Genomic DNA, 102,114 nt, shown 5'->3' with positions numbered 1-102,114 from the left:
GTCAAGACAAACAGCCACACTCCGCTTTGGTTGCATTTCACACTGGTGAGGATTAGGATTCCTTCATGGTGGCAGTGGCTCTTGGATGTGGCTTTAATATGCTCAGTGGTGTGTCATTGATTTCTTCCCCGGAGCAGTGGAGAAAATCATCAAGTGCTGGGACAGAGTCAGGCTCTTGGGGATCAAGAAATTTGCCCCATGGTTTGGTCTTACAAAACCCTCGTATCTTTTCATCAACTGTGAAAATTGTAAGATAGCCCCGAGGCGGCAGAATCAGATTATTCAAGTTGCTGACTGCATAGCCAAGTCATGTTTCTTAACAAACCAAAGCAAATGTTTCCCCCGGTGTTATTGTGTTGTAGATAAAGACTTTTAATCTTGTCCCTCATGTAAAAAAAGTTGATGTGCACCTTCATTTGACAGCGAGAGTGGCTCAGGTTGGAAAAGCAGATTTTTGTTTGGCCCATCTCTTCTGACAGCTGCTCCAAAGACGGCCACTCGGTGGCTTTGGTTTGATTGCATCAATTTTGTCAATTTATCTCAGTATTGAATGAAGATCGGGAGGCACATTGTTGGCCGCCAGCTGCTCTCTGTGAATAGCATCGAGTGCTGGCATTCCTGGGCAAGTGCCTCCACCCACAGAGCTGTAGTTGTGCCCTTCCTCGCAGCCCACATGGTGACCGAGAGTCAGTCCTGATCTCAGTGTCCCTTTCTGGTCTACATCATGGCTCACGAAGTAATCGTCAGCTTAACCAAAAATGTCCTCCCCTGCAACATCAATGTTGCATGATGAACAGGACCCAAATGAATTGAACTGTGGTGCACATTTCCCTTGTATATGTACAGGTCAGGCTGCAGGTGATGGGAAAAATCCAACTACAAATGCTTTAATAAATAAAGGTGCACTCCTGAGTATATAGGTCGGCCTACTACAACAAAAGCCAAAGTAACAGTGATTTAAATAAGATAGAAGTTTTTCCTCTCCTTCTCTCTCTCCCTCTCCCTCTCCCCCGTCCCCCCACCCCCCACCCCCTCCCCTTCTGCCTCTCCCGTATCTTTCCCCACCCCTCTCATAACAGTATGAGCATAATGTGGCCAGTGCTGATAGGTTGCTGCTTTTTATTTTATTACCTGCCTTCCTTAACCAGTAGGTGGCTCCACTGTCTGGTTTAAGATGGCTGCTCCAGGTCCTGCCATTGCATTCCCATTCCAGCCTATGGGAAGGTCAGAAAAACAAAGGAGAGGTACATGCCTTTCCTTATGAGGGAATGAATAGGAAGTTGCACAACTCAATCTCTGCTATCATTTCATTGGCTAGAATGTAGTCCTATGGCCGTACCTATCTACATGGTAAGCTGGGAAATGTAGTCTTTACCTGGGCAGCTATGTAGTATTCAGCAAAGCTTCTATTTGTGTAAAAGAAGGGGAGAGTAGATATTAGGGGACAATTAGCAGTCTCTTCACTAATTCAATGAGTGGTGTTATGCTCCCTCACCTCCTCGACTGTGGTGAAGATGGAGTAGTGAATAAGACAAGAAACACCTGTTTCTCATGGAACTTACACGTAAGTGGGAGGAGAGGGTTTCAAGGAGCAGGGGAGGGAGTGGTCGGCTGTGTCTAATGTAACTGATGGGACAAGTCAGAAGTGAGATGAGAGCCTGGTAACTTTGCCAAGGAGTGTGGGGAGAAACAAAGATTGCCTGATGGAGAGAAATTGGGGTGAGTGAATAGAGACAGGTCTTCAGGTATGAAAGAAAGGAGAGAAATGGAGATGTAAATTCAACAGATTTTTAAAGATGGGGAAATAGTAGTAAGCGTGTAGTGCTGGGAACGATCCTGGAGAGAGAAAAATGGAAATGAAGATGCAGGAGAAGAGGAAATGCAGGAGTAGCATTCTTGAAGAGGTGAGAGGGATGGAGTAATGGAGTCTTGGCCTTAGAGGAATGTGGGCATCGGTGGAGCCTCTAATGACTTCTGCTTCCTCAGTGACTAGGAAAGCAAGGTCATTGATGGTTTGGGTGAAAATGGGGAGGAGAGATTGGAGGTTTGGGGACAGAGGAGAAGGTATGTGCCTGCCACCCCAGGCCTGCTTTCCTCATGTGACAAAAAGTCTTGAGGAGGGGCAAAATGGCTGCGACAGTTGTCCTAAGCATTATGCCAGCATTCCAGGTGGGAAGAAGGGAGAAGAAACGTGGGACCTCACCAGTTGTGTCTGACTTCTTTTAAAAGAAAAGACAAAGCTTTCTTGGAAACCCACAAGCTGCTTTCTGCTTAGATCCTATTGGTCAGAACTGGGTCACATGGCTACTGCTAGCTGCAAGGGAAGCTGGAAAATCAGGAACAGGATTCTTAAGATTGGCTGAGAGCAGGGCACATCACTTCATCAAATGCAGCCAAGGTTCCCCTAAGAGAAATAAGGGGCTTGCCTGCCACACCCTCCCGTACATGTGCCAAAGGCTGAGATGCCCTGCCCATCAGTGTTTTTGTGCTTCTATAAAAGGTTGCCTGTGTGGTAATTCCTGATCTTGAATGTTGTTGTTCATTAATTTCATGGACACCTGCTCCCATTCCCACTAGTGTTATTTGATTTTAAAAAATAGCTTAATCTGTTTTCTCTGACTTGTCACACACTGTATGGCTGGTTTTATGTGTCCTGGCAATAGAATGGTTTATACCTGTTTTTTCTATAAGGCCAGCCACCTTGAATAACACTTCTGTGCTTTTGGTCTCTTCTCTGCTTTCAGTGATGGAAGTCATCAATTTTGTGCTGGAAAGCTTTATTTTGTGCTGTTCTAGAAACAGTCCATTGGTTTCCCAGAGCGATGCCTTGATTGTTTTGTGGGGAAAAAGATGTGGAAACTTCAAAGCCTCCTAGCCAGCACCGGACAACCTGACATGAGAGACCCCACACTGGTCATAGGGATGACGCAACTCCATTTTCAGGTATGTAGGGTTGTACTTTCTATTTTTGCTTTTATTCTTCTGTGAAATCATACCTCTCCAAACCAGCACATTCCACAGGCAAATCAAATCCTGTTCACTATTTATAGTTATGCCTTATTCTGAATTATAGAATTTTTGTTAATATTTCCATCCCAAATTTAATATTTCAACAAACCATTTTGCATTATCAATCCATTTCTATTATTTGGGGCTATAACACAACAGCAAACATATCTGAGGGCTTACTATATGCCAGACACTATTCTAAATGCTTGGTATATGTTGTGGCAGTTTTAGAACATGCTCCCAATGTTTTGGCACTCCTCCGGTTAAGAGGTGGCATCTATATTTCTTCAACTTTAACCTGGGTTGGACTTAGTGCATCGCTCATCACCAGTAGAAGGCAGTAGAAGTGATATTTTGTGATTTCCAAGGCCAGGTAAAAAAAATGCCATGTGGGCAGGCCCAGTGGCTCAGGCGGTTGGAGCTCCGTGCTCCTAATTCCGAAGGCTGCTGGTTCGTTTCCCACGTGGGCCAGTGGGCTTTCAACCACAAGGTTGCCGGTTCAACTCCTTGACTCTTGCAAGGGATGGTGGGCTCCGCCCCCTGCAACTAAGATTGAACACCGCACCTTGAGCTGAGCTGCCTCCCGGATGGCTCAGTTGGTTGGAGCATGGGCTCTTAACCACAAGGTTGCCAGTTCGGTTTCCCACAAAGGATGGTGGGCAGTGCCCCCCGAAACTAATGATTGAACACGGCACCTTGAGCTGAGCTGCACCCTCCACAACTAAGACTGAAAGGACAACAACTTGAAGCTGAATGGCACCCTCCACAACTAAGATTGAAAGGACAACTTGGAAAAAATCCTGGAAAAATACACACTGTTCCCCAATAAAGTCCTGTTCCCCTTCCCCAATAATAATAATGCCATGTAATTTCTGCCTGTTTCTCTTGCGACACTCATTCTGGGGGAGGCCAGCCACCATGTAAAAAGCCCAACTCCCCTGATTCTGCCATGTTGGAAGTAGGCACTTCGTTCACAAACTCCTGCAGAGATACCAACCTACAGTAGGTACCAGGTGCCAGCCATGTAAGTGAGCCGCCATCTTGGCTGTCCAGTGCAGCCCAGCTGAGCATTCTGACTCTACCCGCATGAGAACCCCGAGCAAGAAGTGCTCAGCTGAGCCCTTCCAGAATTCCTGATCCACAAAATTGTGAGCACTAAAATAGTCGTGTGTGTTTTGTTTTACTTTATTTGCACCACTGGAATTTTTAAGCAGCAATAGTAACCAGAAGACCTAGAACTCATTTGGTCTCCATTTTTCAGCAACTTGCTCCATTATTAAGCAACTTGCACATATTTTCATGGCAGAGATAAGAGATGAGTGCAGGCAGGCTGGCTCTAATATTCTGCCTCTTGACAATAAGGGGGAAAAGAGCAAAGTTAACCAACAAGCAGTAACGCACAAAATGTAAAAACATTCCAGCCTGACTAACAGCACCCTGTTGAGGGAAGATTAATGCCTTTGAACCCATCATCGGAGAGGGGTCATGGCTTTTGGAACACATAGCACCTTTAAGAATGGCGCAATTACTGCAAAAATCACAGTTAATTTCACATTTTAAATTGGCAAAATGTAAGTGAATGAAATTCTCCCAACCCTTCTTATTTCATCTAAAACCCTCAAAACTGCCCGGGGACGTCAAGGTTTTGAAACCACACGAGGGAAGCCCTGATCCCTGGCCTCTTAGCATCTGAAACACAGGAACTCAGAAGCTTCCTGGCAAAAAAAAAAAATCAGAGCCATAAAATTAAAGAACCTCAAATGCAACTGTTGGAAGCACCATGGAGTTCATCTCATCCAACCTTCTACCCAGGGCAAGACAGGGAAAACCCACATGAGAGCAAAGCAACCACTGGATATAATATCGGTAGGCAGCTTATGATTAATGGCCAAGAAACTGTTGAGAAAATGTGACAATCATGTCACAGGGTGAGGGTGATCACTGTGGGATGGGGATTGGGTCAACTTCGAGGGCACGTGACTTGTGCAGTCACTCAGGGCCCCCGCCTGGAAGGACCCCACACTTAGTTGAATGTTCTCCTTGGCCGTCTTGAAATTCTTAATCACTTTTGAACAAAGGGTCTCCCATTTTCATTTTGCTCTGGGTCCCACCAAATATGTCTAGGCTGGGGAGGTCTGAGAGCTGGCTCAGGAATGAAGAGTTCAGGCAGGTGAGCAGGTCAGGCAAAGCCTGGGGGCTAGCAAGCCCCCAAATCAGCTTGGGAAGCAGTCACTTGCCCAAGACCACCTGGTCAGGATGTGGTAGTACAAGGAACTGGACCCAGTCTTGTCGAACTCCAAGGCTCATGGTCTTAAACACTTTGCTCTCCTGTCTCTTGAGGTGGACCTCACACCTGAGCCGGCCTCCTGACTGTTCCTATAACTGCAGCCTTCTATTCCAGGGAGACTTCCTGGATTGTTCTGGCCCAGTCATGTTTCTCATTCCCTCCTTCCTTCATCCTTCCTACCCGGCTGCGGCATGGTCTTTGTGGCACCCTGTCTCCTTTCCTTCTCCTCCTGGTCTGAGCCTACTGTGGCTTTCAAGCCTCCAGGAGAATCCTGACAGAACCTTGCCTCCCACGAGGAAGTCTTGGGCTAAGTCCTCTAGCAGATTCTATGATGCAGCCTTTCTCACTATCCCAGTCTTAGAGTGGGCTCCTGCCTCAGTTTCCCTGCCTAAAAATCCAAAGAACTGTGGGATAATGGGAGTCAGACAGGCCTGGTTCACATTCTGTCCCACAACTCACTCTAGCACAAGCAGCTTAGCCTCTCCAAACCTCAGTTTCTCAATCTGTTAAGTGGGGGAAGACCTCACCTTAACCAAGTGATCAAGGTTAACATCACTAGTCATGTAGATATCATGCACCCCCTGATAATGCAGCAATGTCAAGGGCACCACACCTCTGTGCTCTTCTCCCCCACCCACAACCCAGGCCAATCATTAGAAAACATCAGATAAACCCAAAATGAAGGGCATGCTGCAAAATACCTGACCAGTAGCCTTCAAAACTGCCAAGGTTGTGAAAATGAAAGAATGAGAGATTGTCACAGATCCAAGGAGACTAAGGAGATATGATGAGTAAATGCCATGTGGTGTCCTGGATGGGGTCCTGGAACAGAAAAAGGACCTAAGTGTGAAAATGGGTGAATTCGGATGAAGTCTGCAGTTTAGTTAATAAGAATGTACCAGTACTAATTTCTTAATTTTGACAAATTTACCTTGGTTATATAAGATGTTAACATCAGGGGAAGCTAGGCAAAGGAAATACAGCAACTCTGCTATTTTTGCATTTTTTAATAAATCTAAATTTATTCTAAAGTAAGATGTTTATTAAAAAGAACAAATGAACCAAATTAGCAAAACCTGCACTGCTGCTATTGTTTCTGACTGCCCAGGGTCTCTCCCCCGTTCTGCTGACAGGCCTTCTTCCAGCTACAGGGTGGCGGTAACTTGACTCAGGCTGGGCCATTCATCTGCCCTTATCACTCTGGCCACAGTGATTGGTCTAAGGGATAGGCATGTGATCCATGCTGGGCCAATCAGAGTCCTTCCTTAGAAATGTTCAGATTGGAAGTGGAAGAAAAGCTCTTCCCAGTCTCCCCATGAATCTGTAAGGCCATAAGCTTGGGTCTGTGGGAGCTCCTGGCTCCACTGCTGTGAGGACAGCGGCCAGAGAGAACTAAACCAGAGAGAGAGAGAGAGAGAGAGAGAGAGAGAGAGAGAGAGAGAATGCTGATGGCATTGAAGATGGCCTCCTCCTCCTTACCATCTTCTTCAGGCAGAACTTCCCCACTCTGCCCTGTTATGGGAGCCAATATTTCCTCTTTTGAGTTTAAGCCAGTTCAAACTGGGCTCAAGTTGGGTTTCTGTCACTTGCAACCACAAGTCCTGATGGATGACTTCTTCTCAAGTTGTTGTGAGGTTTCAACGGCATTTGTATATAACCTGGCACACGGCAGCTACCTGTAAGTGCTGGGGGAAGTGTTGTCTTCTTCAAGGCATCTGGGCCCTGCCTGAACTCCAGCCCACTGGGCTGCGGCCCTGACACCTGCCTTGCTCCCCTCTGGTTCGCATGCAGCTGTGGTGGGCATCTTGCTTCAAACGAGCCCACCTGGCTTCAGACGACTCTCCCACCTCCAGGCCCTGCTCCAGGCCTCCTCCTCTTGGTGCTGGAGCTGTCTTTGCAGCCATGGTTGGGCTCTGCTCTGGGAAAGGCATCGGGCAGGAGGGGGAAATGGAATTCAGCCTCTGGCAGAACATTCCTTCCTCAGAAGTGGGGGGAAAACCCGACAGGGGTCTGGCCAGACCCAGCGCAATCAAGGTGCAGCTGGTGTTTGGGATGCTTGTTCTGAGAATGAAATATTGGGGCTGTGGAGACCGAGGGCCACAGACCCCACGTGTGAGGTGGGTGGGGGAGCAGGACATGTGAGTGGAGGTTTCCAAGATACACAGGCAGAACATCAGAAGGATCTGAGTGACAAAAGGCAGAAGTTGCTCTTTTATCTCAAGACTGGGTTGTGGGCCAAGGAGACAGAGACACCACCGGGGAAATCCAGGGCCTGTAAGGCGGGCATGTAGCCACCTCGCCTGAGGGGCGGTGAAGGGGCACCTGGCTGGCGCTGGGAAGGACCTTGCGGAGTCCAAGGAGGGATGAAGCCGGGTTAGGGGCTGCCTTCCTGGGTCTCAGTTGCCGCACTGTCCTGGCCATTTCATGCCTCTGCACCTGTGCTTCCCAGGGGCACTGCCTATCTGCCCCTCTCTACCTGTCAGACTGACAGGTAACTCCCACATCTCTTCTGGTGTGAAGGTTTCCTTTTGGTCAGTGCCCCACCCCTGGCTCCCAGGGCAGAACTTGCCTTTCTGCTCTCCCATACATTTTCTTTCCTCAAGTAGTTACCCTCCCTCCCTTCACCCCTTCCTTCCTCCCTCTCTACCCTTCCCTTCCTTCCTTCCTTCCTTCCTTCCCTCCCTCCCTCAGACATGAACTTGATCATTTTATTCAACAAATATTTTTCGAGTGCCTACTGCGTGCCAGATTCTGAGCACAGATGCATAGGACAGACCCTGCCCTTGCCTCGGTGGCAGTGACAGAGAGGGATGGGGCTGGGTTAGGGTACATTTTGAAGGCAGAGCTGACGGGGGTTGTTGATGAAGCTGATTTGCAGGAAGCCCAGGTGGCATGAAGGTGGCCTCTGGGTTTTGGGCCTGAGTAACTTGGTAGAGGATACACACATCTGTCATTCCCCACAGAGCTTTGGGAACATACATCTATTGGCCCACCCACATGGACCTTCAGACATTGGGGTTTTAGATTGAGAGAACATTAGGTAAGGGAAGATTCTGGGAATGACGAGCTATGTGGGAACTAAGGATGGGATTACCAGCCTAAAACCCCCCCAAGAATCCTGCAGCTGCAGCATGGCTCCCCCAACTTCTTTCTCTCTGTGCAATCTTAGCATCTCTGAGCCTCGTCAACAAAATGGGAATAACAACACTAAGTCCTCGTAGGATTGTGTCATCATTCACTGAGAATTTAATTCATGGGGAACACTTGGCATCGAGCCTGAAAGAGAGTAAACGCCCCCATTTGGAGCTATTATTATGATTCTAGGTAGAATGTGGCCAGGTTGCAGAGAACTCCAGATGCTGGTGTAAGGAGTTGCTGTCTTACCCCATGGAGTCAGAGCTTAGAAGTTTTTGAGCAGAGAAAGAACACGAGGAAACCGGCCAGTCAGCACCTCTCCGGCCCCTGTAGCATCTGGAGACTTGGAGTCGTCATCAGGTCGGCAGTGACAAGCTTGGCCATGAGGCCAGTGACCTCCAGCTCCCAGGGGCCTCTAGCTGCCCTAGTTCTGGACCCAGGCAGTGGCAGCAAGTCTGCTTCCACTCCCAGCATCCCTCTGGGCATAGCCAGATAGATGGGTTAATAACACAGGCGGCTTGGTTGGCCTCATGGTCGCTGAGCCAGCTGAGATTCACGCCACCCCCCTGCTGTAGCTGTAGGGCCCAGGCCTAAGGGTCCAGCAGGATCCCTGGACCACAGAATTCTGGAGCCTCATTTCAGGGCCTTTAGACCCAAAAGGCACACCACTCCTCAGTGCGGGGCTTAGCGGTCTCTGGCTAGTGGGCAGCATAAGTCAGGTGAGACTTCCCCATCTTCTTCCAGCTCTTCCTGGGGGTGTCTCAGGAGACCCCTGGATCAGAAGGCTGGGGGTAGTGGTCTGTCACAGGGCTGCACATGCCTGCAGACCTCACCTGTGTTGGAGCAGGAGGACACTCAGTCTAACCCTTGCACCATTGGGTGGGACAGCTCATGAGAACCCTCCAAAAGCACCCTGGTAGTGCCTGGCGAGACGCTGGGCACCTAGGGCACAGACTGAGTCAGACATGGCCGGGTTTGGGAGTTGCTCACATTCTAGTGGACACACCAGGAGAATCAACTGGGGGACTCCCGTTCCTTCCCTGTCCAGGGCACACTCTAGGCCTGCTCTGCTGAGTCTAGTGGACAGGCAGACTGGCCAACCTCACCACTCAAGAATCTCAGCTCTACGCCAGGCAAGCAGGGTACCTCAGCATCCCTGGTGAGATTTCCTCCCATAACTGGACACTTCAAAATATCCCCCAGAGTGTGACCTTAGCCTCTGGCCCTCATAGGCACCCTCTCATGGGGGCCACACCCCCAGCCACCCTTCACTCTTGTCTAGGTTCCTCATCAGGAAATGTATGTACATTCTTCATGCCCCATGAGCCTTGAGCTGCCCTTGATTCATGGACTATAGGACTAGATACTCTCAGAATCATAGAATTCTATGGACTCAGATCCTCCAGCTCTGGTATCCACACCCCTAGTTCTGTTTTCACCTTTGCTAGTCTGGAGGTAGAACAGAGAACGTCCTCAACTTCCCCCAAATATAATTAATTGATCTCAAGCCCCCTGGCTCCCAGGATGGCTCCTGATGATTCCTTCCTCCTGGAATTCACACCCTGTGTCTTCCCCTCCTACAGTGAACAGGTTAGACTTGTGTGAACAATAGGAATTTGCAATGACAGGGTGTAACTTCTGAGGATAGGTCACACGAGACATTGCGGTGTCCTCCCTGTTCTTGCTCTGGGGGAAGCAGCTGCCATGCCTTGAGGACACTCAAGCAGTCCTGCTGAGAGGTCCATGTGACAAGGAACTGAGGCCTCCTGCCAAGAGGCAGCACCAACTAACTTGCCAGCCACAAAAATGAACCATCTTGGAAGCAGATCCTCCAGCCCCAGTCAAGCCTTCAGATCGGTGGCGCCCCAGACAAACACCTTGACTCAATCTTATGAGAGATTTTAAGCCAGAATCACCCACTCCTGAATTTCTGACCACAGGAACTGTGAAACTATATATATACATACATACATATATATATATATATATATATATATATATATATGTATATATGTATATATGTATATATAGACATACACATACATACATACATATATATATACATATATATTTACATTTACATTTATGTATATCTGACTTAAGCCACTGAGTTTTGAGGTAATTTGTTACACAGTAACAGATGACTAACATAACAAGCGTGCAGACTTTTCTGGAGGGAGTGGGGGAGGGAAGGTGGTCGGGGAGGCTAAAGTGGTGGAGGGGCTATTTTTGCACACTCCACAGAAAAACAATTTAAAAATCCCTCTTAGAAATGTGTGTGCTCTCCAAAATCCCCTTACAACCAGGCCTCCTCTGGGGGCTTCCCTTCCTCTCACCTTCCTCATGACCTATAGTCTCCACTCCTGCCTCCCACCCACCTTTCCTCAACTCCCCAGCTCCAACTCCTCTCATCCTTATGAGGCCGAGGGATTATTCATTCTCTAACCCTCACCTTCAACCCTGCTTACCCTGACCTGTCACATGCTCAGATAAACAAAACACCCCTAGATAAAAGACCCACCTTCCCTGAGTTTTCATGTTCTGTGTTTTCATATTCCATTTGGGATGGTTCTATGGCAGGCAAGGGGCAGAGGTTTTGGGGGTAAATCTTCATTTTTTTTCTTTTCCTTCTGGGTTGTGTGTGTCATCACTGGTTCCTGCCCCCAGGGACCATAGCCCTCAGTTCCGGCATTGGGGTGGCACAGCAGAAAATCTCATTTTTAGTCTGGGTCCAAAACAGGAATGTGACACCTCATACACTCTCCTGTGTGGTGTGTGCCTGTGTTTCTCTAAAAGAGTCACTTAACCTAATTTTTTTAGCATCAACGCAAAATGCCATGTAGACCAAGTGAAAAAAAATTCACCTAAGTTCAAAGGGTTGATCTTGTTAGTTCCCTTTGAACAGTGCACGCAGTTTTTAGCATTTATATGTTTCTCTCACTCTGCCTGCTCTCTTCTGTAAGCTCCGCAGAAAGAAGAGCTCCTGGATAAAGTCCTCATGGTGAGTGGCCAGGGCAGTGGGGTCATCTGGATGTGAACCACATCTGGTCAACGCTGGTAGAAAGGGCACTTATTGGTGGGCCGTTAGAGGCAGCTTCCAGGCCCCACTGGGAGATAGATCCCAGAGCAGATGGGGTTCTGGGATTCAGGACCGGGGTCCAAGCAGCTGGAAATACCTGCCTATTGTCCGGCACTGAGCCTTCTGGGATGGTTCTGCTTTGGCCATTTCTCCTGTCCACACATCAATACTCCACCCATGACTCAAGGCCCAGCAAGGGGCAGGGAGAGGCACCTTAATTCACATTCCCTAAGACTGTACATGGCAGCGGGGAGAGAGGAGATTAGGGTGTTGGTGGGAAGAAGGAAAGATGCTGGTGCCCAGAACAACCCCTCCCAATGTCCACTTTGGCAACTTATTAATGAACATAATGTATTAAAAGGGCCAGTGCCTGGCCCCAAGTGAGCCTCCGATACTCGGTACCTACCGTGATAGAGGTGATCATGTGAGGAATAAGTTAGGAGAGGATGCATGAGAATGAATAATAATATGATGTGATGTGTGCTGTCATTATGGCCTACACAGAGTGTTCTGGGAGCCAGTGGAGGAAGAAGTAACTTGGCCAGCTTAGCTTAGGGGAAGTCAGGGGAGGCCTCCCTGAGGAGGCAGCCTTTGAGCAGTACCTGGTGATAGACTGGAAGTAGACAGGTGGAGAAGAAATATGAGAGGAGGAAAGGCTTCCAGGCTGAGGGATCAGCAGGATCAAAAGCACACAGGTGTGGAGATTATGGAGTGAGAGATTCATGGCATATTCTGGAAAGGGCAGGTATTAGTGTCACTGGGACCCAGAGCATGTGTGGGGTGAGAGGAGATAATGCTGGAGGGGTAAGGGCCCTATTGCAAAGGGTCTTGTTTGGGCAAGATAAAGAGTTTGGATTTTATTCCCTAGCAGAGAGGGTGTATCACTGGTCTTCGTGTCTGCACCCTAGGCGGACATCACCAATTCATCACGACACTATCTGTAGAGGGAGCATCTAGGCAGCTGTTGCTGATCATTTGATATCGTGAACAATGAAACATACCGCATCCCTGCATGGGCTCTGGGGAGCTACCAGAGGGTTTTTAATAGGTGGGTGATGAGGGGGCTTGTTGCAGGTGTCCAGGTGAAAGATGGCAGGGCCTAACCTAGGACAGTGACTATGGGATGGACATGTTGCTGCTCACATTTGTCTTAACCTTACCTGTCCACCTAGAGATTCCACACAATCTCGTCACCTCCCCCCCCCCGCCCCTTGCCTCCAGGCCTGGTCGGGGTGCTCAGGGTCCTGTGTGTGTGTATGTGTGTGTGTGTGTGTGTGTGTGTGTGTGTGTGTTAGCTCTCTCTGGGCTTTATTTTATTTGTCTTTCTGGGCCTGCACCATCCAACATGGTTGCCACTGGCCACAGATAGCTATTTAAATAAAAAATAATAAAATAACATTTAAAAGTTTAGTTCCTCAGTCCCACTAGCCATAGTTTCAAGCACTCAATAGGCATATGTGGTTAGTGGACAGTGCAGCTATGTAACAGTTCCACCATTGCAGAAAGTTCTTTGGGACAGTGCCAATCTAGAGAAAGCCCAGTTGGATGTCCACATGGTATGGTCTGCCATGACCCTTGGTTAACCCAGGCCAATTCCATCTTCTATCTGGTGGTGTTGACTCAGTTAAGCATTTGAAAGTCTTGCCAGGTTATGTCTGCCTGGTAGGGGAAAAGTCTTCAAAAGGAGCATATTAGAACGTTTTAGAGCTCAAAAGCAGCTCAGAGCTAATCTAGCTAGACCTGGAGGGAAGGGAGTGTCCATGTGGTGAGCCCAGTATGGTGCTGGGGACAGGGCTGCTTTTGTCATTCTCATTTCACAAAAGAGGAAACTGAGGCGCAGAGAGCGGGAGTGATTTGCCCTTTGGCAGATGACTGGGAAAGTCATGCAAACAGAACCAGAAGAGGCTGTTTTGCCGCATGCTGCCCGGCGTTCCTTGGGAACATCGCTCAGTTTCTTGGGTCAGAGCCGGGACTTCCTCCAGTGCCCACCCCTGAAGGGGTCTGCGCGTGGGAGAGCTCACAGCCACAGGGGTGAATTGGCGAGCTCTTTGCGGTTGCGCGCTATATCCGCCAGAGGGCGCAGGGGCCTTTGTGTCTGCGCCTGAGGTGGGGCGGTGGGTGAAGGTTCTTCCAGCAAGGACTTTGGGTGGGGACCCTACTTCATACCCAACCCTGCGCGGGGGACATACAGTGTGTTCCATACAGCCCCTGATCTCTAGGAGGGCTCAGTTTAGAGGGCGGAGACAGCATAATGACTTGTTTGGTTCTGCAGCGAGGGACCTTGAAGGGTGGGTAGGAGTGTGCCAGGCAGCCTGAAGCGCAGTTGTGAAGGGCAGAGGTGGAACGCCCAAGTCTGTTTCCTACTCGGAGATAACGGTGGCCTGTGTCCCAGGGCTTGTCTGCCCTCCCAGCCCCACCCTGGACCAGCTTTCCTGTTCTCAGTTGACAGGAGGGAGGAATTTATGAACAGACGTTCTTTCTGCTCTAGTAAAAACCCCACTTCGTGGAGTCCCCTGCACACACACGCCAAGCTGTCTCACGCCTCTGTGCCTTTGCACATGCTGTTCCCGCAGCCTGGGACATCCTTTTTCACCTTCTTCAGCTGACCAACTCCTACTCATCCGTCAAGATTCAGCTCAGGCAGTGGCTCCTTCCAGAATCTCCCCTATTCCTGGCCTGAATGAGATGCACCTGCTGGGAGTTCCTGCAGCCCTGGCTTGGCTTAGCTACCTGAGGACAGGCACTGGCGCAGGCGGCCCCATCAAAGTGATTGAGATTCACAGGGGTTGCCCAGGCAGGGCTTCAGCATGTGGGTTTACTGATCCCAGGAATGGAGAAAAAGCGCCTGTTTCTTCCTGTGTCAGTGACACGAGCCGAATCTCCCTACCCGGTGCTTGTGTGCCTCAAAGTGCAGGGGTACAGGCCCCAGATGCCAGAATTTCTTTCTGCATCTCCTATCTTTCCCCTTCCCCGCCCCTAGCGTTTATCCCTTTGCAGGTAGCGCATATGTGTGGGGGTGTTGGCCAGGGAGGCTCTAGGGCGTGAAGGCTTAGGAAGCATCTCTGGGTTGCAGCAGAGCCCAGTATACCCTTGGGCACCCTCGAAGAGGTGGGGAAAGGTAGTGAGCAGTAGCCAAGAGCCCCGGCACAAGGGTAGAGAGATCTGGAGTGTAACACTGTCTCTGCTATCAAGCTCGCCGTTTGACCTTGGGGGAGTCACTCTTCTCACCGAGCCTCAGTTCTCTCGCCTGTAAAAATGGGAATGATCAGTCACACTTCTCGGGTCGCCCCCGGCTGGAGCCAGGACGCTGGAGGTTGGAGATAGGGTCAGGAAGGGGGGTGGGGGTCCACGCGTGGAGGTGGAGTCCCGGGGACGCGGGCGTCCTCCGGCGGGCGCTGGGGGGCGCTGCGCACCTCGGGCGCCCAGCCCCTCGGCAAGTTTGCCTCCAGCTGTTGAATGCGCTCGCCACAGCGACATCAGCGGCAGGACCGGGACCCCGCGGGGTGAGCGAGGCTGGGGGCCGAGGCGGGGCCGGGGGCGCACCCAGCAGGTGCTTGGGGCCCCGCGGTCCGCGGGGCCGCAGCCGCCTCTCCGGGCGCTGCAGCTGCAGCAGCGGAGCCAGGCGCGGCCCCCGCCACGCGGGTGTGTGCCTGCGAGTGTGCGTGTGTCCGTGGAAGGATCCAGCTGGAAGAGGGGGCGGAGGGGTATCGCTGCGGAAAGGCCTGCGAAGGGAGCGGGCGCCGGGGCGGCGAGGGCGGACGGACAGACGGCCACCCTTGGCTCTGACGCCCGCGGCGCTCGGCCCCCTTTGGGCGGCCGGCCGGGTTGAGGCAAAGGCGCGGCGGCGGGAGGCGGGGGTGGCGGTGTCTGCGCGCACACGCTCGCTCGCAGACACACACACGGGCCACGCCACAGACACACGACACGCGCCGAGCCCGCCGGGCGCCGCGCACACCCGCACCCGCGCTCACACTCACACTCACCCGCAGGCCCCGCAGCAGCCGCTACCGGAGGCGGCGCTCGGCCTGGATCCCGGCTGGGGCTGGAGGTAAGTGAATTCCTCCGGATCTGAGCCCCCACAGCTAGGGGGGACGGGGAGAGGGTGGGAGTAGGGGCAAAAACCGGAGGGTACCTCCTCCGCCAGTGGGGGTGGGGCTTGGAAGGGGACGCAGCAGGGGGAGAATGAGACGGGGAAAGCCACCCCCATTGCCTCCTGTGCCTGGGGATCCCAGTGAAACCTCCGGGGACCACCCTGTGCGGGGGTGGGGGTGGGGTCGGTGTGGTGGTAGTGGTGGGCGGAGGCGGGAGGACGCAGAGGACGGTCGGTGAGGTGAGTATTTTTGGGGGGGTGGTGCCAGCCAGTGCCACACCGAATCTCTTCTGCCCCCATCTTTGCGAATCGGGGGCCCTCGCCCCTCTCTTTCACGGAGTGCTGCCGGGTGCAAGGCATTCATCTTCGTAGTTGGTAAGGGGTTTTTGATTGGTGCTGGATGCTAGCTCCGGGGGAGAGGGGCCGGGGTGGGGCTTTACACCCCTCCCCGCAGGAGGGCAGTAGGTTTGGTAAGAGAATCAGAATTGAGGAGTGGGGGAGACCGGGAGGGTGGGGACCCTAGCAAAAGCTTTCTCCATTGCGCTGGTGTGGGACAAACAGAGAGGCAGCCCTGGGAAGCAGCAGAAATCGTCAGACTGCAGTTCTGGCAGGGCCAGGGCCACTGCCGGGCTGTGTGTGTGTGTGTGTCTGTGCTTGTGTGTGTGTGTGTGTGTGTGTGTGTGTGCGTGCGTGCATGTGTGGGCTCCAGCAACTGGCAGAGGAGGGGGCAGGAGGGGTGGGTGTGTTGGCCGGCAGGGTGCTGTGTGCACGTGGGGAGGGATGTGTGTGCACACCAGGCTGTATGCAGGGGTGGACCCTGCTCTCTCTGTACACACACACACACACACACACACACACACACACACACAGCGTCTGTGGTCCAGCAGGAATGTTTGGGGGAAAGAGAGCTGGTGTGTATATGTGTATGGGTGCTCGTGGAGCTTGTGTCCAGGACAGAGGCAGCCAGGGTGCCCTGTGTCAGGAGTGTCCAAGGAGGGAGATGAGAAAGGGATGGTGGCACTGACCCTTCTCAGCTTGGGAGGACATGGTACTTGAGGGCACTTTCTGCAGCTCCGGGCTCCCTGCTGTGTCCCACCACCCCACCCCCACCCCAGTGACTGCCTGTGGAGGACACTGCCTTGGTCCCCTGGCTGAGAGACACAGGTGTTGGGCGGGAGTGTGTGTGTGTGTGTGTGTGTGTGTCCCGGCTGCGGCTGTCCTGTCGGCTGGCTGTCGGCAGTCTCGGCAGTCGCTGTCAGCAGGCCAGGCTGTAAGAGAGAAGCTGGGGGAGGAGCAGGGTGCTGGCAGCACCTGGAGGAATGTGGCCGAGGCTGCAGGCCCCAGCCTGCCTGCTTTAGTGACTGAGGGACTTTTTATCTGGGAGGTGCATCATGGAGGCTGGAGTATTTGCATGTGTAGATGTGTGTGCCTGGCCCACACACCTGTTCCCCTGGGCTGTGGGCACCTGTGGGACTTGTGTCTAGGCCATCAGCAGGGTATGTGGGCCTGCACATATGTGTAACTGTGTGCCCTATGAAAGCAGTGCACGCATACACACACACATATGCACAGGCGCACAGAGGTGGTGTCGGTAAATGCCTGTCCTAGGGAGCTGTGTGTCCTGGAGCTGTGTACGTGGGTGGGGACCTCTGGGCCATGGCCCCCTGGGAAGGAATAAAGAGGAGTTATTGAAGGGGGGCATCAGGGAGAAGTGTGCATGTGTGATGTTGGTGAGAACCTCTGGTTGTGACATCAGCTCCAGGTTGCCGGTGACGTCACTAGGACAGCAATGTGAAGAAGGGTCACCCCCACCAGTCGGAGTATGTGATGTCATTGGGAGTGTGGGAGGTGTCACTGTCTGTGTGGCTGAGTGTGGTCACGTCCCCTGTGTGGTGAGGGGTGAGAAGGGGAGAGGGATTGAGCTTTAGAGTGAGGGGTCCCTTCCAAGAGGCCCCATTTCCTGAGTGGCGTGGGACCCCTTTCCTGAAGGCCTGCCTCCCTAATAGCTCATCTCCTCTGCCCCCTATATGGTCTCCCCTCTCTCCTCCCCATCTGCGCCTCCACTAGTGCCTGTTCTGGGCCCCGTCCCAGCCGGGTTGCACAGACCTTTGGGCACATGTGTACTGGTGAGTGAGTGTGTGTGTATGTATAAGTGCACGTGACAGCAGAAAGGGGCCACAGCCAGGGAGCCAGAGACTTTTGGCTCTAATGCCATGTCGTTACTTTTTGTATTTTGTGATTTAGGGATTCCCATCACCTCTCTGAGCCTCAGTTTCTCATGTTACTTGGGGGGGGGTTAGAGAGGTGAGGGGGGTTTACAGGAGATGGTGGGCCACCAGGCTGGGCACCTGGCACATATGGGGGCTTAGTTCGGGTGGGCTCTATCCCCTGGCCTCCTGTCCCCCAGCCCAGAGCAGCTGCTCTCCCCCTGTACCTCGCCCTGTACCCACCCCCCTGCCATTTTGGTTTAAGTCAGACTTTGTAAAGAACTTTCTTTTCTCTCCTTGGATCCTCACAGCAGTCCTGTGAGGCTGGCAGGCTGGCTGCTATTATGTGGACATTTGACAGATGAGCAAACTGAGGTCTGGAGGGTAAAGTAAGCTGTTGTATATTTATTTCTTTTTGACAATTCCACCCCCACCTCCATTCTGCTCCGTGGGTACAGAGATATTTGATTGGCAGGTCACTTCCCGGAGGGCACTTTCATTTTATGGAGGGACAGGGTGCTATGTGAAGTGGGGGTCGGAGTAGGAGGTGCCAGAGTGAGGGGCCCAAGGTGGAGAGGTCATTGGCTATAGGAGAGGCTGCCCTTGACTCCCAGTCCAGGGCTTACTTGTTCTTCCACTTCAGAGCTAGTCAGGGTGACAGAAATGGGTACATCCAGCTGTCAACACTTCTTTAGTGGGGTCAGCCTGGTCATTGAGGGCCCCATGCCCTATGTGGGCTCCCTTGTCCCCTGAGGTCTGCAGAACTAGTTCCAGTGACACCTCTGCTTCATCCTGTGTGTGACATGGGGGTCAGTCTCTCCGACTGTCTGCAACGCTGTGGCTGCTGGCCTTGCAGGCTTGACGAGCGAGCGAGTGTGAGAATGTGGCATCCACGTGTAGAACCAGGATGATACCCATCACAGTTGCCCTCACCCCTTCCAGCTACAGTGCCTCCGGGCCCAGACCCTCCCTCCTGCCAGCACCCTACCCCCACTCTACTGTGATGGTATGCTGTGCAGAGCAGCCGGCCAGGAAGCAGGATTGCCTCCAAGCTGAAGTCTCCTTAACAGGGGCAGCATTAATGGTCCAAAAGGTTAACTCAATCCTCTGCCTCCTGCTGTCCCAGACCAATCCCCTATTAAATTAACCTTCTTCTGGCTCAATTAACACCTGGGGCAGAGGCACTGCCATTGTTACTGGGGACATGTCTTGGGGGTTGGAATAATAGATCTCCCCCTCAGCTCTGCAGACAGTCCCCAGGGAGGCCGCAGAGAGTCACCTGGGCAAGCTTACATCTGGGGTCCAGAGCGGAGGGGCGCTGGTTGCATGATGCTGCTGACAGCAATAATTATAGAGATAATAATAATGATATGAGGTAATATCCATTGAGTCTGAGAGCTAGGCCCCGTCTGAAACCCTTTGTAAGCAGCATTCATTGAATCCCACGAGGGCTTTTGCAGTGGAGTTGCTCTTATTCCTTATTTCATAGAAAAGAAACAAAGCAGTTACAGACCAGCTCAGGGCCACACAGTGGTGGAGCCAGGACTGGAAGCCCCATGGAGGACTCTCGCATCAAGACCGGTTTGCATGGGGACCTTTCCATCTTGGGATATCCCTCACTGGGGACCTCTCTGGGCCTTGCTTTGCTCATCTGTCAATGGTGGCAGTGACCCTGCGGTATGGAAGAAGTGGGTGTGGTGGTGGCTGCAAGGACAGAGGGGCAGAAATGCTTTAGGGTCTCAGGCCCTCTCCCCATTCCTCCTGCGCCCCTCCCCTCAGTGACTAGTGCCATTCTAGCAACCTGCTCCCTTTTCTCCCACAGCGCTTGCACAGGGGTGGGGTGGGGAGCATAGCAGGCTCTCTGTGGGGCTCCCTGGGGGACAGAGGGGACGCTGCCCCCCATCACTATCTTCCCCAGGCCCCAGTCTGTTGTGGCCTCAGCTGTGGCACCCTGGGCCACTCTGCCACACTCTCCCAGTCTCACTTGTGGAAAGGGCAGGGACTCAAAATCCAAATTCTGCCTCTTTTCCTCCTCAATGTGTGTCTTGGGCAAGTAAGTTCACTTTCACTTTCCTCAAGGCCCTGTTTCCTCAGTGTAAAGTGGGGATCATTGTACCAAATTCTTAACTGCCTAGGTCGTTATGTATGAAAATGTCAAGTGTGTAGCATTGTGTCTAGCACATAGTAGGTGTCAATTAGATGAGTTCCCTCCCCCTTCCCATCTGTCTCCTTGATTCATTCCTGGTTCCCTGGGTGGTTCTTGGACTGTGTGAGTGTGAATGTGTGTGTTTCCTTCCCTCTCTGTCAATCTCCACTTTCACCTCCTGAGATGCATGGAACCTGTTTTCTGGAGCTCGGCTGGGGGGCCTGAAGGAGAATGAGAAGGGCCTGGACGCTGCCTACCCCCCAGCTGGAGTGTGCAGAGGGGCTGGGAGGGGGCAGGGCACACGTGTGTGTGTGTGTGTGTGTGTGTGTGTGTGTGTGTGTGAGAGACTCTGTGTGCGCCACTTCCTCTCTCAGAGGGGAAGTGGGGAGCAATTCCCAATGGCAACTTGACCAGTCTGCTCTGGGCCCAGTCCCACGTCTCAGGCCTGACTCCGTTTCCCTCCTTGGCCTGTCTCTGTCATCTCTCTCCCCACACAATTCTCCCTGGATCTTGGAGAGAGAGAGGCTGTGGGGTTGGCATGCCCTCCTCCCTCCCCCCCTCACCCTTCTCATTACCGGGGCAGGGGGTGGAGGGGTCATGGCTGTGCTTGTTTAGCCATTTTCTGTCTCTCAGCTCCACTGCAGGTGGAGACTCAAACAATATTTGTTAAACAACTTCCTTGTAGCTACATGCTATTGAGGATGGACTGACGTATTTTCCATTCAGTCCACATATACACTTACATATATATCCTTATATAAGCATGTCTCACACAGGGGTAACTGCTGGGCTGGGGCTCAAGCGGGAACCACAGAGATGAGCTCCTGTCCTGGAGGAGACATGAGACACGTGGGACATCTGCCAAGTGCCCCTGCACATAGTAGGGCTTGCTTGATAGTGCTTCTCCTTAGTCTGTGACCCTACTGAGGGGGTTGGGGGCTAGTGCGGCAGGCTGGAGGCCATGTGCTGAGCCAGCCTTGTAAGCGGGCACAGAGGTTGGAACCACTTCTGCTCAGGGCATCGCAGGACTCCCATGATTGCACACCTGCTATGAGCCAGGCACAGGGTGAAACACTCTATTATCTTGTTTGATTTTGGCCGGAGGATTGTGAAAGAGATCCAGCTGGCCTTTGGGAAGGGGCAGCCCAGGTGGGGAGAACACGTGAGTCAACGTCGGAAAGCCTGGAGTGGATTTTGGGAAGAGAGTTGGGAACATAGTTTGGACATCAACCACGCAAGACCGTAAATTATACTAAGAAACGGAGCATTCTCCTTTTTGTCAGGGCGCGCCAGAGTCTCTGGGTGTTTGTTAAATGTCGGTTCTTGGGCCCTGCCTGCTGAGATTTTGATTCAGTAGGGTGGATGTGGGGCCCAGGAACCTGCATTTTTTAATGCATTTCCAGATTAATTCACCTGTGTTTTGGGTTGGATGGCAGCTGAGGAGGCTAGTACTAATTCCCAGCGATCTTATGGACACCTCCCACACACCTCAGGAGGCAGCAAAGCCACCCTTTTTCCAGAGAAGCCTGAGCTCACAGAGTGAGTGAGGCGTCTTGCCTTGGGTGACACAGCAGCGAGACCGCGACTGATACTGACTAATACTAATAATTTTCCGGGTTTATTGGCTGCTGTTCTAAGCCTATTCAAGGAGTCCCTCATTCAATCCTCAGAACGACCCTCGCATCATTCCTGTTGCACAAATGAGGAGACAGAAGCAGAGTCTGCAGTCATGGGTTCAAGGCCGCACAGCTGGTAAAGGCTTGTAATGCGGTGGGGATGAGGGCGTCTGGAGAGGGCCTGTGCCAGTGTCTTGGACAGAGCTATGCCCTCTCCCCTTCTTTGGTACAAGAGCGCGGGTGGAGCTGAGCTTGGGGCTGTGCGTGTGAGCAGAGGCCAGAGGCGGGGGTGGAGGTGGGAGCAGAGAAGCCGGGAGGAGGGCGGAGAGCCCGGAAGGCGTCCGGGAGGAGGCGACGCAGAGTCACTGTATCTGTGGCCCGAAGCCGTTCATTCGGTGGGCGCTCTGGCCGAGGCAGGTCCAGGTCTGGAGGACGGCGGGGTGTGTTTGTCTCCCGGTGCGAGTCCCGGGCTGGCCCACGCGGTGCACCCGTGCGCAGTACCGGGCCGGGCCTGTGCGCGGTGGCGAAGGGACGAGCGGGGTGGGCGGGAGCTGCGGGGCGGGAGGGGGCGCGGCGGAGGCGTGAGCGCGCTCACAGAGACTCCGCCCGGGGCCGCCTGTCCCCGGTCGGCGCTGCAGCCCGCGGCCCCGCGGGTCCTAGGACCAGCTACCCGCAGTTTTGCGGTGCCCCGCCCCACGTGCCGGCCAGCCAGCCGGCCGAGTTTCCGCCTTACTTCCCTGTGCTTAGAATTTGCAGCCGCATCCCCTGACGCTCGCAGCCAATTTCACGGCCTCTGGGCTCCGCGCGGTGCGCGGGATCGTAAACCCGCCGGCGCAGGGCGGGGGCGGGCTTGGGCTCCCTGGAGGCACCCGGGGAAGGGGCGGAGGGGGAGTTGGGTCGAAGGCCTGCTGAGTTGTTGGCAAGGGTGTGTGTGTAACGGGTGTGGACCGGATGGGGGGCGCCACCGGTGGCTGCCCTGGGAGTGCTCCGAGGGTGTGCAGGCGTGGTCATGTGTGTACTGGAGTGTCGTCTGGGAGTGGATGTCCACTTGTGGGAACATGTTTGGGATGTGTGTTTTGGCGTGTGAGCCTGTGTAGGGGCCCCAGCGCTCGCTGGCAGGTTTGTCTGGATGTGTATAGTGAAAGGTGTGTGTGTGTGTGTTGGGCAGTTCACAGTGAATGGGGGTCAGTGTGTTTCTGTGGGTGTGTTGACATGTGTCTGTGCAGTGTCTCCAGGCATGTTGGCACCTGTGTGTGTTTGCGTGTTGGGGCTGGCCCCCTTGTGTCTGGGTTCTGTGGGCAGCTGTGTACAGTGCATGTGGGGCTGTGTACGCATGTCTGTCTGAGGGAGTGTGAAATTCTTCTGGAGTGTAGGTTGCTGTCCTGGTGTCTTGTGGGTGCAGGTGTGTGTGTGAGGGTACAGTGTGCAACCTGGGGTGCTGTCCTGTCCTGTCCCTGCTGGTGTCTGGCCTCAGGATGCACGTATGAGCCCGGTAGCTGGGGGCCTGTCTTCTCCCTCCCCAGGCCTGGGAGCCCTTTCCAGGAGCAAGCCTGCTGCTCCCTTGTTTTCTGCCTCTGGGTGGGGGTAATGGAGTTGAGGCAGCGCAGGGGGCTGAGTGTGTGTGTTTCTGTTCTGTAGCTGCTGCTGGCTGCCAACTCTGGTGGGTCTACATATGTTTGTGAATGACGATGTCTAGGGGGCTGCCTGCTGGGGAGGGGGGGTACCATCTGGGCTGTTGGGGGGGTGCAGGGCCAGACAGGGAGAGGGGCCTTCACGGGAAGGGGATGAGTGTATGTGTGCGCACAGATGGAGGGAAGGTTGGGCCGAGCTCGTCTGTCTGGGAGAATGTGTGTCTGCAGGTGGAAGTCAGGCAGGTACTTGCTCTTAGGGTGTGTGAGCACATATGATGGGAAATGGGGCACAGGCTAGGGGAGGGGATGTGTGGGTCCTTGCAGAGTTCTGAATAAGAGATGTGGGCTAGGGTGGGGTGCTTGTTCCCTGCAGCAGAGGGGATGGGGCCTAGCAGTAGAGGGGATTGGGTAGTGTTGGTGTTGGGGTGACCAACAGAAGGATGGTGTGATTGGGCCTGAGAAGGGGGAGGTCTGTGTGTGGGCACTGGACGTCAGGTCAGTGTGAGGGTGTGTGTGGCCATGACTGTGACTAATGTGTGGGGCTGGGACGAACTTCCAGGCCACGGGGGCCCAGTAGGGAGTGAAGGACATGGGATGGGGCTGGTGGGGCAGGAGTGAGGGTCCTCCAACTCTCAGAAAATCTACCCATCTGTTGCTTGCTCCTCCTGCCCAGGGGCCATGGAAGATTAAAAGTCCTGTGGCCCCTGGTCCCTCCCCTCCCCCTTGAATCCTATGGCTTAGGGTGGGGAGCCCCTAGCCCTCCATCTGGGTCTTGAGGCCCTTTCCCTCCATCTCTCTTGCCCCATCTTCGTTCTCTCTCCATCTCCCTGCCTCTATCTCCTCCCTCTCTCACACTGATATTCATTTGTGGTATATTCGGTTGCCATGGGAAACCTAAGAAAGAAGTGAGTGTACCCTTCAAGACTTCAGCGTTTTTCCCTCCTCCCTCCCTCCCTCCTGCTGTCCCCCTCCCTCCCTTCTCTCCTCCTCTCCTCTCCCTCCCTCCTCTTTCTCCCCTTCGCCTCCTCACAGAAGGAGAGGACTTGGATGAGGAGCTGCTGCTGCCTGAGCTGGGTCAGGACCTGAGACCCCATTGCTACCGCTGCCACCACCACTGCTGCTGCCGTGGGGACCTCCCTGAGACCAGGCCAGGGACAGAGCCTTGCTGGCTGGAGGGGCCCCTTTGCCTGTAGACGTCTGGTAAGGACAGGGTCCTTCTGACTGTGTGTGAGTGTGTGGCTGTATGTGAGCCGGGCTCACATGACCTGGCTTTGCGAACCCCGTGATGTGGCCCCCCCTTCTGTCTTCTGTTTGTCCCTTCCTACCTTGCCCAGCCGTGCCCCCAGCTGCGGGCACCCCCCGCCCCTCCCCAGCTTCCCTTCCATAGGGCCTGTGAGGCAGCTGGCAGGGTGATAGGCCTTTTGGGAGCTGGGACTGGTCACTGAGGAGAGCAGGGAGGAAGATGCTGCTGGCTCAGAGACCCCACTTCTACCCCTGTGCCTAGCTGAGAGGCTGAGCCAGGCCTGCCTGCACCCCAGTAGGGCTGAGGGCATCTGTGCACCTGCTAGGGGTCAGGGGACTGGTTTCCAGGGGATGGCCTGGGAGAACATGGCCTATTTCACCTCAGGTGGGAGCCTTTCTATTGTAGAGAGGGGCGGACGGACGGGCCGGGAGTGGGTTAGGAGCAGGAAACGCAAGGCAGAATCTATACCTGGCCTGATCCAGTGTCTTGAATTTTGGAGGCAGCAGGGAGAGCCGTCTGACACTAGCAGGCTGAAGGCAGGCAGGGAGGCCTGCAGGAGCTGTTCTGTCCTGGCTGGGGCTGGTGGCTGCCCTGGAGAGGAGAGGCTGAGGCTGTCGCTGTCACTGAGGCTGTCGCTGTCACTGAGGCTGTTGCTGTCACTGAGGCTGTGTTGGTGGTGGCCACGTGGAGGGAACTGTTGTTGGGGCAGGCGCTAAGTGATGTGGTTGCCGTGGAGAGGGATCCGCCTATGTGGCATCGTGGTCTCTATGGAGAGAGGAGGAGACAAGGGAGGAGGCTTGCTGTCTGGGCCCAGTGTTGGTGGTTGCTAAGGAGAGGGAGATGCGTCTCTAAGATGTGATGGTCTGCACGTGGAGGGGCTGTGGCTGCTGAGGCGTTGAGGTCCCGTGGAAGGGCTGGTGATGGGTGCTCTGGAGGGGGCCTGTACAGGAACAGAGTGGGCGTGGTGGGTGCTGCAAGAGGATGGTGGGGGGGGTGATGGATGGGGGAGGGGCTGCTGCTGTGGACTTAATGTTGCTGGCACAGGCTGAAGTGGGGTCCTTTGGAGGGAAGTGAGGCATAGTGGGTAGTCTGAGCTGTGCTCCCCACTCCCATTGCTCATCCTGCCTATCCATGTGTCTGGACTGGAGATCCTGCTGCACCATCACTGTCCCTGCTCCCAAGGTCCCCTCTTGTCTGCTTTCCCTCCCACTTCTGTGGCCAGCCTCTCCTACCGCTGCCTCCTTGAGCCCTCGCCCTCCTCTGGGCCTTTGAACATACAGGTCCCCCATCTGGACACATGTTCCCTCCTTGCCCCCAAATGACTTTGTCCCTATCCTTCATATTTGCTGTACTCTGAGAAGCCTGGCACTGATACCTGCCTTTGAGGTATCAGATAGGGGAAGTGATTTGCCCAAGGTCACACAGCGGGCAAGTGCTGGGGCTGGAATTTAACACCTGCCTCCCCAAATGTCCAACTCACCAGGCCTAAAACTCCCCCAGGAGCCTCTGCTACCACCTCATTCAGAGCCGTCTGACTCTGCATTTACAGCTGTATGACTCTGTGCCTCAGTTTCCCAATGTGTGAAACAAAGATGATGCACATGCCTCTTGAGGTTGCTGTCACTTGGGATAATGTATGTGATGCCCCTGATGTGGTTCCTGGCACTTAATAGACCCTCAGGAAGTAGTAACCACCACCACGATCCTGATTCCTTTTCAAACTGATTTTAAAATGATTTTCTGACATGCTTGGGGAGGACAGCAGTGCTTTCTCACCAGCGATCTGCCTTATTGTGCCCTTTTTCCCCGTGACCCTTAAGTGGTAGAGGTATTGAACTGACTTCGTGGTAGCAGGAAGTGGGGCCCAGAGCGGAGGGCCTCGCAGTGGTCACATGGCGCCTTGGTTGCTGAGCCAGGATGGAACCAGGTGTGACTGGGTCCTGTCCCATGTTTCCCCCTGCTTGCTCCAGGGGCCTGTGTGTGCACTTTAACAGGTGGGCCGTGTCCCCCCAGCCTTTGCCTGAGCCCCATGCCTTTTGGCTTCCTTCACAGCACGCAGAGCGTCAGGCGAGTAGCTCATGGTGCCTTGGGAGTAACAGATTAGGGGAAGTCTGGCCTGTCAACCTCCTTGATACCACCAGGGGACAGGCCAGGCAAGGGACTGAAAAGGTTGTCCAAAGAGGGACGTGTGAGGGGTTTGGGGGCTGGCGGACAGGATGACTGTCTTTTGAGTGACAAAAGATCTGCCACTTTTTAGGTGGGTGGCCCTGGACGCGTTTCTTTCTGGGCCTCAGTTTGTTCATCGGTGCAATGGGGATGATAAGAATTCCTGCTTCACTTCCCTCACGTGAAGCAGGGGATGACGTCAGAGCACCGGGTGTAAGCCTGGGACATGCTTCCTGGAGCGGTGGCTGTTCTTTCTAACCCATCAGCCTTGTTCATGTTTTCATATTGAGCTGGGGAAGAGGGGACAGGGCTGTCCTGGGTGACCGCAAAAGGGCAGAAGTGGGACCAACCAGGCACAGACCTCAGTTCATCCCAAGAAGAGGCTTTCTAACAGTCAGAGCTGTCTTGGGTTGGAGTGGGGGAGAAGTAGTGAGTACTCTGTGTACAGTGGGATCACAGAAGGCTGGCAGGAGCATGGGGTTTGGGATTATAAGACTTAGGTTCACATTTTGATGTTGCCATTTATAGGCTGTGGGATCTTGGGAGCCTCAGGTTCCCTACCTGCAAAATGGGAAGAATACCAGTGGAGCGAGGGATATTTAAATGAGTTCAGGTTTGTGGAAGAGACCTAGGAGTCCCTTGAATCCGTACAGCATCCCATTTTCCAGAAGAAGAAAGCAAGGCGCAAGGAGCTTAAGGGGTTTCTAGCAGTATACCACCAGCTGCACTTTACTGAGCATCTGCTATGTGCCAGGCATTTTCCCACATGCTCCAGGTCTTGTTTAATTTCCCAGTCTGTGCACTTGCTGTTCCTTCTGCAGGAGTTGCTTCCCGGGCTTGTTGCATGACTGTCTCCTGTTCCAGCTCATTGTCACCTCTTCAGGGAGGCCCTCCCTGACTACTCTGTTCGTGACTGTGGGCCTTCTCCCTCTTTGTTTCCTTATAGTCCTCAACACAACCGGATGCTATTTGGTTTATTTGCTTGTTACTCACTCTTCTACCATTGTAGAGTATCAGCTCCATGAGGGTAGGAGCTTTTCTGTCTTGTTCCCTGCTCTATCTCAAGTGACTTGAATGGGGCCTGGCACATAGTAGATGTTCAATAAATATGTGGTGCATGCATGGTGGGTCATCCTGTCAGCGCCTAGGAGGTCAGTCTTGTCTTTCCCATTCTATACATGAGGAATGTGGGGCTGGGGAGGCGTGGTAAATTACCTGTGCACACACAGCTGGAACTAGGTGGCAGACCTAGCATTTGATCCCCCATTGGGCTGACTCCAGGACAAGTGCTTTTTCTGCTGTACTACACCTCCCTGCTGGGGAGTCTGGCATTTCAGGCTAGAGAGTTTGGACTTCACTCTGAACGCAGAGGCAAAACCACAGAAAGGCTCTTAAGTAGGGAAGGTTCCTGCCATGAGGAAGAGCTTTTGGAAGCAGCCTGAATTGACAAAAGAAACCAGTTCAGCTGCTCACTAGCTGTGTGACCTTAGGCAAATTACTTAACCACTCTGTGTCTCAATTTACTTGTCTCTGAAATGGAGATAATGGCTTTTGGGCTGGCTTAATCTCGGCTGGCTTCTGGGAGGTAGTAGGCATTGAGCTTTGATTTGCAGGCTTGGTTTCAAGGCCCCCACCCCAGCGTGGAGAAATAGCCTTACTGCCCACCCCTGAGGGATTTGAGATTTTGACTTCTGAATAGGGGACATTTTAAGTGCTTGGGACAGACCATTTTCTGCTCTGCCAGCCTGGGCTATCCTGCCACCCCCACACCCACCCACATACACTACCCCATAAAAAAGAGAGAAAATCAAAGAGAGAAGAGAGAGAAGGAAACTGGTTTTACCTGGGCACGACTATGTGCAAGGGACATTCTTATTTGGATCCAGCAGCCCATGCGGAATAGGAGTTATGCCCATTTCCCGAATGACCACACTCAGGTTTGGGGAAATTCTCTATAGAATACAAAGCAGGGACTTGGACGTAGGCTCAGAGGCTCCTGCCTGCACTGTGTCAGGAGAGGGGTGGGAACAGTGGAGGCACCTGGGATGGGTGTGTTCTGGGGTTACCCAGGGAATGGGCTCTTGGTCCTAGCCCCACCAGGATGGAGAGCTGAGAGTGGCCCCGATTGCAGGGCCTGGATCTAGAGGGGCTGTGGAATCGACAGAACGCTCCCCTCAGCCTGGATGCCCTCCCTGTCACTGCTGGCAGCCAGCCTAGCCCAGGGAATAGATCGGGCATTGTGTGCGGTTGTCCCAGTGTCTTGCTCAAGACCCCATTTGTTTGGGGAGGAGAAAGGGGGGTCTGTGGTGCCCAACAGAGGTGGGATTCATGGACAGGCCCAGGGGGTGGGGTGGCCTGCCTGGTACAGAGCAGGCCTGGAGGAGCGCCAGCAGAGGGTGAGAGGGGGCCTGAGGCATGGCCCTGGGTCCTGCCTGTGTCCTGGGGGCAGGGTCTTGTACTCCGGTGGGGCGGGTGCTATGGGGGAAGGTGCAAGAGGAGGGACGTTGGAGTCCTGCCCTCAGGACTTTCTAGTCTGAAGGAAGGAGAGCATGGTGGTCCTGTCCCCAGGGAGCCCCTAGTCTTAGGAGGGTGGGGGAAACCATGCCATCAGGATCCTTGTCTGAGGGGATACAGCCCTGACTTCAGCGATTCCCCGTCTGAGGGGGGAAAGAGCCTCAGCTCCCAGGAGGCCTAGCCTGAGGGTGGAAGCACTGTGGGTGTTCTGGGCTCAATCTGTTCTCTGACTGTAGGAGGAGAGGACAGTCCCACTGAGTGGAGGCTCCCTGAGTTCTGGGAAGACTTCCTGGAAGAGGCAGTCCCTGGGAAGGGGTTGGATTCGGGGCAGGGGCTACAAGAGGGCCTGTGGTTGGAAGCAAGGCATGGTGGTTAGATCCAGATTTGGAATGATCATATGCACCTGAGTCTCAGTTTGCTCATCTGCAAAATGGAGACATTGCCTGGACACTGCCGGGTTCCTAGAGGGAAGGTTGGAGAGAGGAATGCCTGCACACAGTCAGTCTGCAGGACTGCCAGGGTCTGCATGGTTGGAAAAGCATGAGGACTTCTAGAAGCTTCCAAAAACCCCTTCCCACATTCCTTCCTGCACATTGGGTCACAGCTCAACCAATGCAGCTGCAATCTTTATAGGCAAAGGAGGGAGGGTGGGATCTGTGTTGAGCCGTGAGGTGGAGGCAAGGGCTGTAGGGTTCCTTCCTCCCTCAACTTGCTGTGTGACCATAGCTAGTCCCACACCCTCTTGGCCTCAGTCTGAGACCCAGCCCCTGTCCTAGAGGATGTAGTCTGACCCACCATGGTTTGCTTCCAACCACAGAACAGGCCCTCTTGTAGCCCCTCCCCCGAATCTAACCCCTTCCCAGGGGCTGCCTCTTCCAGGAAGTCTTCCCAGAACTCAGGGAGCCTCCACTCAGTGGGACTGTCCTCTCCTCTTACATTCAGAAAGCAGATTGAGTCCAGAACACCCAGAGCTAGGCCTCAAGGACAGAGGTTGGGGCTCACCAAGGACCCTAAGCATCCTGGGAGGAGATGGGCCACAGAGAGGGGTCGTCGGAGGAGAGCAGGTGACCCCGATGATGGTGGCTTGGGGGCCCTCTAACTAAGCAGAGCCTCTGGGAACAAAGCCTTTCCTGTGTCTGCCAGAAACTATGGGGTGCTGGCTAGGAGGACGTTGGGTCAGAGACCAGAAACTCCTGGGACTTTAAGATGGGGTGACACAGTGGTCAAGCACATGGGCTCAGGCCTGGGCTCAATTCCCGATTCTACCCATAACAAGTTGTTTCACCGCTGTGTGCCTCAGTGTCCTCATCTGTAAAATGGGAATGAAAATATACCCACCTCCTAGGGTTGACACTGTAAAGCACTTAGCACTGTGCTGTACTCATACATACAGTGAGCGCTCAGTAAGTGCTAACTCCACTTGTTGTTGGGTTTCCTGGTGGTGGGAGCAGGTAGGTAGGGCTTCAATGGCCATTCCAGCCACCACCTCTCAGGCCCTGTGGAGTCCCCAGGCCTGGGATGCTGGGTCAGGAGATGTGGGGGTGTCTGCCTGTCTGGTTCCTCCCACTCTCCCCTGTGCCTGCCAGACAAGATATACAAAGAGCTGATGAGCTGTGGAGTAGGCAGCATGGGTTCCATCCCAGCTCGTTCATCCCCTCGATGGCTGCATGCTCTGGGAAGATTATTCTCTGAACCTTCGTTTCTTCATCTGTAAAGTGAGGTCGAGGATTAAGTGAGATGATGCAGGAAAGCAGCATCCATCCACTGCTTCTTCACAGGCATGTGTTGGGTGCCTACTGTCTCCTGTCACTGCCGCACTTTTCCCTCTGCTTCGGTGCTGGGGTTGATGGCAGGGGAGGGGTCTTGGGGATGGGATGCCTGGCTTGGCAGAGATGGCAGCTGACCTGGACATTCTGTCCTGGATTTAGGGGAAGATCGAGGATAGGGGGAACGGTCCTTAAGGACCATTGGGGCCTGCAGGGCAGCTGCAGACACTGAGGGGTGTGGGAAGAGATGGGAGCCGGGCCTGGATGGGGAGTCAGGACCACCGAGAACGGGAGGGTCAGAGCCGGCAAGCTGCACTCATGCACAGGTGCCACCCAGAGTGGCTCTGGCCCAGGGTCACACAGCAGTAAGTGGGTCCAGCAGCTTTTGGCTTGGGCACTTCCACTTTGCACATTGCATGGCCACCCTGAAGTGGCCGCTTCTGAGCAGGGTCACCTGGGGGCCTGAGCAGAGCTTTCTTACCCTGCCTCTGCCTCTCACTCTGTCTTTGTCTCTCTCTCTGTCTCTGTCTCCCTTCATCTTTCTGGCCTGCCCCGTTTGTTTTGGGAAGCCTTCATGTGCCTCCCTGGGGCCCCATGTGGAAGTGTATGGACTAAAGCTGGGTGTGCGTGTGTCTGTCCTGGGTGATTTGTGTGTGTGTGTGTTGCCATGTGTATATGTAGAAAAACGAAGGAGTGTATGTACCCCTTTTCTAAATAGGGAGCTGACATGTGCTCTCTGTGTGACACAGCGAGGGACAAGCTGCTGTCCCCTCCCGTCACTGGCGGGACCCTTCCCCATGTTTCTAGGCCCCTGCAAACATGAATACCCCATCCACGTGGGACTGGCCGTGCTGCCTCAGCCCTTCACAGGGTCCCTGAATCTGTGTCCCCCCATCCTAGGCATCTCCCCTCAGGCACAGAGGGGCCTGTCCCGATCCACCTCAGTACAGGGTCCCCACTCAGGGCCAGTTCCCTGTTGTGGGTGGCTGGCTTTGTCGCACGTTTCCATTTCACCAGCAGTGCACGATCTCAAGTACTTATACCTCAGACCTGGTAGGCTCCTTTGTGGGGGTCTGCTTCTGAGGGTGAGTGTGGATGTCTGTGTTCCTCTTGCAGCTGTTGGCTGAGGTCTTTGGGCAGGACCTCCATTTTGGATGGGATTTCTGCCTCTGGGGCTCCCTAGGACTTTGGGAGGGTGGGTTTGTGGGGTCCCAAGCCAGGGAGCCCCGGCTGTCCCTGGGACAGAATGCTGACGACTGGGTCAGCTGCAGCAGATGCTGGGAGGCCACACCGCCCCTTGCCGTTCCCTGTCTTCTGTGTCCCAGGACCACTGGGCCTTGGGCTCTCGGTGCTAAGGGAGCTGCTTCAGCACCTGGCTGCCCAGGGTCTAAGTGGCCATAGGAATGCCTGGCCTTGTGGAGATGGGGGTGGGGCAAGGTAGGTGAGTGCCAGCCACAGAAGGAGGGGATGCCTGGACCCCAACCTGTATTTGTACTTCTGACCCATGTCATGTCCCCCTGCTCCCTTTCCTCAGTTTCCATAGGGTCTCTCTTTACCGCCTGGGCCTGAGCCTGGGTCAGTCCTGGGACTTCTTCAACCCTTGGCTGAGCTGGAGATATCTCTGGGCTGGAGGAAGAGACCACTGGGCAGGGAGTCCTGGGTCCAGGGTTTGAGTCTCAGCTCTACCCCTTCCCCTCTGTGGGCCCCAATTCTCAGACTGCCCATACAATCAAAGGGAGTCATTTTTTCCTTTTATTTAACAACACATAAGTAACACCATGTATTATACTATTCTAAGAACTTCACAGAAATTAAATCCTCAGAACAATCCAACAAAATAGCATTATCCTTACTTTACAGATGGAGAAACTGAGGCACAGAGAGGTTAAGGATCCTGCCCATGTTCACATAGTGGGTCAGTGGTGAGGCCAGGATTTGAACCTGGGCCATGGGTTCATAGGCTGCCCTCCTAACCGCCTTGCTGTGTTGTGTACCCTTGCTAATCTGTGGAGACTGGTGCTTAGGCAAGGCCTGGGCCAGCCTAGTCCCCTGTTCTCAGGCTTGAATGTGGTCCAGGAAGGTGGTCCTGGCACACAGTAGGTCTGGCAGCTTGGGATTCGGTCAGATTTAAGTCCTTAGCTTATCATTTACTGAGCAAGTCACTTGACCTAGCTGAACCTCAGTTTCTCCATATGTACAACAGGATAACAGTACTTACCTGGCAGGGCTGTTGTGAGAATTCGGGGCACTGGGCCCATAGTTGGCATTCCATGTGGTGGGTAGTTATGATGGCTCCATGACAAGAAGAGAGGGAAGCAATTTAAGGGGTGCCCTGTGCCAGCAGAGGTGAGCGTGTGCCCTTGGGAACCTGCGATTAAGAAAAGATGGGCTGAGGGGATGCGCTGCCAATACTTGTCATTGCCAGGTACCCACCTGTCCATCTGGTGCATCCGTCGTGCAGCGGGGCCCAGGGCTGGGACATGGTCAGCTGTGTGTGTGCGCGCGCGCGTGCACGTGTGCACACATGTGCCTCACCACAGCCCCTGGCCACACACACACACACACACACACACACACACACACTCACCCCTCAATGGAGAAATAACAGAATCCTTGCTTATGAGGGCTGGGGTGAACCTCAGAGACCATTTTATCCTTTTTCTTTGTTGCAAATGGGGAAACAGAAGGCCAGAGAGGGGAAGGGATTTGCACTGGGGCCCACAGTGAATTCAGATGATCTGAAGTTTCATGGCTGGGGACACGTTTTCTAAAAAATGCAACAACAAGCCCTGCCTGCAGAAGCTCTGTCTCAGTCACGCTGGTCAGCGTCCTACAGGGTGGATGCTCTGCCCAGCACCTTTCCCCAGCCCACGCTCTGGTGACTGGTTTATGGGTTGACTCCCTGGCTCATCCACCACAGTGGAAGCCATGAGGACAGGGACTTTGTCCATCTGTTCAAAGCTGAGCATGTGTGCCCAGCACAGAGCCTGGTGTGTGCGGAGTAGGTGCTCAGTAAACATCTGTAGAAGAATAGTCCCTTCCGATGCTCGTGGTAAGGTCTGAATTTCAGAGGTGTGGGGACTTGTCCAGGGCTGTGCAGGGAATTGAACCCAGGCCTCCTGGCTCCTAGTCCTGAGCCTTCTTGTTTTGTGCACTTGTTTACGCATGCAACACACACATACACTCACACACACACACATATACACGCACACACACACGCTATGCTGTGATCCAAAAGCTTCACTTTGATCATTGCTCAATTTTCCAGCTTAAAAGTGTCCATCTGTCTGTCTCTCTGCCAAAGCCCTGGGCTGGATACCTACTGGGGCACCTGTTCTGGGGCCTCCCCGCAGCCTGAGGCTGCCCCCTCCATGGGGCAGGAGTCCTGGAAGGGGGCCCTGGGAGGGTGAGGCCAGCCCAGGGGATACCCCCTCAGGCACAGTTCCTGCTGTGTGCACAATTAACCCTCTGTGTCCCCTGGTTCTGGCCGCATCTATCCAGTCCACCCTGAAATCCCGCCTGCCTGAGTCTTCTGGTCCTCCCCCCACCCATCCCTGGGCTAGCTCAGGCTTTGGGGGAAGGTGGTGTCATTCCCAGGGAACAGCCTTCCCCTTTGCCTCCCCCAGGAAGTCTGCCCTAATGCCTGGGAGGATGGTAATTAGTATGAGCCTGGCTGATTAGCTCAGAAATTAAGTCTTTGTTTCCCTGGCTCCCCAGTTTCCCTAATTGAGCAGATGCAGAGCAGGGGAGGGGCAGAGGCTGCCTGGTTGGTCACTGGGCTGGGTGGTGGCATGCGTGGCTATGTACTCACTGCAGGGGTTGGCAGGATGGCGATGGGTGTGCATGGGGGGCAGGATTGGGGGCCCTGGTGGAGGAATGGGGGGTACAGGGTGCACTTGGGGGGATTTCAAGGCTGCAGCCCTCTGGGGGGGGTGTTTGTGTGGCTCCAGGAAGGCATCTCACCCAAGATCCCACTGTGAGTGCTTGTCTGCATTCATTCATTCCTTTGGGTCTTCACATCCAATCACAAGTCATACTTGCTATCATTTAGTAAGCACCTACTGTGTGCAGTTCCTTTTGTGTATTGCCTTGTTCAGTCCTCAGATGATGGTTTAGGATGGGACTCCTCATTTTTTAGGGGAGAAACCTAAGGCTCAGAGAGATGAGGTGAATTGTCCAAGGTCACACAGCTTGGAGTGGCCAGGGCAGCATTCAGACCCAGGCAGTCTCACATGGCCCTGTCCTGGGGGGAGGGGAGAATCCTGTGATCAGATGGTGACCAGCCGGGTCCTGGACACTGGGGTGGGTGAGACCTTTGTCCTTCTCATTTGTCACATGGCTATCACTACATCTACCTGCTTGGGTTATTGGGAGGAGCAGTAGCAATAGCGGTGGTAGTGACAGCAGTGATGATTGATTTAGTGCTTGCTGTGTGCCAGGCAAGTGACAAATGCTTCACATGTTTTCATATTTTATGCTCACAACAATCCCATGAGCCATGGGTGGGTACCCTTATTATCCTCGTTTCATATTCACAGAAGCCAAGGTTGAGAGATGTGAGGGGCCTCTCCCAGTACCAGTTAGTAAGTAGGGGACCAAGGATTCAGCCCGGAGCCATCTGAGTGCAGGCCCTGCCTCCTGCATCACCACTCCATTTGGTCTGTAACACATGTGAGGTACCTGGCACATAGTATGTGCTCAGCAAAGGTTAGTGGCCTGCCCCCTCCGCCCCCCCACCGAAAAAGTCGGTCCCTGGAGATCCTGAATCTCTGGGGCTCAGCCTAGGGGCCTCAAGGGGACCAACCTCTTCATAATGACCTCTGGGGTAGATACTGCTTTTATTTCCATTTTACAGATGGAGAGGTTGAGGCTCAGAGAGGAAATGACTTGCTCAGGATCTCACGGGGTGAGGTGTAGCCAGGATTTGAACCCAGGTGGTCTGGCTCCAAGTGCTGCCGTGTGGCAGGTTCCTGAGCACCAGTGTCCACTCCCAGCCACATCTGTCCTTGAGGGGGTGATTCTCCCTCCCGGCCTGGTCCTCAGCCCCTGCTCTGGGGGCAATGACTCCACTCCCCTGCCTCCTCTTAGCAGCCGTGTGTAGGGGATACCCAAGGCTCCATCCTCTGCTATGCCCTGTCTCTGGCTGTTGGGCATCGGGTATGGCCACCTGCTGACTGGACACATCTTTGGGGTGCCCCTCTGACCCCTAAAAATCAAGTCTGATGCTGGACTCTTCTTCCTCCTGTACCCTGGCCCCTTTGCTCCTGCTCTGAGGCTCCCTGTTTCAGGGTGGTCAATATTATGGCTCAGACATCCACCTGGACCCTTGAAGTCACCCCTGACCTTGGCCTCCCATCCTCATTCTGTAGGTCACTGAGCCCTGCTCTCAAATCCTCCCATCTCCTGTCCACCCCGCTGTCCTTGCTGCATCAAGTCACCTTCACAGGCTTGGGCCATTGCTCTCGCCCCTCCAATTCATTCTGCACCCTTCTGTCATACACATGAACTCCCCAGCATGTCACTGGCTCTGCATTGTCCTTGGGCTAAGATCCAGAATCCTCACCCTGGCTTCTGAGACCTCCTGGGACTTGGCTGAACCTCGGAGCTCCTGCTGCTTTCTCTCCCATGATCCATTCAACGTGGCCTCATTCCAGTTCCTCAAAAGTGCCACCCTCTGGGTGCCGTGTAGGCAGTTCCATGGCCAGGGTCACCCTTAGCAAAGCCTTCTCTGACCCCAGGATAGACAAGACCCCCCCACAGGTGCCCCTGCACTGGAAACGTCCCTCTAATACTCCTAAGAGTCCTTTGAGGGGAGCAGTGGTGCCCATTTTGCAGATGGGGAAGCTGAGACTCAGCTAAGCTGGCTTCCGAACCCAAGTCTCTCTCACTGTGGAGCCTGTGTTCTACTTGGTGTGTGCATGTGTGTGTGCACGTGTGTACACACCACAGGCACTGTTGTCTGTTGTCTGTGCCAGGCGCTGTTTAGACTGGGAGGAGCTGCCTCCTCGGGAGAGGAGGTCTGTGATGGTCTCTAGAAGCCGAGCCTGCCTCTTCGTGTTGGGGTTGGGATGCTACGTGTGAAGGAGGGGGCTGTCAGCTCCTCGCCAGCCCCCGGGACTGCAGCCGCCCAGCTCCTCCCCTTTCTCTTCCCTTCCTTCAAAACAAACACCTGCGAGCCCAAACCAACCATCCAGCCAAGGCACAGATGGAGCCCGACTTGGAATTAATTAGTCCTGTTGCCAGGGCAACGAGACCGGGAGGAGATCCAGCCTTTTCTCTCGGCCCGCCCCCACCTGCCAGGCTCCACCCCTGCCTCTCATAGCCCCGCCCATCACAGACCCTGGCTCCACCCTCTCTCGCAGCAGCTGGCGGTCCCAGGACGGAGAGCATGGAAGTGTCTGGGTTGGATCCCCCACTCGGCCGGCCACTCTTGGCTTAGTGGGAGCTTGGGCAAGGCCCTGAACAGCTGGGAGCCATGCTTTGTTGAGTAGGAGGAATGGACTGATGGCTGGATCTGCCTGTGGAGAAGCACGGAGAGGCAATTTGAAATTGGTGAGAAGACTGAAGTGGCCTGAACTTGAGATACTACTGAGACTAACGATGGGCATGCAGGGCTACAGAAGCAAGTGTGCAGTGATGAGAGCTATTGGAGGGGCCAGTCTCTACAGCTGACAGCAGCTGTGGGGCTACCTCCCTCGGCCCCAGGTTCTGCACTTGGTCCTCTGCCTCCTCCATCCTGACCTTGTTCCTCTCATCCTTCTGTGGTCTCCTCTGGACACCAATAAGCAGGGCTATGCTCTCCATCCTTGTCCATTGGTCTGTCTACCAGTCCATGCTACTCTGTTTCTTCCTGTGTGGCTCTGGGCAAATTACTTAGCTTCTCTGTGCTTCCAATTCCTTGTCTGAAAATGGGCATAACTGCACCCACCAGGTGAGCCGTGGAAAGCCCCATGGTAACCACTCGGTCGCTTCTTGTGCCACTGCTGGATGCAGGACAGGGGGTGCCCTTTGGGAGGGGCTTTGGGGAAGAGAAGGGACGGAAGTCTCACCTTCCTCTCGAGAAAGTTAAGGCACATGCAGTCACGTTGCGGTTGTTGAGGCTCCCAGCTCCACCTTCTTCTCCTCTTGAAGAACAGCTCAGTGTGTCAGAGTCAGCCATATTGATCCCAGTTGGGGAAATCAAGGCCTGGAGGGGGTAGCTGGTGCAGCTGTAGTGGGGCTCACCTCTCAGGATGGTTCTGGGCACTGTTTTCTGGATCTTGCTGGTGGTGCTGGCTGGAGGGTGGCACAAACCAGCTTTTTGAAGGCCAGGCTTCGAGTCTTCCTCTGTAACCATAGGGAGTCTGTTCCTCCTGGGCCTCAGTTTCCTCTTCTGTCAGATGGGAGACCATGAGGTATACCCCCACGGTAACTCTGACTGAAGCAGGTTGGGGCCTTGGCTTTTTATGCTTTGTGCTGACAGAAGATGGCCAGTGTGGGCAAACAAGGTGCAGTTTCTGGCCAAGGCCAGTCCTGGAGGTGCACTCAAGGTGGGGGATACAGAAGGGACCTGAGGGGAATGCGCCAGCTCTAACCCCGTCCCCCATCTTTTGGATGGGCTCTGCTGCGGCCTTGGCATGCTGGGGTGGGATGAAGCCCAGGGCAGGTCCTGACTCCTACTCAGCTACACACCTTTTTTTTTAGAACACCTGAGCCCATGGAGGCCGAGCGTTGTCTCTCCCACCACTTGGTTAATGGGTCGTTTGCTTTTCCATGTGCCAAGGAGGCATCTCTTAAGCTGGCATGGTGGGGCAGAGACTGAGGAGAGAAAGTGGGCTAGGATTGATGACTGGACTCTTCCTGTGGGCTGCCCTTCCGTGAGCCTCAGTTTCCTTATCTGTCAGCTGGGCCTAATGATGCATTCAGTGAAATCAGCTTTTGAAAAGCATAAACTAGGGATGGCAAACTCAGATGTCCACAGAGCCAGGGCCCTGGAAGGTGTGCATCTGGTCCCAGTAAGGCAATAGGGTGCAGTGGGGCCTGTGGTAAACTCCAGGGCTCAGGGTCTGCCTAATGGCATCAAACTAGGATTTGTATCAATACTGAGCTGGCCAACAAAACTGATCTGCAGGCTGCATTTGGAGCTGCCAGCTTGCCCCAGAAGGCAAACTCTACAAATGGGTTAACTGGGGGGTATTTAACTCTCCTTTACATAATAACAAGGGCTAACATTTATAGAGGGCTTGCTCTGTACCAGGAGGGAGCTAAGAACTTTACGGGAATTATTTTGTTTGATCCTCACACCAGCCCCCGAGGCAGGCAGGATGCAACTGCAATTCCTGTTTTGTAGATAAGGCAATTAAACCAGAGAGGTTAAGTTAGAGCCCAAGGTCACACAGCTGTGGTGGAGAGAGCAGGGTTTACTCTTGGGCCTTCTGATTCCTTATCTGGGGGTTTTCCCTCCAGCCTCATTGGGGCAGGGTGGAGGGAGGAAGGGCAGACCCATTTGGCAGGGAAACACGAAAATCTGCAGCTTTTCCTTTTCTCTCATAGAGGAAGCTGTGGAGGGAGGAGAAACAAAATTAAACAAATGAAGGGTGTTGTGGAGCTGAGGAAGAATAACTTATTTTTTATGAGCTTGTTAACATTTGTGAAGTTAAGTAAGCAGAAATTTATGCCCCTCATTTGCATTTGCATGCGTTAAAGGGAAGGCTGCCTGGGCCCAGTGTAGTCACAGGAAATTTCCCAGGGCAGCCGCCCCTCGCTCACATTAAGTAGGTCCTACGATGGAGGGTTTGTTTGGGCTGTTTTGGTGATTTCTTCAGATCCAGCTGCAGGTGTTTCCTGATGGCCCACTGTGTGCGTGGTGCTAGCCTCCTGCGGCTGTGGCTCCCTTGCTGTGTCTGGGAGAAGCTGACCTGGAAGCCATTAGAGCAGTTGGGTCTTTAGTGCAGAGTCTGAATGTTCTAGAAACTGTTTCTAGAAGCTTCCCCAGGGGCCTCAGAAAGTGCAGGAGGCCCAAAGACCACCTGCTTTGCTGCCCAACAGCTGTGGGGTCTGAAACATGTTGCTTCCAGGCCTCAATTTCCCTGGACTTTTCAGTTTCCTCATCTGTAAAATGACGTTGCTTATCTGAGATGACATGGGCTTGTGGGGGTGGCATGCCCCCTTTGCTAGTTGACCTAGCTCTTTGGGGACCCTTTGTTTCCGATGGGCCTGAGAACGGGATGATCCGTCCTCTAGGAGGCCTTACTGGACACCCCTCCCCAGCCTGGGCCACCTGGTCCGGCAGCCCTGTAGCTCCCCACGTTCCTCCTGCAATTACTGGTCTCCTGCTCGACTCCCTTCCAGCTGTGAGCTTCCTCAAGGCAAAGCCACGTCTATCGTGGTCACCGTGGATGCCCGCACCTGCCCCATGCTTGAGAATTAGTATTATTAAATGAATGACTGAGAGAAATACTTAACCTCAGCCTCGGTTTGTACTCCTTTGGAATTAAAAGTCTCTTCCAGGTGTGTAGCGACTTATGGTTTTGAAAGCACTTTTGGGCTGATGCCATCCGTCATTTGATCTCTATTTTTAGATCGCCCTGCAAAGAAGGCAAGGCAAGGACTGTGGTCTGCAGTTACAGATGGGGAAACAGAGGTCCAGGCAGAGCATGGGATTTGAACCCAGCACTGTCTCATTCACTCACGCATTTGTTCCAGGAGACTTTTGAACTCCTGCACTGTGGTAGGTATTGGAGACCTTGGGGAGTGTAAAATGGGGTCCTGCCCTCCAGGGGCTTACAGGCTGCACTCAACAGGCAGGCTCAGGAGGGTCAGGGTCGGGAGCTGCAAAGTGAAGAAAGGAAGTCAGGAAAGGCCTGGGATTTTATTCCCACCCAATGAGAATCAGCAGACAGGGAAGGGTGGTGACAGGGAGGAAGGTGACAGTCACTGTGGTAGTTCAGGTGAGTGGTGGAGGAGGGGAGAAGGGGCCAGATTCCTGCTGGTGTTGGCTAATGAGCTCTTTCCTCTGCCTCCAGAAGCTCAGGGAAGGCTCTGGAGGGAAGTAGGTTATTCTGCAGACAGTTCTAAAGCATCTGGTGTGGGCCAAGCATTGTGCAAAGCGCTGGGGACCTGGGGGTGAATGAGAACAGTCCCTGCTGTCAGGGATCCCACAGCCAAGGGGGAAGGTAGACTAGGGTGATTGATGCCTGGTTGCGCTGGAGGGCTTCCTGTAGGAGGTGGCCTTGAGTCTATGGTGAGGAGTGTCATTCATGAGGTGAGGATGGGGCAGGAGGGCACACCAGGTCCTGGGAGTTTCAAGCGGAAAGGTATGAGTTCAGAGAAAGGTGAGAAGTTCACGTGCTAGGGCCCAGGAGTCCGGGAGGAGGGAGAGCTTATGACCAGGCCACGAGGAGTCAGCTCAGGAGGCAGGCCAGGAGGAGTCTGGACTGTGTGTCTTCCAGCAACGGGGCACGCCGGCCGTTTAGAAATGGGTGTGGATGATGTGTTTCAGGACAGGGTATGGAGTGGGAAGAACGGAGGAATGAATTGGGGAAGGGAGTTCTTGGAGGCGCTGTTCTAGACTTGGGCTGGAGGGATGGGGAGCTGGGGGTGGTAGAGATGGGGGTTGAGGGAGGGGCCCAAGTAAGGGAGGAGTCAAGGAAGCCCAGTGCGGGGGGGGGGGGGGGGGCATGTGTGTGCACGTGCGTGCATGCATGTATGCGTATGTGTGCACGGGGGGGTAGTTTGTTCTGACAGTGTTCTCATTACAGGAGGGTGTTGGAGGGCAGATTTGCAGAGACAGGGCCCAGTTGGATCATGAGACGTCTTGAATGCTGGGATAAGGACTGGGGAGGCTCTGAGCAGGGCAGGGACCCACAAGCCTACTTGTGCTTCGGGAAGTTTTCTCTGGCAACACTGTGGAGGATGATGGGTGGAGGCAGGGTGGTGGGGGGTTGGGCTCCTGTCTCCTTTAGGAGACCGCTGCACCTGTGGGGGCAGCGTTAATGGGAGGTGGCAAAGCGATGGACAGGAGAGAGGGTGGCAGAGCACAGGGAAGCCTGTGGACGAGGTGGCGTTTGATCAGGGTGGCAGAGGGCCAGGAGGGTTCGGCTCTGTGGAGGTGGAAGGGAGGACACAGCAGGGGCTGAAATGGAGATGGGGGAGGCCAGTCTAGTCAGGATGCCTTTGAAGGATTAAAGGGAAGATCTGAGCTGAGAAAGAATCTCATTAGTGAGGACCCACCCCATGCCTGCTACCCAGTGCTGTGTGCTCAGCTGCACACATACATCTGCGTGGCTTTGGGCAGGTCCTCTGACCCCGGGTCCTTCATTTTGTTGTCTGTAAAATGGGGATACTTAGAACTTGCCTCTTGGGGTATTGCTGTGAGGATTAGATGAGGTAATCCACCAACAGCCGGGCCTAGGTGATGCTCCCTAATTATGGGCCGCGGTCATTGCAATCTCGTTGAACCCCCAGGGCAGGCCTGCAGGGCAGCCTCCCATTCTCAGGGACAGATGAGGAATCTGCTCAGAGAAGCTGTTCAGCCTGCCAGAGGCCACACAGCTGGGAGGGGTACAGAACAAGGGTCTGACTCCTAGTTGTTTGGAGACCCAAATGCGGTGCTCTCTCCTCGGTGCTCATGGCCTCCATGAACACCTAAAATGCCCAGCCCAAGATGCTCCATAAACGTCCCCCTCCTCCTGCTTTGAAGGCTCCCAGATCCGGTGCAAGGAGAGTGGGCAGGAGTTCGGTTCTGATCCCTAGTTCAGCCTCCAGCAACCATGAGACCCCAGTTCAGCTGCTTGCCTTCCAAGCCTCAGTCTCCTCATCTGTAAAAGGGTCTTCAGGTGCCCAGATAAGGGCTGCTGGCCCAGGTGAGGCTCCTGGGATGGCCTCCATTCATGGTCCCCTGATTTCCCTACACCTGCCTGATCACACTGCCCGGGACAGGCTGAGGCCAGCGTAGGTGCAGGAGCCGCAGCATGGTCACAACAATAATAGTGATAAAGGACTGGGAGGCCCTGTTGTCACTAGATTAATAATGAGCCCGCTCAGTGCGGGGAGGTAGGTGGGCGGGGGCAGAGGGCCTCTGGGAATTACATGCCTGGGGGGCTGTGGCGAACTTTTTCTTTTCCAATTCCCCACACACACCCCAGGCTTCCTGCTGGCACTGGGAGCATAGAAGGGCACATGGTGCCCTCTTGGCCCTCAGGAAGGGAAATGGTGACTGTTCGGCGGGGAGTGGAATGTCACTTGTTGCTGGTGAATGTGAAGGTGCTGTGAAGTAGTGAAGCCAGACTAGGGTTCAGGGCGGGCTTCCTGGAGGAGGTGATGCCTGAGCTGAAGCCAGTAGGGGTTCACAGGGTTGGTGGCAAATGTCAGGGAGAAGGAAGGATGTATGTCAGTGCAGGGGTGGGCAATCTGGTGTGGGTAGGGAATGTGAGGAGGGCCGTGGCTGGGGCAGGAGGTGGGGATGGTGTGGGCCCACCTCACAGAAATTTCAAATGCCGGCAAGGAACTTGGCCTCTGTCCCTGGGCTGCAGGGAGCCCTGGAAAGATCTTGAGCAGGAGAGGAAGCATCATAGCTGCCCTCTGAAAAACTCCTTCTGGCCGCTGTACGGAGGAGCTGGAGGAGACGGAGGCCACCGTAGGCAACTAGCGAGTGATGAGGGTAGCCTGTCCTGGGGGGGGGGGGGAGCAAAGGATAATGTGGGAGGCTTTTGAGGACAGAAGTAGCAGACTTGGTGGCCGGTTTAGTCATCATCTTCTGGTGGGAAGGGAAGGAGTTGAGTATGAAGCTGAGATCTGTGGCTTGAGTAAGTAGGCAGGGGTGGTGGTAACCTTGACCAAGAGGAGACATGTGGGCAGGAGTGGGCTTGGGCCAGCAGGTGACCTGGACCTGGGCCATCTGAGAGCACCTGTGGAGGCATCCAGCAGGCAAAGGCCAGGATCTGGGCGACCAGGGGCATGAGGTCACCCTGGCGTAGGTAGGTTGAGGACGGAGCCCAGAGGAGCAACAGTGTTTAGGGGGCCGGGGCAGGAAGCGGCACCCTGGAAGGAGATGGGGTGTGGCTGCGGGGCTTTGGGCGAGGGTCTTACCTTCTCCTGCGTCAGTTTCTTTATGTTATATGACAGGGGCCTGGATGTGCTAAGGGAAGTGCCATCTCTGATCTTCTCTAAAGTACCCCAGAGCGTCCGAAGCTGGACTAAGCAAAGTGTACTGGGGTGGGGTCCCCACATACAGAAGCTTTGATACTGGGGCATGGAAATGTGTGTGCTAACGGAGTCTGCTTGGCCAGACTTACTTGGCACCTGCTGTATGCTGGTCCATGTTGGGGGCTGGGACAGAGGGGCCACTCTGCCATGGTCCTCACACTGGATGTGCAATGGGGAAGCACCCAGAAGGCCACGTGTGCTACCTCACTCTGAGCAACCCCAATCTATGACAATTTGATATTTTAGAAGAGAAATTAGAGACCGGTTATTTATTTTACAAAATAATTCGCAGGAGGGTTTCCTTAAATAGCAAAAATCGCCAGTGGGTGTGTGTTGGGTTTCTGTTTTCCTGAGTCCCCTACTAGTCTACGAGTTCCTCGTTCATTTTTGTGTCTTCTGCAATGTGCCAGGAATCCTAGACCAGGCAGGAAGCAGGTGCTCATTAGATGGGGAGTGCAGCCCCTCTGGGGATTTCCAGCCCCCCTGGGTGACAGCAGGACCTCAAGGTGCCAAGTCCTCCCAGTTAATCATCAGCTTTGGTGCCTGGGGATTAGCCACACCCTCCGCCTCTCCTCTGGCCTCTGTTGGCTTTGTGCTGCTCTTGGTGACAGCAGTCAGGGGCTTGTATCCTGTTTGTACCCAAACCCTGAATGAGCTCCCTGCCCCTTCCCACCCTGGGTTTCCCAGCCCTTTTGGTCCCCTGCAGGCCAGAGACCAGTTTTGCCAGCCCGGAGCCTGATGCATATGTAGTAGGCCCACAGGCGTGTCGATAATGTGCCACTGCTGAAGGGATCCCCGGGTGTCTCATCCACCCCCTTACAGATGGAAGCCAGGGCCCAGAAAGGGAAGGACCTTGTCAAGTCCTTGCAGCCACGAAGCCAGGATGGTGGGGGAGCCAGCAAAGGTGACGCCTCTCACCCAGAGCTCTGAGGCTGCTGAGGGAAGGAGATTTGAGTGAGCTGGAGGGGCGGAATAGCTTCATGGCTCCATCTCGGTGTGTCTCAGGCTCTTCCACTTCCCAGCTGTGTGTCCTTGGGCAAGTGGCTTCACTCTAAGCCTCAGTTTCCTCACATCTCAAGTGAGTGTAATAGTGTCCATCTCACAGGGCTGTGGAGAGCCTTGGATGAGTTAATTAATGTAAAGCGCTTATTGGGGTCTGGCAGGCGGTTAGTGCTCAGTGTGTGGGAGCTGATCGCAGGGCTTGAGTCCCGGCCCCACCACTTACCAACAGGGAGGCCACTTTCTGGGCCTCGGTTTCTTCGTTTGGGAAATGGGTCTGATGACCTTCACCGTGTCATTCTGTTAGGTGGGGGGCTATGTCTGCACACAGAAAGAGATTGGCAAGGTCTTCATTATCTTCATTGTGGTCTACCAGGTTCCCTGTTGGCATCGACCACAGCCCTGTGGGTTTGCTGCCTTGGCTTGACAGGATTGTTGTGCTGACTGCGCCAGGGCCGGAGCTGCAGCAGGGAGCACATGGTGCTGGCCGGGTGTCCCCGATGGTGTGGGAGGACAGACGCCTACCACAGGGTCAGACAAGAATGGGGACAGTCCCTGTGGAGAAGGGGGAGCTGTCTTGTGGGCAAAGCAGGAGGGAGGGTCTCGAGTGGGCAGCTGTGTCAGGCCTTGTGGGCCTTGACCTTCAAGAGGATTTCTGGCTTCAGTCTGGGAGCCATGGAAGCTTCTGGAAGGGCTTTAAGAGCAAGGTCTTCAGTGGGTCCTTCAGAGAGATGGCATTTTGAGAGGCTGTCCAACACCTGAGCAGAGGGGAGGGGAGGATGCCTGGAGGTGCTGAGAGGCAGTGGTTTCTGTACAGACAAGAGCCATCAGGTGTGAGTCCTGGACAGGTGTTGGGGTGGATTGAAGATGAGGGAGGGACAAGGCAGAAGGTAGAGTCAGGTGTGATTCAGATGATGGGACCGAGGCACAGAGAGGTTTGGTAATGAGTCCACAGTCACATAGCCAGTGGGTCTGGGAGGGAAGCCTCAGGCCCAGTAGTTGCAGGAAGCGGCGGCTTGGCCTGCTATCGTTGGCAGCCCAGTGAGCGGCCCTGCGCACAGGCGCCGTGGAGTGGAGGTGGAAGGCAGGTCAGAGGCAGCAGGGAGACGCCAGCGGTGGCATCCTCTCGCTTCATTCGTGGGCTCTGCTCAGCGCCAGGCATAATGAAGATTGATCAGGTCATCTGTCAGGGAATGGGGGATCTGTTCTGTCCTGGCTACAGCTCCAGTAGGCCGGGATGGGCACATAGAGGAACCATCAAGGAAGCATGGAGCCGGGGCAAGACAGCAGCCGGGGGTCTTGCCTCCAGGTGTCATATGTGGTGGTGAAGAGTTCAGGACCCCAAGTGAGAGAGGCCTAGTTTATAGCTGGCACTAGCATTTCCTGGGGAGATGGCCTGGACCTCACTGGCCTCGGTTTTCCCATCTGTAAAGTGGAGGTTGTTCTAAGAAGGAAAGTACAGGACTGAGCACAGGCTTGGGACATGGTACCTGCTCAGGAAATGCTGGGTGCTATTATTATTATTGTTGTCGCTGTTGTATTGCAGCTGGAGTCCACCTTTGCTGTCTGTGGGGTTAGTCGTGTCTCTGATTTGGGACATGTCATGGTCTGCCAAGCAATTGGGGATAGACAATGTCCTCAAGATGATGGGTCTGTGCCAGGGCCCAAGGCCCACTGGCTGCAAAGCCCAGGCCCAGGTGTGAGTGGAGGCTACAGTGGGGGAAGATTGGGAAAACTACAGAGAGGACGGGCTCCTGTTTCATGGAGAACAGAAGGTTATGTGAATCTAAGAAAGACACATAAGTGTAGGGAAGGGACCCAGGAGTCTGCCGAAGGACAGGACAGGGCCGACTTAGATGAGCCTGGGTGGTGCTTAGATACTGTGCTTTGCCTGATTTTACCGGGTAAACATGCAGGAGGCCCAGAGAGGGTGAGGGCCTGGCTCAAGGTCACACAGCAGTTGGCGCTGGGAGCAGACCTACTGGCTTGGGGGCCTGGTAGCTGCCCCCCTCTGTGAAAGAGGGATGTGATCATTCATCAGGGGAGTTTAATAATGAATGAAGGCAGCAGGCCTGAAGTAATAAGGGGCTCTGTATTAATTCGGTAGTTAATGAATATGCAGGTGTGTCTGAATGATTAATGGGGCTCCTGAAGGCTTTGGAAAGGAGTGTGTGAGCTGCTGCTGCTGCTGGAAATATGAATATTGCATACATCTGGGAAGTCGCATAAACCGGGGAGCAGGTGGGCCTTAATGAACCAGAGGACTCTAGCACCACAAAGGGAACAGGCACTCGGGGGCACATATTCAGTGTTATGGCTTAGTGCTCTCATTTCTTCCTGTGTGACCTTGAACAAGTCACTTACCTTCTCTGAGCCTCAATTTCCCCATCTGCAGAATGGGCATAAAAATAGTACCCGGTTCCTAGTATCCTGTGGATGAAATGTGTGAAAAGCCCTTAGCATAGGGGCAGGCACAGTGCAAGCATCTGATAACTGTCATAACCTTTCTAGAAAGGAGGGCAGAGAAGAGGTTGAGGAAGGCCAAGGAAAGTACAACAGTAACAAATTGCCTTCAATATGGACAACACCTTACAGTTTGTAAGGGGGGGATATCTCTTATCAGTCTATCCCTTTGCTCCTTGCAGCAGCTGTGTGGGGTAGGGCAGAGGAGATGGGTCCTGGGGAAGCTGGAGCTCAGAGGGGGCTGGTCACTGCCAAGTTACTCAGCCAGGAGGGGCAGAGTTGGGCCTGGGCCCAAGTCTATACCCTTTGGCTGTGAATCTCAGAGGGACTGGAGGTGGAAGTGCTAGGGAGCAGGAGAGTCCCTCCGTGCACTTACCAGGAAGGGCCTTCAGAGTATTTGTTGGGCCTGGGGCCCAGGTCACCTCTCGGAGCCTCAGTTTCTCTACCTGTCGTGTGAGGGTCTGTCTGCCACTCAGGGCTCTTTCGAGGCTTTGATGAGAAAATGGGATGCTGACCCCTCACCTGTGCCCAGCCTTTGGGGAGTCCCCAGACTCTGCAAATGTCATCCCTGTGATGCTTAGAGTGTCTGTACTGGGAGTTTGTATGCACCAGCCCTTTCTCGTTTCTGGGGAGCTGTGCGTGCTGGGCCACTTTGTAGCTTTGGGTCCTTGCGTACATCCCTTAGCGTCTCTCAGCCTCAGTTTCCTCATCTTTCAAGTGGGGGTAACAACATGGCTATTGTGTATTGAGTGTGCACGTCTGGCACACAGTTGGTGCTGGGTAAAGTGAGATCTTCCCTCCTTCTGCCCCCACCCCCAGCCGATGTCACAGCTCTGTTCACAGGCACCCTGTTTTATGCCCCCATGGTACCTCATTCATCCTTTCAGCACATGAACATTTATGGAGTGCCTCCTGGGTGTCGTGTTGGGCCCTGGGTTTACAGGGAGAGTGAGACTGTCCTCACGGTCCCTGTCCAGGCAGAAGGCAGGTGTGAAGCCAGGGTTCCTGATGCAAGCTGGGCTGGGCCACAGGAGCCAGAGGATAGTCAGACCCGGATGTGGGCAGGGGCAGCCGAGAGGTGTTTGTTTATCTTGCCGTCTTCCCCAGTAGAGCTCCCACCCAGGCGAGACTGTCTTTTGGCTGGGAGTCCTCAGCTCCCAGCAGGAGAGGCTCAAAGAATGGCTGTTGGAATGAATGAGGTAGTGAATGAGTGACTAGCTGGCGGCTAGGCCTCTTTCCCTGACTCTCCCAGGCTCCAGGCCAGTGAGTAGAAGCACATCCAAGCTCCTCCCTTAGCTGTCCCAGGTGGACCCAGGGCGAGCTTGTCTTGTGTCTTTCTCTTTTCTTCCCCAGGTCTTTGGCCAAGGCCCCCAGGGCCTCCCCCATGTCAGCCTGGCTGGGACAGGGAACTCTAGATTGTTGGGTGAAGAACTTGAACCGTCACGGTCATGGTGTAGGTTGCTGTTGATAGAGAAGGAAACCGAGGCCCAAGGGTAGAGGCCGTGGTCAGGGCTGGGGTTCCAGCCCCCGCTGGGCTGCCCCTCAGGCGTAGCCCTGGTGTGTCCGGCCTGGCTGTGTATTTATAGTCTTTGCTGATCTATATTAACACTGGGGCTGGCCCAGGCCTTTGCAGCCCATAGATCTCAGGATGGCTTTGAACCCTCTGGGGGCTGTTGAGTCAGAGCTCACCCCCATGGGGAAGGGAGAATGTGGCTTCTCTCCTTTCCCTTGACAGCCCTGGAGCACACGCTGGGCGCTTTGCCTAGAGAACTGTCGCCCTCCGGGCCTGGGCTGGATCACCCTTTGGTGAGCTCGAAGTCTTTGTCTGGGGTTTGTTATCATGCCTCGCTTCCCTCCAGCTCTGCAGGGAGACCGTGTATACAGCACGGCATCAAGCAAGCGCACGGGCTGCGTGGCCTCAGGCAAGCCGCCCCCCTCCCCGAGCCTCAGTTTCCTTATCTGTAGAATTGGCCGTAATTCCCACCCGACTCTGTGTGTCAGGCTCTGAGTACTAGGTGCTCGAGTCACTGTTTATACGCCTCATGTCTCTTCTGGTCCTCATCACAGACAGTCCTCAGAGCCCCTAGGGACTCGAGGGTCATCACTGGACCCATGAGGCCACTGAGGCCCTAGGGGCGGTGTGACTTGCCAGGGTCATGCTGCCCATTGGGACAGAATTTGGACTCATCTAAGTCCGAATGTTCCAGCTTCCCAGACCCTATCTCCTTCCCAGGGCCCGAGGGGTCCTTGGGAGGCTGGACTCCTCACCTACCAGCTTGGTTCCCACCTCCGTCGCCATGGGAACAGCTCCACTAACTCTATGCTTCTCTTACAGAGCAGAGACGACTGGCTGCCCTGAGCGCAATTCAATTCAACAGACATTTACTGAGTGCCTACTATGCGCCAGGCCTTAGGCTAGGCACTGGGGTGGGGGGAGCAGAGAGGAAGATGGAGGTTCTGTCCTCAGGTAGCTCTGGGCAGGGGGCATGGAGAAGACAGGCAAGGGCTGAACAAAGCTCAGAGCCAGGAAAGAAGCCACCTGTAGGGCTGGAAGCAACAGAGATACCTGGGTTCAAGGGCATCCCTGGAGAGCTGTTATCCCTCATCTGTGCCTCAGTTTACCCATCTGTAAAACGGGGGGAGGAGAGGTGGAGTGAGACAATCTCTAGGATCCTTCCAGGATTCCATGGGGATGGAATTGGGATGGGGGCAGAGCAGGGAGTCTGTCACTCTCCCTGCAGAGAAGAAATCTCTAAAGCCTTCTTGGAGGCGGAGGCATGAGGTCTGGGAGGAGGCAGGGTGGGGCGGAAGGGTGGGAATGGCACCCCAGACTCAGGAACAGCATGAGCAAAGGCCCAGAGGACATGCAGATGGGCAACCCTGCAACTCCGTAGGTTGTGAAGGGATGTTGTGGGGTACGAGCTTAGGAGGGTGGGTGGGATCCGTATGGAGGGGCTACACTTTGGGGTTTGAGCTCTATTCTGTTGAGGATGGAGAGTCAGGAGCAGATGACCCTGCTTGGTGCTGCCCCCTTCTCCTCCCCTCTCCCTGGGACACACTTCAGGGTCACACTCCCGTAGAACCTTGTGGCTGTGATGGTGGCTGCACCGCACTAGGCACTTTACATATTGGTCCCCATTACAACCTTAATAAGTGAGCGTAACTGGGCCCGCTTCACAGATGAGGACACCAAGGCTGAGATGGGGAAGCTTTTAGCCCAAGGTCATGATCTGACCCCCAAGTCCCCCATGCTTCTCCCACTAGCGCTGAGAGGGTTCTCTGTCCTATGTGACATCTCCCATCCTAGGAAGCCCCCAAGCTCTGAGGAGTGCCTGCCAAGGGCACTGCAGTTGGGTTTGGAGGTGTTGGCAGGATGGACTTCTTCCAAGACCTGAGTTTCTGCCCCCACAGTGACCCCCTGAGATGGGGCTCCTTCCCACTTTACAGATGAGCAGACTGAGGCCCTGGGAGTCATGTGGCTAGTCCAAAGCTGAGGCATAACAGCCTGGGTAGGGAGTCCCATCTCCTTATCAATTCTTATCTCAGATTTAAGTCCCCTGAGATCTGTGCAGAAGCTGACCCCCACAGCCCACCCCAGGGAGTGGAAAAGACTGGCATTGGAATCACAGACCTGGGTTCAAATCCTGATTTTGTCTTGTACAAATGGTGTGATCTTGAGCAAGTCATTAATTACTCTGAGCTTGGTTTCCTTATCTATAAATGGAGAGAGCAGGCTTCTTTCATACAGTCATTAACAGATATGTAATAAGCACCTACTGGGTGCCTGATGCTGGGCTCTAATGGAGAACTCAGTCGAGGGATAAAAGCAGCACTTATGATGCCAGTTGTGATGAAGGAAGCCCAGGGGGACTGTGGGAACTAACAGGAGGGGCCCCAACCAGACTATTTTAGTTGGTGGAGGGAGGCAGGAGGGCGTGAGAGGAGAGCAGGGACCAGCAATGCAGGACCCCATGGGCTGGACTTCAGATGTCTGTGGGAATTTTCCCAGATCAGTAGGGAGCCAATGAAGGCTTTTGAATAGGAGCGTGTCATGCTCAGATTTTAGGTTTTAGAACTTGCTCATCCTCTGCTGGCTGGAGGATGGATTGAAGGGGTGGTAAGATTGGAGGCATAGAGACCAGTGAGGAAGCTGACTGAGAAATTTATCTGGGGTGAGGAAGGAGATTGGAGCAGAGAAGGAGTAGTGGGAGGGTGCGCAAAAGACCTTCAGGTGTGGGGAGCTGGGCAGCTGTGGATGCCTGTGCAGGTCAGGGAACAGGGACAGAAGCAATGGTGGGGACTGGGAGGGCAGTGAGAGGTGAGTCCAGTCGTGGGCGTGGCAGAGTTGAGTTTCAGGTGCCAGGGAGGGGCGGCTGGGTGGTTGGGCGTGGTCAGCACAGAGAAGTTGATAAGAGAAGCTTTGGGAGGGGCTGAGGTGCTGGGTGGGGCGGCTGGAAGAGGAGAGCAGAGGGCTGGGACCAGGACCTCAGGAAGGCAAAGGAGCTGGAGGGGAAGCACCCTGGGAGGCAGGAGGAAAGCTGGTGTGTAGCTTCCGGCTCAAGAGTGGGAGTGGTCCCAGGAGGAAGGTGTCAGGACTTAGGTCTGCAGGAGATAACCCAAGTCACTCGCGTCAGGCATTTTGCTTAGTGCCAGGTGCACAGCAGGGGCCCAGGAGGGTCAGTTCCCACCGTCTCTTCACTGGAAGCCAGACTGGTTGGGAAGGAGGGAAAGGGGAAAAAACATTTGCATACATAACAAGGCTGGAATGAAAGAGAGAGAAAGAGGGAGCAGGAGATGAAAAGAAATCGCCATACGCCAGGATCTTGTTATTCAACCCAATTTTCAAAGGACCACAGCTGTCGCACTGAGATAATCTGTTAATTATAACAGCCATTGTGCTTCGCAGGCAATGGCAGAGAAACCGAGGCTGGGGACCAGGTTGAAGGCAGGGGGTGGCAGCAGGCCTTGGAGGCAGGGACAGGCCAAGAGCAGTGTGTTGCCCTCAAGACAAAGGAAGACACTGTCAGGGGTCAAGCGTCATCCTTTTTTCTCTGCCATTGCTACATATGACTGATAAGCCACAATAACCATACCAGCAGCAGTCAACTTGACTGAGCACTTACTATGTGCCCGACCCTGCTCTGTAGCTATTCACTCTACCACCCTCTGAGGCAGTGCCCTTCTAGTCCCATTTTACAGAAAAGGAGACTGAGACTCAGAGGTAAGAAGTGGCTTGCCAGGGCCACGCTGTTGGTTCAGTGGCAGAGCTGGGATTTGAGCTGAATCCCGGAGCCCTTCCAGGAGAACATTAGGGAGGGCTGGTCTCTGTGGGTTGTCCACACTGACGTGGTGGTCACGCATCCCGAGCCATGGTTTCTGTGCAGCCAGCCGTCATGGGGTGGTCCTCCCCCAGGCATTTCCGGGGCTCCTCTTCAGGGACAGAGCTTCCTTGTTCTCAGATGCCACAGCTGCAGGCCTCCGCGGGCTCCCCCACCTGCTCTAGAGAAACTAGTCTCAGCACCAGGAGAGGGACCCCGTGTGACCGCCTTGTTTGGGGTTGTGATGGGCTGTGGCCCTGGGAGGGGTTCTCAGCCTGACCCTGGTGGTCTATGGGCCCTGGGTGCTGGGGCCTGGAGAAGCAGTGGGGAGGACAGGCAGGAGTCCCAGGTGAGCAGAGAGAAGGGAACCCGAAGTCTGTGGGGAGGCCATTCCAGAACCCCCAGAGCCCTTTGCTGCAAGCCCAGCTCTGGGATGTGGCTTCAGTCGCAGAGGCCCTAGACCCCCTGGGGTCCACGCCAGCCTTGACGGGAACCTCAGCCCAGGCTGGCTGGCAGTGTTTGATGGGGGTGATAATTGTATTTGGGAGTGAGTAACCCCCTAGCTCCAACAGGAGCCCCAAACTTGACCCAGCAACACAAGTTGCATTGTTGAAGAGCCAGGGCCCCACAAAGTGACAGGCAAATGTGGAGGCCATCTGGGTGCACCCCTGGCTTGGGGTTCCCATCCCAGTGGGCCTGCTTGGAGCCAAATGGGTGGAGGTTGTGGACAGGTCAGGGCGCCTTGAAGTTCAATAGAACTGGTGACCACAGAGGCCGAGACTCAGTAGGTGTGTAGGACCAAGGAATTGTAGATACAGTGTAGAACTCTTGAGCCCCAGACTCATAATCAGAGACCCAGAGCCCCCAAACCAGGCAGGCAGGGATGGTGGTACCTTTGGGTCCCAGACTGGGAGGCTCATGGAGTCTCCCACACAGGCTGGGATTCTAATTGTCCCCACTCTGGGGTTCCCTCTGTTGCTCGCCTCGAAAACTCCAGTGTCCAGTGAGAACCTCAGCTAGAGAGCCAGGGAGGAGGGTGGGTCCACCTGGGCTTGGGACACCTGCTCTGTTCCTGATGAGATGCAGACCCCGAGCAGCTATGTCTCCCAGGGTTTTCAGTGGATTCCAGAAATGGGGATTTTAAAAATAAAATCTTCCCAAGTTTTCAATTTTGGCAACTAATTCAAAAAATTTTTAAAAATGGCTGTCCAAATGAAACAGGAGTCCACAGCATCTCTTGACCAGAGCCTGATCCCACAGAGGGTCAAAGCCACTGTGTAGCAGTTATGAGACCTCAGTTTCCACCTCTGTAAAGTGGGAATAATAATAGTACCAATTTATAAGGTTGTGCCAAGGATCAAATGAATTAATGCGAGAAGTGCTTAGACCCAGCCTATATAAGCCCAAGACTGTTTTCATCTTGCCCCAGGCTGTGCATCCCTCTCCCACAAGGCTGCCTCTGAGTGGGCCTCACTCTCTGTCACCCGGAGCCTCTGCTTCTCCTGGTGGGTCCCTAATATGCCACTCTGCCTTGGGACAGCCCTGAGGACGTTGGAAGTCAGGGAAATAGTCACCCCTTGGGTCCCTAGAAGAGGAGCAGGTGGAAGATGCAGAGCCAGGAGGGTGGGCCTAGCTGGCGCCTAGTACATAGTAGGTGCTCCATAAATGTTTATTGAATGAATGAATGGAGACCATGCAGGCAGAGGCAGCCGCGCGTGCACAGGCACTGGTGAAAGAGCGGGTCCAGTGGAGACTGGTGAGTAGTGCCCGGGGCTACAGCTGAGCGGGGCCTGGGGTTTACTGGAGCCAAGGCCAAGAGGCCAGCAGGGACCAGGTGCGGGAGGCAGGGGCCAGGCTGGGGGAGGCAGGATCCAGTTGGGATGTCAGGGACCAGCTGGAGTGTCAGGGGTCAGGTTGGGGAGGCAGGGGCCAGGTGGGGAGGGGGTCAGGGAACACGTGGGGAAGGCAGGGACCAGGTTCCGGGGGAGTGTGGGGGGGGGAGGGGGAGGAGTCAGGTGGAGAAGGCAGTGGCCAGGTGGGGGGTCAGGGACCAGGTGGGAGAGTGGAGTCAGGTAGGGGACAGGGGTCAAGTGGGGAGGCAGTCATCTGAACAGCCTGGAGGATTCTGAGAAAGCCAGAGATGACCCCTGGGGTGGGACTAGGAAATGGACTTTTAATACAGGTCATCCTTGGCTGTGGGCAGGAGGGGGGTGGGGTGGGTGCTAGGTTTCTTTGGGCTGGGGAGTGGGGTTCCAGGGAGTGGTCTGTGTTAGCTGGGCCTTCTATGAAGAGCTGCCCATAGAACCAGTGTTGGGGCCACTCGTGTCAGGCTGCTGGGTTGTTTCCCAAGGCCAGGCCTTTTGGTAAACACCCTTCCATCCTCCTGCCTACCTCCTTCCACTAAGGCCTAGACACAGAGAAGGTGCTAATGACAGATGTGACAACCCTGGGAGCAGGGGAGGCCCAGAGACCCATTGAGCTCATGGGGAATGACACAGTAGGTAGTTTACAGAGGGCTTTGGGTTGGCTCCTGTAAACCAGAGACACGTGTGTGCACAGCAATTCTTCCCTGAACAGATGAGGAAACTGAGGCCCAGAGGGGTAAGGCACTGACCTAAGGTCACACAGTGAGCCAGCCATCAATGTGTCGTAACTGCCCATAACACTGCAAACTAGCCCAATCCCCTTTCCAGGCCAAGGTTACTGGACTTGGAGCTGAGTGCCTACATCGAGGCCTTGCAAACCCAATTACGTCTCCCATAACTGTCAGCTGTTGCTGCTGTTGAGGTGGTGGTGTTCTTATTAAGCTCTTTTGGGTAAGTTGGAGGCAGGGCGTATCGGTCTGCTAACGTGCTGGGCACATAGTAGGTGTGCAGTAAATACATGTGGATGTGTAAGGAATATGGGTGAGAGAGTAGCTGGTTGGACAGCGTGCCCCACCTGCCTCAGGGGTGAGCTGTGGGCCTGGTCCCTGTTTCCACGTGACACGGATGCAGGTGCAGCCATGGCCTGCTTGCCCAGTGCAGGTTGGCACAGAGCTGGGAGGGGTGCTGGGCATTGAGGGGCAGAAGCCAGCTCCCCCGAGATGTGGAGAAGCTAGCACAAAGGGCTGAGACTAACAAGACGTGATTGAATGGGGGTGGATGGAAACCCAGCACCTTGGGTGAAACCCAAAAAGAGGACGTTCTGAGGGCATTGGAGCTGCCTGACAGTATGTGTGAAGGGCCAACATCTACGGGAGGACGAGGTGAGGACACAACGCAGGTGTACACTCATTGCTCTAACAAGCATGGTGCCGAATCAAGGGAGGCAGCGGGCCCCTGGTGCCCATCAGTGCTCAGACCACGTTGGCACTGATGCTTGGTGTGACGGGCCAGCCACCATGGCTCCCCACAGCTTGGCACCAGGTGACACATTTTAGGAAGGACCTTGACAGCAAGCATGACCTTGGGCAGCTGGGCCCAAGGGTGGGAGACTTGACATCACAGAGTTGGAAGAGCAGGGGAGGATTTGAGGCCATCTAGCAGGGGCACAAGATAACAGATGAACAAATATCAAAAGGGGCCTTGAGGGGGGCTATTGGCTGTGTTCTCAGTGGCTCCACACAACACTGGGACCAATAAACAGAGGTACAAGGAGCCAGATTTGGCTTTGTAATATAAGAAGCAATTTCTAACAATCAGAGCTGTTCAAGAAGCAGATAAGTAGCCTCAGATGGGTGTGGAGATCCCTGTCACCGGAGGCATGCGAGTTGGGGGGAAATCATCTCTGCAGGGATTCTGGAAAGTCTGGTGGTTCTAAGAGCTCAGGCTGCTCCAGGTTCCTGGCTGTGTGGTCTTGGGCAGATCACTGCACCACTCTGAGCCTATTTCGTCACCTGTACAATGGGAAACATAAAATTGGGGTCATGAGGCTAAAAGGAAGGCTTAGCACATGTCTGGCACACTGCAAGCACCCTATCAATAGCGGGGCCCCTCGCTCTGATAGTTAACACCCTGTCCCTAGCCCTGAGCTGTCATTCTATACGTCATGTCCTGAGCACCTGCTACATGCCTGACCCCGTTGTGGGCATGCAGATGATAGCAACGAGCAAGATAAAGCGTGCTTTGATTTCATGATGCGGGCGAGGAGGGTGTGATAATAAAGAGCTACATGATGTCAGGTAGTGTGGAGTGTCCTGAAGGGACAAAATGCAGGGTTGAGTGACCAGTGGGTTACCTCAGATTTGGTGTCAGCTACGTGGAGTTGGGGGGAGCAGTTGAACAGAGACCTGAATGACATAGTGGGTTGTGCAGATATTAGGGGAAGAGCATTCCAGGCAGAGAGAACAGCACGTGCAAAGGCCTTGAGGTGCAAGTGGGCCTGAGGGTTTGAGGAACATAGCTGGCCTGGAATAAGTACTTCCTGACTGATGGAAAAATTGAAGTCTCTGTCAGCTTGTGCGTAATCCATGCTTGCACGCTTTCCTGATCGGGAGGGAGGTGCCGTCACAAGGGGCAGGAAACCCACCAGACAGCCCCTACATATGCAGTCTTTGCCACAGGCCCAGCTGTTTGGAGGAAGCTGGGAAAGGAGAGAGCCTCAGTCTTCTCATCTGTAAAATGAGGCTAGTAGCACCAGCAATGCAGGGTGATATAAGATTCAAGGAACATAAACGTCAGACACAAATGAGCCTTTGGGTAAAGGATAGCCATGACTCTTATGGGTGAGGGGACTGAAGCCCAGAGAGGTTAATGAATGTGTCACACAGCTCAGCATTCAATCCCAGGACCCTTTGCCTGCAACATCCATACTTTTTTTCTCTCTGCCCTGCAGCTGGGGCTCATCGCACCTGAAATCCAAATGGTTCACCTACCAGAGAGTAGTTCAGTGGCGAAGGAATAGTTATCCCATTTTATAGATGAGGAACCAAGGCCCAGAGCAGCCTGTCTGAGGAGCCCTGATGAGGTGGAGGCAGCGACAAGACCCAGTGTCCAGCCCCAGGGGGTGGCAGGCTTTGTCCCAGAGGGTAGAGTGTTACTAGCTCATCTCTGGGACCCCTGGCCTGGTAATGTGTTCCCAGCAGAAAGAAGTGAGGTGGCCACCTGCTCAGGAGTTCTGGCTGGACCCCAGGAGTCCTTGGTCTTCTTAATCCCGGGTAATAGCATTGACATGTACAGTGACAATGGCACCTCCGGGAGTCTGAGCCAGCCTGTCCCAGGGAGGAGCCCGTGCCAGGGCTTATCAGCTTCTGCAAATGAGATTTCCCCGGCTAAGCCTCATGTCTCTGCTCCTGAGAGGCTGGAACATGGACTGCCTCCTGCACTTCATCCCTGGACCCCTCCAGCGTCCGCGTGGGAGTGTGTCCGTGTGAGCAGGAGCCCGAGGCGGCGCGTTTGCTGGGCCCCCTGCCCTGTACACAGCGTATCTATCTCCACCATGTCCTGGGGTTTTGTGGGAGCCCTGGGAGATGGGTGGCACTCACCTTGCCACGCAGGTAGAGAAGTTGAGGTTTGGAAAGGGCCTGCAACTCGCCAGAGATCTCTGAGCTACCTGTCTACCTGCGAACCCCTGCTGCCCCATCCCCTCCCCCACCCCCACCCCCTCAGCCAGGGGTCACTTAGGCAGACCTCATCCTGTCTGTCCTCTCACCCGGCCCAGGGAGGGGGAGGCGGAGTTCCCTGAGCCCCGGAGATGAGCCGCGTGTGCCAGCCATGCACATCAGCGCACCACAGCCTTGGCAGGTAGGAATTATTCGTCCCACTTCACGGGCAAACAAACAGGCTCGTGCCCCCTCTCTCGGGTTAGCTGAGGGGGAGCCTGTGTCGGGGCAGGAAGCTCCCAGAGGGGATTTGAGGTTGGCAGGTCAGGATCTATAACTTCCACCCGGGTCCTGAGCCTGACCCGCCACCAGCGAACATGTCCCTTACCTGGTGCTGGCCTCAGTTTCCCCTCTGAGAAGGGCTGGGACTGGGCTGAACAAGGCCTCTTCCTCCTTCCAGCTCTGAAGCATTAGGATTCTGAGTCCACAGAGGGGCTCTGAACCTTGTGGCACCTGGAGGAGAAGGGCACAGAAATCAACTAACTTGGGGGGTGGCTGAGGCCCAGAGAGGGGGAGCCACTTGCCCAGAGTGACTCAGACGCTCTGAACAGAGACCCTACCTCAGTTCTGCCTCTCAGTCCCAGTCACTTTCCCTCTCTGTTCAAGGGTGTCCCCAGGAAAAGGGACATCAGACTGGGGCCCACCTCAAGTTCCCTCAACAGCACGCTGCCCCCCAACTTTGCCACGTTAGAGGTGCTGATGGGGCACTTGGGGCCTGCTCCCTGCTCTGGCCAGAGGTTACTCATCGCCACCACACCTGTGTTGGGGCAGGCATAGTGGGGGCGGAGGGTTTGGGAAGGGGGTCCCTGCAGGCCAGTTCAGCCAGGAACTCTGTGCTTTGCCAGACACTGCTCTGGCCTGTACTGCGCCATGGGCCACACCCCCCACCAGGTGTAGCACCACGGAGGCCTGGGGCAGAAAAGGCTGCTGCTTCCTACAGCTGCTTCCTGCTGCTTCCCCTCCCCCTCTCCCCTGAGCTGGTCACAGGCTGCATCTCAGTGGCTGGCCGGGCCCACTGCTCATCTGTCTCCCGGGTCCCTGGGTGGGTGGGTGGGCAGCAGGAGCTGCGTCCTCCCCTTTGCCCTCATCCCCCATCTATCATCTCACTGCGTGGCTCTGCTGATCACTGATTCCTCTGTCTCAGAGGCTATTCCTCCTTCTCTCCCTGCTCGGCTGTCTCCATATTTTTGCTCTTCCATCTTTCTCAGTCCTCGCCTCCTGTCTGCAGCTCCCTCACTTCCTTCCTTCCTCTCCCCTCCACCCACAGGTATGTGTGGGGTAGGGCCCTGCTCCTTCCACTAGCATGTGTGCTGGGGGTCACCCTCATGGGAGCAGGGGAAGGGCATGACCCCCGAGACCCCCAGGCCCAAGAGAACCACGGCTGGCACCCCTCCCCCACACTTTGAGTGGGTGTGCAGCCGGCTGGGGGCCAAGTGCTGCTGTCAGCGCCTTCAAAGCCTTGTGTTTCCCCCTCCTGGGCTGCGGCAGGCCTCAACGGGTGGTGGGCAGGCAGCCCAGGGACAGGGACATGGTGGCTGACGCACATGGGACAGAGTGAAGGGGAGCCTGTCTGAGTCGCAGTGAGGGGAAGCTGGGCCCTGGCCCAAGTCCTGGAGACCAGGAGGATGGGAAGAGAGGGCCGTGGGCAGGGTTACCTTGAGGGCTCAGGTGAGCAGAGCTCAGAGTGGCTGGGGTGGGGGTATGGTGGGCCTCTGCCTACCTTGGACTGTTTGAGAAGGAAAGAGATGGGACAGGACTAGCCCCACCCCCAAGCCTGGGCCCCTTCTCCTACTCCGCTCCCCTCCCTCTCGGCCTCTTCGTATTCCCTCAGCATGGCTTGGGCTGTCCCAGGGCTCCAGCCAGCTCAGCTTTGATGGACAGCCCCTGGGTCTGGGGGCCGGGGGGTGCTGGTTTGAGCAATTCAGATCTCAGGATAGGGAGTGGGGCAGGGGGCTCTGTAGGGCTCAAGTTGCACATGTGCACACATGTGTATACATAATACATGTGCTTAACATGTTGACATGTCGGCAGGTGTTGCCGATGTTCCCCTGAGATGCCCGACACACACCCTTTCCCACCCTTGCACACACAAGCATGTTCACCCTCGAGTACTGTAGCTGGCCACAAGTGCACACGTCCTGTGCACACAGACACATGTGTGCGCACACGCCTGCCCACACGTCCATCTACTTGTACACGTCAGCACACCCCTGCACTGGTGCTCTGAGCCAGAGCACACCTGTGCATGCACCTGCATACAAATGCGCTCCCCAGACGTTTCTAGCCAGAGGTGGTGCAGATGGAGGGCAAGCTTGGCAACTCAGCCTCCTCTAGTGCAACGTCCTTGCCTGTGTGTGCATGGGGGGCGTGGAACTGGGACCTCAAAGGGGGTGGGACTGCTGGGGTCCACTGGGAGCCAGTGGCCATGCTGGGGAGGGGCCCAGGTCTCTGACTCCAGCCTGAGACTTTTGTAGCACAACCAAGGACAGAAATGCTGTCTGCTGCCTGGGCACCCCTTCATGCCGACTGCCTCAAAGTGCCCCCCCCCCCCAACCCCTTGTCTGGCCCCTCAGCCCGAGCTGGTCCCACAGGGGACCTGGAGGTGTGAGGTCACCTCTCCTGGACGTTCTGATCTCACAGCCTCTGACTCCTTTAGTCAGCCTTTAACCTGAGGGTTCATCTGGACGCCCTGGTCACCTCCTCAACAAAAACTGCCTGCCTGGACGTCTTCCGGCACTTTTCCCCGCCCGCTTCCCTTTCCTCTGTTCCAGCAGCCCTCTGGGGCTCAGGGCTGTAAATTGGTTTTGCTTTAAAGGCAAGGTTTTAACATTTTTTTCTCAAAGCTCTCTCCTTCCTGGTGTTTCCCAGGAGGGGGAGCAGGAAGCAGAGGTGGCTCTTGTGAACAGTCTTTGGCTTTCTTTCTCCAAACATGAATTTCTCTTGCCTAATTTTCACATCCCTGGCCACTGCCCAGGGCAGGAGGGAGCACCGGGCTCTTCCTGCAGTACAGAGAGCACTGGGTGGGAGCTGGAGCCCCATTGGGTTGAGGGGCCTGGTCTGGCTTTCCCGGCCACCGGAACAAGTCTCCCCTGGTCTGGGGCTCAGTTTCCCCACTTGGAAAATGAGGGTCTGTAGGCTCTCAGCCCTGTGCTGGCTCCCCTGTCCCTCTGCATCTTGGGCATGGGAAGCCTGGCTCACCCTACTTCTTCCCCCCTCAGATGACCAGGCAGGGACCTGGTCCCCACTTTATCCATGTGGAGACAGACTCAGAGGTGTGCTTGATTCACCTGCTTGGGCTCGGGGGATGGCGCTCCAGGCCCCTTGATTTCTGCTGCCTTGGGAGCCTTGATCCTGGCCCAGGCTGTGCTGTGTGACTCGTGGCAAATCACTGCCCGTCTCAGGGCTTCTGACTCTCCAGCCATAGAGGGGATGTGGGCCTTTGATCACCTTATTCCAGAGACCTCTGGCTTTATCACCTGCCTGAGCCTTTCCCCTCAACCCCCAGGATCCCGGCCCTCTGTTGGAAAGTACTTTGAGGAGGTGGGATTGGAGGTGTGGCTGGCTTCCCTCTTTCCCTTGGCTCTGCTCCCACCTGTAGGATGAGTTCGTCCCATGTCCTCCCCTTCCCAGAGACCCCAGCCTCTGCATCCCCCTCTTGGGGGGCCCATAGCCATGCTGCTCTGCTACCCCTCCCCCATGGAAGCCGAGACAAGGGAATTATTTTTGGAACAAGAGCGATTACACAACAAATGAATTATTTATTTCTGGGCATGGAGGAGAAGAGTCATTTTGCTGGGCTTCTTAATTCTTTCTCTGGATTGGAGGTGCCTGCCCGGTACGTGGCCATGTGTGTATGGCCCCTTTGTCCTACACAAGACTGTGTGTGTGTGTGTGTGTGTGTGTGTGTGTGTACGTACCTGTCTGTGTGTGCATGCTGTGGAATCTGGATCACATAGGGTATGTGGGTCTTTGTGCAGGCACTTGGGCAAGCATGGACACGAGTGTGCTGGGGCATGCGTGTGAGTGTATATGTGCACATGACCCGTTAACTGGCCAGTGTCCCTTCTGTGCCCACTGTCCTCAGACTCTGCCCCTCCTCCCCGCTTCCAGGCCCCCAGCTCCTTCCTCCCTCTCTTGCCACCCACCACCCTCCCTTCTTTTATGTAAGAGGGACCCCAGAGTGCTGCTGGCACAGAGAACCTGCCCCCCACCATGGGAGGGGTTGGAGAAGGGACTGAGGGCCTATGCTGGACTTCGAGGGGCTGCTCTGAGCCTTCACATTGATATGTCACCCCCTCTCGGTGCTGCCTTTCAGGAACCAAGTGACAGATGGGTCTCTTCCTTCCTGCCCCCGTCTTACTTGCTCCTCCCTCAGAGCCCCACTCTCCAGCCTTCCGTGGGAATCGTCTGAAGTTCTGAGCCCAGAACCCAAGGAGGAAGGAGAGGAGGAGGAGGAGGGAGAGGAAGTCAAGCCCTGAGAGCCCGTGCACCTTCCCAGCAGAAGAGCAACGTGGGAAGCAGGCTGTGGGGCCCAAAATCCTCTTGGCCCCAGCCTGGCCCCAGTGCCCAGCGCCTGCTGGTAGCTCCCCGGAAGGTCCCCTGGTTGTGCCTGCCTCACCTGGGGCCTCTGTGCTGGGGGTCGCCCCCAAGATGGTGGCGGCCCCAGGGAGGACTGTGCTGCCAGCCCCAGCCTCCCACCTCTAGGCCCCCTGTGCCCCTCACCCCAAGCCCAGCCATGCTGCGCCTGGGGCTGTGTGCAGCCGCACTGCTGTGTGTGTGCCGGCCGGGCGCTGTGCGTGCCGACTGCTGGCTCATCGAGGGCGACAAGGGGTACGTGTGGCTGGCCATCTGCAGCCAGAACCAGCCGCCCTACGAGACCATCCCGCAGCACATCAACAGCACCGTGCACGACCTGCGGCTCAACGAGAACAAGCTCAGGGCCGTGCTCTACTCCTCCCTCAACCGCTTCGGGAACCTCACCGACCTCAACCTCACCAAGAACGAGATCTCCTACATCGAGGATGGCGCCTTCCTGGGCCAGGCGAGCCTGCAGGTGCTGCAGCTGGGCTACAACAAACTCAGCAACCTGACAGAGGGCATGCTCCGCGGCATGGGCCGCCTGCAGTTCCTCTTCCTGCAGCACAACCTCATCGAGCTGGTGACGCCTGCCGCCTTCTCCGAGTGCCCTAGCCTCATCAGCATCGACCTGTCCTCCAACCGCCTCAGCCGCCTGGACGGCGCCACCTTTGCAGGCCTGGCCAGCCTCATGGTATGCGAGCTGGCCGGCAACCCCTTCAACTGTGAGTGCGACCTCTTTGGCTTCCTGGCCTGGCTCGTGGTCTTCAACAATGTCACCAAGAACTATGACCGCCTGCAGTGCGAGTCCCCGCGGGAGTTTGCCGGCTACCCGCTGCTGGTGCCCCGGCCCTACCACAGCCTCAATGCCATCACCGTGCTCCAGGCCAAGTGCCGCAATGGCTCGCTGCCCGCCAGGCCTGCCAGCCACCCTACCACGCCCTACGCCACCTACGCCCAGCGGGAGCCTGATGAGAACTCGGGCTTCAGCCCCGACGACATCCTTTCGGCTGAGCCCCCGGCCTCGTCCACCACGGATGCGTCCGCGGGGCCGGCCATCAAGCTGCACCACGTCACCTTCACGTCGGCCACCCTGGTGGTCATCATCCCCCACCCCTACAGCAAGATGTACGTCCTGGTCCAGTACAACAACAGCTACTTCTCCGATGTCATGACGCTCAAGAACAAGAAAGAGATCGTCACGCTGGACAAGCTGCGGGCGCACACTGAGTATACCTTCTGTGTCACTTCCCTGCGCAATAGCCGCCGTTTCAACCACACCTGCCTCGCCTTCACCACGCGGGACCCAGTCCCGGGCGACCTGGCGCCCAGCACCTCCACCACCACCCACTACATCATGACCATCCTGGGCTGCCTGTTCGGCATGGTCATCGTGCTGGGAGCCGTGTACTACTGCCTGCGCAAGCGACGCACGCAGGAGGAAAAGCAGAAGTCCGTCAAGGTCAAGAAGACCATCCTGGAGATGCGTTACGGAGCTGACGTGGAGGCAGGGTCTGTGGTCCATGCTGCCCAGAAGCTGGGCGAGCCCCCCGTGCTGCCTGTGTCCCGCATGTCCTCCATCCCATCCATGATCGGGGACAAGCTGCCCGCCTCCAAGGGGCTGGAGGCGGGGCTGGACACACCCAAGGTAACCACCAAGGGCAACTACATGGAGGTGCGCACGGGCTCGGGCGGGGATGGCACGGCCCGGCCTGAGGACGACCTCCCGGACCTGGAGAACGGCCAGGGCTCAGCCGCCGAGATCTCGACCATCGCCAAGGAGGTGGATAAGGTGAACCAGATCATTAACAACTGCATCGATGCCCTCAAGCTGGACTCGGCCTCTTTCCTGGGGGGTGGCGGTGCAGGCGGGGACACAGAGCTGGCCTTCGAGTGCCAGTCCCTCCCTGCGGTCACCACCGCCTCCTCAGCCACCGCCTCTGGGGCACTGGAGCGGCCCAGCTTCCTGTCACCCCCCTACAAGGAGAGCTCCCACCACCCGCTACAGCGCCAGCTGAGCGCCGATGCCGCGGTGGCCCGCAAGACCTGCAGCGTCTCATCCAGCGGCTCCATCAAGAGTGCCAAGGTCTTCAGCCTGGACGTGCCTGACCACCCGGCGTCGGCGGGGCTGGCCAAGGGCGACTCCAAGTACATCGAGAAGAGCAGCCCTCTCAACAGCCCGCTGGACCGGCTCCCGCTGGTGCCCGCAGGCAGCGGCGCGGGTGGCGGGGGCGGGGTCCACCACCTGGAGGTGAAGCCCGCCTACCACTGCAGCGAGCACCGGCACAGCTTCCCGGCCCTGTACTACGAGGAGGGCGCGGACAGCCTGAGCCAGCGCGTGTCCTTCCTGAAGCCGCTGACCCGCTCCAAGCGGGACTCCACCTACTCGCAGCTCTCCCCCAGACACTACTATTCAGGGTACTCGTCCAGCCCTGAGTACTCCTCGGAGAGCACGCACAAGATCTGGGAGCGCTTCCGGCCCTACAAGAAGCACCACCGGGAGGAGGTGTACATGGCCGCCGGCCACGCCCTGCGCAAGAAGGTCCAGTTCGCCAAGGACGAGGACCTGCACGATATCCTCGATTACTGGAAGGGGGTCTCGGCCCAGCAGAAGCTGTGACCCTCTCCTCCCCGGTGAGGTCGGAGCGGGAGGGCAGGGGGCACGTGGGGAAGGCCCAGGGCCGGGCGGGGGCGCGCGGCGGGGGCCGAGGCTGAGGAGTGGACGCACACGCACACCCGCACGCACGCACCCACGCACACACCTGACCACCACCTGACTGTGAACCACCACCACCCGACAATAACGGACAGGAAAACAAAGACACGTTCTCCTTAAAGTTTACACACTGATACCGAAACCAGGCGTCATTACTGTGCTGCCCAGGGACTCTGCTGGGGTGCGCAGGGCTGGGTGGGGCGGGAGGCAGAGAATGAGCCAAAGGAGGGTGGGGCCTGGGGCCCTAGGACAGGTTTGGGAGCAAAGGAGCTTGGGGTAGAGATGGACTGCAGCCACTCTGGGGCATGGAGAGGTTCCCCTTTGAGGGACAGGTCATTTGGAGATTTAGCACCAGGTGGACACTGGGCATTGTTTCCTTCCTTTATGGATGGGGAAACTGGGGCCCAGGGAAAGGAAATGATAACCCCAGGGTCTGCCGGCAAGTTAGAGTCAGTCTCCCAACTTCCTAGCCCAGTGCTGTCCCCTACCCCCAGTGGCTCCCTTGGGGCCCCCATCCTCTGTCCACCCACCACCCCCTTCCAGCTGTGGTGTCCTTAGGCTGAGGGACTTGAGAATCAGGCGGGTACTTTTCCTTTCTCGAAAGCCCCATGGCCATGCCCCCAGAGTGTGGAGCTGTGATTGATCATGCTAGGGGGGTCCTTCATGCCCCATGCCAGCACCCAGGAGAGATGGGAAGTCTTGCTGACAGGAAAGGAGCAGAGGCATGGGGACGTTCCACCAGCCCCTTCAAGTGTCTTCCAAGTAGCCTGGGAGCTGCCTATGCGGTCCGAGGAGCAAGGGTGGGCCACCTTTCAGATGCAGGCCCCCTAGCTATCTGGGCCTCCAGGACCCCTACTCATCCCAGAAGGTCAGCAGTGAACTGTGATGCCTGGGAGCAGCGGGGAGGTGGGGTGTAATGGGGGCCTTCCTTCCTGTGCCCCCACTTCCTGGCCTCCCAGCTGCCTGACCCCCATCATGGGATCTCAGGGCAGCATCTCAGCCTGACCAGAGGAAGGAGGGCTGTGCCGGGCTTTCCCACCCAGCCCCTCTTTGCTGCCCATCCCTAATTCACGCCAGGCCCGAGGGGCTCCCGTATTTCCATGGAAATATGGAGATGTCCAGTCCCCTCTTGCTGACCTCCACCCAACATCGAACAAAGCACAAACAGTGAGCACCCCCACCCCCGCTGGTGGGGAGCAGGCTGGGTTCCTCTGGCCCCTCCCTGTCCCTGGCCAGCCTCTGTCACCATGGCAACCCAGAGCCTGGCAGTTGGGACCGTTGGGCTCCTGGGGGTTCTCCCAGTGTGGGTGACTGAGGGTGGTAAGGGAGGTCAGGGCCAGATGGCAGCTGCCTTGCTCATGAGCTAGGGGCTTCCTGGGCAGAGCTTGGGGGCAGGTTTGGAGTCCTGAGACTGGGGGTCTTGAACACTGTGCGAGTGCTGGGGCTGGAGGCAGTCATTCCTTCACCTTTGGTTGGGAGGTGGGCCAGTGGGGGTGGGACAACTCTGGCTTTGCCCACTTGCCAGTATGCCCCTGGGCTCCGCACACACCTCAGGATGGGCAGCAGCCTACTCAGCTCTTCCCACACCTCTGCCAGAGACCCCCAACCTCTGGCCTGTTACCCAGTTGGGTTTCTTGAGATTTGGGGAGTGTGACTGCGGGGTAAGGGTGGGCGCTGGGGTAGGACTAAGACCTGTACTGTGTGTGGGGCTCTGACCAGGAAAGCCATTGTCACCCCCTGGTGGGGGGCTCCAGTGACCTTCCTGCCAGAGGGAGGGCCTGGGGGAAGACAGTCGAGGGCCAGGGGGCCTCAGGGCTCCACTGAGCACCTCTCTCACACCCACGTGGGGGACAGACCAAGCCTGGGGCTCAACTTTGGGGGTGACATTTACAAAGAAAGGACTGTTCTCCTGGGGAGCGGAGGGGAGGGGGCCAGCATGGATATGCAGAGCAGACCTCTCCCAACATCCCCCAACCCTGCCCCCAGCCCTCCTCACACCGACTGGCAAAACTGAGGAAAGCAAGCAGGCGGAGAAGCCAGCGGTGTGAGAAAGCAGACTCTCCCTGTTATATTTGCATGACAATTTTCCTGTATTTTTCTGAGCAAACATCTGTCGTGTATGTGCCGGTTTGTCCAGACTCCCTTGCCCCCCCTCCCCACCGCCCCCCTTTTCCTACATTCCCTCTGTTGTGATCTGACAAGCAGCTCTTGACACCCGGGGAGGGGCCAGCTCTGCAAAAGACCCAAAACAGGTGCCACCCAAACACAGCCTCTGCCCACACCTGCATCCTGTCTTTCTGGACTTTGGGCCCACACGTGCCACCTCTCCTCTTCCCTCTGTCTCTCATGTCCCCAGTCCCCTCCCATCCGTCCTCATCCTTGCCTCTTCCCTTCCTCCCTGCTAGGGAAGGGCAGCGCCCCTGTCCTACTTGCTCCCATTTTGCTGATGAAGAAATCGGGGCCCCCAAAGAGGGTGGGGCGTGGTGATTTGGCTGCCAGGTGGGGTAGAGGGTCAGTCGCATTGCTGAGTACAGGAAGCCAGGAGCTTGGGGCTTCCTGGAGAGTTTTATGGGGAGGCTTGGGGCTCTGAGGGAGGAACCCATGAAAGGAATGGGGGCCCGAGGTTGGCCTGGCCTCATAGGAGATAGTGCTGCCCGCAGGGAGGGTTCTGGCAGCAGGAGCGGGAACCCCACCTTGCCGTTCCCTCATCATTCCTGGTTGGAGATGACCTATAAAAACCTCAGACTGTCTCATTTCAGGAAGTCTTTAAGGATAGGTCCCCATCTTAACAGTGAGTGTCTTACCACTCCAGAAAGTGAATCAACCTTCATGACCCAGATCACACCAATCTTTGGGGCAGCATATCTAGTTTCTAAAACTCAGCCCTCTGGAATTCCCAGCCAGGCCAAATCCCTCAGCTGCCCAGGCCAGGCCCCTCACTCTGGGGAAGGGTGCATTGCAGCCCGCTTTGGAGGCTTTCCTGCATCTGTGTCCTGGGTCCTTTTCTTCCTCCAGGGAAGAGCAAAATGTTCATGAAAGACAAATGGATACTTATGTCAAGGAGTCTGGCCAGCCCGGGGCCCCACATTTATAATGGTGATGGTCATAGTGAACCTGGGCCATGGCCTGGGCCAGCTGGAAGGGCAGGCAGCCAGGAGAGAAGGGAAGGGGAACCGGGGGGAGTTGGGGGAGGAGCTGACTGGAGGAGATGTGTGCTGCACCCTGGACCTCCTGTCACAGGCCTCCCTGCTTTGGCTCACGCCTGGGCTTGATGTCCCTGTCAGAGAATCTCCAGAGGAAATTCCTGGGTGCCTGTTCCTGGGAAGTGGCACCGATGGGTCCACTCTCTCCTGGAGGGTATGGCGGGTGTCACCAACCCTCTGTTGGAGCCAATGGCCTTCCAGAAGCAAAAATTAGAGGAAAGCTTAGTCTGGTGCAGATACCTCCTCAGGGGTCCTGGGCTTGCTTCTCCCCTCTGTAGGAGGGGCCTTTCTCTGCCCACAGAAGGCCCCTCGCTTCTGCTCCCCTGCTAAGGGACAGTGCAGAAGAACTGTGTTCAGGCTGAAGAAAGGGTGTCTGTGGGTTGGTGGGGGTAGAAAAAGCCAGTTAGGAAGAGTAGACCTGAATGGCCCTAAAGAGGCAGACGAGAGTCTGGGCCTGGCTAAGGGTCCCCAGTCCCCAACTGGAAGTCACTTGCCTGTTCCCCCTCCTGGAAATTTAAGAGAGGGAAACCGAAGTGGAGGAAAGGAAAGGAAGGAAATGTTCTGGGGTCTTGAAATCAGTGAAGGGCAGGCTGAGGCCAGGAAGGGGACCAAGCATGGTGGTCAAGAGTGACAAGTCCCAGCTTATTAAGGGGCTTACATGCACTGAAGGGACAGCCACAAAATGTTCCCTAGTGATGGACACTGTGCAGAGAATTAAACTAGGGTGATGGAGGAGGGAGGGGCTGGGGGCACCCCTCAGGGAGGAAGTGACCTGGGTGATGTGAGCCAGAGGAATAGCCACCGGCCATGTGAAAATGAGATTTGGAGGGAGAGTGGGGTTAGGAGAGGCTGGAAGTACCTCCTCAGGTAACCCCCACCCTCTGAGGGAACTTACCATGTAGCAGATCATACCCCATTCCTGGCAAAACGGGGCCCTCTCTGGGGTGGCGGATGGGTGGGCAAAGCATGGGGAAGCCCTGGGGCTGTCTGACCCCCATGGGGGCTTCTGAGGTGGGGCTGAAGATTGCCCACGAGGCCAGTGTGAAGGTTGGGGCTCGCCTGACCCCAGCGCTGTTCTCCTCTCTGCCGAGACTTCTGCTCTACAGCCACCCCAGTTCCAGAAGCTGCCATGCTCCTCATCTATCTTGCCCCTGTAGCCTCCCACCTTTAAGACAAAACCAGTATTTACACTCCTTGCCTCTCATGCCTGCCTCAGAAGTTCCCCATTAAAGGTCCCTCGCTCATCCCTGCGGAAGGGAGCAGAAGGGGGTTGTGGAATGGGGTGGGGTGCGAGGGTCTGGGCCTCTTTTTACTTCCCCCGTCCCTCACCAAACAAGCACAGGGCTGGCCAGGGGTGAGGGGTCCATTCTCATGCCCTCGCTCCCTCCCTCCTAACCCTGTGGCTTGGCACCTGGTTTGGGTCCTGCAGAGTTGGGCCTCCGGTCCTGGGCCCCGAACCTGTGAAACCTAGCTGTGTGTGGACCTTCCTCCCTCGGGGGGCCTGAACCTTCTCCTTTTCTTCTTTTTGGGGGGTAATTTCATTTATTTTCTCTTCCCTATATCTGCCTCTCCCTCCCATTCCAAATTCCTGTTTTAAACTGAATGGCACGAAATTGTTTTCCTCAACTCGAAGATTCCTGTATGGAGAGAATCAATTTCTATATTTGCAATAAATTTCTTATTTAAAACAACAGGGACAAGGTCTGTGTTGAATGTCAAGCCCCCCACCCCTTGAAGTGGGAGTCCCATTGCGTCCAGTTTCTGGGGCTCGGTGCCCTGAATTCTCTTTCTCACCAGAGCCTCACACACAGAGTTAAGGAATGGGGCGATTTGAATGGGCAGCCCCCGCCATGGGCAAGGAAAAAAAGAAGTCTGTCTGCCACACAGGGTGGGCCATCAGGAAACCAGAGGGTCACTTGCTCCCACCCTCAAGCCTGGCAGGCTGGGCTCCTAATGGTTTGTCCTGAAAAGCCCCTCTGCCAACTGCCCTTGCTCCCCTTCTGGGCGGCCTGGCCTCCTTCATCACTGTATTCAGGCATTAGAGATGGAAGGGCATTAGGACATTACTGTCTCAGCTGAATCCCAGTAATTATGCCCTGGGAGGGTTGGGGTGAAGTGGGACCCAGTGGGTCTCCTGCCATTGTCAGCCGACCCAGTGGGTCTCCTTCCAGGCTGCCTGTCTCTTCCCATGGTGGCTACCACCAGTCTACTGCCCTTTTCTCCACATTCTCCACAGCTATGAACACTCCTGCCCTCTGCTTCTCATGGATCAAACAATGCAACTCTCTGGTCAGGCATGGAGCTTGGGTCTTCATCCAGTGACCTCGGGCTGAATTGCCAAACCTTTGCTCCAGCTCCAGCTTCCTTGTCTCCATAACAGGCAGAGCCCCTCCCCACCCTTTTCTCACACCCTTGCTCCCCAACTGCCACAAGCCCCTCCTCAGGGAAGCCCCTGGATTCAGCCTGGATCTCTACAGGGGTCCTTGGGGTGGGCTCCGGGGCACTGAGCACGTCCCCTATGAGTGGTGTCCCAGGGAGGGATTCTGCAGCTCTGACCCTGTGTCCCGGTGGCTCTCGGCCCATGGGTATTTTCTGATCCCTTTCACTTTCCTGGGAGTTTGCATGGACTGGGGGGAACCTTCTGGAAAGGCCCACTGAGATGGGCAGGTGTGTGGGAGGGGACAGAGGAACGGATACTGGAATCGCACAAGCCCTGTCATCTCAGGCCTGTGTCTGGGGCTGTCCCAGGGGCCCCAGCCTGGCTCAGGCTCAGGGTGGCCGTGGCTCTTCCTCTACACGGGCGGTTCCCAGTATTTCCGAGGAAACAAAGATGTGACCAAAGGTGGATATGAGCTGGGTGGTCTTGGCCAGCCCAGGTTCTTCCCATGTGGCTGCCCCCAACCCCCCAACTGCCCCTTCCCTTGGGTCAGGTGGTAACCAGAAGTCACTGGGAATTTGGAAGTGTCCTTAAGGAAAGGCTTTGCTTTCGTGTACAGAAAGGCTTATTCTGTTATTACTCAGGTTTCAAAAATGAACTTTATTCACTAAAATTACAAATTCAGAGACCCATATCTTTTCATTTCAACGCAAAACCATTATTTATAAATCAAGTAAATTTTAACATTCACATTTAAGGGGACTTATGGTTAATTTAGGTCCCATTTACGAATGTCATTAATTCAATCTTCTTAACTATCCCAAACTTTGTCCCGAAGTTTAATGTATCTGATTTCCTTTGTAAATGCTTCATTTCTTTGAAGAATGATGCCTTGTGTCCTGATAACTTTCTAGGAGTCTAGAGTAACTGTGGCTTCTCGTCATGCCCCAATCTCCTTATCACAGGAGTGACTTCTCAAGGAAAATCACAATTCTGAATTCATTCCGTATTTACAGATAATTAGTTTGAATTTCAAGGACCCTGGTGCTTTAAAGAGCAAACATCAAACATACCTAAACACAGATATGCCCAGATATCTTAACACAAATGTTAAATACACAAACCTTCCGTGTGTGTGTGTGTGTGTGTGTGTGTGTGTGTGTGTTTTGTGCCTCCTCCTAATTCTCTCTGGGGTGAGGAGATATTCATTGGTAAGAAACAAATATCACCCAATAGGTTTGCCTTCTGGGCAATTTGGGATAAGACCTTCTTGCTGACTGTGGCTCCCATAGACTCGGAGATTTGGCTGGGACAGGGGTCTGGGCCCAGTACAGGGGAGACCCTGCTCTTATACGTCCTGTGTTTTACCTTCTAAATGGGGTCTCTTTCAAATCAGTGCCCGTGGGGCCAAACGGCAGGTGACCTGTTTCCTCTGTTTTCTCCAGGAAGTCTGCAGCCTCACCCATGTGCTCCCAGCCTTGAGACTGTCCAGCTGCAGCCCACTCCCCTCTCCTTCAGATTCATGAAAACCCCTCCGGGTAAGGGGGGTCCCACTTTGCTGGGCGCTCCCAGGACACCTGCCTGGGCTCAGCAGGGGCTTGGTTTGAAGGTGTTCACAGTTGCGAGGTTATTCTGTGACCCTCCTAGCTGCTGGCCAGGGAACGTCTTCTTCTAAGTTGTGGCTTAGCTCAATTCTCCTCTCCAAGCTTTCACCTTGCCTTAGCAACAGCAAAATCGCTTCCTCCAGAGATGCCCTCAAAATCCAGCCCTTGTGCCTGAAGGGGCACTGCGGACTTCACTGGGTCTCAGCTGGTTCTCAGAGGCAAGTCCCTGAAAGCATGGTCATGGCCAACCTAGTCCCTGGGCTGTGACCCCTGGCCCTGCTTTCCCCAGGCCTGCCCCCTTCTGCCTCTTCCTCAGAGGGTGAAGGTTTCTGTGGGACCCAATCACCTTCTCTTCTAAGCCAGGGCCAGGGCAGCCTCCAGGCCTGGCCTGACCCCTGACCTGGGTCCCCATGCCTGCCTCTTCCCAGTGCTCCCCTTACACCGGTCTGCTGCCCTTTTCTCCACAGCTATAAATACCCCCCCTTCTCCTTCTTAGGAATCAAGCAATGCAACTTATCTCTCTGGTCACGCACGGAGCTTGGGTCTCCATCCAGTGACCTCGGGCTGAATTGCAAACCTTTGCTCAAGCTCCAGTCTCCTGTCTCCACAACAGGCAGAGCCCCTCCCCACCCTTTTCTCAGACCCTTGCTCCCCAACTGCCACAAGCCCCTCCTCAGGGAAGCCCCTGGATTCAGCCTGGATCTCTACAGGGGTCCTTGGGGTGGGCTCCGGGGCACTGAGCGCGTCCCCTATGAGTGGTGTCCCAGGGAGGGATTCTGCAGCTCTGACCCTGTGTCCCGGTGGCTCTTGGCCTGTAGGTATTTTCTGATCTCTTTCACCTTCCTGGGAGTTTGTGTGGCCTGGGGGGAACCTTTGGAAAGGCCCATTGAGCACGACAGGTTTGTGGGAGGGGACAGAAAAGCAGGTACTAGAATCTCACAAGCCCTGTCATCTCAGGCCTATGGCTGGAGTTGTCTCAGGGTCCCCCAGCCTGGCTCAGGCTCAGGCTCCGGCTCCGGCTCAGGGCCACCCTGCCCAGCTGCCTTCCCTCTCGCCCTATTTGAGGCCTCCCCATCTGTGGTTGTGGAGATGGAGCCCTTTTTTTCTGGGAAAGCCCTCAAATCCTGCTTCTTGGCCGTAAGGTCTTTAAGGTGATTTCACAGCAGCTGCGGGGCTTTCCTCCAATTTTTTTAGGCTGTGGGGATGGAGAATTCAGTTCTGGGTCTGGACTTCCTCTTCGCCCCAATGTATCCCATTTCCCTGGACTACAGGTCGCAATCTATAGCTTTTTGGCCTTCCGTTTGCAGTCTCCCACATGGCTCAGGGCTCAGCCCTCATGAACGCCCTTCAGAGGGCTCTTTACCTGCAAGAAAGACCGGGTGCCAGATGTGAGTCAGAGGTGAAGGTTCTGGGCTCCCTCGTTCATTTTGTTGCCATCCCTCCTCCTGTGGGTCTCCCCTGGTCTCTGTCCCCGCCCGCTCTCTAGCCTTGCCATCCTGGGAACTAAGCTGTCATCTCCTTAGGCCCCTGGCTCTTGGACCGTCCTCCCCTTCATGCTTGTTTTGGGTTCCAGAATGTTCTGATGTGTGTCCCCCAGACAACAGGGTCTCTGGCATTGGAGCCCTTAGCAGCGGTTTGCTCAGGGCTCATCTGTGTCCTCTATTCCTGCCTGGAGGGTTTTGTGACTTGATCTCCAGGGTTGAACCTCCAGGGGAGGTCGGGGGCTGCCTCTCTGGCCGGGGCTAGGCCCCCCTTCTCCTTCCCTAGCCTGGGGCCCCAGCCTGCTGTCTGTTTTTCTCTCTCCTTAATGCCAAGTCTGCCACACCCATTCCCGCCCAGCTCCCCTCTAAACTGGAAGCCCTGTCCTAAATCTCCTTTCTTGGGCTAAAATAGCCGTTACCTCATCTCTGACAGTCTGTCTTGGGTCCTCCTGGTTCCTGCCAAACGAAGCAAGATCATGTGTGAGGGAGCTTACAGCGATGGGGTGGAGACATGGGAAATTGAGGCCTCTCAACATCCTTGTTCTCAGTATTCTTGCCTGTCCTTTTTCTGACCTAATCCTCCAGTAACCTCCTCTCCCCCACTGTTTAGAAAGCCACCAGAATCTGTAATGGCCCAGGAGAGAAAACTCACCCATCTACCTCATCCTCTTCTTGCTCTTGCGAACAATATTTCTGTCCTGCCCTGTATTTGCTAGGCACAATAGCTGTGAATTTATAAACTTGGGCCTAGGCTCTGTTGCAGAGAATAAAATTCTCTGTAGATCATTTCAGCAGGGAAAGGACTCACGAGAGGAAATCCAGAGGTATACAGAATTATTGGGAGGGCTGTAGACCCAGATTCGAACTCGTTCTTTCCAGACTGACTTTCAAAGTAACAGTGCAAACCTGGGCCACCTAGGAGTCTACTGTCCCTTGGTCCACTAGGAGGTCCCGGGCTGCTCGTACCAGGACCACAGCAGCTGAATGGATGCCATGGAAGTTGGTGACGGGCTGAGTGTCCCTTTACTAGGACAGGGAGAATTGTCGCAGAAGCAGAAGCATATCCTCCGCCTCATTGCCTCTTTCCACATCTCTCCAAAGAGTGATCTGCGGAACCAAAACCACTGACCCTCAGCTTGAAGAGGTCCTGGGCCGGTGGTTTATAGCTTTCTGGCCCCCATTGTGTCATCAGGCCCCATGCAGGAGGGTGGGCTAATCCCTCCCATCTATCGCCCAGAGTTGCATTGAATTCCCGTAGCAACACTGTGAAGTAGGTGCTTTAGTTGTTTTATGTTTTGGGGAACAGGATCAGAAATAGGAATTTTTGTGAGCTCGCACAGCTCATCAACAGCAGGCTGGGATGGAACCCCAGCCCACTTGGCTCCCAAACTTGGCTTGTTCTCCTAGATAACTTCTTTCAGACATCCCCTCAGGCCAAGGTCCAAAGGCCTGGGCGCAGGCAGGGCACTTTAGGACATCCCATGTGTAGGCTAGCAGAGAGACCAGCTTTGAAAGAGGCCCAGGGCCTGTGATCGTCCTGAGCCTTTGACGTATGTGAAGATGGCCCAAGCCCATCAGACCTTGCATTCTAATTCCTGCTGTTAAAATCCTGGTCACTTCTGAGCTATCTGTTACAGGGTTTTCTTTTAATGATGAAGTCCAGAAAATACGGGATGGGGGGAGCCTTCTCAGATCTTATGGGAGCATGGACGACCTGGGAGGACGGAGGTCAGGTCTTGCAATATTTTGATTAGGCCCCAGAGACAGGAGGGGAGGAGGCAGATGGGACCAGGGTCAAGAGGGGCGCTGCCCTGGGCCGTGCACATCAGAGGGTCTGCTCTCGCCCCTCCAGCCCCCCAGCTCCTCCCCACAGAATGATGAGTCTACAGCACAGACACTGTGTGCCTGGGGCACCCCCGCTTCTAGACCCTGCTGGAAATCCCTGGGATCCCAGGACTGTCTGCCCAGGTGGCTCTAAGCCTGCTTTCAGGGTCTATTCTCCAAAGGGCAGACTGTGCCCCCCGTGTGGGCACTCCTAGCAAGAGAATGGCCAAGGAGTAGCTGTGGAGGGAAGGTGTGGACAGAGCTTTGGATGTGTGGGTTAGGGAGCTATATGCATGCACGTGAGACCCCTTAAATTGTGGGATAGTGAAGAGGGTGAGAAGGGGGTACGCTGCAGGCTAGGAAACGGGGGCTTGCTTTCACTGGGCCACCACATTCAAAAGTCCAAGAATTTAAAATTCAAATCTGTAGTAGGTCATTATGAAGGTGTATTTGTCAGGGCAGGAGGATGTTGTCATGGTTCATTAGCTCGATTTAGAACTTTTTCTAGCCCTACAGTATCTGAGTTTCCCTTTTGTACTCTTGCTCAGGCCTTGCAAGTGCTAGGGGTGGGCTGGGGCTCAGGATTAACAAGTCAGATGGTGGGCGGTGGGCCCGCTGGCGAGAGGAAAAGCCTCTACAAATGGTGTTGGATGAGGACATAGTTTTGCTTTTTTATGTCTGGGCAAGAGCAGGGTGGGCTTGCAGCTGGTCACGGAGGAGGGCGTGACACGGCAAAGAGGGGCAGAAATGGGAGCAGGAGATAGAGGTAGGGGTGCGGGCTGGACTTTTGCCTCCTGGGGGAGGGAGGGGATGATGAAACTGGCTTCTGAGGGAGGGTGAAAGGGCAGGAAGGGGAGGGATGTCCCCAAATCAGTTTGCATTTGAGGTGTACCTTCCCGTTGCCTTTTCCAGCTAAATAAAAAGCCTGTTTTTCTTCTCTTCTGCTGCTCAGCAGGATTCCACAGCCCAGGTGCTTTTCCTAGTTTCTCATTCTGAGGGTCAACCCATGAGCCCTGCTCTGTGTGCCACCTGGGACACCAGAGCTGGCTGGCATCTGCAGAAGAGAAGCCTAAAGGAAGCACTGTCTCTGTCTCTTGGGAACCAAGAGATGCTGAGGCAAAACGGGGGTCCTTGGGCGCTGCACACAGGTGAGGGCCAGGTGTGGGTTGCTGCCAAGATGTGGCCAGCCCTCCCTTAACTATAAAGTTCCTTTTGCATTCCTCAGGTGAGGATTCAATGCTGCAGTGTAACCTAGTGCACAGTGGGGCCTTGTGTGGTCAGTCTCTGTGGTAGATGCAATTCTAGAAGTACAGACCAACCAGCAAAGAGCCGTGAAAGAGGAGGCCGCCTTTACTTAGCTCTCCCGAGGAACACCTTGTACACCTTGACTGTATTTAGCATTCACAACAATCCTGCTCTTATATAAGCCCCTTCTTTATTCTGCTTATTTGTCTCGTGCCCAGAGGCTGTTCAAGCATCCCCAGCCCTCCACTTCTCTGGTGTTGCTGCGGTCAGCAGCTCTGATCCCAGCATCTCCTTTTTTTTTTTTTTTAAAGATTTTTTATTGGGGAAGGGGTACAGGACTTTATTGGGGAACAGTGTCTTTTTTCCAAGTCAAGTTGTTGTCCTTTCAATCTTAGTTGTGGAGGGTGCCATTCAGCTTCAAGTTGTTGTCCTTTCAGTCTTAGTTGTGGAGGGCACAGCTCAGCTCCAGGTCCAGTTGCCATTGCTAGTTGCAGGGGGCGCAGCCCACCATCCCTTGTGGGAGTCGAACCGGCAACCTTGTAGTTGAGAGGACGTATTCCAACCAACTGAGCCATCTGGGGGCTCAGCGGCAGCTCAGCTCAAGGTACCATGTTCAATCTTAGTTGCAGGGGGCGCTGCCCACCATCCCTTGTGGGACTCGAGGAATTGAACTGGCAACCTTGTGGTTGAGAGCCCACTGGCCCATGTGGGAATCGAACCGGCAGCCTTCGGCGTTAGGAGCATGGAGCTCTAACCACCTGAGCCACCGGGCTGGGCCCCACATCTCCCATTTTTGGTCCACGGTATCCCCCTTGCTTAACTCCTTCTGGCCTAAGGACCATCCTGGCTTGAGGACCTGAGGGTAGAAGTCTCCCTACCAGTGCCCCTTTGACCATGGCCAATCATCTTCCCACAGTCAATCCCTGAGGTGTCACTGTGACAGGCCTGATGAGGGCTGCTCTGGGAGTGGGGGTAGGGGGAGGAGGTGAGAGGTCCATGGCTCCTGCCCTGGAGAACCTCACTTAGGGACAAGTCACCTACTGTATGTCAGCGCTGTAGGCGCATCCCGTGCTAGACATTTAAACCTCACGACAACGCAATGAGGTAGGCATTAGGCCATTAGGTCTTTGCAGTGTGCCAGTGAGATAATTTCAGATATTTTGATCCCCAGTGTGCAGACCAGGGAACTGAGGCTCAACAACTGTTGATTAACATAGACAAGGCCAGACTCCCACAGCTCATGCCCTTGCCCCATGCCTGGATCCCCCTAATACCCATCAATAGATGGTATGTCCCAGGCCAGGCTATGTGCCAAGGGCTGGCCTGACTTTCAGGGCTGACTGCAAAGGGAAGGCCAGGTGCTGGGCCTTGGAGCGCTCATCTGAACTCGAGCCTCAGTTTCCACCTCTGTGAAATGGAGCTACACCTACCTTAATTAGCTGGAGGGAGGCATTGAATACCTGAGAGTTGAGGGGCACTCCTACCAGGGCCTGGCCTAAGGAGGCTGCCCAAGAATGTTTGCTGAATAAAGGAGGGTATGACAGTTGCGGACTCAACAATGGAAGCATATACTTTGTCCAAAAGAAACAGACTCCCAGAGAGGGTGTGTTGGGGCAGCTATGAATGGGGCAGGGGAGGCAAAGAAACTTGGAGTGGGCATAAAAGGAAAGGGGAGGGTAGCAGGGGCAAGGTAAGGTGGGAGCTGGCAGCTGCTGGCCAAGGAGGCCAAGTGTGAGCACCCAGGAAGGCTCAGGCCCAGGCAGGGCAGAGCCTGGTGTGCTGAAGGTCAGTGTCAGATGTGCATTGTCCAGTCCTCTCTGAGGCCCAAATCTGGGAGTTCCCTCAACTCCTTCCTCTCCCTCCCAGCTGCAATGTCTGAGGTCGTGATGTCGTCCAGATTTCATCTTCAGTGGTTCTGAAGTTGATCCTCTCCTGTGCAGCTTTCATCGAGGCCTCACCTCTCTACGGTTCCTGCAATAGCTAGCGACAGGCGCGGTTGCACAGAAATGTCCATTCATGGTTTCTCTGTTGGAGGCACTCTCCAAAGTCCCTGGGCTCCAAATACCATCCATATGTTGATGACTCTCAGCTACATATCCAGCCCAGACACCCCCTGCTCCCCCCAAGCCTCCTGCTTCCTATGTGAGTGGCATGCTCAGCTGCTCCAGCCAACACCTCAGGTCGTCTTTCCTGAGCTCGCCTCACTCCCACATTTGATGCTGCATCACGTTTGTCCTACTGACTTCACCTTGAAACCCTGCTCGAATCTGACTGATCCTCTCCATGTATACCACTCCCCCTGTGGTCTAAGCTGCGTCACCCGCCCCCCCACTGCAGCAGCCTCCTAACTGGCCTCCCTGCCTCTGTTGTGAGCCCGTCACTCTCCCTGCAGCAGCCAGAGGGACCTTGGTGGGCATGCAGCTGGTTGTGCTCTCATCTGTTGAAATAATTTCACTGCCTTCTTCAGCCAGGCTGAGCCGGCCCGTCACCCAGTTATGTCTCTGGGCCTTTGCACCTGATGTTCTCTCTGCTGGGGGTTTCCGTTTCTCCCCTTTACCTTCCCTAAAAGAACCCTCATTTTGTTTAGGAGAGCCCTTCCCAGCAACACGCAGAACTGGATGTTGCCCCCACCCCAAGGCCCCGGGGCAAATCTGGATTGGGTTGAACAAATCATGGTGGTTCTCCCTCCCTTGCCAGTGATTGGTTTAGGAATGGACATGTGACCCAGTTCCAACCAAGGAGGGGAAACTTGTTAGTGGGCTTCGGGAAACGGTCTCAGTTTTCCTCTGGATGCCCTCGTTGTGTTTAATCGAGATACAGATACCTGCAGCCTTGTGGCCATGAGGGCCCTTGCTGAGCAAAGTTGACACACTGGGAAGACCAAGTGGAAGAAAACAAAGCCTGTATCTGAAGGACCAGTGGAGCTGTGGATTGCACTGGGCATGGACCTGGCTGCCTCTGCCTTCCCCTGTGAGATGATGTCTCTTTTGCTTGAACTTGAGTAGGAGTTTTGTGTTACTTACAATCGTATGCAGATAGACTCCATCAACATGTGACTCCGGGAAATTGTGGTAGATGTGGGCTCGCTGTCGGTTCACAGAGTGACAAAGCTGCTTCTGGAGCTGATGGCAGCATGGGCCACACTGATAGAGCATCGGGATCCAGGCTGGGGGAGGTGAGGTGGGTTCTTCTGTGCTGCCCAGACCCACCTGGAGAGGCTGTGGTCAATTCAGGGTGATCATTCCTGGACGCTGGCTGACCCACTGGGGTCCACCTGCTGAGAAGAACACCATATGGAAGAGTCTGGAAAGCCTGTCACATAAGGGACAGGTGAGAAAATGGGGCTTTGTATCCTGGCACAGAGAAAGCTCAGGGGAGGTAGCATGAGTTACGTCAAGATGCGTGTGGGGCTGATGAATGGAAGAGAGACCAGCCATGTTTGTGCTGCTCTAGACGACGAAGAGGAAGTGAGTGACAATAAAACAATTTAGGGCAAACTTTAACTTTAGTGGGTATTGCTCTCACCTGGGTAACTTGGGGAAACCACATGGGCCCAGGCCCTCTCTTTCTGTGAGCTGGGATCTCTGAGTTCTTAGCACTCCAGGGGACTCGGAAGCATGCCAGCACTGGGCAACCCCTGGTACCGTGGAAGGAAGTCAACGTGGGGCTCCTCAGATGGGCTGGGTGCCGAGCTGGGCCCACCTCCGTGTCTCACATTCCATTTGGACACAAATCCTTAGCGTCAAGTATTGTTGTTACAGATGGTTTTGGGAAGTTCCCCAATAAGAAGCATCACTAAAAAAAAGAAAGGGATAATCAATGCAATGGAAAAAGGAGAATATGAAAGACAATTCTTAGGGGAAGAAATAAAAATGGCCAAGAAACCTACGCAAAGGGACTTCTTCAGTGTGGCAGAGATCATAAGCGGTCTCCAATATCCACCTTCCCTTTTTTCATAGGAGCAGAACCCTTGAGTTTTGGCTGGGCGCATGGTAATCCAGAGGAAAAACATTCCCCAGCCTCCCATCTAGGTGAGGCTATGTGCCCAAGTTTTGGCCAATGAGAAGTAGCAGATTCCAGGAACCATCATGAAAAGATGGCTGGTAGGTGTCCTTTGTCTCCTTTTCCTTTATCCCTTCTTCCCTCCTGTGACCGGGATACAAGACTTGATTGTTGGGGCTCCAGCAGCCATGTTGCACTATGAGGAGATCTTAGGCACAGAGATCACACACCTCAAAGTAACAAGAGAAGGAATCTGAAGCCCTTGAGGCCAGATGTGTTCCAGACGTTACGAAGGTAATTTGGTACATATGCCACATTCTGTGCTCTTCTCCCATAGAGCCTGGGGGTACCTCATGCTGCAGGCTCTTTGGGGTCTTCAGCCCACCTCTGATTTCAGCCTCATGTAGACAATGTCCCACGTCAGCTGCAGCTGGCAAGTTGCCCTCAGGGTAACCCTTAACTTGTAGGGCCCAGGGGCAGCTGGGTAGATGTTCAGCAGCCCCGAGTCCTCCAGGAGAGCACTACAGGCTTCTCACACGGTCCCAGAGGAGCTGACGTTCCCCCTCATTGCCCCATCATCCTTTGCTGTGACCTTGACAGTAACTCTGGTTTTGGTTTTTCCAAACTATTCCTGTCTCGCTTTTGCCAGTCCCCGCCTCCTCCTTCCTGCCATCACCTTCCGAATAAACCACCAGCACCCAAATCCTGTCTCTGGCTCTGCTTTTGGGGAGCTCAGCCCAAGACAACATCCTAATGAAACACATTAACGTTTCTCTCGCAAGCGGCATACATATTCACAATAAGTGAGATAAACAGAGACTCTAAATAGCCTCACATCAGTTTGGGTCAGGTTTGCTGTCAAACAGGTAAAGAAAAGGGGTTTGGTGTTCCGAGCATTTGGATTTCATGGCTGTGGATAAGGGACTGGCCTGTACTCACCCGGTGCACAGAGGTGCACTTTCTCATGCTTGGTTCAGTCAGTGTGACTGGAGAATATCCTGCTGCCACAGACTGTTCCCGGAAGTCCCCAAGGCCACAGCAGTGACCAGGACATTGAGGCCCTGCCTTCAAGGAGCTGACATCCAAGTGGGAAGAGACAGTTGATAAACATAGGTATATAAGGTGATTTGGCCTCTGGCAACACTGGGGGGGGGGGGGTGAGATCCCAGGGTAGGGGGAGATAAGGCCGCATTCCATGGGGTGCTTGGGGGGTGGCCCATCTGTGGTAGCAATGTCTGAGCAGGGACCTGACTAACGAGAAGGATCCCAGGACACTGATCCAGGCACAGGGAACGGCAGATGCAAAGGCCCTCAGGCTGGGTGAAGTTTGACCTGTTTCAGGAGGGGTGAGGAGGCCACAGGGGGAGGCACAAGGTCTGGCAGGGAGATGGGAGCCAGGACTAGGTTAATAAGGGTTTCTAGTTTCTAAGGACAGAGGGGTTTACTGATGAGCTTCAAGGAGTGGGGCTGTGGTTTCCACCATCTGCTTGTCCATAAGGAAGTGGATGTGAGCATTAGTGGCAACAGGGAAAATTCAGAATCAGCGGAGTGGTGTTTGCTGCCCACCCAGCACCCATGCCAGCCCCAACGGTATCCATGCCCCCACATAACAGGTGCTCCAGGGAATGAGAGCTCCTGATTGGTCTAAGGGTAACCACGCCCCTGCCAGTGATAGGTCGGGAGTAAGCATGTGACAGTCCTGGCCAATGAAATATCAGGGAAAGTCGGGGAGAGGGGGCTCTGTTGGGAGTCCTTGGACACAGCTGGCACGGGGCTGACACCTGAGATGAGGGCTGAGCAGAAGGAGGGAAGAGTCTGGAACCCAAAGCTCGTGCCACGCCTCCTGCCGCGCAGAACTGGGAAGGTGCTTGTGGTCCACTCCAGACTGAGCAGGGGTTTCAGTCACTTGCAGCATAAAACCGCCAGGGGGACAACAAGCAAAATGGCCATCAGAAGGGAAGTCGTGACAAGTCAGAGCACGGCCATACTATGGAATTGCCCAGAGCCATTGCACAGAATAAAGAGCGAGTGGCCTTGTGCCCTGAGTGGGAACCAGCTGCAAGAGATACTGTTGGTTCTCAACTCGGGATGATTTTGTCACCCAGGTAGATTGCCAGATTAAGCAAATAAAAATGCAGGACACCTGGGTAAATGAATTTCAGATAAACAGCAGACAATTTTTAAAGTAAAAAATGCCCCAGATAGTGCATATTAACCAGATGTCCTGTATTTTATCTAGCAATGTCTGGAAATATTTCCGGTTGTCACTACTGGGGGGAATGACCCTAGTAGGTAGAGGCAGGGATGCTGCTAAACACCGTGCAGTGCAGAAGACAGTCCCCCCACAAAGATTGATCCAGCCTAAAATGTCAATAGTGCCAAAGTTGAGAATCTCTGTATTAGATGAAAGACAACAACCCGGTAAGATATGGCAGAATCCTATTTGTATTAAAAAGAAAATCCAATTAGCTATGCAATTGCATAGAAGAAAGTCACACTCTAAAGTCACGTGGGATGGGGTGTGGATATCCTTCTTACTCTAAATACTTCTGCAATGTTTTACTATATTTTTAAAGTTAGTATATAGATACACACACACACACATACACAAAATACACAGAACAAAAGGGTGGATTTTTCACAAAGTGAACACACCCATGACAGCACCGGAGGAGGACTCAGAACACGACCAGCGCTCCACGGGGGGCCCCTCGTGCCCCTTCCGGTCTCTGGCTGCCTCCCAAGGATGATGGCTCTCCTGACTTCTGACCTGTTTTGAACTTCTTACAAACGGAAGGGATTGCGCAGTATGTATTCATTTGTGTCTGGCTTCTTTCCCTGAGCAGTGTGTCTGTGAGTCATTCATGTTGAGTGGTAACAGTAATTTGCTCTCATTGCCGTTAAATATACCACCGTTTACTCATTCATTCTGCCCCTGATGGACATTTGAGTTGTGTCTAGTCTGGCACTATGATGAATAAAGCTGATATGAACATTCTTTCACAAGTCTTCTGGTGGGCATATGTACTCATTCCTGTTGGGTATGTACCTAGGAACAGACACTTTCATCATAGGGTGTGTGTGAGTTCAGCTTTGCCAGATATGACCAGAGAGTGTCCCAAGTGCTTGCACCAATTCACACCCCCTCCTCCCCCAACTATATATGAAAGTTCTGGTTGTGGAGAATCTTCACCAACTCTTGACATGTCCTAGCAATTTCATTTTAGTCCCTCTGGTGGGTGTATAAATTGGAAATGCCTGTGATTTTTCATTTGCATTTCCCTGATAATGAAGCTGAGTACTTTTTCATATCTTTATTGACCCTTTTGGATGGCCTCTTCTGTGAAATGCCTACTCAAGTCGTTTGTCCATTTTTCTCTTAAGGTTATCTCCTTTTCTCTCATTGGTTTGTAACTGAGTCCTGTTTGCAAATCTCTTCCCCACTGAGCAGCTTGCCTTTACCTTTACTTACAGTGCTGCATCCTTTTCTGGACCCCACCATGACCCTGGCTCAGGTAATAGAAGGGGGACTTCAGTACAGTGATTCAAGGCAGAAAACGTACCAGACAGTCTTAGCATAATAAGGTGCAGGACGGAGAACAGCCAGAGGTTAATCTTTGCACCGTGAAAGGTCTGGTTGTCTTTTATAAGTGGCACTGTTGGACTAGACCCAGTGAGGGGCTCTGCTCTTCCCCTTCCCTGAGAACCGGAGCCCCCCCCCCCCTCATGGGGGCAGTCACAGACTTGGATAAAGCTGAGAAGGATTGACAGCCCATGCTGAAGGCTGGATGCAAGATGAGACAGAGTGGAGAGAAGTAATAAACAAGAACCAAGGTACGGAGTGGAGGGCAAAGGAAGTATGAAGGGGGTGAGGGTCCCAGAAAGTGCTTCCTGCTCTCACGGGACAAATCCAATAGACCTCACCTCATGGGCACTCTATTTGTCAGAACCACATCCCTCCATGCTGCCACCACGCCCGGGCCACCAGTGTCTCTTGCCTGTATCACTGGCCTCCCAGCTTCTATTCTTGCCAACCCATCCTTAACCACCCATTCTGTGCCAGCAGCCAGAGTATCGAGATCATTTTAAATGAACAATAGAACATATTTCTCTTGGCCTTAAACCTTCAGGACTGTTTGCTGCACTTAGAATGCATCATCAACAACTTCCGGGGTTAACCAGGCAAGACACGGTCTGACTCAGACAATTATCTCCTACCGCCCTTCTGCTCCAGCCGTACTGGTTCCCTGTTCCTCAGACAACCATGTGTTCCAGCCGCAGGACCTTTGCATATGCTGACCCTTCCATCTAGAATAATACGCCCCAAACCTTTCCACACTGGCTTCTTCTCATTTGGGCCCCATCTCAGTGTCACCTCTCCTGAGGTGTCTTTCCAAAGCCCTTAAATGTGGCCCTACCCGGAATCATTATCTGCTCTCTCTGTTTTATTTCCTTCCTAACGCAGGTCACTCTGAAATGATCTACTTTTCTACTTATTTGTTTGTAGACTGTGAGACAAGAGGACTTGTTTGTCAGGTCCCTTGCTGTGTCCCCAGAGTCCCAGCATGTACCTGGCACACTGTTGGGACTTGGTAATGATTCTTTCCTGAAGTTTGCTGGAATCTGGACTGACAGGAGGTCCTCTGGGATCCTATGTAGGCTCTGCCAGCTGAGGGAATATGTGTTCTGTGCAGGATGCTAAGCGGCTACTTGGGGTTTATTACCTGGGTAATTAAAAAATGATTATAAAAAGTAATAATTACAAAAGAAAACGATTGAGCTGGGTGAACCCTCAGTGTCCTTGAGCCTTGCTAACTTAGGACATCTACCAGGTCTGAGCTCTTGAGACGGGTTGGATTTTGATGGGAGCAGGTGGGACACAGGGGAAGGGCATCTTTCAGTTCCAGTGGGAGGCACCCTGTTGGGCTGCCTGGGAAGAGGCAGGGGTGGGGTTTGGGTTACCTAAGTACCCACCAGCCTGATGGCTGCCAGCTCAGAGTCAGGGAGCCCACAGACCCCAGGAATAGGAATGATATCTGCTCAGGGGCCAGGCAAGAACAAAGATGAATGAGGCAGCCTCAGTGACAGAGGGAGTGACAGCGTCTATGAAGAAATGGAACTCTGTGCCTGGCCCAAAACCATTGGTAGTAAAAACAAAAACAAAAAAAATGAGGCCAGCCACAAGAGTAGGTATGGAGCGAACCGATGACAGCCTGTTGCTGTGGATGAAAAACTGAAAGATCTGGAGACCACTCAGCCTGAGCCGGAAGGGCTCTGAGGTGGAGCCTTATTTTACAGATGGGCAAACTGAGGCCCAGAGAGGGGGACTGGCCAGGACAGAGGTCTCTGGACTACCAGCCCAGTGCCTTATTTTCCAAGCTTTGAATTCTGCGGACAGCCAGAGCTCAAGGGAGGGGATGGTGGGGCATGGTGGTGGAAACTTGTTTGCTCCCACTGGAGAAGTGAGGGGGGCCTGCAGGCCTGGGAGAAGGGGGAGGAGCAAGGGGAATGGGATCATCCTTAGCGCCCAGCCCTGCAACACAGGGAGAGGTGAGGGAGGAGGAGGGCAGGGCTGGGGCATTAGGATTCTAGGCAGCTCCAGACACCCAATTTTCCAGCTGGGTGCCCTAGCAGGCTCTCTGAGCATCCTGCTAGAGCCGGTCTAATTGACAGGGAGAGAGGTGGCTGCTGGGGGTGGGGCAGCGGTGGGAGAGAAAAGAGGGTGGAGAGGGACAGAGAAGGAGGGGGAAGAGAGAGGAGGAGGAGGATAAAGGTAGGAAGGAGGGGGAGAGGAAGAAGCTAGGTCCCTTAGGGAAGGCAGGTGGACTCTGACACTGGTGGGAGGAGGGTTTGCAGGATGATGCAGCTGGAAGGGAATGGAGAGAAATGCCACCCCCTGGTTTAAGAGAGGAGCCCCAGAGAGAAGAAGCACTTACCTGGGGTCATGCAGCCAACAGGAGGCAGAGACGGGATGAGCCTTCAGACTCTCAGGCACAGGAGGGAGATAGAATCCTGAGGGGAAGGGAAGGGGGCTTCTGGGGCGATTGGAGGTGGGGTGGCCCCAACCTCCTCCCTGGGCCATGCGAAAGTGCTTGGGTACCGTCTGCCTGCTGCCTGCCTCCCTGCAAGCCCTTTCCACCTGCAGCGGCAGAGTGTTGTGGAGCACAGATAATTGGCACTTGTGACACTGTGGGTACATGGCTGGCTGGGGGCCAGAGCCGCCCCCGCCCCCCCCCCCACGGCGCTGATTGGAATCATTAGCACTAATGGCAGGAATGGGGGCTCTGTTATCACACACCGCACTCAGCCTCGCTGGGGAACCATCTCAGGGAGGGGCGAGGGAAGTAGGGAGGAGAAGGGCAGCCCGGCCCCTCCGGCCCCCAAGGGCACCTGGGTCAGCCTCACCATGCTCCTCAGCAGTGTTGGGTCAAGAGTGGGCATGTGCTCAGCCAGCTGGGCCCAGAGTGCCCACCTTCCCCTCAGACCCCAAGGGAGGCCACCTGTAGCCACCCAGCACCTGTTGCTCGCTGAGCTGCACTCCGGGTGCCAGGAGGGGTTTTCTTTAGGCTGCAGGAGTTTATAGGAACTAAAGGTAATCTTTCCCTTGGGCTCCTGCTTTTTACATGGTTCTGTTACTTGGCCCCTTCTAGACAAACTCAGTCCACATGGGGCTTCTCCTTGGACCTGCTCCTGGGGCCCTGTCTAGGTCCACGGGCTCTGGCTCATGGAGATTAGCTGGGCAGTGTCCCCTGGCAGGATTAGGGTGTCACAGGGTTGGTGCCACCTAGCCTTCCCTGTCCCTGTGTTCTTCCTGAGATAGCTTTCTCTGTGCCCCTGCACCCCACTCTGCCCAGGAAGCCCCCACACCAGGAACACAGTAGACTGCCAGGTGCTGCACATGCCACCTCCTTGGGCAGAGCTGGGGGCTCCTCCTCTCCCCCTTGGATCCCAGAACCCACCGAGGCTCCTCTCCTGGGCAGGGGCCCTGCCACCACTGAACTGGCAATAGCCCTTCCTCCCCCACCAAACCCTACCGATCGCAGAATCTCCTTCCTCTCAGTGCTGCTCCTTGCTGACACAAGTCTCAGATTTTTATTTAGAAACTCAAAAGCTGAGCCTTAACTCCTGTGGACACAGCCAAGCCTTGAAGGCAGTGAGCCTGGAATGTTCTGAGCTGGAGGAAGCAGGCAGTATAAGACGGCTGTGGTGAGAGTGGGGTGTGAGCACAGCGCAGGATGCCGTGTGTGCCCTGCAGGGCCCCACATGTGCTGGTACCCCCCAAATAAGTGGTGGTTCACAGATAGATGAGGAAACCAGGAGGAGGGAGGGTCCAGGAAGGGGGTCCCCATCTGGGGCTCACCCTGTGCTGAGCTGGGAGTCGAGTGTGTGGGTCTAAGATGGAGTTAAGGCTGGAGGTGGGCGGGGCCCCTGGGGGCTTCTCAGGAACCTCTAAGCATCCTTGAGCAGAAGTAGGCCGGTCGACCAAACTGGGGCAGGGGCAGGGAATCTGGGCCGAGGGCCTGGCTGGTCCCTGGGGCTGTGCCTCGTGCGCTGGCGACTCCATTGCTGCCCGTCCCTGCCGGGGGAGTCCAAGGCAGGGCCGCCTGTCCACCCATTGGTCAGTCCTCGCCCTTCATACTGTATAGCCCCTTGCAGACCCCTGGCTCCATCATGAGGGTCTGAGGCTCAAGGAGGTGACAGCCCATCTCTGACCCCAGGGCAGCTCCGTGGTGGGGCTGGGATCTGTGCCCAGGCCTCTTTGGGTTAGGGTTGGGCCTTTTCCAGGCCATCACATGCTGTGGGGGAGCCAGAGATCCTGGACTCCTTGATCTTGTGCCGGCCTCAGCCTCCTCCCTTGCTCTGTCTCGTCTCATGAAGCCTTTCATCCCTTCCCCCTTCAGCACAGGGCCCCATGTCCCCTCACCCCATCCCCGTGCCTGTCTCTGCTGAGTGTGGAAGGCCCTAGTTAGGACATATGAAGTAGGCTGTGTTCTCCCTCTCTGTATGCAAAGACAGGCCTGATGGCTGAAGGCAAGGATATTGGAAAGGGTGTTTGGATATCAGAGGGATTGACTAGATGGAATTTAGGGTCTCCTCTGGCCCCAGATCCAAGGAATTTGGGGGCTCCTGACTTAGAGTTTCGGATATTATACCTTTCCCAGGGGAATCTGCATTTTCAGAGAGAGATAATGTTGGAAATCTTCCAGATACGAAAGAATGGATTGATAATGGGAAGGCGGGGGCCCTGTGACTAGCCTGTGTGTGTCTTTGTGTGTGTGTGTGTGTGTGTGTGTGTACTGCACCTACCAGCTGTGCAAACTTGGGTGAATCCCTCAGCCTCTCTGAGCTCATCCACAACATGGAGGCTACCGTCCCAGGCCCAGGGGCAGCTGGGCAGATGTGCTTCAGCAGCAGGAGATGAGGGTTATTCTGTCCATGGCTGTGTTTGCGATCTTTGTCCAGCCAGGCAGTAGGGAGCCCGTGATGGTTAATGACTGAGGCAGTGAGGGCTGATTACGAATCCCTGGAGCTTCAGATCTGGAATGGACGATTGGAACAGGCCTGGAAGCCATGCCTTCCCAGAAATAATGAAGGTAAGGTTGGACCCAGAGCAGGGTGCGCTGGGGTGTTGGGGGCTGGAGGCAGGGAGAGCTGGGGGTTAATGTCGTCCAGCTGTGCCCCCTCCCTACGCTACTGAGGGGGCTGCTGGGAGGTGGCTGGGGATACCTGAGGGGTGGGTACAGGCTGTTCACTGAGTGGCGGCTATGTGTATGTGTGCATAAGTGCACACATGTATGTGTATCATGTATGTGCGTGACAGTGTGTCTGGTGTGTGTGTGTGTGTGTGTGTGTGTGCACATGTGGTGTGTGTGCATGTGATGTGTATGTGTGTGTATGGAATCTGTGCCTTCCTGTGTACACCTGTGTTCTGCTGCCACAGAGAGGAATGCACACAGGCCGCCCAGTCTCTGGCCAAGGGCAGAGGAATTCTTTATTTCCATGGCCTTGCACAGTGATTACGTCTCCAAACTTTTCCTTAACCATCATTTCTTCAAAATGAAAAACCAAATTGCATCTCCAAGCAGCTTGAAAATCGATTTCTTTCAAAATGAACTTTTGGAGAAACGATTCCAAAGAGAAATCAGAGGAGAAAGGTGGGAGGGGTGCGGGGTGGGGACAGAGCAGCTTCCAGGGCCTCCAAGGGCCTGAAAGAGGTGAGGAGGGGTGGGGCAGGGGTGGAGAGTGGGCAGGTGGTGCAGTGCCAGAGGGCACTCTGGGCCCCTGGCTGGGCCAGTCCCTGCTCCCAGCCTCAGCCAGGGCACCCCCACTCCCCGTGGGCCCTCAGTTAGAGCCCTACCCAGGGGCCTGGTGTGGGAGACTCTGGGAAGTGCCCACTTCATGCCCAGGCTGGAGGTCTTCTGGGGCAAAAGGGGTCTCAACACTTCATTCAGAAATAATGGTGGCTGCCAAGTTGTCATTTAATTCTAATATCATTTCTGGATCGGCTCTGTCGTCCCATTTTAATGACAAACAAAACAAAGCCTAGCCAGGGAGGTAAGTGGGTTTCTTTGAGGAAGTCAGGACGAGGGTTCCGGTTAGGACAGGCTTAGCACTGCACCTCCCTGCCATGTAAGAGTCACAGCCAAGCCCAGGACAAAAGGAAGGACTGGATAGCCCTTCACAGGGGAAGAGGGGTGAGCTTCAGGGTTTGCTGAGCACCTACTGGGAGCCAGGACTTTGGCATTTATCAGTCCATTTCACACATAACTGACACATAGGCTCAGAGAGGTGGAGCACCTTACCTGAGGTCCCAGACAGGGAGAGGTCCCAGATCAGCCTGGATCCAAAGCTTGTCTACCGTCCAGTCACCACACAGAGCGTGAGGGGAGGGCTTTCTGGAGGAGGTGACTTCTGAGGATGATGGGGAAGGAGTAGTGGAGAGGGTGCTCCCTGCCGAGGCACCAGGATGAGGACCAGGCGAGGCAGGCAGCCTGTCTGAGGGCAGCAGAGGTGGGCTCTGAGCAGAATTTCCTAGGGTGTGATAAGGGGTACCCTGATCCCAAGCCTTGTCTGTTAGCTCCCAGGGCATTGTCCACCTGGCCTCTGAGAGTGGGCAGCGCCAGGGGCTTTAGTGGCGAGCTTAGCGCTCCTGGGTGAGTGGTGTATGTGTGTGTAGATTTATGTGTGTTTGATGTATCTGCAGGATTGTGTGTGTGTGCGCGGTGGTGATGGGTGTGGACACTGCAGCCAGCTCAGTGTAGGAAGGTGCCTGCCACTCGGGGTGGGAAGAGGGTGGTGGGCCCTTGTGACTGGGCCATGGGAAAGATGGTGGCTGTGCCACTGCAAGGTAGGAGCCCAGTGTGGCTCTCACAGCCCCTGGTCCTCTCAGCAATGCTCAGCCCTCCACCTTCCCCCCACTGCTCTGCCTCACTCCCTATTTGACAGGCCTCGGAGACCCAGAAACATGCTGCAAGAAAGGGCTAGAGGTGGGGGTGGCTGGGGGGAGGAGGGTTGGGGAGATCTGGAGGGATCTGGAGAGGGCTGAGTAGCTGGAAGGGTGTGGGGGTGGGAGACTCAGAAAGATGGGGACTAGGGAGACAGAGGGCCCTGAGGATGTGCAAGGGGGTTCTGGCTAGAGGAGACGGGGGAAGGAGTTGAGGGCCTGGAAGGGGCTGGGGGGTGGGAGAGGGTGCGTGGCTTGAGGTCAGTGGGAGAGGCTGAGCAGGCTGGGGGGCCATGGAGCTTTCTGAGCCACGATGAAAAGTGCCAGCGAGGCTGCTGTCTGCCGCCTCTCCTCCCTCACTGCTTGGCAGCTGGGATTTTGATCATCTTCACAGCACTGAGCAGCGGGAGAACTGGGGAGGGGGCACGCTGGGTTAGTAGCAGTGCGGGAAGCTCGCCAAGGTGGAGGTGGAGGAGGCAGGAAACACAGACCGTGAGCCTTGGGGGCTGAGAGAGAGACAGAATCTCAGACTGGAGGCGGCCTGGTGGGGGCGAGGCGGGGGCGGGGGGCAGGCTTGTCCTCTCAGCAGATCAAGAAATGGGCCGGTGTGCTGCCCAGTGTCCCTGAGGAAACTGAAGCTCAGGGTGGGCAGGTTGTCCCCAAATCATCTAGTGAGAGCTGGGATTACAAAGCCCATGGTTTTGTAGGGGGAAGGGGAGGAAGGGGTGCGTGGTCTAGACCTTGGGCTGGGGACTTCCACCTGCCTTACATGTCTTTATTCCTGGGGATGCCTGGCAGGAGCCCTCAGTCTGGTCTCTACCCTGTGAGGCCTCAATGTGTGTCCTTAGCAAGTCACTGCCCCTCTGTGGGCCTCAGTTTCTCTGTCTGAGAAATGGAGGAGGCCTCAGACTAGACCATCTGCCATATTTCTTACAGCTTTTGTGACTTGAACCCCAAGAGACCCACCTTGCCAGCATTAATGGGGTGCTGATTGGGCATAGCTAAGCTCTTTACCCAGGACTGTCCCTTAGCTGTTGTGGGACCTTGGGCAGCTCTGTGCCTCAGTTTCCCCCCACTCCAACAGGGGCTTGAAAGGGATGTGTCTGCCCAGGCCTGGCATAGAGTAGCCATACGAATGTGGCTTCCTTACCCTTCCCTCTCCTTCCACCCCTCCCTGCCCTACATCCAGCTCCTCCATCTCTTGAAGCCTCTGCAGGCTGGCTCTGATGAAAGGTTCATTTTCCTTTCATTGTGCAGGTGACAAATTCTGCCGCCAATAATCACTTGTGAAAAATCAACAGTGAAGCCCAGAGGCTCCCAGGCCTCTGGAGAAATTTGAGTGGATTTCCGGAGGAGCAGGGTGGAAAAAACCCAGGGGCAGCTGTGGGATCTGGAGGGAGAAGGCCAAAGAAGGACAGCCACACTCCACGTGCGCCTGCCTGGACTGGGCTAGCCCTGCAGGGGGAGGGACCCTGCCCTTCTCATCAAACAGGTTGGCCCCGTCTTCTCCCTGTCCTCTCCTTATCCCTAAGGAGATAGGGGTGGCCCTCTAGGCAGGGGAAAGGCCTGAGTAAACTAGGATGGTATGATTGGCTTGCTCCCAGGATATTGGGGAGTCAGGCCTGGCTAGGGGGTTGGGGAGAGACAGGGGATAGGAGGGGAAGACAGAAGGCAGGTGAGTCCTGTTCTGAAGGGTCTGAAAGCCTGGGAGAAGTTTGGCTCATTTGGAGGACACTAAAGAGCCACGGAAGGTTTTGGAGCAGAAGACGGAAGTGCAGAAAGCTCTGTTTCACCCGTCTTCTCTGCACTTTTTAGGATGGGGGCCTTCAAGGGAAGACTTAGCCTCTAAAGACCCAAGCCTCCTCTCCCGGGGGAGGGTTAGGGAGGCAGAAGGAGGGAGGCTAGGGGTGGCACCTACCTAACAGATGGAGCACCACCCTTTTGCCAGGCTCTCAGGGTTCCCTACTGGGTGATGCAAGTGGTAAGTGGCTGAACTTGGCTTTGAGCCTAGGTCTGACTACAGAGCCCTGGCAGGAAGGGGATCTTGGCTGTGATCTGTCTGTAGGAGGAATTCCCCTAAATGGCCTCATTTGTGCCGCTTCCTCCCTCGGCCCATTGTACAGATGAGGAAACTAAGATTTAGAATCGTCAAGGGTTAGAAGTCACCAAAGAAACCAGTATTTCTGATACTTTATGAATAGATGAGAGTCAGGATTTGAATCCTCTGTTTGGACTCCCGAATCAGTGCTCTCCAGGTGGTACCAAAGAGCTTTCTCTGAGCTGCTGCTGATGTCAGATAGCATGAAAGACCCAGAACCAGAACCATCTGGGAAACATTCACCATTTTTGGAAACAGCACAGAGAGGGAAAGTGACTTGTCCGAGGCCACACAGTAGCAGAGAAGGGACAAAGACCCCGGTCTTCAGACTTTTCCCCCAAATCTGGGCCCAGGCTAAGGGGCACCATGGACTCAGCCCTGAGCTGGGAGGGAAGGGCAGGCGCTGCCCAGCTGTGGTGAGTGCTCCCTGCCTCTGAAGCTGGATGGGCAGGGAGGGAAGGAGGGCAAGTGCCATGGCAACCAGCCATGATGATGGGGCAGCAAGCTGCAAAGTGGACAGCAATGGAGCAGGGTACTGAGCCCCCTTCAGCTCCTGGGGAACCCCCAACCACAGCCAGAGCACTCAGAGGCAGGCCTGGCCCCTTCAAGACCACCTCCATCCTCTCCTGGCAGCGACATCGATCCACTCAGCACCTACTTTCCATTTATATTGCTGCCCCCACGGCTGGTGGTGATGACAGTGGATCGCTGCTCTCCTGATCCTTCTCACTCTGTCCCTCTTTCCACTTCTCTCTGTCCTTCCGTTTCTCCCTGGCTATCTCCATCTGTCCTTGTCTCTCTCAGATTTGAGCTTCAGACAATTGTGGTTTCAAAGTCCCAGCCCAGGCATTTCTCAGCTGTGACCTTCATGGAGCCATGTCCATTGCCTTGCCCAGGCCTCATTTCTCTCTGTCCGATGGGGTAATACCCATGGTGCCGGCCTCTCAAGGTTTACCTGTCTACGGGAGCCCCTGAGCATTCAACAGGTGCTCACTCAGAGGTAGCTGCCACACGGAGATGGGGATTTGTGATAGAAATCGTTGGCTTCCCGGTACCTCCCACCCACCTACACCACCTTCTTTCTGGCTCTCCATCACAGAGCAGGAGGCCCGGCAAGCACCCCACTCTGCTATTTCTCCTCCAGAGCCTCCCAGGAGGTTGATAGCAGGTTCTCAAAGGGATATTTGGCTTTGTTGGAGTCTCCTCTGCCCACTTCTTCTCTGTGAGAATATTCTCAGGGTGGCTGCTGTGGAGAAGGGAAGGAGGGGACACCTGAGGGATTTGCTGACTAAGCGGGATACTTAGGAACGGGAGGGGGCCGGGTTCCAGCAGGACTTGGAGCAGGCAGTGCCTGTTCCCCAATCAGCTCCCAGGCGCTGGTCTGGGTTTACATGTAGCAGAAGAGGCTCGGGAGTGGGGTCACAGGTTCCACCTACCCTAACCCAGGTTATTTGACTGTGGGGGTTTCCCTGAGCCTGTTGGGGTCTCAGTGTTCTCCCCTGGAAAATGGGCCTGCTGATCCATGCCCTGCCCCCAGAAGAAGGGACAGAACTTTGCCAAGCTGCAGACGGAGGTGCAGACCAGGCGATGAAGTGACTGCTGGGTGATAGAGTTGGCTGGCAGAGACCCCAGCACCTCTTTCTCTGGCTCTTCACTGGGTCCTCGGGCTCCTCTTGCTCTCTCCCCTGCCCTGAGCTCAGGGCCAGCCCCAGGCCCTAGCAGGAAGGCAGGGCTCCCACCAGCCCTAACACTACCATGGCCCGACACAGACCCTCAGCTTGTGTTTCCACACCCTTCCCTGGTATGAGCCCCAGCCAGCCCTGTGGGATGGGGCTAAACCCCTTTTTTTGTATTTAAAAAAATTATAGTAAAATATGTATAACATAAATTGACCATCTTAACCATTTTAAGTGCGTAGTCTGTGGCACTAAGCACATTCATAATGTTGCGCGATCATTATCATCACCCATCTCCAGAACTGTCCATCTGCCAGACAGGAGCTCTGTCCCCGTTAGACACAAACTCCCCATTCCTTCAGCCCCTGGAAACTGGGATTCTACTTTCTGTATGAATTTGCCTATTCTACATACTTCCTGTAAGTGGAATTAGAGAATATTTGTCCTCTTGTGTCTGGCTTATTTGGCTCAGCATAATCAGATGACGTCTTTTAACAGATGAGTAAACTGAGGCACAGAGAGACCATGGGGCTCCCCCAAGCTTGTCCTATGCCATATCCTTTCCACCTCCTCTTTCCTGTTCCCTACATCCCTGTGAGTGTCTCAGTTCGCTGGTCACTCCTCCATTTCACCGAGGAAGAGAAAGCTACGAGGTCCGAGGCCCCAAGGGCGTAAGAACCCCTGAGTTGAGAGACTCCCAGTACAGTGCTCACACATCAGGGGAGTCACCTACCTCTGCCAGGGAGGGCCCAGGGGCTGGGTCAGTCCCACGGTGGGAATGCATCAGGGACCACCATGCTCCTTGGCAGGTCCCAGTATCTTTTCCAAGGCTAAGCTGGATGACCAGACCCTGCGGTTGCCTCAGGCTGTACTGACATTACTTCTCCCTGGGGCTTTCTGGATAAAGGAGGGGACAGGCTAGCAGAGCAACATGGCCTGAGGGTCCGCCTTGAGCAAAGCAGAGTCTGATCTGGGCTGTGGCCTTCAGGTGACCCTCACTGCTTACACAGCCCCCCATCTCCCTTCCCCCTCAAGTTTCCCAGGCTCTGTGTATGTGTGTTTGAAGAGGGTCAGGGTGGCTGGCAAGTGTTTAGGAACTGGGAAACCTATTTATTATGCTCTCAGTGTGAGCTGGGGGACATAAGCAAGTCAGATATCTGGTGAGGGAAGGGGAGATGCAAAGATTTCTCCAGCTCCCACTCAGCTTCTTAATCTAACTTAATGCCTTTTGTGATCTGGCTCATCTGTGTCTGTCTATGAATCCTGCTATCCAATGACCCTTCCACAGATTCATTCACGCATTCATTCCTTCAGCAAGTATCGACTGAGGATGACTATGCCAAGCAGTGTCAGATGCTGGGGTCATGGCCACAGCTGCGCAGAAGGCAAATGTGCCCTACTCACCTGGAGTTCTTGAGCTTGTGGCCCAAACAGTAAGAGCCAACATTAAGCAAATCCTCGGACGATGTGCAACCTGAGGCAGTGCCCAGGGCTTTGAGGGGAAAGTCAAGGCGTTGTGAGGGACTAAGAAGCAAGCTGGATTAAGACGGGGAGATGACGGAGGCCTTCCTTAAGAGGCTGCTGAGCAGAGCGGTGGATGGATGAGCCAAGCAAAGAACTTCGGGAAGCGTCTCCACAGAGGAAATAGCATGTGACATGGCCCAGAGGTGCAAATGACGTTGGGAACCTAGAGGAAGTGAGGGAGCAGCAGCCATATAGAGTGAGAGTGGGGTCAAATGGGCTGAGGCCTGGACACTCAGGACTCACCACAGGGGACTCGTGTACAGGAGATTAGGAGAGTTAGAAGGGGACATGGAGGAGAGATTCCCCTAGGCCAAGGGGTTGGTATTACCCGAGTCTAAGACCATGCAACCAGGCTGAGCATTTCAAGTGGCAGCTGGAGCCTTGGAGGACATGGAGTTGGCCCGAAAAAGGCAGAGAGGGGAGAGACACCCTGCTTTCTCCCTTCCTCCTGCCTTCCAGGCTCCCAGCAGGATCTCCCATTGGCTGAATTGAGCTGGAAGCCAACTGATAGGGGAGCCTGGGAAACATTGCCTATGTGGCCTTAGACAAGTCTCTTATCGCTGTGAGCCTCGGTGTCTTCATCTGGTAAAGGGACCAATCACATTGACCTTGCAGGTCTGTGGTAAAAGCCAGAAGTAAAGACAGGGGGGCTGTCTCTCTGCAGCATTGGTGGCACTAAGTCTGGACTGGACCCTGCTTGGCCTTTTCCTGCCTGAACCTGCTGTCATTCCTCTGATCCTTCAGCAGTCACTCTGTCCCACTGGTCCTGGAGACTCAGAGATGGGTCAGCCCAGTCTCTATGGCTTCAGCCCAGGGGCTGGGCTATGGTTGCAGACGGCACAGACTGATCTCACAGAAGGCGGGTAGGTTAGTACTTTCAGCTCCCAGAATGGAGACAGGAGAGTGACCGTGGCGGGGGAGTGGGGTTGCACCTCAGAAAAGCCTCCCGGGTACTGATTACTTGTTGCCGTCTCTGGTTATATTCTTGCCCAGAACATGAAGAGGAGAGCTGGCGGAGGCTGGGGAGGGGAGGGGAGGAGCGTGTCAATGAGAAGAGGGACATAAGTAGGCAGGGGGCTCTGTAGTGTGCAGTGTGAGGGGGTTCTCATGATGCTGTCACAGGCTGTGTGTGCACACTGCGAGAGAAGGGGGTCCTGGGAGCTGGTGGGAGGCACGGCTGCCCCTATCCCTTCCCCTGGCTCCACTGCAGCCCTGCTCCACTGTCACACATCCTCACCACCCTCCCAGGAGATAGGCTGGGGGGTGGGGAGAAGGTACTTCAGCACAGTAAGGGGCTGCAGGGAGGAGGAGAGAAGGGAAGGGAGACTGGAGAGGAAGTAGGGAGAAGGTGGGGGAGAAAGGGGGCACAGACATTGAGAGCAGGAGAGTCAGTGAGTCACCAGTGACAATCAAAATAGGATGGTTTACTGACACTTCTGCGAGTCTGTCTGCTTCAAACACATTATTTTGCTTAATTCTCACAACACCTTCAGGTACTAGTATAATTTCTAAAGTTTAGTTTGGTAAATGTTTGCGTTTTATTTAATCTATTAAATAGAATTGCTAATGCATTTATATATTTCAATATTTAAAAGACAAGTGTGCACAATACCGGGTCTCTGTCTCCTTGTGCTGTCCCCCAGGAACCAGGTCCCCCTCCCTGGAGGCAGCCAGCTTCGCCTGCGACTTCACTTCCTTCCCGGGTGTCTGCGCAGAGACAAGCAAACGTATGCATAGGAAAGCAAATGCATACACACACAGTTCCCCCCTGTTAACCCGTTAAAGATGGCATTCCATCACTTGGGTCTTCTGAATTTTTCCCCCCTCTTACATCTGTTTTATACCAGACCACTACTACTAAGGCTTAGAGAGATTAAGACATCAGTCTAGGGTCGCACTGCAGGAATGGAGAGGTGGGCGAGCACCACGGCAAACCCGTGGGGTGGGGGTGGGGAGGATCTGTTTCGGGAAAGAGGCGGGAGGGGCTCTCCAGGAAGGGGGAAGGGAGCGGAGGCACCCGGCAGGGAGTAGGGGTACAGCAAAGCGCGGAGGCGCGAGCCGGGGCGGGAGAGGGAAGCGTCAGAAGAGCTGGGGCGGGCGAGGCTCGGTCTCCTGTCGCCTCCGCTCGCTCGGGCGGGTGCGGATGGTGAAGCTGAGGATGCTTCCTGGCTGTCCTCTTCTGCCCACTTCCAAATTGTCTTCTAGGGGCCCGGCCAGGTCTTCGCCCCTCCCCTGTTCCCCAATTCCCAGCCTCTCAGTCAAGTCTGGAAACCCAGCAGAGAGCAACAGCTTCTCGTCCTGCTATGGCCGTCTGACCTAGGACAAGTCACCTGTAAAATGGGTGTGTTGTGTGTGTGGTGGTGGGGGGGCAAGATGACTAAGGGCCTTTCTCCCTCCGAGGTTCTGGTCTCCTTACTCTCTGTGTTGAACGGCGCCACCCCTATTTGGACACACACACACACACACACACACACACACACACACACACATTCTGCACTCGCACTCTTTCCTCTCACTCCCTTGGCTTGAGGGAGGGGAGGTCCTCGAGCATAGGGGGCCCTATCGCCCCTCTTCCACCTTCCCAGCTGTTCTTTGTCTGACTCTGTAGGTAGGTGCCCGAAGCGCCCAGGAGGGGTCGCTGAGCTTTACTGAGGGACCCCAGCGCATGGCTAAAGAGCTCTGGGCCCCGGCTGCGCGTCACCCCGCCGGGTTCCTGTGCCCTGCCCGGTCCTAGAGCACTGCGCCACTGACCCACCATGGGTTCGAATCCAGATACAGCTGTTTCTCACTGCTTGAGCTCCCATGAGATCTACCTCCTCCAGCTTCACTTTGCTCCTCTGTAAGGGTTGGGGGACCGGGGAAAAAATCCCTCTTAGGATGGTTGAGAGGATAGAAAAGAGTCATCCATGCGGGTTGCTAGCTCAGTGCCTTGAATGAGTAAATGCTCAATAAATGTCGCCAGGATGATTATGGGGGTGACAAGCATTCCAGCTGGCCTGGCTGGAGGATTCTGGAGCCTGACCGGACCCTGCAGATCCCCAGCCCCTCTGCATCTGGAGATGAAGGAGTAACTTGCTCAAGGTCTACAGCCAACGCTGGGGAGGGAATGTGGTTTCCAGGTGGAAATTTGAGGGTTCTTGGCTCTGGACCGCTCAGCGACCTGTTAACCTAAACATAAAAGGCCTAGGTGAGAGGTAACAAGCATTTATCTGAGATTAAAAAAAAAAAAAGGACTAGCTATTCACAGCTACTCAGGATGTATTGATTCAGGCAGAAGCCCAAATAGTGTTCCGATTAAGAGACAAAGGCAATGGGTATTTATGAGAAAGAGAAGGGGAAAATGACATCAACAGGAGGAAAACATTTCTATTGGTGCAGATAACATAAGATGGTGACTCTAATTCTAAAGAATGTTTTTAATTTTCAGTCTGGTAGTCGTCGTATCTGCTTTCTTATCCTAGCAAAGAGATTTTTGGAACACATTGTTGCTTTAGGCCCAGTCCAAAGGTTATTTTGCCCTGTTTTAACATTTCAAAGGTTTGAGGCGTAAGACAAACAAGCCAGTTCCTCTGGGATGGCAGCTCTGAGTCCATTTTAAAGTGGCTCCGTTTATATTATTTGTTTATTTTAAAATTTCCATTTTAAAAAACACTTTTATTTATTTTAAGTATGTTTTTCCAGCACCCATCAGCTCCAAGTCAAATAGTTGTTGCAGTCTAGTTGTGCAGGGCGCAGCTCACAGTGGCCCATGTGGGGATCGAACTCACAACCTTGTTGTTAAGAACACCCCGAGCTAACCAACCACCCCCTATGTTATTTTTTTACAAACCTTCTCTCCTGACAATGGGTTCCACACCTGAGTCCTCCTCCCCTCCCTCTATGTCTTTACCTCCTTCTTTGATGTATCTGAACTGAAGGGCTATTAGGTCATCTGGCCTAACTCTCTGGCTCACTGTGTGACCCTGAGCTAGACACTCACCCTCTCTGGGCCCACATTCACATCCGTCAACTGAGGGGGCTGGACTAGTTTGGCAGTTCCCAAACTCCAGCAGCACTTAGAGTCATTTGCAGAGTTTTTAAAAAAAACGTCAGCTCCTGGACCCCTTTTCAGACCTGGTGAGCCAGTACCCCTAGGATCCAAGTGGGAGAATGTGCAGACCCTCAGACCTGTGCCTGGGAGGCACTGAACAAAGAGCCTTCCAGCTCTTGACTCTGAGCCCCTCCCCAGCCCCATCTTGAGACCCAGAGAGGGGAGGTCATTTGCTCCCCAGTCCTTCCCTTACTGGGCCCCCTGCCCAGATTTCTGCCCTCTGCTGGGCTGAGATAAAACATCTAAGGACCAGGCTGACCTGGATGGTGTTGGGAGAGCAGGCAGCTGTGACCCGGCCTGTGGCTGACCATCCTTGTACCCTTGTCATTTGGTTCTGATTCCAGGGCTGGGGGGCCCTGCCTCACTTTTCTGAGCCCACAATTGTAGGAATCTCTTGGGTGCTTCTGGAATGCTTGAAGTACCCATAGGGCCCCCGCCCCCAGGAGGTACCTGGGAAGGACAGAAGTGGCAGTGGTGGGGAAGGGGGAAGATGAGCTCGCAGGAAGTAGGCTCATCTGTCTGTGGCCTTGAGGAGTTTGCATTCTGGTCCTGGCTCCTCTCAGGAGGGATAGTTTGGGAGAGGAACTGATTGAAATGTACGTTTCATTTTGGGAAATTAAAGTCCTCAATTTGAGAGTATGGTGGCAATTAGTGTTCAATCACGGGAGGGCAGAACATAGGGAAGTGTTCCCAGTACATGGACAGGTGGGCTGATTATCAGCCTCACTTCCTCCTGGGGTGGGGTGAGGCTCATTCCTTCCCTTCCCCAGGACAGATTAAAGGTATAATTTGATGAATCAATTTGTTTTCTGGAGGAGGG

At 54.8% G+C, this 102,114-nt stretch overlaps 1 protein-coding gene and 2 long non-coding RNA genes across 7 annotated transcripts; 1 reads left to right on the top strand and 2 right to left on the bottom strand.

The window, feature by feature from the left end:
- Positions 1-15,133: 15,133 nt before the first annotated feature.
- On the top strand, positions 15,134-70,622 carry ELFN2 (extracellular leucine rich repeat and fibronectin type III domain containing 2). Of its 5 annotated transcripts, XM_074326365.1 has the most exons (4): positions 15,134-15,558; positions 24,233-24,400; positions 40,450-40,598; positions 62,751-70,622. In XM_074326365.1, exon 4 carries the CDS (start codon positions 63,171-63,173, stop codon positions 65,628-65,630), a length of 2,460 nt encoding a protein of 819 aa, XP_074182466.1. In that variant the 5' UTR covers positions 15,134-15,558; positions 24,233-24,400; positions 40,450-40,598; positions 62,751-63,170; the 3' UTR covers positions 65,631-70,622. The 5 variants fall into 5 exon arrangements, with proteins under 5 accessions (XP_074182466.1, XP_074182463.1, XP_019608530.2 ...); XM_074326362.1 differs by lacking the exon at positions 40,450-40,598; XM_074326364.1 differs by lacking the exons at positions 15,134-15,558; positions 24,233-24,400; positions 40,450-40,598 and adding exons at positions 50,377-54,610; positions 55,548-55,670.
- On the bottom strand, positions 21,016-25,371 carry LOC141570172 (uncharacterized). Its single transcript, XR_012494124.1, has 2 exons — positions 24,912-25,371; positions 21,016-22,120 (listed from the first exon to the last, which is right to left on the bottom strand). It is a non-coding gene; the product is annotated as an uncharacterized LOC141570172 (long non-coding RNA).
- Positions 70,623-77,108: 6,486 nt separating the features above from the next.
- LOC141570171 (uncharacterized) lies at positions 77,109-87,562 on the bottom strand. The gene is made up of 3 exons (XR_012494123.1): positions 87,399-87,562; positions 80,986-81,255; positions 77,109-80,734 (listed from the first exon to the last, which is right to left on the bottom strand). It is a non-coding gene; the product is annotated as an uncharacterized LOC141570171 (long non-coding RNA).
- Between the last annotated feature and the right edge of the window lie 14,552 nt (positions 87,563-102,114).

Source organism: Rhinolophus sinicus, linkage group LG02, assembly GCF_036562045.2.
Source record: "Rhinolophus sinicus isolate RSC01 linkage group LG02, ASM3656204v1, whole genome shotgun sequence".
In the NCBI taxonomy this organism is placed as follows: Eukaryota; Metazoa; Chordata; class Mammalia; order Chiroptera; family Rhinolophidae; genus Rhinolophus; species Rhinolophus sinicus.
The sequence above is the reverse complement of the archived record's forward strand: the minus strand, read 5'-3'. Positions and strand labels throughout refer to the sequence as shown.

Excerpts from the sequence above, each read along its gene's own strand:
- ELFN2 (XM_074326362.1), top strand. The coding sequence starts at position 63,171 with ATGCTGCGCCTGGGGCTGTGTGCAGCCGCACTGCTGTGTGTGTGCCGG.